At 32.9% G+C, this 144,179-nt stretch overlaps 5 protein-coding genes across 6 annotated transcripts; 4 read left to right on the top strand and 1 right to left on the bottom strand.

The window, feature by feature from the left end:
* The first annotated feature begins 36,263 nt into the window (after positions 1-36,263).
* On the top strand, positions 36,264-39,266 carry LOC116767690 (uncharacterized). The gene is made up of 3 exons (XM_032658135.2): positions 36,264-36,762; positions 37,412-37,612; positions 38,219-39,266. The coding sequence occupies exons 1-3, from the start codon at positions 36,325-36,327 to the stop codon at positions 38,351-38,353; spliced, it is 774 nt and encodes a 257-aa protein (XP_032514026.1). The 5' UTR covers positions 36,264-36,324; the 3' UTR covers positions 38,354-39,266.
* Positions 39,267-61,727: 22,461 nt separating this feature from the next.
* LOC116767550 (ras-related protein Rab-26) lies at positions 61,728-108,010 on the top strand. Of its 2 annotated transcripts, none has more exons than XM_061527547.1 (6): positions 61,728-61,868; positions 68,006-68,161; positions 69,391-69,501; positions 105,692-105,800; positions 106,194-106,304; positions 106,420-108,010. In XM_061527547.1, exons 2-6 carry the CDS (start codon positions 68,027-68,029, stop codon positions 106,659-106,661), a joined length of 708 nt encoding a protein of 235 aa, XP_061383531.1. In that variant the 5' UTR covers positions 61,728-61,868; positions 68,006-68,026; the 3' UTR covers positions 106,662-108,010. The 2 variants fall into 2 exon arrangements, with proteins under 2 accessions (XP_061383531.1, XP_032513814.1); XM_032657923.2 differs by lacking the exon at positions 61,728-61,868 and adding an exon at positions 63,246-63,698.
* LOC133320160 (ras-related protein Rab-26-like) lies at positions 103,961-105,071 on the top strand. The gene is made up of 2 exons (XM_061527548.1): positions 103,961-104,438; positions 104,646-105,071. Exons 1-2 carry the CDS (start codon positions 104,220-104,222, stop codon positions 104,832-104,834), a joined length of 408 nt encoding a protein of 135 aa, XP_061383532.1. The 5' UTR covers positions 103,961-104,219; the 3' UTR covers positions 104,835-105,071.
* A 1,536-nt stretch (positions 108,011-109,546) lies between the features above and the next one.
* LOC116767185 (zinc finger protein 91-like) lies at positions 109,547-119,047 on the top strand. The gene is given in 6 exon segments (XM_032657375.2): positions 109,547-109,882; positions 110,524-110,670; positions 110,749-110,829; positions 111,119-111,199; positions 113,408-115,901; positions 115,904-119,047. Coding segments are annotated over 6 exon segments (4,647 nt in total). The 5' UTR covers positions 109,547-109,741; the 3' UTR covers positions 117,607-119,047.
* A 4,813-nt stretch (positions 119,048-123,860) lies between these two features.
* LOC116767402 (protein Tob1) lies at positions 123,861-143,025 on the bottom strand. The gene is made up of 4 exons (XM_032657702.2): positions 142,639-143,025; positions 126,537-126,836; positions 125,979-126,070; positions 123,861-125,899 (listed from the first exon to the last, which is right to left on the bottom strand). The coding sequence occupies exons 2-4, from the start codon at positions 126,823-126,825 to the stop codon at positions 125,522-125,524; spliced, it is 759 nt and encodes a 252-aa protein (XP_032513593.2). The 5' UTR covers positions 126,826-126,836; positions 142,639-143,025; the 3' UTR covers positions 123,861-125,521.
* Between the last annotated feature and the right edge of the window lie 1,154 nt (positions 143,026-144,179).

Raw genomic sequence — 144,179 nt, 5'->3', positions numbered from 1 at the left:
TATATATAATATACTCACATATATTATAATATTATTATTATAATTGACTATGTTGTGAAATAAATATTTATGTTCTGGCTGTATACTGTAAACAGTTGTATTGTTAATAAAAATTCATAAAAAATGCATTTGCTTGTATTGTAATGATAACGCAATCACTTATATGTTTTAACACTAACTAAATCATTTGATTATGTTAATAAAATAATGAAAAATCGTTAATATGTATTATAATTAGATATACAGTATGAGGATTTAAATATTTTTATAATAGTTCACTCCATATTAAGGCCGCCCTTTCATTTCAGTTCTGCCGTACAAAGACCCGCGCCGAGGGGCCGGGGGTGGGAGACGGCAACAGCGCACTGCTATTGATCCTCTGTTCAATGTTTCAAGCGCTTCCATCGCTAGATTGTTGTTTTTACTCTAACCTCTACGGTTTAACAAAGCGCATGAATTGCGACCGGTGTAACAAACTGTTGAGCAACATGCGTACTGACGTGGATATCTATTGTGTTTGCTTAAAGCGCTCGAACTGTTTTTGTACGTAAAGACGACACATTTTAAAGCAGCGCTTCAAGAACCTGTGGCCTCGTTAAATGCCTATACATTAAGGTTGTGTTTGTGTGTGTGCTGTAAGCTGTTTTATTACGAAGAGAATTGGTTCGAGGGCGTAAAGTAAAAAACGTATTTGATCATTAAAATGAAGCTTCATATAAAAATATGGTTATGTAACAATGTATAATATTTAAAGGGTAAATTATATTGTTCAATAATTCTCCTTAATATATCACCGTAAGTGACATTTGAGTACATATTTTAATATAGTTTTATGTATTCGTGCTAACCTTAATTTGTTCCGTATAGTGTTCAAAACGACTAAGCATATTTTTATGACGGAAAGACTCCACACACCTTAATTTTAGTAATACAATCAATATAATTTGCTTCATTAATTAAAATATTCTAAGTTTAAATGTCTTAAAACAATTTTTTACGGTAACGAACGAGTCTTAACATCGACAACCCATCCCACCGTATTTTAATTCCTAAAACTATTACTTTAATCTCTTCGTTCCTGAATTCAGTGATAAATTCAGAATGAAAATAGAATCCCACCCATCCTTCCATTAATCAGCTCAACCCTCAGCAGAAGATCTACGATCTAAACGGTATTACGTCCAGTGACAAGTCCGGAGATAAATTACCAATCTTGTATTAATAAGAGTATCAAGAGCAAAAACGGGTCATTAGAAGTGACTGCGGCAGTTAAATTGAACTGTTTACGAGAATTGGTGGAATATTGGGAGATAAGTAGGTGCATGTTTTAATGTTCTTACCTTAGGCTGATAGATGAGTCTGAAACTTAACCAATAATAATGAGTCTGTGGGAGGTCTTAATACGTAGAGATATACACGAATTAAAATTAAATTGGAAAATATACAATGAGAAATTAATCGAAACTAGCAGGATTCGAACCGGCGACTCCAAAAACATCGAGTTGAAAGCGTCCGGAACGACAGGCTCAATATTAATTTAATGTCGTATAATAACTACACATTCAACTGTCTGTCATAAACAACAGTATTTTCATAGTCTTCGAGTTCGACAAAAATAACAAGCAAGAGGCTGCAATTGTTCACATAATAGGAACTATACTAAGATATCAAAATATATTAATGAAAATGACCATATTAAAGTGGTTAAAACCTCACTCAGTCTTTCGAGTAGACCAGTCTATTAAAGTGCGATTTAACATAGCAACAGTGGCTATGCGCCATCGTTATTTCATAACGGATGACAGACGGCATAACACGAATCAATTGCTCGCTGAGAGATGTCTTTATCGATAACATAAACTATCGACACTTCATATTTGAGCACAGCTCTTACCACAAGTTATTCAAAGAAACGGATTCCTCTCCATGACCGATGAGATCTTCAAGACTCCGTCCGATATCAATTTCTTCCAGTATTATGACTGCCAACTTAAAATACACGAAGAAAGCCATCTCTGGCTCTAAGTAGATCTAGTAACGTATAATTTATATATTACTACAATGTTTTTCTTATAAGGCATTAAAAATATCTGTTTTCACACAAAACCTCCTTTGGCTTTTCATTTTAATTAAACAAGTTGTTAAGATTCTCGCGGAAACATGTTTTTTTAAGCTGCGCTGATTATTATTTTATATTTTGTCCGTAGTGTATATGTTTTATCTGTTCCGTAGCAGGATCACTGTACAGAGAAGGAGAGCGCAATGTTTTCTTTTGTCTTTGTCCTATTTACAATATCTTTTTCATTTTAATTCTGCATATGTTAAGACCAGTGTGGCGGTTATAATTTATTCTAAACTAAATAAACTTTATATTTATTGAAAATAATGATATTAAAATTTTCAGTAGTGCTACATATCTTTATTAACTTCGTTTGTGGTATAAGATGAAAATTCTTTTAAATTTCCCGGGAACGTCATCTGAGCGGATCTCGGAAAACACTCTTGATTTTTTATTTATTTTGTTTGGAAGGTTCTAGATGATGGCATTTTCATATAAAATATTTAATGGAATTAGTTAAATAATATAATTAATTCTACATGTACTTACCCACAGTGATATTTCCACGGAGCTATTCTATCGGCTTGTGTTTTAACATTCCCTCAATATTTTCAAATTCACTAGAACAAAATATAAAACTCTCACAAAGGACAGAGAATACGGAGATATTACTTTTAGAACATATCTATTTTTTTAACCTCCATAAAAACAGAGAGCTAACGGCTAACCTTTTTCCACAACATTGAGCACAAAACATTAAATATTAATATTTGTTTGATATAATTATTTAATTTTTTTTCTAAATAGGTATATTTTTATGATCTTTATGTAATTTCTTCGTTGATGTGGAACGTCGATACTAAGTTGTAACCTAACTCACTAACTACGGCTATCGTAATCAATACGAATTCCACTTTTGTAAGATTCGCTGCTTGGTTTCTGTTTGTTTGTTATATAAGAATAGATTTAAATTATATTTGAACTCACTTACCAATCAAAATATAACTTGAAAAGTTATTTGTAGATAAAACATTTGCCTGAATAATAAAATATTGATGGACGGAATAAAGCGAATTAGATGAATATTTGGAATTTAGAAACAGGTATATAATTCGTTCAGCGCAGTACTGTAACTTTGATAAAGGTGTAAATAAATTTCAAATACAACTTCTTTGGTAATACATTGTCTATTACTTCGAGTATGAAAGGATTCTTCTCTGAAGGTTATTCTGTACTTTTATATATTCTGTTAGAGTCGTAACGTTTCAGTTGTAGTTAAGTACCTAAATTCTTTCTATAACAAGTATGAGTTAAAAGATCAATCTCAGAAGAACGTTAACTTTCATTTTCTTTTACTAGAATATTATAACTTGGTTATTATGTAGGTACAACTAACTCACTTACCTACCTTATAATATTAGTGTTTTAAAAGGAATCTTATTTCTCACGTTTAAGAAATCTATAGCTACTAAAAAATATCCAAATTCCAACAGCACTGTTTATATTCTTGAAGTATCGAGCGACTCGCAAAAACCAGTGACAAATTGAGATTCCTTTTGTGAAACGGTCAAAACATTAATATATTTTTTATTAGGTCCTTAGGTACCGACCGCGGTCCTAAGGTCCGCAGATCGCCTTGTAAATTATCTCTTTATAGTTCGGCCGCTGGAGAACGGGGCCATAAACACGTAAAACGCATGACCAATCAAAATACCAACGACGACTCACGCACACCACCGCCGGCCGTGAGGCGCGTAAGAGACACGTGTAGCGACGGCCGGTGCGCCTGTGTGGGTCACGGAAATGCATTAAGAGCGGCTGTGTGGGTGACGCACACATACGCATATGATGTATCCACTGAGATGGAACACGCGTTCGAGGGATAACGGAGGGCTTACAATCATTGAGGACAGTTTACTGTGGACCGTACGTTCATTATATATTAACAATATTTGTTATGACAACTATCACACAGTATTGATCATGAATTCAAATAGTCTTATAATGTGCCCAGTAGGTTTTACTCGAAGAACAACATTTGAAAACATATATAATAATACTATCAGTTCTGATAGAAATCTCTGAATGAGAATCAAGGTATTAAATGTTTTTAAATGAAATTTAATATAAATGTTTTAGTTCACGAGTTATGAATATTTTAGTATAATGTTGAGAAGTCGCATCCACTGTAACATGTCGTGAGACAGGCGGCACACAGAGCGAGCCCCCGCCCACATAAAAAATGACATCTAAATAAATCCATTAAAAGCGAACCGCCGGTCCCGTGTGTGAGAGCCTTTACGAGCGTCTACCTCCCAGTGTGGAGACTCCTTTATTTGCTCTCCTTGTGATCTGTGATGAGAAACATACTTTAATATTTGATTAAGAGACCATCTCTCTCACTAGCTGACATCTGCTCGGAGACAGGACTGTGATTTATTTCCATTCTCGAGTGTTGACTCAACAGAAGGGTGTTGTTTTAAATCAAACTCTTTTATTAGTTTTATTTTACAATTAAAGTGCTTTTAACTTCTGTAAAGTAACGGATCATTTTAGTATATATGAAACAAAAAAGTTAGGATATAATACCTTTGTAGTTCCATTACAACATTTCAAGGAAAAGTAATAACTATTACACATAAGAAATATTTTGTTCTTAAACTTCTTGTTAGTATAGTGAAATTTAACTTTTATAGCACCGTCTCATATGATTTCGCTCGTCTATCGCAAGTCGCATTACAGCGTATTCGACGTCGATAGCAATATTCTGACTTGGTTTTATTAGTAAAGTTTTTGTCTGTAATGAGACATGTTGATGGCATCTCCTATACACACCCTTTTTAGCTTTATAACATCAAGTTTCTCCACCTGCTGTTTGATTGAGAAATTTCTTTGATGTTGTTGGCGAAGTTAATAAAAAGCTTTCCTTCTAATGAGACTGCGAACTCGTGATATTTGGAATAAATAACTTCATTAATCTCTAAATTGCTGAAAGTTTGCATCCGTTTCCGTAGTAAGTGCTCCAAGACACCGACAAGTAATAAGTAACAACCAAAAATTGTTCAAATCAATACTTTGAATTCTATTAAAAGAAAGAAAAGTTTTATGCGTATTTATTTTTCATTTGTCTTTTATCTTTTTTGTCGTAATCAAATATTTATAACAAAATATTATATATTACAGAATCTGATACCTCATTCGATAATAGCGGTCACAATGTATAGTTATATTATAAAGCTGCAGAGCTTGTTTGTTTGAACGCGCTAATCTCGGGAACTACTGGTCCTATTTGAAAAAGTCTTTCAGTGGTAGATAGCCTATTTATCCAGGAAAGTTTTAAACTATATTGTATAAGAAAATTGCTATTTTGTAACCCAAGGTGTCAAAAATCGTAAACCTAATTTGCGTGCACCGCAAAAACTATTGACAATACAAACAGATCATATACCTACTATGGGTTTGCAGGCCCCACTAAGATCTAGATAAAAGCTCGAGAGAGCATATACCTAATTGTTATAGTTTAGTCACAATAACCGCTTTTTATGTTCAAGAAAATTATTGAATCGTTAGAAGAAACAAACAACCTTCAATGTGCGCCGTAATAATAACCCTTATCAAAATTAAGGATTACGTTATCAAGGACGTTTATGTTGAAGTAATATAATTTTCGTTTCGTTTCAATCGTATATTCTGTTTAGAAGTTGTCACGAGTACAAGACTCTTAGAATTATTAAATAATAATGAACTATTTCCTAAACAGTTGTATCAACGTAATATAACTAATATAAATCTTTAGTATTTCATTGCGAACAAAATTGTTATTTAAATAATCAAATCAATTAATTTGTATTAAGGTCTTAGAATAGAACCTATCCCCATTATAAGACTATAATATTATAAAATATGCGAAAGTAACTCCTAAACCGCTGAACCAATTTTGACGAATTTTGTTTTAGATATAGATGGAATCCTGGAAAAAGACTTCGGCTATCTTTTATCCGGATCCCATAACTATACCGGTGGAACCACGAAGTGCAAGTCAGTGATTCACGGATTCAGTGGCCGTAAGGGACTAATGGCAGAGAACAACTGTGTTATACTGTGGCTAGCAGAACTTATTTATTAGTGTCTTTTAAAATTATCTTATTTATAAAGTTAAAAGACATGAATAGTGCAGATTCCTGTCGTTGATACCCAATGGCTTATTTTTTTTTAGTTACCGTACTATATTTTACGTCAAGAATTTGTCCTCATGTATTTAAAATGCAAAAATTTATATAATATTTTTTTAAATAACTAAATAGTCGTAAAGTATCTGTACACAACACACAAGGAGCGTTTATAGTTGTTCACTCGTAAACATACGTTAATACTATAACGTGCCAAGACTTATAAATGTAAGACAAGAACCGCTCCCGGCTCCGTCTTAAAATATTCTTTGTATTGCTTTAGATATTTACATGAAAATTTGTATTGGAAAGACAGTTGACGATCAGATTATTGATGTTGAACAATGAATGAAGCGCGGAACTGTCCCCTCCTTGACGTGAGTGATTACTAAACACTTGCAAACAATTATATAATATATCTATCATTACTATAAATGTTTTTTTAACATTTTAACTATAAAAATTCATACTCATTACGCATTAAAAGTAATATAATTTCAGTTAAAATCTCATCTTATCTCATAGCTCATAGAAGATTATGTTCGAAGACAAAGATATCGTAGAATTATCATGTGATTTTTATTAATATTTAAACAGTGGGTGTATATATATGTTGTAGTAAGGTTTAACTATTTCTATATATGACTTTTTCTATATAAGTCTAAATTATTTAAAGTTTAAACCTTACTCGACAGTCGACTGTTAGTTTAGCCGGAGCGTTTAGTTTGTATGTCGACGCATAGTTTCTATTGCGCTGTGTGAATAGTGTTCAATGGCTATGTTAATGTATTTTATGTAACAAAAAAAAATAACAAAATATATTTGAATGTACGGAAGATTTTGTTATTCTTGTAAACGAAATTAAATCATAAATGAAAAAGAAAGTCACGAACCAAACGTTAAAGATTAGGAAGTGCTCTGAGAAATTAAAAATATTTTTTTTTTATTAAAATATCGAAAATCATCGCAATTTAATCTGGAAGCTTGTTAAACTTAGAAAACATAGTTTACGTGACCTCATCCATGCAAATAATCTATCACAGAAAACAACAACAAAACTTTGTACTCGGTCATTACTAGTTCGTCACGTGTATTTTTGATATTCTTATATAGCATTAAACTACAGTAATATTACAAGCGAAACGTTAGTTTAACTGGAAAACCAAATGATCATCAGTTTTTATGGATCTTCTTAACTGTTGGCGGCTAAGAAAGATAAATCGCTGACTGTCTAACTGACTAACATTGACACTAATCGCTTGGGAACGTTTAACTCGATTTTGTTATTTTGGACTTTACCATCTCGGATTTGGATCAGATCGTATCCATTTTCCGTGGCTCGATCTGTCTATGAGATCACCCATAAATGTCACCAGGAACTGCAATGTCTTAGGTCAATGAACCTTAGATGAGATTATGTGTTTCTACCTACATTTGTGAGGTGTTACTAAACGTAAGTACCTGGGATAACTAGAATTGAACCTGAGATCTTTGTATGGATATCAATAACCCTCGTTATACAACTAAATAAAATAAACTGCGGTACTTCTAAAACAACTTAGTAGGTGAAATCAGCTGTTTTATATAAATAGTGATAATATCACGATCCCTACATCTCCATACCCAGCTGTCAGATTGTCGAAAGTCTCGCATTTTATAGTAAGTGAGTAACAGATCTGACTTTATGAATAAATACTACTTCTTTTGAGTTTCGGCTCGAGTATGTATTTCATCTTTAGTCTCCTTTGTATATTCGTAAATATATATTTTTCTTTCAATTGTTGTCAATAGGCCTTAAGTATAAACTAACATTATCTGAAACGACTGCAAATACGTTTTAAATCTATACATTAATACACTGTTTCTTTTGATAAAAAACTTCTGTTTGTAGTCAATGAGAAGCACTTGCTTAAGCATGTGTCAATGCATTTTTACGTCACAAGCTAGTTGTTAAACCACAATTAAGCCAATTGTTAACGGACTTAAAAAAGTATTTTCTCATCGTAATCCTGGGAAACGCGGCCATTACCGATACAATGTCAGGTGAAACTATTAGTATGTTAGGAAAAAAAAAACACTTACAAACTTCACATAGAACAAATAATGTTAAGGAAACCTGAGCTAATGTCTGACTTCGCGCAATACTTGCGAATGCGTACACGACTGGCGACCAGCGGGTCAGAGCTGTTCCTCCCCGCGGCCCGCTCACGTACCAGGAGCTCCGCGGGGGTGGTGTGTGCGTGTGCGGGGGTCATGTTACGGTGGCGGGTATATAGGTAGTAATGTAAGCGCATTAGAGCGGCCGGCGTGCCGTGACGAGCGACCGCGGGTACAATGACCGCATTCAACAATCACGATAACAGACAACACATACACACACACATGATATATACATGTATATATAACACGACAAGGAGTCCACTGATACAGCGGCCATTACCATCTAATAGACATAAATAATGATAATTGCTTATAAATTGATTGTAGGCATTCCAAATCTTTTCTTATAAACAGTATGAGTTAAGTTCAATATTTGTATTTCAATGTAATGTAATCTGTAGCCGGCCGGGTCTAACCGGTCGTGACGTTATTAGGGCTAAGAGGCTAAGACAGACGGACGGGGAAGTGACGTTACAAATGACTTTATAAACGACTCCATTATTTACCTATTAAGGCTGCAACACAAACAGACACACACTCGATAACAGTATCTCTAAGCCAATGGTCGTATACTGTTACTGTAGTTCGCTGCCGCCTCAGCAGTGAAGTAACGCCAAATGTTTTAGAGGTCGATGACCGGACGTGCAAATCTCGTAACGGTGTTGATGAGAGGACAGCATCCATCACCGTTCACCGTTTGATAGAAACGTAGCGATGATGGAAATAGATATAGATCTGGTGACGAGAGACAGTTTACTCTTAGTGTTACACTAAAAGTAAAGTACTCTTAGTGATACCGAATTTTGTCTTACTTACTTTGTGTCTTGTAGTCGGACAATACAGTGAAGTTGGAGTCAAGTTAAAACGTCGAGAATCCCTGTTAGATAAATATATAACAATAATTGGGAAATACTAAATAGAACACATATAAGTAAGGTTTCTATACAATAGTGTTCACGAATATTTGTATGTAAAAACGGTGTTACGTTAAGTGTGTCGGTTAGCGATGCAAACGCCGGAGCTATAGTTCTCGCATAGTTAGCGCACGTACTCTGTAATTACTACGTATTTCTCTTTACCTTTCACTGAACCCGCTTTCTGCTTATAGACGTGATGTGAGGTCTCATTAAACAAATAAAAATGTCTTAACAAAATTTAGTAAGTGTGGTACGTATTGTGTGAGAGAGGTTTAAATGGAGCAGATATATAAAAAATCTTTCAAATATTAAAAAAAATTAATGTGAATGTATAAAATATATTTTTTTCCTAAATTTTCATCTGCAAGTTTAACGATAATTAAGGAATATTCTCTCTGTCTTTACTGTTGAGAGTCGTAATTCGAGAACATTGCTATGCAAAAATTATGATATCTAAAATGTTTATTAAAAATCGTCAATTTTCTTCACTAATAATATAAATTTAATCTAGTAGTTCTTCAAATATACACATGTTGACTGTATTTAACATATTACCCCCTCTATATATATTATGTCCATTCTTTATGAGTGCTCTATGAATATCCTTTAAATGTATCAATAATATAATTATCCAATCATGACACAATTCCGTCTGATTGACCCGGAAGCTGTCCTCTCGCCGTCCCGCTCGCTCCCCTCGCCGGCCGTATATCCGTCTCTCTCGCTCCATGTTCTAAAGGCCGGCGTGACTCTCTCGCGAGGGGCCTCCGTCAACTCCGTCCGACATTAAAATATATTAAAATGATATGTTAATATAATAATCTCGATATTATTTTTTCTGTATTTTTCCATTCTCTGGTTTCCGCATGGAGATTTTATTTTGTTTATTTTGAATAACATAATTTATTCGTTTTTTTCTTTGTTAATTTGAATTTTAAAGACCTCATTCACGTAATTTTAAGTTACATCTAATTATCTATATAAAAATACTTTGACTTATATTTTTTTTGTGACATGTTTATATAATGTTCTCAAAAATAAAAAATATACTTAAATATATGTTATAAGTTGAGTTTAATTTTCGTCCTGACATCGATTGCTTCTCAAAAACGTCCCGCGACACTTGTCTTAGATAAAGATCTATGTAAGAAAATTTATACGTATATATTAAATAAATATTGTCTGTCAAATGTAAATAACATATAATGAGAATAGTAGTTAACATATGACCTAATAAAAATACAAATATTTGATTTGTCTGTGTACTTACTCAGTTTTTTTGCGGCTGATGTTGAAAATGGTTGGATTTATGGCGAAGCGCTTAACACTAAAAGCGCAGATAAAGTCGGGAAAAATATATAGTACCCCATGTAATACCTGTGGAAAATCAGGATGACACACGAGTGCACACAAAGGGAAATCACAAAGAAACCTCATAAGCCTTCAGAGCCAAATATTTCTCCTAAAGATAGGACGATCACTTTCAAGTCTCTCCCGACTTGACTACTTTGTGTAAATGCTTCTTAATTAAGTTAGTTCCGTTTCATCTCCTCGATATCCGTGGTGACAGTGTCCATGGCATATGGAGCGGAAAACTGAGGATTTTATGAACTGAGAGAAAGATATCGGAGGGGGAGACACGCACGTCTGTTTGCGAGAATTAAGTGAAGTGATTCAGGAACACTGGTGATGTGATATTCAATTATTTCTTCAAGATTTTCATACTTTCTCCATCCCGCTGAGGTATCACCGACCTGTTAAAATATCTGATCCTTTGATTGAATTTGTTTTTACTGCGCCGAAAGTTTTCTCCAACGCTTAATGTTTTTCAACAGTTCAGAAGACATATTTGGACGACTGGAATAGTTAAGATAAAGAACATTATATATATATTCGATATAAAGTGAAGGTCACAAGGTTGTTGGTAAAACACTGATAACACAGCTAGTTACGTGTGCAGATATGAGATGTGAATGGAGTCATTCGAAAGAATCATATCATCATCTTTCTAAGAAAGTACTGTCGCCTTTGGACCTGGTTTCCACTATAGGTATAGAGGTTTCTATTAAAAAATATAACCAAAAGTCTTGGTAAATACAAAAGATAATGGACAAATATCTTAAATGGCGTTTATTGCGTAAGCTGTACCAGAATAGATAGACCTGTTGGCATTTGATAAATATGCTTGATAACAATAATATTCATAGTTTTCAAGACGTTAGAGAGACACATCGAGTTAGGTGACAGGACGTGATCAGAGTGACGACAAGAACGGGGAAGTGACATTAATACCTATTGGGGTTTACGAGGATGAGGAGTCCCCGGAGGGCTCAAGACATCTGGTTAGTTTTTTCAGATAGGGGTACCTATTTTTAGATGCTTAACAAATAAGTGCCTGATGAGTTTTATAGTTTTGGTCTTGGATTTTAAAGCTGGCTGTCATTGAACGAAGTTAGAACTAGTTTGGATCTGGGAGTTAGAGCAGCTGGAAGGAAACACGGTGACACCATGAGAAATAGAAGATAATAAAGATTCCTTCTGATGATTAAGTAACAAATAATTTTTAAAGAAGTTATTTGCGTAATGTGTTAAAGAAAATTAGCAGGTATTATTATAGACGTTAGCTCTATTTTTATCTAATAATAAACAATTGTTACGGACAAGGTTTGATCTACTTGTTTTTGTTTTAAGAATGTCCATGTTGAAGTTGTAATGATACTGATATTTTTAAAGGTTTTTCAAAACCGAAAATTTCGGTGAGAATAATACTAATGGAATCGGCCAATTCATATAAATTGTGATTGATTACATCTCTTAAACAGTGTGAATTGATTAAGATAAGTTTTACAAACGTAGCCAAAGATATAGCACGGAAAGGTTTAGCTGCCCTGAACTATTAAAAGTTATATCAATACTATGAGGTTACTGGTCTGGTCGTACAAATCGTATTTGAACCGACATTATTTATTTTGATCGGATTTTATATTGAGATGAAAATCTATAAATCTTTGATCTTGACGTTTCAATGAACCTCTATCGAGAGAGGACTGTAGAGGTCAACAAACTGTTTAAAACATTGTTGTAAGGACTCTGAATGTAAAAGTTATGTACAAGAAAATGAATATGAAACACCTGAGTACAAAAAAAGGGGTTATCTTCTTCATCATTGATAGCAGATGATTGTTTCGTGTGATGTTTACCTTATCATTAGATTTGCTACAATTCGTTATAATAGGAATTGATTCTCTTATTAAATAAACATTCAAGTTATCAATAATTTGATTCAGTTTGGGATTTTTCTAGAGGATACTTAACTTTAAATGTAACTAATATTTTTCGGATCACTAGGCGTATTTTATTATTTTAGACTAGGTACACACTAACGATGTTTCGGTTACTTTGCAGCAACCGTGACCACGGGATGTGAATCACATGTCGTTTGCCGAAAATATTAGTTTGATTTAAATGAATACTCGCGAAAGTCTTAGGTCTCGTTAATACTCAGCCTTCTTTCTATCTTTAATGAGATTTCTGTTTGTCTTAAAATCATATAAATAGCAGTACATTCTTCTATGTAACACAACTTGTGTCATTAGGAAGGGAATAGAATATATTAATTACAATACACGAGATAACGAGAACAGAAATAGTTTTCGACTGGATAATTTTATTGGTCATTTGAAAGCAGACGGCAAGAGTTCACTGTTTATGATGAGTAAGCCAAAAAGAACCTTAAACTAGCGATTTAGAGTTCAATTTGTATCGTTGAACCTGCTTGGTTTTACCATTGATGGTATGGTGTGAAAATTCTAGTTCCTTAACAGTTTCGGAGATGGTTAGAGAGGTTTTATTAGAGATGAATCACGTGTACAATTACTTCCATGTTAACACGCCACTAACTGATGTAGTGTGAATTAAAGCCATTCTGACGTGTGAATCGATGTTATAAAGCCAACCTTTTATATCGATTTAACGTCTTTTATAGATGGACGCGTGTTTATTTTCTCTTTATCACGTACACGCGTCGTTCGGATTGTTACGGGTTTGTGTTCTAAATATATATATATATTAAGAGTCATATTAAAAAATAAAATTACATTATGTAACTTGTTTCTTCACTGATATAAAAGCTACAGGTAAATTAATTTTTAATATAGAAACATACAGACATACAAACTACATCTTATAAACATTGAAAAACACGGCTATTTCCATTTCGATGCTAACGATGTTGGTGCAGAGCTCGTTCCAGTGAATCTGTGGCGAGGCTTCGTTATTTCAGGTTAACCTAACGAAATAAATTACGAAAATTTTAACGACACGTACAAAATAAATGACACGAGTCTCATCATATGACGGCCGGTCTGTCCGTGCGACTGTTTTCAGCCGTTTTAATTGGATGGCCTTTTGACGGTTAAAAATTAATTGAATGGTTTTCATTCGTTCAATTAAAGTTAACAGCGCTCTGAACCCTTCAGTTTCATTTTGCTGTAAATAGTTTTGTTGACGTGTCTGTTCTGTCTTTGTCTTATCCCGGTGGGATTATTGATAGAAGTGAAACATTTTGTCTGCATTTCCTGAGAGTTTTTTCTCTTTGATATGTTTATCATAATCATATGTTGAACAGTCGCCCATGCTTCCTTTAAACAGGAGAGCATTATATGTCATGAAACCCATTGGTAAAATCTGTAAATTACCTTTATTTCTCTTCATACATGTAAGAACTGTTTTGTACTCCTGCCTTCAAAATCGGTCGCCGAACAAAACTAACGCTAAATTTAATATATTACAATCAGATCCGGGCAAAGTCAGGTCGAGTCTTTATAGTATTTTGTAAGACTTATAAAATATATATAGCGCCCGCAGCCTCGCTCTGCGGTCGGCGTGAATCATTAAAACTATTTTGGGACATTATAGGGGTCTGCGCCCTCTGCCGCCCGTATACAGAAACAAATAAATAGATAACACAAAGAAGATCGGAACAAAAGTGATTATTGTTAAAAGACACTTCAAAATATTATGTATGGTATATAGTGAAATACATACATACATGTACTTATGTAACTATGATTATCGTTTGGACACTGATGTCTTTTCGGATTAACAACACGTTTTTAATTATTTTAACCACGAAGTAATCCCGACATTACGGTTACTTTGTAGCAACCGTGATCACGGGCAGACGAGACGGGAGTTCTCATTAAAAACGCTTAGTAAATCAGAAAAAATAATAAAATGAACACTCGCGAAAGTCTAAGATCTCATTGCAAGTTCCCGTTATCATATAACATACGCGGCGATAATAGTTTTTAATTCTTAAATATTCGCAAGTTATAGTATTAACTCTCCGTTTGTAGTGAGATATGCAAACTTAGAATAAGCAATCTCATCACAGACAATGGACGCGCTTCTGAATGACAATGCCTTTAATAATAACAAACAACAGAGTAAGGTTAAAATGAGTTCGTTTAACTAATATAAATCTCGGATACATATAACGAAGGTCAATGTATAATGGTCGTGTGCCAGCCGGTGTCTGTAGGTGATCCTGCACGTAGGGACGTTCATTCAGCCGCCTCTGACGGCCACCAGTTGTTATGAAACTTTCAATGTTCAGTCATTAATAACATCATCGCCCCGTGTTAATAAACAATGGCGAGACGTTTACAAACCGTGCGTTCGCTTGTATTTGGACCGTTTAAAATACACTTGACGTAAGGATTATTAGAATATATGTATGGGTATATGTGTGTGTGTGTATGTGTGTGTATGTTTTTTGGAGAAAACATAGAAAAATAAGCTTTGTATGCTAGTTTATCGGGAAAGATATTTGAATATATAAGAGACATTACAAACAAACCCACAATGTATAACATTAGTTTGTATAGGGTTGAAACGGAATTTTTATTATATACTTAATCCGAGATATATATTAGACTTTATCAGGTAACAGACATTCATACACACATCGCGAACTGTATCAGATTACTTCAAAGAGTTCAATATTTCATCAAATGGAGCAAAAATGTATCCAACGGGTTCAGTAGCTGACCGAGCGTGGCAAACGTCGCCGAGAATCGGTTTTATTTGGGGCCGAAACTAGCTTCGGCGATATTTATGCGGTCACAAACTTTATTTATTACAACTCCAATAAAACTTGAAGCGTTACTAATAAATAATTGATGTTTTATGTTTATATTGTAATGTAGTTGATGGTGATGGAATACTTAATTTAAGAAGTGAAGGGATATTTGATTAATATTAAAAAGGCTGCTTGCACATCACACTTTCGTTCGTTCGTTTTTTAACAACTCGTGAACCACTTTTAGTTCATACCTACAACGAACTTCCACTAGGCTTAACTTTTATATTAATGTCTGTAAGAATAAAATAAAAATATCATCTAAATAACGAAACAAAAAAAGCTCATTAATAGGTTAAATGTCCGACAATATTTCCCGTCGTTACTGTTAAATATCATCTCTTCGTCGTTAACATCGAAAAAGCCTCCATTAATATTTTATCGCAAAATAAACACTAAATCCATTTAGACGGCACCAAAAAGTTTTTTATGCCAACCAAATGATAGTGGCCTTTCACGCCTTTTACACTTCCACGAATTAATAAACGCCAGCCCTACGGATTGTAGTGTCCGACGACGGTGCAATCTGAACTCTAACACCGTACAGTAAAGTTTAATTCACAAGAACGACTCAACCAAATCGGAATGAAAGAGCGTGTTGAGCTAATGACGCGTGGAATTGACCGGCGTTCGATATCAAAATGTTTCTATAATTTACTTTTTAACGGTTGCACGTACGTTTGTACCATATTTTAATGATTCAGCTTTCATTGCAGAGGTTCCTTCATCATCACGTTTGGTGATCAATAACTAGCTCACAGAGTATGGCACAAAGTAATCGACCTGGGACTGTCACTGACATGTTGCTTTCCAATAACCGATAGAATTAACCCTTACATATATAATCCAATACTCGATGGTTAAAGTTTCGTTAGATCAATAGATTTTAAAGTCCTCCCGAGACTGCTCGGATCCCCTGATTTAATTCCATTTCATTCATGGTTTTAAGATTAATGGGAACAATAACATATAGGTAGGTACTTTTAAATATTGTTCAAAGAAATGCGTTATAAAGAATATTTTTTTATTCTTTATTTTGTTATTTTCTCTTTATAATTTATATAGAATGAACCAAATGAAAAAGTCTGTGATTAAATATTTTTAAATGAAAGGTTGTTTAAGCTCAAAATAACTTGTGGGAGTCACGTCGTGTTTGTGAACTAGCAGAACTACCTGTAGGTAACTGGCGCTAAATCAGATTACAGGCACGCCAGTCGCCCCCTCTGAGGGGAGCAAAGCGACTCACGTGCGGCTCTGTAACAGCGAATATCACACTTATAACAGATTTATTTTATAAGTGCGGTTTTATAACAAAAAATCTTTCGTTTCCTAAAATAATATTTGTTTATATTATATACTGTACATAATCTATTCAATGTAGGTATTTATTTATTTCACTAAGACGATAAATTGTATTTTCGTTTGATGTTTTAAAGTGATCTTCACTACATCGCTTGTAATGTTTCTACCATCTGTCGCGTGTCGCATTACAACTGACTTCGGAGAGAGCATACAGTGAAAAGTTTCGACAGAGTTCGGATCGGCTCCGATCATCAGCTGACTTATATATATTCCAGCTTAGGTTTTAATAACCAGCGATATTGATACGTCTTGGTCTTATTATTATATCGACTAATAATCTTTCACTGTCATTTCTACTGTTAGCGAAAATGAAGTCGTGGCTGTTAAACGTTTATCTCAATGACAGCCCGTTCATTCTAGCTTTGAAGCCACTCAAATAAGTAATTAATTAGAAATGTGATCAGTTCGTTACTTGTTTTATTAAATTTATCGAAAGTTTGTCTAATATCAACTTTTCATGTCCATTTTCATGTTTAAATTATGAAACTAAGATTGAAAATCGCACCCATAACCTTTAAAACAAAAAATTACACCTTCAAAACTGTTAAATATACAAATTTAAGTTAGTGCATCTTTTAAATCAGGAGCGACAAAGAGAATACGTATAAAAGTGTCTCAAATCCGGGGGTAGGTAATCCCGAGGGCGCGGGGTCCGGGATCACCCGGGATCGTAAATTAAACGGCACGTCGCGGTTCCGTAATTGGCAATCTCTCGTTAAGTAGCCAATTAGCAACTTAGATTTTCAATTTATATCTGCTCCTTAATTTTGTGCCAAGTATGAGAAAGTGATTTACCCTCACTTAAACTATAAGTTACGATGTTTATTGCGTTTAAACATAATAATAGTTGAATTCTACTTATTTTTTTATGGTATGCGTGTACGTGTGGTGGTTTTACGTGAATAACAACCGTATGGCATAATATATAGGTACATATATAATATAATCTTGTATTATGAGAGTAAATAACACACGATTTGATTTATTCTTAAATTGAAAAATCTACTCTGTACTACTTTAATTAGCTACACAATCAGTTTGCGAAAGATTTTACTATTAGACAATATTTTAGAAGTTTAACTTCACGGACATTCTTTAATTTTATCACCCTCCGTAACACCATAGACTAGTTACCAAAATTAACCATAATGTGCAGCGTCATCTTATTAGGCAGAATACACATTAAGTTATGATTATAAAGGGTTTTCCATTAAGGGCGCTTGATCTTTGAAATGCAAAAAAAAATACATGTAGGAAAGATATTTGCGAAATTTTTATTTGGAAGGTCTATCGACCCTATTATGTATGGAATATGACATCATTCAAATGACCGCCACGGCTTCGGTTGGTGGCGCGCACACGAAAGGTCCAATTTTCGATGACTCTGGCGCACAAATCGGGCTGTATTTGATCGATGGCGTGGCGTATGTTGACTTTGAGGGCATCGGTGGTTTGCGGCTTGTTGGCATAGACCTGCGACTTAAGAAAACCCCACAAGAAAAAGTCCAGCGGGGTCAAATCGCACGATCTCGGTGGCCAGTTCACGTCGCCTCCGCGCGAGATGACCATGTCCAGAAATTGCTCGTGCAGAACTTCCATCGTAGCGTGTGCTGTGTGGCACGTAGCGCCGTCCTGTTGAAACCACATGTTGTCCAGATCCATATTCTCGATTTCAGGCCAAAAGAAGTTGGTTATCATCGACCGGTATCGCTCACCATTGACGCCGACGGCCACACCATTATCGTTTTCGAAAAAATACGGACCAATCACGCCTCCGGCCCAAAATCCGCACCAAACAGTCACTTTCTGCGGGTGCATTGCCACTTGGTGAACCTCGTGTGGATTGGTCTCGTCCCAAATACGGCAATTTTGCTTGTTGACATAGCCATTCATCCAAAAATGCGCCTCGTCGCTGAAGATGATTTTTTTGCCAAAATCGGCGTCAACTTCCAACTGCTCTAATGCCCAGTCAGCGAACACACGGCGCTGTCTATGGTTATTAACCTTGAGCTCTTGGGTCAGCTGGATCTTGTACGGGTGCAGGCTCAAGTCACAACGCAAAATTCGCCAAGTTGTCGTCTGCGAAAGGCCGAGTTCCTGTGCGCGACGCGGAATTGACTGCCGCGGGTTTTCGAGGACACTGTCGCGCACAGCGGCGATATTCTCGGCAGATCTCGCGTTACGTTGACGCACGGGAACCGGCTGATTGTTAACTGACCCGGTTGACTCGAATTTGTCCACCAATCGACGGATAGTCGACTCGGCAGGACGATCATCGCGACCGTAAAACGGGCGAAGTGCGCGGAACGTTGCTCGAACTGAAGACCCATTTTCATAAAACAATTTTATGATTTGCACGTGCTACTCGACACTGTAACCTGCCATGGTGGTTTGGGAGGACGGAATAAATATAACACACTGCATTTGACAGCTGTCACTCAAACAACATGGCCGCAATCAGCTGTCAAAGTTCAAGCGTCCCTATTGGAAAACCCCATATCAAGCTATGTCCACACAGAACACAAAGCTTACGCATATTTAAATACTTAAGCCTTTTGATAAATTCCTAGTTTTTGTCCGTGAACTTCGAAATTGGGTTCGTTAGTAAGAGTGTATGCCTAAAGTGTAGACACACTATAGTACAGAAATCAATTGGCACACTCTAGGTATACAACTGGTATGTCCCGAGCCCACTACAAGTAATTCCGGGATTGAAATTGAAATTAAATCCATTAAACTTTGTAACTAATTCGTTGTCTAGTTTTAGTCAAACTCGTAACCGTTGCTCTATTACTTAGCCCAGATCAATCTAACAGTTTTTGCATGTGTCTGCGTAACCCTAACGCAGTGTAGGAGTAGAGGAACATTACTGTTACAATATGTTTTTATGTGTATTTTTCTAAAATTTTAATATAAACCATCAAAATGACATGGTCATGAATCGTCTCGTTCCATTAGCAGGAAGTTTGTCTAACAAGTCGCAGCTCTCCGCCTCGTCCGGAGTTGGCAGAGCGAGGGGAAAGTTTCGGAAGTCGACCCTCCACTCCGTCGCTTGATTGCTACTTACAATATGAGGAATACATTAATTTAATATCAATCCTCCTTTTACCGTCTCTGTCAAAATTATCATAATTCAAACCTTTGCTGTATTATAAGTAAACTCTATACTATAAGTGTCTTATAATTTCCTTAACTTATTGTTAAAGGAGTACTCCTTATCAGTGTTCAACCTTGAAGTACTGCGAGTGTTCGTGCACTCGGTAACTGCTGGTAATGAGTAATACGTATGCTATCCGCGTTACACAAACAACAATATACACACGGTTTATTATAAGTGCCATTAGGTAAATATTTACTTTATATTATATGCGAACGAATGTGCACGTGAGCTGGAACATCTAATTTTTATTAAATAAAGACTTGATGGTATTTCTTATTGATTTGAAATTTAATTTTTGTAAGAATAATTAATTGATACGAACAAAAAGTTTTATCTTTCCAATAGAGACTATGGACATTATGCATTTATAAACATACCTAGTATGTAAAGTGTGCCAACTTCACGTCGTACCTACGCTGTGAGCTATGCGTTTGAAGTCTAACTATTGTAATGAAACAAATAAATTACCGGGGAGGACACTTCCATCAGTCTTTATCTCCAGTTCCGGTCTTGGGAAACCCTTCAGCATGATAACTCACATTTCTAGGAATGGGTTTTTTACACATTGCTAAATATACATGATGCACTTTTATAGTACTAGATTCGGACTACGATTTCGTCTGCGTTGAATTGGCTTCGAAGAGAAATGATGTGGCCTGAGGCCTCAATAATATAAAAGTGAGATCCGGTAAACGAAAAACAACAGACGTATATTATTTTTATTTTGTGAGGAGAAAAGTTAAATTATTAATTTACCGATATGCTGGGGCAGAGCGGTTAGCGTTAGCATGTATTAGATACATATACCTAGTCCGGACATAACATTTGTTACAAAAAAGGCTTTTTTTATTAAGCACCGTATGAAATATTATTAAGATATTTATAATAGTGTCTGCGAAAAATTTAAAATAATCTATTTCATTTGGCCACCCTAGTCTTCCACCCAGGTCACACCTGTTTATCCACGAGTCCATGTGTGTACGATCTGTTACCAAGCTACACGTCGCCTCTGCTTGCTCCGGAGTGTCTCCAGGTCGGCTCATGTCCTCTGAAACTGACTATCATTTGAAGTCTAAAGGCTTGAGGCTTGAGGTAGTAGGGTAGTTCGCGTCGCAGTGAATGCTAGAGCGAGCTCGTAATGTCCGTCTATGGCTATGATGGTAATCGTTCGTTGTGTTAGTGGCTACAATGCTCGCCGGGAGCCCCATCAGATCTGGGAAGGGGGAGGGGGGTGTATGTAGCAAGACATTTTCCAGCGTTAAAAAGAGGCTTGCGCTGTTCGTGTCTTGTGCCCAGATGTATATTGCTGTGAGGTTTCTCAACCTGATCCAAGACTGTATGTATCTTGATACACTTTAGCCGAAGTTTTCACGCAATTTGCACAAAAATTTATATAATTTTATGACTCCTGGTTAAGACACGCTCCACCAACCACTACTGACGCAGCGTGATGACCAAGTCGCACCTCCCCAACCACTCGGCAGCTTCCATAGAACTGTGAGCCTTCTCTTTACCATTTTTCTCATTGTAGTGTTCTTCAATCGTGAAAATGTTTTCTTCAGTACCTAAAGAGGATATTCCTCTGACTCTCACCTGATATCGCGACGGAAGGCTTCCCTCGTCTTGATGGATCCACTCTCTATCATATTGAAGATTGATTTAGCGCACGTTCTATGCGACTGTATCTAAGATAAGCGCCGAGCTCCATGTCTGGTCTTATACAAGCGATAGTCCTAGCGGGAGTCTTCGTCTCTCGCGATAATATCGTTTTCTTCTTCTGATCCCTTCGAAGAATTCTGTCATTAAGAGTATTAACAGTCTTAACAGGTCTTCCAGCACGCGGCCGCCGCGATGTTTTCTGGTGTTCGACAGACAGAGTGCTGTTGTATCTGTTGATAGCAGGATACGAACAGACGGCTGACACCGAGCTGTTGAAGTAACCGGAGTATGACCGACGGGTCCATATATCCTCTGTACGGAGTGATCACTACAATCCTATTCTCCTTAATAACCTGTTCTATATTTTCATGGCTACTAATAATGCTACGTACAATTATTTCACGTGCTTATTAAATGCCGGTAAGTATTTACTTCCCTCCTATTGACGGATTCTCAAGTCTTTTCCGCCGACAATATGTCCTACAATAATCTGATATCATCTGATCAGTTCCATTGAAATCCGAGCTTGTAATTTCATTCTTGCATCAATAGTATTAAATATTTATACCCTTGTAACATACCTAATATTATTTTTTATAAGTGTCTGACCACTTGGTTTTTGAATTTAACGAAATTCATCTCATTACACTTTTATAAGAAACTTAGGAATCTTCTCAGTAATTGTTTGTTTCCGGGAGTTCACATGGACAGGGATTTTTTCGCCAATTAAGAGTTCCGAAGCTGACAGGCGAGCTATAAGAGATCTATTAACAAGTGTTAACTTGTTATAACCGATCATTACCGGTTATTACCGGTTATTTATAGCGTGCACATCTAACATTATAAACCATTTACAGCCGTGAAGATATACGATTCTTTTATTGTCAATTGTACGCGATGTTTGCTGTCATTAGTGCTTTTTATCTTTGAACATCCACAAGAAAAAAGTTATCTCGATAATACTCTGATATCATTAGCGTTGTATTGTTTGTTATGATTCTTGTTTATTAAATCGTTTCCATTAATATTTTTGTATTTCAACGAGTTTATTATATCAAAAATTTTATTTCTTATAAAATTATATTACAGCTTAAGGTACGCAGATCTCTGCAGCGTCTTTTCGTAGATCAGATACCATACAGTTTCATAATTTTGAACGGAAAACAGTTAAATGTCAGGATTAATTTGTTTCTTAAACAAAATAAGTTTAATAAGTAGGTACGTCTTTATTTTAAAATACTGTTCTAAATATAGTTTTTATTTTTACTTTTTTTTCCTTAAATCCACAGCTAGGTATAGTTAAAAAGTAAAACATTATTGAAAATCTTTACCCCTTAAAAGCTTGTCTTCTAAAATTAATTTACCGATCGTTCTTCTTGGCACTTGGAAGTACCTAAACATTAACATAAACTTCGCGAACTTTTACTCCAAGTAGCGCCATCTAGTGTACTTTGAAATATTATTAAAAAAATATATATTTAAGTGAATCTTATTATTACATTATTATAATTGATTTGTCTAATTATTGCATTTTCTGTTTATCTAAGATTTCTTTATTGGGAGAAATAGTCTTATAAATAATTACGCCAAACAAACCCATTAAAGTAATGTAAACTTACATTAACAATAACCGTGAGTTCATAAGGGGTATTCATTAAGTCAAAACTGTTTTATATTCTATGGCATATATAAAAACCCATAACGGGCCGAGTGTAAGTGGTTAGAGGGAATAAATAAAAAAGTTATAAGTTGTCCGAGTGAAGCGCCGCTGCCTTTACTTCATTCAGACCTTCAATTGGAATCTCGTCCATGTAACGGGCTATCGTCGGGGCTCAAATATAATATACTAATCATGAAAATATATACTCAGACTACTGTTTATAAATATATGTACATTATGAATAACTGTTAAATACTTAAATTAACTGAATACAAATTAATAATTTGTGATTTCACGTGTGAGCCTCGACGATGTCCCGATCCTTTCCTTCTCGTGTTCACAACTGGTTGTCGTGGGTGTCTCGGGGTATCGATTGAAAATAGACAGGGACAGCATCACACGAATATCAACAGGAGGGAAAGAGAGGGAGGATCAGCTTCCAAGAACAAGATAGCATCAAGAAACACGTCGGAAGAGAGAGACGAGGGAGAGACATCAATAAAAGATATATTCTTTGAGAGTTTTTTATATTCCTTTTATCTTTATTTATCCACAACACCTTTGTCGGTGTTTGTCGCCGTGCGAGGCTGGAATTGGTTTTGTTGTCATTAATTAATCGATAATTATGAATACGCGAATAAATTATTAGGTGTAATTATAAATCATCAGAACCACAAATATTAACTAATGTGTCGCTGAAAACGCACAGAAAAAAAAAAAAACAAAAATTAAAAGATCAATTAATTTTCATAAATTCATCTTTTTATGAACAACCGTGTAACATTATATTTGAGACATGGTCTTGTAACGAATGTCGGCCATCAGGAGACGTCTGGTCATAGAAGGTGGTAACGAGTTGAACAAAGTCGTAGGAAGCTAAAGCAACCAAATAAAACACATACTGTATAACTGGCTACTCTTCAATAGCTCTCTTAAAAATCAACAAGTTTTGAGACTTAAACGTTAATTGGATCAACAAATGTCTATAAACAGTAAACTTTTTCAAGCAATCGCTTAAATCTTAGTATCGTTATACTTTAATAATAAAATTTTTAAGAAATAAGCCCTAAGTTAAAACAAATATTTACGCTAAAACGTAGCTCGGAACGTTCCCGATTATAGTAGGAATTATACAGAAAATACAATTATAACTGTAATTGAAGCAAACAAAACCGACACATAACTTCAAATGTACTTGAGCTCGAGATTTAATACATAACGATCTATACAGCGGTATATAAGAGTATATAGGTTAGACACTTTATGTAAGGTTGTAGATTGTAACGCGCGGTGTAAAGAATTCTGTCGGTACATGCCAACGTCCAGTCTAGTGTTTCCGCTGCATCTAGATTAATTATCCTCTCAGGTATTCAGCACCAGCCTCGTCAGGCTCGACACTTGAATAATAATATGGAGGAAATAACAACGAACCTGTGTCGCTTATAGCACTCTATAGAACTAGACTTGGCTGAGTTTACTTAAATTTTGAAAGATTAACTCTATCACATTGTACGTATTGTTCATAGAGAACGTCATTTTTGTGAAGAATATCAAAAATAGCAATTTTGTTCTATTTTACATACTTATGTTAGTATATTTTATATTAAAGTTTTTAGATAAGGATCGTATATGTACAACGCAAGGAGAGTGAAAATGTGTGTTTAGAAAAAAAATTGAAATTGTGAGTTATATACGATCCTTTAAGGGAAAAATTTAACTGTGGCTAAAGTTGACGTAAAAATCGCAAGATTTCTATAGTTAGTGCTAGTGAATTTCCTTAACTACGTAACGGTATACTTATTTTCCATTATATGTATGTAATTTCTTTTCACTGGAGGTTTTTGTAAAAGTTTCGTAAAAGATCTTTTTATACTGACCTACATGCGTTCAAAATAAATCTCAGGGATCATTTTATAATAAATTAAGTATGTTATTGAAGTATGTAAACAAGTCGTCTCGTCAGCATTTAATATCCGATAGGGAAGAAAACAATGTTTTTCTTATTAAAAGCCCGCTCCCGAGCCAGAAGCCGTCGATTCTGTGGTACGCATCTTATTTTCGGATGATTCCGTCAAAATCCACGAGGTCTTTCCAGTCCAGATTTTCCTTTGGCATCTGAAAATGGATCCCGTAAATTATTTCTTTCAGCCAGTTGGTAAGTTAAGGTCAAAACATCCTATTTGTTCACACCGTGCATTCTAAACGCTATGTCCTTGATGTAATCAATAATATCTTGCTCTTGTTCCAGGTTAAACACCTTTAGTTTGCTACCTAACTGACTAACTGTTTAGTTGAGCCTCTAGCTATTTTACTTTTAACTTTAGCTCTTTTTTAATTCCACCACAAGGACCTTGTACTCTCTTCTAGCAGCTTTGTAAATCATACCATAACCACAGGCATCTAATGCCTTTTGCTTTCGTTCTTAAGGCCAACTTTGGCGATTAGTTCTGTGAATATAAGTCCTCGCGATGATCAGTACAAACAACAAATACTAACGATGTAAAACGACCCAGGGATCATTTTGAATACACAGAAAGGGATCATTTCGCCCCCAACAACACAAAACTTCAAGATATCGATCAAAACATAAAATTCAAAGCCGCGAGCGGAGATCTCTTGTTGCTGGAACATAAGTGAAACTCTTTTCATACACGCAAATAAATCAACATTTCAATAAACAGGAACACGTAAAAAATAATGAAAGTCCAAAAACAGAGTATAGATCAGAACCACGATTTTAATTGTTTTTAAATAAATCCACAACAAGCGCTCGCACCTCCAGGAACCTTGGAGTCGCAGCTAGCATTGAACTGGGACATGTTTTATGCGCTTTTGGAGAGATGGCACCAGCTATCTCTGATTCACGGAAGGGTATCATTAGACCTCCAGGGATCGTAGGACCTTATCTGCCCTTACAGCGACGAGAAAAATACTACGATCAAAGACGGAGTTAAATACGTGATGTTGTGTGTATAACTTTTATGTTATCGAATTTGTCTTAAAACCAATAACTTAGTTTTCTCTGTTACAAAATATAACACTGGAAAAACTTAAAAATAACAATGTTTTAATGATAGTTATGGGAAATGTTAAGGAAAGTGTTAAGTGGCCAAATAATAGATATATTTTTTATCGAAACGCTATAAACAGCTCATGTTTGGGAGGCCAACTTTTTCCGCTCTCATTTCTAAATCCGTAGAATTTCAATAAAATTATTTAAAATTGTATTTGAATTATAAAAATTCAACGTCATTTTGTTGAACTCAATTCCCTTATATAGTCATATCGTGTTGCCAGCTAATTTGCCGTTTATTGCCCATTATACCGTATGTAGGTATTGTTGTTTTTGCTGGTTGTGTACAAAAAATACATGCGAGTATCGTGTAAAGCCGGTCTGCGAGTTTACCTAATATAATTTTATTAGCTATTTATTGTGAACATATGAAATAAAACAATTAATCGAGCTTTTTTCTGTTTTCGTTTAATTATTTTTTATAACTTTAGAATTTTATCTGTGAATGAGTCCTAACGGGTATTTAATTGGTTTTCTTATATCTTCTCTAATCCAAACTCTCCTGGGTGATGCCTGATGCTGTACCAGGAAACCATCGGCAAAAGATGGCCACTTTTTCATATTCTTGTTTCCTCTGTTCTATTTTTGCAACATGAATAAAAATCTTATATTTAACTCAGTTGATAATGAAACATTTTTTCCGTCAATTTCACATTTTTCGTTTTCTTTTATTAAACAGGAATTTCTTTCCCCATAATAAATACTCTCAGTTTCCCCGTTACATTTTTCTCACATATAATTTTTTCTGTGTTGTTTGTGGTTTTCATCTGATAATCTGTTAATAGATGTTGGCAGAATCTAGACTGAAGTAGAGTTTAGACTGACAGGCCTGGCATGATGGTGAAACATTCAACCAACATGAGCTGCTGAGGCTCTGATACCTTTCTGACGTCTAGCGATTTTCGTACCTACCTTCAACTAACTTTAAGGAACAATAGAATATTATTATTACGTCATATATTTACCTACTGGAGATAACGTCAACCCTGATGGTGAAACTGTTCTGATTTCTGACACGTCACTGTCATGTTGAAATATTATAATAAGAAATATTTTCTCTTCAACACCAATCAACGGCGTAACACACCGAGTAATCGTAAATCTATCACACCAAGGCGAATTGGCAGCGTGACGTTCAGCGATCGGCGAACACGCTCCGCATGCACACTATTTAACCGTAAAATTCGCTTATCATAGATAAAAAATACTATTACCGTACGAAAAAACTAGAAAACAAAGATATCGAAGTACAATTTTCAGAATAATTCTTAAAACAAACAGACAAAGTGTCATCAACTTAGTTATTTTTATTAAATGATATATCGTTGTAATGACGGCGCCGACCAACCAGGGACCGGTTAGGAAAAGCCAGTTCCTGTTATAACTATAGCTACCCTTAGAACGAACTATCATCGGCGGACTCAGTACCTATAGTTTGAACGATTTTCATTTACACGTCGATTACCGTCTGAAGAACGTGGAAACCGGAAGTTGATATTGTCAACACATACTATCGATATTTTCTCTCTAAACTCATATTTTTTTAAATAATTCAAAACATGCGTATCTATAGATTGTTTATTGTGCCATTTACATCTAATATTAAAATTAACAACATACTTGTTTGTAATCAATAGTTTTAGGACGCGTTACATTCTATAGGCACTGGTCGTGTCAATACTGTACATTACTCACGTACAGACGTCCGTCATATCGTAAATTTATTTTATTGCCATTAAATTCAAACCGTTTTACGACTGTCTAAATAAACAACAATCTATTTTGATTCGACTCATATTTTGTAAGCACTGTAAAATGTAACACAATGAAATGACACAGTTTGTATATATACTGTTTCTTTATATAACTTGAAGTATTTATGAATGTCCTAAGTTTAGCCTCATTGACAGTACGGTACTAATGATGATAATGACAGCACGAACTACCAACATAACGGCGAAAGGCATGTGGTAAGACTTACAACATGAGGCGTACAGTTGGCCATACTGTTTAAAATACATTGTTGTTTAAATAAAAATAAAAAGAATGGCCAACAATTTTTTTTTTAATTTATAGTGCATGACCAAAAAAAAATATTTATATGTAAAACGTTAGTATGGGGGGGTTAATAATTAATTAGTAATGTAATATAATTTAAAGCACGCACCGTCCGTTCGTAAATGTTAATGTAGGTGGTATAATGGTATCTCGTTGCCGGTCGACCGCTGCAGGCGTATGTTTACCAATACGAATTACCAATGCAAATGACACCCTATTCAGCCGAAATAACTGTACGGTTCGCAACGTATATTCTTAATCCGTTAATATATTTAGAATTTGTAGTTTCATTTATAACATCTATATTGTTTATATTAGTTGTGTTACATAAAAATACGTATATATTAAGGCATATAGATACAAAAAATGAAAACGACAGGCAATTATTGTTTTATTATTTATTTGTAATATATATGCAATTGCCACTATACATAACTGTATCAGGAGAAATTTGGTACTAATAAAATAAATAATAATAATTTTATAATACTCTGTCAACGGTACGTTAAAATTTTTCAACAGCGTGTTTTGCTTGCGTATCGAGAGCTTTAGTTGTGGTTGATGTTATTGTATCGCAGTAAGATATATACATTTGTCGTTTTTCTAGTCTCATTTATCTCAGTGAGGAGCGCAACCCGCAATGGATATCGTGTCACGTAATATTTTCTGTTCTGGTGAGGGTATATGGGCATGTGTGCGTGAGACGTGTTAGCAATCGGCTCACCTTCGCACGACCTCGTGTTTCGACACCGAACAACTAGTTATTGTTCTGCTGAAGGTCCGCTGCGCGCGCGCTGATTACTGATGAGACATTCTATTTTTGAAATCGATTCTATTCAAGTGAATGTTCAATGGAGAACATTCAAAACATACCTTTTTTTAAACGTTCTATTTTTGAAATAACTTTTTTTGCGAGAACCAACGTTTTGAAGTATTACTTTTTTGAATTTTATTTTCAAATGAAACCTCCTAGCTGTACTGATGTGAAGACTAGTTGGCTTTAATTTATGCACAATTCTTTAGTTAATTTTGAAAACGTATCCCATGTTGGTGGTTGATTTAAATATAATACGTTGATTTATTAGTGATGTATGTATGTATACATATAGAGGTATAAATGTTATCCGACCTACCTCAAGAACTTGATACGATACAAGAAACCTTTCCAAGTGGCTGCTTACATAAGTAGGTCTGTATTTACTAATATGGTCGCATTCACACGCTATCGATGGATGGACACGCTGCTGTGAGTTGACTGGTTATATTGGATCACATAATTGGATTTCGAATAAAAACTCTCGCTTATTTTATAATGCTTTTAATTACTATAGTTTTTATATATATTGGCAGAAAGAGGCGTCATAAGAAGGTTTAATAAAAAAAATCCGCTTTGTTTCATTTCATTTGGTAGATTTTTACTTGTGAATGTCAATAAAAATAAGTTAATATCTTCGGAGTATAGAGAAATTGAGACCGATTCTATATTGCCTTAGGTTTTAGTATAATTTCTATACACACTGTATAGACATTTTATTTCACGACAAAAGTTTTTAAACGAGACGTGGAAAAACTTCAAGTTTAACTTCTGTACGAAGAAAGCAAGCCGGTTTCAAAACATTCGTGAGGCTGGTTTCCGCGGAGGACACCAGGTCCACTTGAACACTTATCTCATTATGGTTGCATGTGCTGTGCCTGATTAATGGAATATTTAAATAAAACAAGCCAAGTAGCGATCACGTCCACTGATTGTCTCTAGAGACTCGTCGACCAGTGGCATGTGGCATAAAATATCATTATAAAGCAAACACTCTAAGTAATAAGTACTTATATACACATATGTATATGAAGTATTTGTACCGAATTAATAATAAACAATGGCTTAAGAATATCAAAATGGATTTATTTCGACTGCTGGTTTAAAAAATAGTATCCAAGTAAGCAGAAAAGACACCCGACAAATATACCTCCGGGGTAAAGCGCTCCCCTACACAGATGAAATAAAACGATTGAGTCGTCAACATTTCGATAATTTATAAAAATAAATGCTTCCAAATTTAAAATTTAAAAATTCATTACCGTTCTATTTCACTCTTTCACTTAGCGTCGACCGTTTTTTATCTCGCTCGGTTGAGCGGCGTTTCTTTGTGAACATAATTTTCACGGCTACAACATGTTAATTACGAAATAAAGATTATTGTAACGACATTGCGAGGGGATCGGTTCCTCGTTATGGCTATTTCATGGTTAAGTCGATGTTGATGTTAACGATAAAATATTCCTGTAAATGTTTCATTAGGACATTGCTGGTTTTCAATAGCATTTGATACTGTAAGTTTGAAGCGTATGGTTAATATATTAAGGTCGTAATTCCTCCAAGCGTCCTAGTTACTGTTTTCGGCAGGTCATAAAGCGCCTTGTTCCGTATACGTGTTTATTTATATAACTATTTGAGTGACTTCTTTGATTCTCCGCGCGCCTCCTGCCTCCTCACTCGTCTCGCTTTTCCTCGGTCATGAATTAATGATTTTCTCACCTCTGTCTGTTTACACGCGGTTTGCTCCGAGGGTGGATCGGATTTGTTTATCCATTACGGGTGACATGAAAAAGTATTTCCATTTACAAAACTTTATTCGCATTTTTATTACATTTTTTATAATATACTTTTTGTATTTTGGTTGGTTAGTTTGTTGGTTGGTTGTTGAATTCATTTTCGAATATTTTTAGATGCCGCTCCGGACATTATGTGGTATCTTTTTTAGTCCTATGTGTTTCATATGTTTTACCATTCATAGTATATTTTTATTCTTATAAAAACCTTTATATTGTTGGTGTTGTGTTGATTATGATGACGTTTTCGTAGTTTCCCGCGTCCACTGCTCAACAATGTAACTTTTTATGATACATGGAGAGAACGAATATTCGTGTGGAGTATGGGTAATAGAGCGAGTATGTTTGCTCATTAAACTGTTCTAAGTGCAACACTTATCAGCTCGTCGATTTTAAGATAATATTTCTCCATAATTAGAGAAAGTAGCATAGTCTTTTAGAAATACTTTTATTTGAAAGTTTTTTAATATGTTGTATATAAATCCTAAAAGGGGTTCTCGTAAAGGTTCGTGAAGTGCTCTGATATAAAGTCAGTATACAAATAAGAATACCTATGTTTACCAAACGTGGTGAAACAGAGAATGAATGCTTGAGAAGGGAAATGCGGAGGAATAGAGAATATACAGCACCAGATGTATCAGAGGGAGGGAATCTGAAAGAAAACGTTAAGTATCAGGAATCGAATGAAGTCTTGTTAATAGATAAGTGATGGAAACGCGGAAAAGGGAATTTAATGGAACAGAACTAAAGACGAGACAGCGATATTGAGAGGCAATTTTTATGACAAGTTCACAGTACACGTTTGTCTCATAGTCGATCAATTGAAATAATTGAAAAATGACGACACAGAGGTATCGAGCGCCACAGATGAACTAAATCTTCAGGTTTAAATACATATTAGAATTAGATTATGCCTTATTATGCTGCAACTAACACTTATTTTGAGTAATAATTTCTAACATTGTAACTAATCTGTGACGGTTAGCTGTAAGTATGATTAATATTTATGTTATCGTTGTCAATATAAGTAGCTCGTACTGAAAATTACTTTCTAAAAACATTCTAGTAAATGTCTAAGTATTAGAAATGAAAAAGAACTTTGACGAGCGAAACGTACGAAAAACAACGTCAGTTTTTTGATACGACTAAATGATTTGATGAATAAAACTTCTAATGTAACATAAAGCATTTATTACATTATAATATAAAAATAAACTACATCTTTAAGGTAAATTTTAATACTAATTATATATACTTAAATTTAATGTTTATTTAATCAATAGTGTCACAGTCGCTGGAGTCACAATCAACAGGTAGACGAGTTGTCTTTAATTGTACGAAGGATTTTTAACTTAATGGTTAACTCTTTAATCACCACCACCTTTGTCATGAGTCTATCATCAATTAGAGTACATTTTCTACGGATCGCTTCACACTCAGCCAGTAGTTGAAGTCAGAACTGTATCCGTCAATGCTTTCAACTTTTATTGTAATTAAACTCAATGTATTGACATCAGACGGACAGTTCCGTCGTAAGTGACACGATTCATTCGAACGTATCGCCTCGAACTTGTTCCTCGCTCGATGTCAATTCATTATCGTTGTACCACGCCGTCCGGAACACGGATAAAGTTCGTTACAGCTAATATAAACTTTATTTGTATGAGGATACGGTCGATATTAATTCATAGGTATTATTCGATAAGACGAACTGGTCGCGGACACCGAATGATTACTAGCGTCTCTCGTCCGCTCCCTAACGTCGTAATAATGCTGCTAGCTCATTAAAATGTTACTATAAATACAATGGGATAAGGTTAATTTTCGTAAAATAGCACCGAATGTGTGTTGTTTTTAGTCCGCGGCTCGGTGAAGCAATGAGAGAGGGCGTGCGATAAATAACCACCTTCGAGACGTCACCGCGCCGCTTTAAAATAAATTCTGAGATTGCCTGTTTTTTTGTATTGCTCGTTTTTTGCGTGCTCGTTCCCGCCGTAATACAGATATGCGGCTCGAGTGAGTTTTTTGAAGCTGCCTGCCCTTAAATTATTTTACGTTTCTATACTTAGTAAAATTGCATTTAAAATCATTAAATTTTTAAGGCGATTGTAATGAAACGAGTTTCGGTAGAATTTTTCGTAGTCGGTCTTACTTGTGACGATTTTCGATTATTGTCACGATTGGAATAAGGTTATATACATGACGTCATTTCAGCACAAGCTATAGACTGGCAGCCTGGCAGACAGAAGCATTTCCAAAATTAAGTAAGGGAATCCTTCATACCGGGTTACTGCGACAAATGTACCAGTAACGCCATCTATTGAGAGACTGTATTACTATAGTGTGCCAAACTGATCTCACGACATGACAACTATTAAACAATAACGTTTTAAAGGATTTAGGTAAACACAATATCAAATGATTAAAAAACATTGTACACACATATCGGAAGGGCTACTTATTATAAATTAAATTATTTAGTTAGTTTTCGTTTTGTAGAACAGTTAATACACAGTATATTTAAATGTCAAATAAGTTATTTTTATATGTTCAGCTCCATTGGATCCAACCCTCTCACAGTATTCTGGTGATATCGATAGTCTAAATCACGCAGCGACATTTTTTCCGCTCACCCTCACGAGAGCTGTCTCGAGAGATAGTGGCTTGTACAAACAGCAACAGAAACACTCAGACAACTTATAATATAGGTATTTATATTCATTTCAGCTGTTTCATTATTTATGTTGAATTAGGATACACTATAATACACCGTTTTAATAGTTTCTTTACTAAGACCACGTACTTAAATGTATAATTTTTTTTATTCATAACGAGAAATTTAATACAAACATAGAATTACTTTTCTTGATTAGAATCTTTATACTGTTAAAACAAACTATTTCTTGAATACAAGTTGAATATTTTTTTATTATCATGCGAGTAACACTTCTGTCGCCGCCTGTACCTGGGCGTGGCGTGGCTCTCATTATTCAGATGTTAATCCATCTCCCTCTCCCTTTGCTCTTCCTCTGTGACGTCACGTTCCGGTCGTTTTAATTAATACACGAGACTAGTGCCCCTACACTGATTCACACATCTAACCACACCGATATTAATATTGAATCGCTTCACCTACCTACTTTCCTCGTTGAACACACATTCCGTACACTTTCCTTTCGAACGAATGATAAGTGAATTTGTAATGAACGAACGAATGAATGTTTCCAATGTTATTCGTTCATTTGTCTATAATTTATATATATAATATTGATTGGGATCAAACATTATTGTAGACACTACCTATAATGACAAATGGTGTTGTGTCACGTGTCCACATTATAAAGTATTAAGTGCCCCCTTGTTGGCGACGTGTGTGTTTGTTTGTCACATAATTGGTCAGTCTAAGTGTTGGGGTGAAGGTTTAAACTGCATTTATGAGGGATTAGAATTGATGCGCAGATTAGATCCTAAAGCAGTATGAACTGTGATATTATTGCGACTTTTATGTTAAGTACTCGTTAGTTTATTTTCACATGAGAAGCTCAAATGACTTTATTTGGTAATTAATAGACGTAATCAAGTGTTCAAATGATGACATTGTTTTTATAGAGGGAGTGAGTTAGTGAACAGAGACAGATTTCTTCTTGCACAGTTCACAGCTGTCAGACTCTAATTTTCACTTTATCTGGCAACTTCTTCATCGTTAAATCAATCACAGAGACTAAGACTCTTGAAGAAGTCTATTATTCATAGCGAATAATCTGTAATAGTTTTACAACTTAGATTTGTTTACTTCAAAACTGAATTTTACACATAACGAAAATAGTGTAATATACACAGTGAGATTGAAGATTTATATTAGAATAAAGAACTAAATATTTCAACCGATGTATTTTATTATAAATGAAATAGAAAACAAATTGTATAGACTAAGAAAACAACAGACGGACAGACACCACTTACAAATATACGCCTACCACCAGTCGACGTAGTCATAACTAAGTTTCCTGACTTCGTTCGTATATCTTCATAGTAGTAACGTAGGTTATTCAGAAACTTGAAACTTGGAACGCCTCGTATGTAGTACCTATCACGATTAAAACTTGTATTACACACTAGATGTTCACAACAGACAACAGACAAACTGCAATAAACTGAATGTGATAGCAATGTGAACAACGACACAGGAAAACTGCCGTTTTGTAAACAGGACACATTTACGAGACCGTCAATGAGACACGTGTTATTTATTACACAGACAAACAGACATACAGCTTCAGACTTCAATGTTATTACTCGCATACATTGCTCGTTCCTTTTCTTGTATATGCTTAGTACAAGTTCGCATGCTTACACTACACACGAGCCGTTTCAAGTTTCTCAATCAATAACCTGTGTTAATACTATAATTTACGAACTCGACACGCTCCGTATGTAGTGTTACGATACAAACATGGGGTAAGCACACTGTATACATTATAATTTGAGTTTCTCTCTATGTTATATAAAGTATGTGTATTTACTATTGCTTTGTCTGTTTCCGTGACTTTATCTTATAATTAATATCTCTATATCAGTGTTGTGCTATGTACGAACTGTTTGGACTGTACCTTTACGTAATGACGTGACTTTTATATCATAAAATGTCCTTTATAATATGCTGTTAGCCTCTGTATGTCCTTTTATAATGTATGTATGTATGTAAGGACAAATCTCTTGTCCCATTTAACAATGTTTTCGTACTAATTGTGTTTAACCTCGTGTGGAGGTCGCTCGTGAGTTTGCTAACACTCGCTAATACACTACAACTCTTCAGAGGATCATACATTAATAAGAACACTTACTATGCCGTTTATATTTCCTTTGTTTCACATCAAAACAAAAGACTTGATTAAAGTTACTAGTGTACTTCTATGATTTTTTGTGTTGTGAAAACAATCAGTAATTTTAATCATTCAATAATTAATTATTTATATAATAGTAATAGATCGCTGTTATAATATTTTTTGATATTTAAACATATAAAATAATATGTTACTCTCGAAATCGAGGTTCGATTGTTTCATAAACAACCAACGAGTAACATTTGTTAAGTATTTTATTGCAAATATAAAATATTTTACATGAAGCTATTTGCAACGCAAACACGCGCTCATATCAGTGCACGGAGCGGCATCCTCGCTCGCGGCGGACACCGGCCGCGAGGTTGCCGCTCCGTGCGACACCGCTCTCGCCTCTCTCCGGCGGGGGCCGCAGTCTCGCTAGAGCGGTCATCACACCGCTACGTACGGCACGAACATGGATTCCAACTCCAACTCCTGCGAGCTGTCCTGGACGAAGATAGAAGTGGACATGGACAACGACAACCAGGTGAAGCGGGAACCGCGCTGGCATTGGACCCAGGAGAACACTCTCAAACTGATCGAGGCCTTCGAGAAGGATTGCAAGGAGCTCTGGGACACCAAACACCCGCTGAACAGGGACAAGAACGCGCGGCACGCCAAGCACGAGTACCTGGCGAATATGTTCGAGACCACGAGCGACGAGATCAGTAGAAAGTTACACAACTTGAGGACGCAGTTCAATAACGAGCTGAGGAAGATAAAACGCAAACAGGCGGGCGGGGAGGGGGAGAGGGGGAACAGCGGCTGGGAGTACTTCGACTCGCTGGCGTTCCTGATGCGGGAACCCCTCGTCGACCCCCTCGACACCACCGTGGAAGGAGTTAATCTCGCGGTACGTCACTATTGCGTCATCGATGTCGCGTTACGTCACCGCGCACGTGCGGAACGATGCTCACGTGGTTCTGTTATGTGTCAAGTTTTTTCTTTTTAATCCGTTTTATGTGCATTCTAAAACACCGGTTGCCAGTGTTATTTTTTTTTATATTTCGTAGGCATTATAACATTGGCTGTATGTTGTTTATTTTTTCTTGTCTTAGTAAGTTTCTGGCCGCGGTCGTTACATGACTCAGTGTCATTAGCGCGTGACTGTCATATTGTAGCAAATGGACTATTATCATGAACATCGCTGTAGTTGAATTTCTACTTTTTAACAAAGTACATATTAACTACAACGTGTTATGACTTTGTTATTTGTTTGATATTGAAGCGGAATGGTTTTTGTTAGACGTTAAGGTCTTGTTTATTTTGCATAATGAAGACAAACAAGCTTCCAGAAACTTTGGTATTAATTATTAAATACAAGTAAAAACCTTACATATAGACTTATAACAATTTTCAAATATCCTAACGCAATATATTTTTATACATTTACTCTTATTATTATATTTGACAGATGTAGTTAATCTATATAGTATAAGGGAATCATTAGACTTACAACAGCTGATTACAATTATGATAATCCCATGATCCATACTATCCAGTTAGCGGAGTTCCAAGCTGATGAGGAGGTGGAATTCGGTCTCGTCCGAGCTCGTGTGACCGGGTCTCCAGTGGTGAGGAAACCTGTCCAGAGAGTGGCAGCCTCTGCACCGCCGCCCCTACCACCCAGCGCTCACCCCATGATGTGGCCTGAACAACCCAAGCCCAGGATCAGACCTGGAATCAACGCTGATGAATGTCAGGTAACTTCGTGACACTAAGACGCGACACTAACATTTGTTCACAACCGTTGTTTACAAACCATCATAAGCAGACCCGTCGTGTCCGTGACAATGACACATTACACGTTTTAAAGTTCCTGACACAATCTCTACTTATCACACCTCAGAGAGATTTGAAAATTGGTTTAATTTTTACAAGGCTTTTCCTGTTTATGTTTAAGATAAGAGCATACTCTGCCGTCTGTGAAATTATAACTTCCTTTACAAAACTAATTTACGTGCCTTAAATATAATTACTATTAGATTGTAATTAATCGTTAAGTGTATATTCACTTGATATTATTAAATTATTATTTTATAATTATACATTCTGACTGAATCGTGTAAGCGGTTTCCGTCTGATGGGAGTGGTGTCTTATTGATGGTGGCATCGACAAATTATATTAAGGCAAAGCTGTAATTCGAATGATTAATTAATTCTATGGTCCCATAAATTTCCTTTTTCTTTGCTTCATCATCAAAATAGCGGCAATAATAAGTAATTACTCTAAGGGTTTATATGTCTTTATCAAAGAAATGGTAATCGTAATCGATCGTTATCAGGAAATGCTTTGTGTTCTGTAACAGATATTCGGCGATTTCGTTGCCTCTGAGCTCAGGACACTAAGATCTGATGCCTCACGTAAGAGGTTGAAGAGGATCATCCAGAAGGCGATCCTGCAGATAGGAGAGGAAGAAGACGTGAACATAATAAGCGGATAGCGCCGGAACAGACTTGCATCGGAGTCGATCGTGCTATTCGACTGAGATGCAAGTTGTTTGATATCAGTGAAAGTGTATTGATAACGGACGTCACATCTGTGGTGAGGACATTCCTGTTTTAAGATTATATTGTTATTAAACATAGTGAGATAACTTTGTATATAGCACATTTTATGTAGTGTAGTGTAGTTATTTAAACTATTATCGTACTATTTTATATACGTAGTGTTGCCAACTACACGATATAAATTTTATAAACACACAGACCTGTACTGAGTCAGGAGGACGATTTAATTTTTGTATCTCTGTCTCTTTCTGTCTTATGTTATAATGTCGAAAGGATTTATCGCTAACGGTGTGTATTGTAACATGTGGTAAGAGGATTACTTCAGCATTAAAAAAAGTCAAGTAATGTTTTCGCATTTTATGATAATAAATATAATTTTTAAGACTTTAATAAATTACTAACATTATATAAACTATGTATGATAAATATTGAAATTATTGGAAAAAATATTGTAATTATACTTTATAAATACTATGCGTAATATATACCTACTTAGTAATATGTACTTAGTTAATATATAATAATTTTGATAGATCTTTAAGAGTCAATATTTTATCTTTTTTTATGTAAATACATACATCAATATATCAATAAACAATTTACTTATTTTTTGACGGCTTTTAAAAAAGATTTTAATCTCCAATCGTTTGTTTACAATTTTTATCTCCATTCGTTGGCGTGTTAAGGAACCTGTTTAGTAATTTATAATTGTATTATATTAAGGTACTATAATTGACTACGTCTTATATTCTTACCTATTGTTTCTATTTATTGTAATACAGTTTAATATAAATAAAATGTATTCTGTGCCAATGTATTGGAATATTAATAAAGGAGTTGTACGTAGTTATGTTTCGTTATTGTTCCTCAAACAGAGAAAACATTAATTTGTTGTTTTTGTTCGTTTTACGTTGCAACACGCGATAAGCTTCGGTTTGTGTTACGGTCATACTAAAATATCTCTTATTGTGTTAGCTGTAAGTCATAAATTTGTCAGTCTCAACTTCCAATAAAGTACAATTTAAGTCGGCCAAGACATAAATGACTTTAATCGAAACGAAAGAGGAATAAGTATTATTGATTTCTATTTGATTATTATTTATTTTACTCTGATTGATTAATCGGAGAAATATCAATAAAATTAGTGATATTACTTCAGAAAGCCTTAGTTAAATTTGGCTTTAAAATACACTTACACCCTCATAGTTTACTAAATTGGCTACAGTTTACTAAATAAGATCAAAACAATTAATTTTTCTGACGCACAAACAGACAGTTTTCATATTGCATCCGCCATTGTTATTATGACTGGATCAATAGGGCGTGTTGCGTAAATACGTTAAATACGCTATATTTTTGTTATTCACCTACATCGTGATTAAGAAAAAACATATTTCCATGTAATTACAAGCACTTGCTCGTAAGCTATTTACCGTCATTATACTCTGAACCGTCAAACTTTGAGGACATAATCAAGTTTTGTTATCTATATCAAATCTGTATCCTTAGCACGAGGTTGGCACACACACGTACCGTTTCCAGTTTATATTATAACCTCTTGGGTATAATTTCTACCTACTCACCAGGTACTCAGAAGTCTCTCTACTGTCTAGTAGATCTACTTCTAACGTTTCTTATGATATATTACTTTATTTTATTTTTCATTTGTAACAGCTACTTCTAGAAAGTTCTAAAAACATTTCCATCTACCTTTTAATATGATAGTTAAATCTTCGAACTATTTCTTTATCATATCTATATCAGATCTAATGTTATTCTGAGGATAAACTAGTGTTGTGATGGATGTCCGTAATCGTATCCGCATCACGAATATCCGAGGGAGAAAGAAGGTTGTATTGTATTGGTACTGTTTTGATGGATTTTTTAGCTAATTATTCTCAATATATTACTTAAAGGATTTACATATATGAGCAGTAAGAAAGTATTAGAAATCAGACGAGACCTCCCAGCATTCCATGGATTCACCGAGCGGGTGCCGGGTCCATCGCGATGCAGGGAGAGCAGCTTCAACAGTGCCTGGGACTTGCGACCCAGGTGTAGGTTTAAGGGGCCCCTAACTAGCGCGCGTTAAACGCTCACATCCATCGTCCAAGCTCCTCTCTCTAAATTTGCGAAGAAAAAATATTAAAGATCCGTGTCATGCGACATAAATATATCCTATCAGACTTCGAATCATTAGCCTTCAGACTTCAGCCACAATTCCAAGTTTTTGTTATCGCCGTCACTCATGGAGTCAGAAACGATCATCCTGTGTATACGTACCTTTATAATTTTCGTTTCTTTCCCTTTCCATTAATAACGTTACGCTAAAAGTGATGTACCTTACCTTTTTAAGGTAATTTTTTTGTTATAACTATAAGTTTATGATTTATTCGTCTTACCCTGAAATAGTATATAAATGTTACTGTCCAACACTGATTATATTAATCAATACATATTATTTATTTATTTATTTAAATAGGAAGCCAACGTTGTATACAATTTTAGTTCTTAGTCTTAATTAACACTAAATAATTTAATTTGTTACATGCATTAATTGTACACCCCACTTATAGGCTAACTCGACATTCGCATGTACATGATATGTAATAAAATAACATTCTTTGTATGTTCACTCACGAACAAATAAATAGTAATAATAATAATAATCTAATATTAGCGATGTCATTGATTAACCCGGATTAACATTTAGCGGCCGGGGTTGGAGGTCCGCCAGCCTATGTAGCCAGTAGGAATGTATCAGACATAAAATAAGTTACATAGACGAAGATGGCTACGACATCAATAAGGGTTTAATTAAATATACTTAGGTATTATCATAAAACATTTTAAGTTACGACCAAATTTTTTATTTGACAACTGTTATCATACACATCGGCTTGAGATATGTACTTATTACCTATGTATATATATGTATTAACATAGAGTAATCTGTTAACTGTTATAGTTAACATTTGTCCGTTAGTTCCTAATAAAAATAAAATTCTAAATAATCTATGGAAAATGACATGTGTTTTGCTTAGTTTTTGCCATAATATTTACTTTTTTTTATATGAATGAAGGCAAAAGAAAAGACACACAAGCCAGAGCTGATGATGTTCTTTCAATGTTCTTATCTTTTGTATTAACTATATTTTCGTTCATGCAGAGATGGCAACTATCACTGTGCCGACTAGTCCGTAAATGCAGATCAAAATTCTTCAAGTACCCCTGATATTTTGTTCAAGAAGAAGTAATGACGTGTTTTTCGCAAAGAACTTCTCAACAGTAGAACGTACTTCAGTTAATAAGAAACATGGTTGATATAATTCCTACGAAGGCATTATTTTAATATAAATAAGTACCTTAAAGAAAAACTTCGGTTGTAAAGATTTTAACTAATTATAAGAGAAAAATCTCTCGTTTCATTTCGCGGCGGAAAGTAAAATAAGCAGTAGGTAATTTAAAGCTCGAATCGAGTAATTCCAACTAAATAAACTTTTAATATTATTCTTATATGATACGCACATAACTAACTTAACTTCAGTATTTAATTCATACGTTTTATTATATCGATTAATGCTGGAACTATTAACGAATACCGACATATAATTGTTTAACATTATTCTGGTTGCGTTAAAGTATTAACAAGTAATAGATTTAATAAGTTGTAAGTGTTTGCTCAGATTTTTTTTGAGTATCGATCCTGCGACTTTTACTATCTATTTTCTTTTAATTTCCTACTGAGTTCAACATTATTTTACAGAGATGCAAACAAACAGTGCTTACGTCAAATATATGTAAAATAATCTATATTAGAGAGTACCGATATAGTTCACAAGCCATTGTGACGAGCAAAGCAACTGCGACATAAGGGAGGTTGCAGGCTCGCGGACAGCCTATGTTTATTCTTAATTTTTGTTAATTTAAATATAGCCTTTAAATTTAATGTTAAAAACGTATTTTAATAAACCTGTTTTCTAGATATGTATAGCAAAATGAACTGTTATCTTATTATAAACTGGGCTCCCTGGTCCCTTTAGCGACACGCAGTCGGATAAAACGGGTCATGTATTTAATGGAAGCGAGCGGGTGTCTGTCTGTGTTCGAAGACAATTCGTGCGTAATTACTGATGGGGATCAATTGTTGTTGAAGTGATAGTATTGTATTGAGGGGGAATCGAGCGGAGGTGACAAAACTAATTGGATAACCTCTGGAGTATTTATAATATGTCATAGTCGTAATTATCATATTAACTATAGTGATTATTTTAACTTTATAATGAACGTTAGATATATATTTATATTATATCGATATATATAAAGCTTAAAGAGGTTGAATAAGCAACAAAATGAACATATTACAACTCTATGCGGAGATTTGGTGACAAATGATTTTCTAAATTACAGATCGCTATCCTAAAAACGGGTCGAGCGTCCGCCGGATCCGGCGCCTACTTATACACCGGATACGGTATCCGGGACAGGAGTTAGCAAATAATTATAAAAAGCAGCGCTGCTGTAAGATTAAAACGATGCTCTTACGGTACACCGTACCGTTGTGGACCGTAGTTAAATCCATATAAGGGAATTATGATTAGGTAGGTACCTATATTTGGGAAGTGGTTGCTTACGTAATCTGTGGACACTATTTAACTGAATATAAGTATAAAGGTACATTAGTAAATGTGACATGTTTATATTGTCTAATAGTATGTATAAAGTAGGCTTTATATTAGCTATAATAAGGCAAGTTACATACAATTGAAGCGATGAATGAAATGATTCTAATCAACATCCGAGTTGATTAAAGATGGCGTCGGATTGCATCCAAGATAGCATCCGAGTATTAAATGTCATTACTTCATTAGTCTGGATGATGACAAAATTTAATATTTTTATTAGATACATATAAATTACATAGAATTTTTGATAAATCATATTATATTTTCATAATCCACTAAAATGGCGCCAGTTATTTCAATAAATTTATTATCAGTTTTTGTTCTCTTGTTAATTACTTTCGGAAGATATTAAAACCATTATTATTAGCTTTTTATTAGCTTCACCTGTATGTTTGTTTGTATGTTTGTAACCGACTTCTTTGGGCGCGACTTTGACCCACTTTAAACGGCCAGATTTCGTTCAAACTTTGTAGATTTATCGAGGACCGATGACAATACACTAATTTGATAAAATTAATCCATTTTTCAATTTGAAAAATATTATTTTTCTTAATTTATATAATTTTCATCTATAGTCGATAAGGTAAGAAACTTAATTAAAATTAAAAAAACAAGCTATTATAAATAAACCAAACTAAAAAGTAGAAAATAAATAATAGTTTAAAAAAACTAAAAAACACGCTTTTTATAGAAAACCGAACTAAAAAATAGAAAATAAATTTTAATAAATTTAATTTAAGAAAATAGTGTTAAAAATTTTAATAAATATGAATTAATAATAGTGTGAATAAAAAAAAATGTATTTTATTTTAAAAAAAAGCGTGGGGTGCTTTTTAAGATATTATCGAAATGATAATCCCTCTACTAATATCTGTCAATAATATACTTATAACTATTGACACGAAGCACCCCACGCTTTTTTAAAAATAAAATATTTTTTTTTATTCACACTATTATTAATTCATATTTATTAAAATTTTTAACACTATTTTCTTAAATTAAATTTATTAAAATTTATTTTATATTTTTTAGTTCGGTTTTCTATAAATAGCGTGTTTTTTAGTTTTTTTAAACTATTATTTATTATTTTTTAATATTTCTTTATTCGACAATATCGTTATTATTGTTAGTACCATTTACGGGGAGATATGATTGAAAAATTGAAACGTCGCGTATTTAGTTTGAATTGCGAACTGGTAGTAAGAGTGTTGATTAACGGATTATAATGTGAACTGTTGCTATTATAAAAATAACGATATTTTTTTTTCTAAAATTCTTTGTAGGCAAGGAAAATTTTAATAAGTATTAATCCCGGAAAATGTGTATGAGGTGTTTACGGATCAGACTTTAAACAGATAACGAAGGTATGTTCCTCTTTAAGTGATTTTATCGTTTGAGTGACCTTGGAACATTTTTTCTAATAAATGTTTGAAGCTATCAATAAAGCATTAAATAATTCCCACATGATAGTACAACGCTGAGATGGATTGGTAGAAAAACTAAAATGATCGTGAAAAAATATATTGTATCGCAATTTACTACAAATTTATGACATGACTTGCTTTAAGACAAATATATAGAATCAGTATAATAAGTGTATTCCATATATTCCTCTGTCCGACCAGCCATTTACAGGCCATAAAACTAGAAAGGTCTGAAGAGTTTGTTACAAACATAACGTTTAACGACCAATTAAACTACGTTCATAAACTGGTAATAACTGTTACTTTTTATACACACTGTGTTACTATAACAGCATTTTAAATCCTGAAACTGTCTTACAATGTCTGATAGAAATCTCAAATCCGAAAGCATTTTCTCCGTCGCCGCTCAAAATAAAAAAAAAAATTACTAACGACCATATTTATCAGTTCTCGATCTATCTGTCTCTGTCACTCGTGTTGATCAACGTATAGTGCATCTTGCTCGTTCGGCCGTCGACCCGGACACGACGACACCGGCTAATACAAACACACACACGCACACGCACCCACACATTGAGATTAAAACGTCAACATTGACACTTAAGTGAAGTTTTTAAATTATAGTCGCTAGGTAATTTCCACAGATAAAAAATTAACATTCATTAAAGTTATTTTAGTTTAGAAAAACACAGATTAAGATATTATAGCCACCTATTTTTTATATGTAATAAAACTTATACATAAAAAATATGAAGATCTAGGAATAGTGGAATTTATTTATTATATATATGTAATGCGTGTGGAGGACACATTGTATTTATTCCACACCGTCTCGTTCTAATGACCAGGAGTTCATAACTCGGTAGACAGTTGTGACATGGGCGCGTCATCTTCCTTAGTACTAACTGTAAACGATAGACTTATACAGCTCTAAATTGTTACTTTACTTGCGTTTCTTTTTATTCCTATATTTAAATTACCTTAAGCTATTTATAGTAGGAATCCGTGAACCTGTCTGTTCGTTTTCAATAACATTTAAACATCCAATGCATTATACTTCATATACCTAATAGTAATATTTTAGTCCCTCAGTAATTTTTTATTATCTATATTCTAATCCTAATAAATAGTTAAAAACTGGAATAGTTTAAATTATTTGATCTAAAGATATTAAAGTGTCACTTGTCTTTTAAGACTGAATAATTTCGATCAATATTAAGCAATACATACATTGAATGTTGATAGAGTTATAATCTGTAGGAGTGTGTCTATAACTTTATTATACAGACGATATCATAGTTTATTATTATATGACATAATGTATTAAAAAAAAAAAAAAAGTATAATGCAATAAAAGTTAGGAAAATCAGGAATATATGTATTTTTGTATGAGTTACAATTTAGAGTGCGTGTTATTGGAAAGTAAAACTTATTTTTTTGTTTTCATATTTCATTAATTACAGAGAAATTCAATATGTTTTATTACTTTGTATGTTCGGTTAATGACAGACTAGAGTTAAAAAATCTTACAATTAGTTAAAAGTGACTTTCAGTTAGACCAACATCTGTCGTTATATAAAAGATTTTCAGTATTAATATATTTTTGATTTATCAACTACGTTTATTAAGATCTTACAAAACCTAGTGATTATAATTTTTTGGTTTGGTCTGGTTCAAACTGGTCACATCTTCAATAGTTGGTGATCCTGTGCTGATGATGAATAGCAGGAAAACATGACCATCGTCACATCAAGTAATTTTTTGACATCTCCGAAGTCCGATGCCCTTACACGGAGAAACTAATAGGAGTGGCACAGACGCGAAACCTCAGAACCTCTTATAGTTAACACAGATGTGATTTCGTCAGTGATTGGTGGCATGAAAATAATCACCACCTGTGACCTGAACACTTCATAATACCATGGTTTATTTGATTTCATAGCGGTTACAAAAAAAAAAAATTGGTTTTACGAGTAATTTAAGTGTAAGAAGATTTTCGGAACAAACATTATAAAGGATGCACAAAAATGTTTGTTTCATATCCATGAAAACAAAGCTGTTATTAATATTATTATTATATACTGAACATCTTCATGTAAGGAATTCTATCAATTTTTAATTTTTCATCACCATTCAGACATTAAATTAATACTTGGATACGTACTGATTGATAAGGGCACTTAATGTCTTCTTAAATTAAAAAAAAAACTTTCTTAAATAGGTACTTGAATCTCTGCGGTCGTCTCTAAATTATTGTCTTCTATAGACATATTGTAATAAAAGACAAATAAAAAATAATCAAGTAGGTACCAAATAAATATTTTAATGTGATAAGCGCTGAGAAAACTTTTATTGTGTGTTAAAATATGAGCAAAAAAAAATACACAGTGCCATTGTTTGGAATTGTTATCACTAATGAAGTAATATCGAAATACTTTAATAAAAAGTATAAAATATTATACGTAATTATAGGAATCATTAGACCTTAACCGATCAGATATCCTTTAAGGTCCCTTAGACCTCGTATTACGCAATTAAACCTTTTTTTCTTATTATTTCCATTCAATCCTGTTTTCGGTTCATTTTAATCGGTTCCTGAGCCATTTTGTTCGGGTCTCCTCAACCGAAACTTTTGTAATGTTCCGGTCGTGTTCCGTCTCTGTCCCCCGTCTGTGCTTCTGTATATTTCCGTCCCTGTCCAACAACGGTTTGGTTCTTTTGTGGTTTGAAGATTAGGGGGACTTGGCACGCTCCTGAGAAATCGGCAGATGTTGGGCCGATGTTAAGGTCGGTATGAAGTTTGATAATGTTGACAAACGACGCGTAGATGGATTAAAGAATACAACCGATCATGACACCATTTTTGCGTTTTTTTTTTTTTGTTAATTCGATCCGTGTTGATGTTCATAAATCCGATGTATTTTTATGACGAAAAAAAATATTAACCGTACAATAGAATGTTTACTATCAAATTTCATTGTACAAGATTTTTACCGTTGCCCGATATTAACGGAACTAAATCTCGTTGAATTAATATTTTTTCAGCTTTTTGTTTTATCATTATTTTGACATAGGATTCATAAAATTATTTCTCCAACAGACCAGATTGTAAAACATTTGATTTATACTATACTATAGACTATAGTATAGTTACAGTATAAGTTATTAAGTGAGCCGTATATCATTGATTAGTGAGATATCTAAACTAACTATAAATAAATAATGGTTTTGAGTAAATAACAATAAAACCAAGTCAATAAATTACCGCCTCCCATCGAGAATAACGTACTATACGCCCACCCACGGATCCCCTCTCTGTACAGGGGATTCCAAGAAGTCAGACATAAAATGACTAATTTCTTGTAGGTAACAAGAAAACTGCCAATAGAAATAAACAAGCTTAGGAAAGAAAACATCTCGCAGCTTAACGGGCCGTTATAAATTAATCGAACGTTAAATGCGGAAGCTCCTTTTAGTTTTGATGTTGAATATTTTAAAAAAATCTGAGGAATTTCTATTGTTTTAAATTTAAAGAGGATTTTTTTTGAGTTTGACGTACCTAACGAGCGACTAGCGACGAGAGACAGCGGGCCGGGAGACACGGAGCGGAGTGTAGAACTCCTCTACAGTGATGACAGCCTGGTACTTGTCACCAGATACTATTGAGCATTTGACACCTAAATGGGTTAATTTAATTTAACTTTGTCCTTCTAACTCAATGAATTAATTATAATATTATGAATTATGTAGAAAAAATTCCGTTTTATATTATATACAACAGAAAAAAAAGAAATAACGTTTTTTGTTTCTTTGTTTAATTTCATGGTAAAACCGAAAAATTAAGTAAATATAATAAATAATTGACAAACCTTATTGTATTTTTTCTTGTTTTTAATTTTTTTCAAGAATTTTAACCAAAGCTTTCGTTGATAAAATGCCAAAGATTGAGATTTCCCAACTAAATATTGATAATATTAAGAGTTCTAAATCTCAGTCGGCGGTTTGTGTTTTGTAGGCAGGCGTCTGTTTCACTTCGCGAACAAAGGAAAATATTTTAGCGTCTGCAATTTTTCCTGTTCATTAGCGAGTGTTTTATTGAAGAAGAAACTTCAGGTCTGCGAAGTTCGTCACCTTCACTAAATTCGACAGAGACATTCAAACTTCGTCGACGTTTTATAAATAGTTAATATAAGCACTTACTACTGAGGAATAATTAAATGATTTTCAAAAATAGAATCTTTTAAATTTCATGCCAGTGTACTAATATAGAAATCATATAAAACCTTTTTTATATTGAATAAGAATCTGTTGGAATGTCAGTTCAGTGTCCCGCGTGTTCCATCATTCATAAGGTTTATTAAGTAAAATAAAACTATCATTATGGTTTGTTAAGTAATTAATATGAAAGCAATCTAAAAGTGCTCGACTTTTCCATATTCTAGTTACATTTCACGAGTTCATTTCTAACGCGGTCCGTATGAAGGCGGTAATTGACACGCGGCGGGCCATTTAGTTCACTCGAGCACTTCTGTTACGGATCTGCGACATTCGAGTAATGACTTTATCACGAGCGAATAGAACTTATAATGGAATGTGGCTGTTCACTTGCGTCATTACGCGCCGCGAAGGTAATTTGATGCCGTATGGTTAGGAGCGGACGAACATATGATTTATGAGGTCCGTGTGTGTGTGTGCGTGTGCTTGTGTGTGTAGGTTGTTTAAACGCGCGTGTGTATGTGTATGTATGTAAGTCTGTGTCGTTCAATAATATCGCGTCTGCGCGTTGTTCTGTGCCGCCATCTGTTGAGTGTTTCCATCCGCGGCCGCAGCCCCAGGGCGCCGGCGTGGTCTCATCGATCCAGTCACCTTGACTGCTTCATGAATGTATCTACGTTCAGCGCTTCCTTCATCAATAACATCACATATTTTTTGTTCCATCATTCGCCGCTCTGTTTTTTAAGACATGCGCATATCACCACCGAGCGAGTCTCACTGCTATTATGTATAAATGTATTGTTTTCAAACTTTACTTCATAATTGTCCATCGCCAATTATAATTAAAATGAGATTACACATGAAAAAAATAAAAAATAAACAAATAACTTTTTAATTTAAAGGTTTTCTTAATTAAAAATTATAACAAGCTATAGGTACATATACCTGCCAATTAATTATTTTTTTTAATTAACGAAAACAGCAAAGAAGTCTTTTTTTAATTCCATCAAATAAAACACAGAAATGGATCAAAATCGAAGGGCAGAATATTCATCTAATTTACTTATACAAAGTGAAAATATGTTATTAATATTAAATAGCAATATATTAATGAGATCTAAGATTTTCGCGAGTATTCATTTAAATGAAACTAGTGTTATTCGGATATACTACGCGGATTTTATTATTTAAAAACTACATAATCCCTCGAGACCTCGTCTGTCCGTGATCACGGTTGCTGCAAAGTAACCGAAACGTCGGAATTATGTAGTTTTTAAATAATAAAATCCGCGTAGTAAATCCGAATAACACTAGTTTCATTTAGCAATATATTGTTGTATGTATCTCGTCAGTCGTCTGTCTGTCAAAAAAAACATTTTAAATGCTTTATAATTATCACAATTTCTATTTTCAAAGCGAATCATTTCTAAGATAAGTTTAGCTATTTTTTTTAAAGGTCACGGCAAGGTCATATGTATATTTCAATATTATTATGTAACACACATATAAACCAACAAATCAAATTTTTGAATCATACTTAATTATATACTTTTTAAATAATAATTTCGTTTATGTATTATTTTAAAAGATATACCTAATAAACTTCTTATTCATGACCGAAAAGTTACATCAATAATCGTTCAGTTGTTTGGCGTTTACTAGAAACAAAAATCATTCTCACAGTTTCAATGACAACACGAATATTAAGATGAGTCTCGGACGATGAAAATTAAGCCAAAAGTTATAAAACCACTTTCAAATATGTTTAATTAAGATAACGCTAATACAATTAAAAATCGCAGGATATATCGTAAGACTTATCGCAGGACTCATCCTTATTGTGTTATAGAAGTCTCTAAAAAACTTAACAATGCAGCCATTAAATGCATTAATGACGTTGTTTTTTTAAATTAAATTCTGTTAAGGAAGTTGGTAAATTTAAGTTAAAAATACGATTAAATGTTGTTAGCGCCTACTTTTATTGGATAGTATTCGTATTACATGGACTATGTAGTGTAATAGATACATAGATACAGAAATAGACACGTAGACAGGCTTATCTATTAGAACAAAAAAGTCTCATCGCAGATATAGCCGTCGTTATCATTGTTAGCTGATTATCAATATTCCTGTATTTTAGTCAACTCGTTGTGAGCTTGTCCTGAGCTGAGAGCGGTATTAAAAGAAAAGAATAAATACGTTTTTAGTCAAAGTAACAAAAAAAGGTTATAGGATGGATTATTTGATGGACATGTAAGGTGAAGGTGGCAGAGGTAGCTCACTGGACTCTCCAACAGATTCTGTCAAATTAAATTCTTTTATCCTTACGTAGTATTTATACTTGGGGTGTGTTATCTTGTGAGATGTTATGACGTCACCTTCTGATACAAGTGACACTATCATTGGCTGAAGATCCTCGCTGAAGAGGAGATTGGAATTTTTTTATCGGCTATCGGTTCTACAAATGGTGCTTTGTTCTGAGGGTGGAACAGTCATCAGTGACTGAATTCTATTGACCTTGATATTGGAACCTTCAAAGCCTTTGTATCTAAGTGACCGAAATTAAATATGAAAAGGTTTTTTTTTGATTAGATTAAAGCTATCGAAGAGCTTTTATTCAGTTACTGAAAGATTTCTCATTGAAACTGTAGAGTACTTCATGGCATAAGAGAGTTACGGTCTCGACTCTAGTTATAAAATAGAGATTATTCAAATATATTTTCTTTTACAATTGTTTTTATGATCTGGGCTCGCGATACTTCCACCTGAAGGAGTCGTGATATTTTTTTGCCAACCCTACCTTCTCCTCCTCTCGACTGGAACTCTTCATCACTTCATTAACCTTCCGACCCTCGGTTGACAATCCTGAACCGTTCATACGGAATTTATACCTAAACTTCGTTTCTTGTTCTTTAAACTTTGCGTAAATCGTGTGTTGTTTTTAAAAATTGTTACTAAGCATTAGAGAGTACATTTTCATAATATATACATATCTGAACGAATGAATAGGAATAAGTTATACATTTATAAAACGATGTTCCGTCTCTTAATACATATTAACATTTAATTTGTTGTCGTAAAATAAATGATAAGGTGGATATATAAAACCTTATACCAATAAACAATCAAACATAGAGTGAAGAAGGGGGAAATGTTTATAGCAAACATACTTCTATATGTTTCTTGCAATACAACATTTAAAATGAAACCCATTCTTTAATTAAAATCGCCACATTAAAAATATTTAAACACATATTCCTCGATGCTTCATCTAAGACAAGTAATCATCACGACAGATTAACAAATCCTCATATATATACACCTAATAGACAAATCAATAACTACCTACATATCCGTGGGACGATGATGAGTTACATATAACATTAAATTATAACCATGTTCGACTGGCGTGACCTTGAGAAGACATCCCACACTGTCAAAGCTGTAGAGGTTTCAACCGACGCGGTATACAAAACTCTAAATAGGGGCTGGCACACAGATTTAAGGTTACGGCAAGACGACAGTTGTTTTGAGATACTGAATTCTAAATAAAGTCATACACCGGAGTGTGTGGTGTGATGTGATCTGTCGAGGACTCGGTATGAGTGAGGTGTGGAGACCGCCGGCAGCTGCACCAGCTGCAGCAGGTGGAGTCGACGGTTCGATAAAGATGACGATCTTTACGAGAGACTTGCGGTTAACACTGGATGACGGTAGGACGATTTGATTGATATTGACTATATGATATATCCTGGATGTAATAGGTTTGAGTCTAATTTTAAGGAGTATGTAAAACTACTAATTTAAAAATAATGTCACATAAAAACTTTTTTTTTTGTCAACTTTTCAATCATTTTGAATTTGGAATGCGTATATTATTTTTAAAACTTCTGTCTATTTCGCGCCATTTCAAATATTTTTCGTGTTCATTATCAAATTACAATATGGAATAGGGTATTAAGGAAAATAGGATTGTAGTGATCACTCCGTACAGAGGATGTATGGACCCGTCGCTCATACTCCGGTTACTTCAACAGCTCGGTGTCAGCCGTCTGTTCGTATCCTGCTATCAACAGATACAACAACACTCTGTCTGTCGAACACCAGAAAACATCTCGGCGGCCGCGTGCTGGAAGACCTGTAAAGACTGTTAATACTCTTAATGACAGAATTCTTGGAAGAAATCAGAGGAAGAAAACGATATTATCGCGAGAGACGAAGACTCCCGCTAGGACTATCGCTTGTTATAAGACCAGACATGAAGCTCGGCGCTTATCTTAGATACAGTCGCATAGAATATGCGCTAAATCAATCTTTAATATGATAGAGAGTGGATCGATCAAGACGAGGGAAGCCTTCCGTCGCCATATCAGGTGAGAGGTTGAGGAATATCCTCTTTAGGTACTGAAGAAAACATTTTCACGATTGAAGAACACTACAATGAGAAAAATGATAACGTGAAGGCTCACAGTTCTATGGAAGCTGCCGAGTGGTTGGGGAGGTGCGACTTGGTCATCACGCTGCGTCAGTAGTGGTTGGTGGAGCGTGTCTTAACCAGGAGTCATAAAATTATATTCGTTTTTGTGTAAATTGAGTGAAAACTTCGGCTAAAGTGTATCAAGATACATACAGTCTTGGATCAGGTTGAGAAACCTCACAGCAATATACATCAGGTCACAAGACACGAACAACGCAAGCCTCTTTTTAACGCTGGAAAATGTCTTGCTGCATACACCCCCCTCCCCCTTCCCAGATCTGATGGGGCTCCCGGCGAGCATTGTAGCCACTAACACAACGAACGATTACCATCATAGCCATAGAGGGACATTACGAGCTCGCGTTAGCATTCACTGCGACGCGAACTACCCTACTACGACAGGCTCTCATCCATTCTAGACCTCAAGCCTTTAGACTTCAAATGATAGTCAGTTTCAGAGGACATGAGCCGACCTGGAGACACTCCGGAGCAAGCAGAGGCGACATGTAGCTTGGTAACAGATCGTACACACCTGGACTCGTGGATAAACAGGTGTGACCTGGGTGGAAGACTAAGGTGGCCAAATGAAATAGAATATTTATCTTATTTTGTTAGTAATTTAATATATATTTAGGTATACATTTTAAAAATATATATTTATATATAGGTATTTAATATTTTGTAAAATAATATACATTAGTCTTATATTATCTCGTCTCTAAGTTGCTGCCAGCGACATCTTTTGATAGAATAACTATAACAAAATTACTTTTGGACCTACTAGTGTTACACACAAGTGTATAATATTTGTATAATTCACTGAGAAAATCCTCTTCATTTCCTTCTTATTTGGAAAATATATTTTAATATATTTTTTATTTTTACGACAATTTTTTTTCAATACATTATTATTAATAGACACCTAACACACATACAGACAAGATGAATACATCATTTGTATTTGAGTTTGAGTTTTCCGTTTGAGTTTGAGTTTGAGTTTGAGTTTGAGTTTGAGTTTGAGTTTGAGTTTGAGTTTGAGTTTGAGTTTGAGTTTGAGTTTGAGTTTGAGTTTGAGTTTAGTTTTCCGCGCTGTTGATGAAGGGCCATATATACCTGTGCCCCGGCCTCGTCCGCTGGAAATAGGATTCGTTTTTCAGATTAGCAGCGGGTTAGGTACTAGATATGCAAACATATATAATACCTGTATCAACATTGACGTTATTTGTGTGTTTGTTGATTGTTCCCGCAAAAATCTGGAGCGGCTGCACCGATTTTGGTGAGAGCAACTCGTGAATACGTAATGCCATAAGGAGTTTCTTTTAGACATTTTTTTAAACGACGTCAAAATAAACAAGTTCTTCATTCGACTAAATGTTAGTTATTCGATTAAAAATTTATAGATTTTTTTTTAAATAAAAATTTCATTATTCTGCTTCAATAGTCTCTCTGTCACAATGTGACGAAGATGCCTTCTAGGAAACGACTAAAATCTTATACCTAATTATAGTTGAATACGCGGACAACTATGAGGCAGGAGCTAGTTGATAGATATTAATAAAAATAAAGTGGGTTCCGCCTAGTCAGCTATCGGCCAGTTAAAGACTCATCAAAATCGGTGCAGTCGTTTCCGAGTTTAGTCGCAACTGATAATATTAAGTACCTAACAATGTTATTTTTGTTATCTATCGTGAGTACCAAACGAACTAAGACTCGTGACTGTTCGTGTATAGTTTGAAGGTACTCGTACTAAGACTAAAGTTAGAGCATTTTACTGGAGCTCGTAATGTCCACGATAATGGAATGACAGGTGTAATGACAAGATCATTATCATACAACGGACTTAGGATTCATCTGTAACTAGCTACATGAAGTACTTTAATTTAATCAATAATTCATCATTACTTATTGTAATGTTCGAAGTCATTCATCATTTATGACCGACACGAGTCAGTCCCTATGGTGGGGGTGTGGCGAAGGGCACGGGGGTGCGGTGTGGGCGGGGCGAGTATAGATACCCCGCCCACGGGTGGGACGTAACACGCCCCCAGAATTACATTCTCACACTTGGTTTTGTTAATAGTTAGTACCTATTGTTAATTAGTTGAGATTTGATTTTAATGATCACGGCTAAGCGGTTTCGGGACGGGCCAGTGTTTGGATGGGTAGGCGTTTTTGGAAAATCATAAATTGTTTGTCATAAAGCGATCCGCTTGTATTATTTTTTATAACTAATAATAATAAACGAAAACAAAACTTAATTATTATTAGAGTCAAACCAAGATCATCCGATTAAGAGTTGTATGAGATAGACAGACAGACAGATATAGTAAATATATCCTATAGTTACGTAACGAATATCAACATTTGCATTCGCGAAGTTATTGCGAGTAAAATTATTTTTTTATGTTAAAATCCATTAATTTCTTATATTTTTTTATTCAAATAAAACTAACTTAACCTCGTCATCACATTATCAGTCTTCTCTTCGTCATCTGTCAGTGAAGCTTAACAATAAAATTTTCATAAGAATTTAATAAACAACACTATTTAGGTACTAAATGCGATATAAACAAACACAAATAATCTTCTAAGAACTTTAACCAAAGTACAATGTTAGGTATAGATAATTTTTATCTGGAACAAAACAAAAATCATAATCAAACAAATTCCTCTACAATAAATAAAGCTAGGTCTTTCACTAAACAATGATGAAGCTGGGAAATTAAATTTTTCATTATAACTTGTGACACAAAATTTTAATGCAAAAAAAAACACAAAAAAAATATTTCTTCCATAAAACTTTTGTCAGTCTTTAGGCGCCTACAATATTTTTAATATAAAACAAAAAGAATTCTTCTACAGTAGACCAATCACCTTCCAGAGCAAACAGTTTCTCAAGCGAATGTCCAAAATACGGCACTCGTCACTCGTCACATCACTAGTACCTATCCTATATCGTCAGTAGGTACCTACCAATTTTCCTTAGTGATGTTCTAATTAAGTTATTTTCTATTTTTCTAACGCTTTACCTAACTCACAAACCTAGGTATTAAAAACCCTCATTCATTACCCTGTTTTTTGTTCGTAATCGGTTAACATGTACGAAGCGCCAGCTCATGAGATCACCTCTTATCTTCTCCAAGTATCTTCATTCCTCGTCTTCCTGTTTCGCGGTCTAGTGTCTGCTGACCTCTGCCCTCTAAGACCCCGCTTTTATCATCCGGGTCAAGTGTGACTGGTCCTGTCTCCGGGTGTTCATTATGTTAGTTCCAACTCTCCCCTATACTAGTTCTGTATCAAAGTCTATTTTAAATATATTTCTGTATCTAACTATTTACTCTCCGTGTTCCGTCAGTCGATAGTTCCTCTCGAGTCCCCGGTTAGTTACACGTACTAAGGACCTTCTTAACTATAACCTCTAAATAATAACTTGTCCCTTAAAGTACAAATCTTATACCTACTTCATATACCTGGCTAGTATGACACAGACATACAAACTAACTATACCTATAGGTATTAGGTACTAAGATATATATATATATACGAACAAATATCATTTTCTATATAACAACAGACGGACATATAAAACAGTATCTTATTTACTTAAGAAATACCTACCTTTATTTTATTAACTTACATAGCCTACATATATTGCATGCGCTAGCTTCCTTCACACGGATCCACCCGCGGCCGCGATCGTTTATTCCATATATTTATTTGTATACAAAACTAATTACATTGAATTGTTTAAAATTTTCGAGTCATTTTATATATCATATGATTTTGGCTGTATCTTAATATCTATATAGTATATATAGATATGACAAAGTATTCTAAAATCTGCCTATTTGTTTGTGTGAACCGCATTAAAATCTGTCGATTAACAATATAGTTATAGTTATATAGAATATTAGTACAGACAGACATACATCTTCAGTATATATATATATATATATATATTTTCCTTATATACTATCTATCAATGTCTATCTGTAGGTATGACGTCTGTCGCTGCTCCTTAGGTACCAGGGGAACATAACTTGCTAATGAGTTAAAACACGTGTACTTCGTATCTATACCTGTTATTGTCACATTTGTTTTTGTTTTCACAGTAGACGCGAAGGCAGAGGTCCGTCTATGAAACAGTTTTCAAGTAGGTATGGGTATCACCTGTCCGTCTGTCTGTTACAGCAAATCCCTGGAACGACCGGAAATTAACGGACTGATGTAATAAATATTTATAAATATAAACAGTAAATATGTTTCGCGCGGACGGAAATAAGAGCAGTCGAGCACGGGTAAATACGTGATATATAATAGGTATATATACCGACCTGTTATTGTATATAGTTATATATCATAGGAAGCTGCGCGTTTTTTATTAGAAACAATTATAAGTGTTCCGTATTTTGATATGAAAAATTATCCCTGTATGAGATCGCTTTGTTATTCGTCGGCATGTCCATCACGAGCTGTATCTCGGGAACTCGTGAAGGTTTAAATTGAAATGTTAGCTATATTATGTATATATATATATATATATATATATATATATATATATATATATATATATATATATATATATATATATATATATATATATATATATTTATATGTATATATATATGTTGTGATAAATTCAAACCGATATTTCAGTAAAGAGAAACCGGGATACGGGGATAGATAGATAATTTGTAAATAATTGATTATTATCGATAGACATACCTACCTGTTTAGGTAATAATACAATTAATATGTAGGGTAAATAACTAAATCATTACTTTTAAACACGAAATACCTAAGTGTATTAACCGTAACGATTAGTAAATACTCTACTTGTTTGAAGTTGGTGCCTAACTTTAAACTGACTACGGATTTATTACGTAATTTTAATTATTTTAACTGAAAAATTTTGAGGTTTCGGTTACTTTCCAGCAACCGTGATCACGGACAGACGAGATGAGAAGAAGGTGAGTTTTATGTCATTAGGTATAATGATTTATATTTTGAGAAAAAAATGATGACTTGATATAATACAAAATGATGAATAGAGAATAGAAGGCTTTCATCATCATTACAGATGGAAACCTTTGGTATCTTCGTCATGGAAGACGGTTCCTCTCCATAAAACCAGATAATAGGCCGTCCGTGAAGTGATGAGAGTCCAGAGACCTGACACTCAATGTCTGACACACAGGTTAAGGTACAACAAACAATAGAACTATATTTATATGAAAGTTTACCGATATGGAAAAAAGAGGTGTGATTGTTCATCATACTTATATTTTTATCTGTGACATCGTATCTCACGTTCAAAGGCAACGTGAAAATTTTATTTGAATTCCTTGTCCGTCCACAATGATCACTCAAAATTGTTACTTAACTTTCTTAATCAATTACTATCGAAATCGGGTTAGCCGTTTTAAAAAATGGAAGATCATTTAAATGCTATAATTTATTAATTAGGTATATTTATTAAATATTATATATATTATTATATAAATATCTAATGAAAAAAATATGTTATTTTTATGTTTTTACTGAATTATTTATTGAATAAACACTAGGTACCTTATTGCTTTAATTTTATATTTTTTTATTTGTAATTAATGAATAATAATACCAATATTTTTGTATAATATACTATATTTTTATATTACCTACTGTATATTTTTTACTATATATGTTTTTATAATAATTATTTAATATTTTATTAGGGGGCATTTAATTTCACACAACGAGATCAATTACAGATAGGCCTACGGGAACACATCGAACATAAAAATATAGAATAACGTCAAGTATAACATAATAATAATATAATATTATTCATTGAAAAGTGTTAATTATTTTAAGGGAATAATTTTCTATAATAAAAAATTATATTAAGGTAGGTAAATAAAGATTCCCGTACGATTAGGCCTAAATCACACTCTCCCATTTCAACATGACACACAACATTCAGCCGACACTGACGTTACTGGATGTATGGAAGGAGTTTTTGCGTTCTAAAAAAAAAAAAAAACAATTTATAATAAGAACTCCTTTCTAATTTATACGATTACGAATTTGTCTCGACTCGCTTTCTCGTGTCACGAATTGCACACATCAGTACTCGCATGCACAATGGACATCGCTCTATCTCTCTCTGACTCGCTTGTTATTGTATACGTCCGTCCCCGTCTCTCCGTGGACGTTGCCGCTCCGACTCGTCCGAGTGACCTTGCCGTGTCCGCAGTAAGTCTAGGTATAATTACAAGGTTTACATATTTAACGAGTTTTTATCGACATAAAACGCGATAATGGTGTCCCGTCCGAGTGTTATATAAATCATTCCTGATTATGACTTTTATTATGTAATAATTTTCAGTTATAAATCTTACAGTTACTGCTTCATTAATGTTTCCAACTTATATAACCGGACTTATTTTATTGTTTTTGCTTTTTTTGTGACGTCATATGAAAATCTTTTGTTTGTTTTTTATAAGTATAGTATGTTAATTAATGTTTTTTTTACATTGAAAAAAATGTCATACATATATTTGGAAAAAAATAATGCTTTTAAAGACAATGATAATACTTTAATACACTCACATTATTACAATGGAAGAATAATAAATATGTTTTTCAATAAATCTCAAATACTAAAATTGATACGAAACAATTTTTATCCATAAATCATATACCACTGTATAGTAACGCCATCTCTTAGCCGTTACAACAAAACACATGTCCGTATACTACTTACTATATTTGTATAATGATCTATTTGTCTTTATAAATGAAACGATACTACTGGATAGTTTTATATTTTATTGTATTATCATGAAATAGTAGAAAGTTGTTATTTAAAAAAATGATTTTTATAACGTCTTCATTCTGTAAGTTTATTTCGTTACATATTACCAAACTAATATCTTAACCGACGCAGTCGATGTCACCGGTAATAGTTAGCGTTAAAAAATTATGCCTTAAATATGATTTAATTATATAAAACAAGAAGATTTATAAATGAAAAACTATAAACTGTCTGTGTTTCGTTTGTAACTTGTGGTAGGTAACATAATCCAATCACTGGTAGCTATTTCATATACTTGTATTTACAATACTGATTATATAATCCAAGTCTTAATTCATTCAGTCTTAATTCTGTTATAGAGAACATTTAGATGTATTGAAAGTAATTTTTTACACTGAAATAAATATCATTGCAAAAGTTAACAAATTCATAATCTTTTAAATTTTTCATCTAAGCTAGTTTATATTTTAGATATACATTATATAGGTATTATAAAGAAATGTTCAATAATAAAATTGACTTGGCTTACTTTAAAAGGACTACAAGTGAGATTAACCAACATAAAATAAGGAGAGTTCACTTAGAACAGGACAAACGGATAAAAATCAAAATGTATAAGAAAAGATATTAATATGAATAGCTGATTAAAAAGATCGTTAAAAAAGTTTAGGTGACACTGAAAGGTTTTGGATATATGTTGGAACGAATTACATAAAGACAGACTGACAAAATATAACGCGCTGAGAGTACAGGCTCCGTCTCTTACTATCGGGTTGTTCAAACAAAATACCTCCTATCAGTCAGATTCAAGAATATAATTGATATAGTGACTAGCATCTAGTTGTTGAAGTCGTAGTAGTTGTAATGAAATTAAGGCTGACCGTACGCTTGTTAAAATATTACGTCTCAGTAAGGCTATCAAACTTTTCAAGTCCTTGTAGTGGGGTTATCGGTCACTCTATATAGTACCTAGCGACTCGTGTCATCAGACATTAGTTGGTCCATCTTCTATCTGACAGCCGCCATTTTGGAAAATTTAATATAAATCTTTCAGAGGCTGCTACGAGACAATAACTACAGATATTTGATACTTTATATCAAACATTTAATTTAATAACACAATATTATATCTAAATATATCACGAATACACGTACATACTTAGTTGTATTTTTATGTACGGAATCCTCTGTTATAAGAACGGCCCCGTACTTGTTAATATTCTTGTACCTACTAAGATAATGTTTGGTACATTTATCTTTACCGACTTCATAAAAGGATAGTATGTTACAAACTCGCGTCGCTCAGAGCGTTTGACTCACTTTAATTAATATTAATAAATAGTTCCGTTGTGATCGCTAACATTTAATTGAAATTGAATAATGTGTCTTTATGGTAAGATTCAATTATAATCTATATAAGTTCTAAGTGTCTGTTCCGTAAAAACCATTTTTCCTGCTCTAACTCTCGAATGATGAACTCCGTTCGTCACTTGACCCGCTGTTCACGAATAATTTCACCTACAATTCAAGCGCGTGGTTTTGGTAGAAATTAAAAGGTAACTAACTGCACGTTGATTTCTACTCTGTGTTGATATGATAAGGTTCATATTCGTTCATTACGTGCTTCAATGGAATCAATCCGAGTCCTCGTGTGTTTATTTCTGGCTGCGGTAGGCGGGCGCTCCGAAGCTGTTTTTTTGTCCATCACTTGTGTTTTTGTAGCCGTCTCCATTTAGCCCGCGCTTCCTGCTATTGTGCAACGATCGTTTCAATCAGAGCCCTTAAAAGCCTGTGGGAACCCGAGCACTTTCCGTTTTACTGAGTTTGTTAGCCGATCGTGATCGTAAAGTAAGTCGTAATTCCAGTTTGGAGGTCTTAAATTCGAGTTTATGCTGAATGTATATAAATTATAGTGATATTAAAAATATATATGTGAAATTGGACAAGAAAATACTGTAGCGTATAAAAAAAATAATTCGGATATCAGCCATAAGTACATACAAGATTATCGCTACAAAATAAGTCTTATCCAATAAAGAACTCGTGCAAAATGGTGAGTGACGCCATCTATTATCAAGATAACAAAACACGGTGCTGTCAAAATGACATTTGACAGACGTGTGAAGAGTACAGAGTGTGCGAGAGGGATACAAACAACAACAAGACTTACATCGATCTGCCAAACTGCGCATGACGAGTATCAAGAGATATTAAGGAGAAAAAATTACAACCTCATAATAAATAAAAAGTAAAAGTAATAGTTTCAACATTTCAACATATATAATTATAGCATATAAAAAAAATAATTTTATGACGATATAATGAAAAACTAATAATTGTTCGTACATTTATTGATTTTCTTTCGAATATCGACGGACCTCTGATAAGGCACGTATATTTTAAATCCGCGTAAGTAAATATGCAAGGAATTCGCAAACGTGACTCCTATAATGGAATATGATTAAATTGCCATCTCTTTCGCACATCCACGTTTTTATATTTCTATTTCAATACACTTTAACTCACCCTAAATAAGATCCAGAGCGATCTTCGTATTATAAACTACGACTCTATTGTTTTACGTTAGGGTTGAAAATGCTTCGGATGTTTTAATTGGAAATAGACCGTCATTGAATAATATGTTTGCGTGTGTGAGTTAATAAAACACAGCAGGGACTTATAAAAGTACCATTATCGAAGTCACTTGTAACTCGAAGTGGTAATGTATTTAGTTACGGAATTGACGTAAAAAACGATTTCGATTCGGAAAGCGAACGGCGCATGACTTTGGAACCGTTAGTACCTCGTTTCATGTGGACGGATCGATTTTTCCAAACTCCGACTGCACGAGTTTAAACATCCGCAGTGCCGTCTGAAGATAAGATTTAAATTGATATGTACAAATGAATTTTCAAAAATATGAAACAATAAGTAGAGTAACGATAAATACGGATTTTAGGTTGACTAAAAAATGTAGGTGAATAGGTTCATCTACCTACTAGTAATATCATATATAATATGGTAACTGGTTATTATTTAGACATTTAAAATACATACAGACATACTCAAATAATTTCGCTTTATTTTTCCATGTTTTTCCAATTTCTCTGATTAAAGTAAGGAAAAGTTACATTACCTACTGCACTAATAAGGCAACAAACCAACGGACATTGTATAATGTATAGTATTAAATAATAGTTAACATTAAGAAATAAATTTATAGTGACGAATAAAACGACAGCTATATCTCGGGAAATAAATATCTTGTGTACCCTACCTCACCCACACACGCACACACCCACCCCTACACATAACGTCTGCGTAAGACGTAGACATCCAAATGAATTCGTCTACTCACACACAGACACGACGACGCACACATGCATCTTCTGTCGTGCAATTGTGAACCCTAAGGAGAGGCACCCTCTGCAATATGCCGTACATCACTGTTCCGGGGGATAACCTCTAAAATATGTGATTTGATGCCTGTGATGATGTGATACTCGTGATACGTGTGATAGTGATAGTGATAGTGTGTCATTGATAACTCGTGCCCTAGTCCGAGCGGGTGTTTCGCTGGTTACGGTTTTGTCTCCAAACCGGTCCGCGAGGATGTGTTCAGAATCGGTTCGTGGAACACTGACGGAAGGTTGAAGCTCTCCTTACACAGAAATGAGTGTGAGTAGACACAAATATACTATTAAAACGTAATTATTATCATTAAATGAAACATACGTCCCAGCGGAATATATTGTTAGTATGTAAATAAAATGTGATTTTTAAATAATTTATTTGATTGTTATATGACATCTAATCTAAAGTGTTTAAGTGCTCTGAATGTGTCCTATACGGAGCTTTCAAGCAATGTATTGATTGTCACATATAGTTATACATTCTATAGCCGTGTGTTCCGTATGCAATCAATCTCCATAGAACACTATAAAATAAACCATAAACCCATAGTAACAATACCGATCGTAGGATCAATATATATATTCTGTGAGTTGGTCGGGACGTATTCAACAGTTGAATGTGTGACATTGACCTATTTAGAGGATTAGTTTTAAATAAACGTGTATTTTTAGCTCACTGCAACTATATATATAATAAGATATTTATAAGTATATATATTTACCTATAGGTACGTACATAAACGTATTTCAAAAGTAAATAGAATTCTTATAAGAATGTCTGATTTTTATATAATTAAAGTTGGTTGAGTTAATAATTAATTTCGATTCTAAGTCTTTTTACTTCATTATGAGAATTAATTACGTTTCTGCAAAAGGTTTTTCCTATCACATTAAGGGTTTTCCCTAAATTGATATCCAGATTCTATTCTATGTCGTCAGATGACACCATAGTTTGCAGTATTATCAATAGATGGCGCTGTTTTCAAAACGTATGTTTCGATGTAATCAATTGTAGTTCTATTTTAAAGATTATTATATCATTTATTAAAAATAGCAACTGATATAATATTTTAATTTGTTTTCAATAAAAAAAAATTGTATTAAAATAAACGTAATGATATTTTTCGGAGCTAATTTAATATCATCCGATGAAAGCTTTTATCAAGAGCGATGCGGCTTTGATATTAACGAATTTTATTTTTAAAATTTCATTCAGCGAACGTTGAAACGGGAGTTGATTTGTGTAGTAATTTATTTTTGTTGGAGTGCAATTTGTGGACGAAAATAAAATACTTTTACCTACCTATGTATACAGCTATAGAGTAGGTAATCCATTACAGCCTATTGTAAGTAGGTATATTATCTCGATAATATGGACATGTGATGTATGAAATATGTATTTGTATGAACACGCTAACAATACGTATGACTTAATCAATAAGAGATCTTTATTTAGTTCATTTATTAATTAGTTAATTTCTTAATACGATGTATATCGACGTTATGTAAACGGATTTGCTTTGAACGACTCCACGATGATTATTTAATATTTCTACCATTAGTGGAACATCCCTAAAATGTAGGAATTAAAAACATGCAGGATATTTATACGAGCAAGTATTAAGTAAGGATAAGTTTATTGAGTAAAGATAAGAACATTATATACTCTATTACTAACAGAATACGAATTAATTTAATTATTTTAATTTTACCTACATTGGAATATAAACGGAAATTGAAAATTTGCGATGTCATTATAAGTTAGATTTGTCGAAATCAAACATTAATTACTCTATATACTTAAAAAAAAATAGTTTAGGAAAAGTTATTTAAATAATTTCATTTAATAATATATGTTTATTAATTATGAGAAGGTTTTTCATTACCATTACGGGCAAACGATGACTATAAAATAATACTTGGATCGGAATTAATATTAAGACAAAGTATGTCGTGGTTTTATCATTTATGATACGAACATATGTTTGTTGTTAGTTAAAATTAAATTCTGTATTAAATATTGCATTTCTAATTATGATTCAATAATAATTAAAAATTACTAGCAGCCGATTAGACGACGGAATAGTTAGGAGTGAAAAGAATGTTTCATGTGAGATAGGAATCTTAAAAGGAGATTACAATATTTATTTAAATAACTGTTTAAAACACGTAAGTACCGCTCAGCACTTGTACGGAGACGACACCTCTCAGCATTCCATTGCAGGGAGAGGAGCTTCAACAGTGCCTGGGACTTGCGACCGAGGTGTAGGTTTAAGGGGCCCTATCTAACGCGCGTTAAACGCTCACCTCAACTGTCCAAGCTCCGCTCTCTACCTAACCAAATATGAAACGAACCTGCTAGGGCTGCCTTCGACGCACGTTCCAAGAATGAACTGATGTTAGTTTAAGAACTAACTGCCAAGGCAGGCGCAAGTCTTTTATCAGGTTGTAGAGAGATTTGGCTGTTATACCTCTCGCTCCTACTTCTACCGCGTACAAATTTACAACGAACCTATTCTTAGTGAGTTCGTTTGTGAGCTCGTAATACTTGTTGACCTTGATGGCATGGTCTTTGGGGATGTTGGTTTCCCAAGGAACTGTGAGCTCTATTAGTACAACGCGGTTTAAAATTCGCCAATATAATATAAAATATGTCCGGTATGGAGGCCGACGCACAAATATCATAAATATCCAAAATAGATTATAATATAAATGATGTAATTATTTGAAGACAACCAAGCGTTCCGAGCGCTTTTACGAAATCCCTACTCCGAAGCCGGCTGTAATGCGACATGCGAAAAATGATAGAAAAAAAAAAATGTTGCATGTAATAATGCTTTATCATATAACAAATTAAATTGAATATAAATTTCATTTTTAAATAAGAATTCAAAAAATATTCAGACAGAAAAAATGGCTTTCTTACGTACCAGCGCTTATTCTGATGTGATATTGCGTAGACTGAGCTGGAGACTGGAGGGCACATAATAAACTTAATATGATATATATGTGATATAGATTATCATTGTATCACATGAAACCTATCATAATCAGAACCCCGTTTATGATTAGCTATGGACTTCACTACTGCGTATTATCTGTCATGTTGGACGTCGGTCGCAATGGGGACGCCGACAATATTGCACGCTCGGACGAACGCATTGTCTTTTATATATATGTTTATATTACACAGAGATACAAAACGGAGGGGGTTTAGGATTGGAGGAATGGGGGTATTGAATGCATTTAGGCTTATTAGAGTAACGTGGTCGTGACGTGACATCTAGACACCCCACAGACATTAGATTTGCACAGACACAAAGACGTGTGAAACTATATTCGAGAGTTAATAAGGTAATAGAGTATATAGGTTAATTTAATGCATTTATAATGTTAACATTGAATTCATTTTAATAAGTAATATCGTTTCGTTTTCTTTTGTTTATGTTAGTAAATCCCCTACTTTGAATCAGCCGTTCTGTTGAGGGTAGTAAAGACCCGACGCGTATGCTTACGAAAGGTTTGCAAGGACACACTCACTACATACGCAACGTATCCAGCTCATCTTCATAAAGACATTTTTATTAGCATTTTATATCTAAAACAAAATAAATATATATATATATTAAATCACTCTAATTTATTATAGCACGACATCGCTAACGAAATTTTTAAATTTATTTTTCAAATAATTTCTTTTGTTATTAGACTATAATAATATTATATTGACAAAAAAATCTTAAAACGAGTTATATCTCATATGCTTTTTCATAGAAAATAAAAAGTGTTATATGTAAAAGAAATGCAAATTTAAAAAACCCCTTCGTTCCTTGTATTAACATTTTATAACAATAATTTACGTATAAGTAAATTCCTGTTTATATAAATTCAAACCCAGTTTTGTTTACTTAATTCATTGATTTAAATGAAATATTTGTATAAATAAATAAGTACCTTTATATGATACTTAGTGTGATTTATATAACAGAGATCGTATATATAGAATAAAAGTGTATATAGAGCGTCTAATTGTGTTTCTTTAATAAGGGTTAAGGGCATGTTGCACACTGAAAACTATGAGGAACTGGTGACTCAGCGTATTCGGTTTGACGATGTAAAACTTGTGGTAATGGTTCATATCACAGACGTCATTTAATGCGTCATCATTCTTTATATTGCTAAGACGAAACGAAACCTCTCAGCATTCCCTGGATCATGGTGCGGGTGACGGGTCCATCGCGTTGCAGGGAGAGGAGCTTTAACGGTGCCTAGGACTTGCGATCCAGGTGTAGGTTTAAGGAGCCCCTTTCTAACGCTCTTCAAACGTTCACGTCCACAGTCCAAGCTCCTCTCTACCCAATCAAATTTGTATCGAACCTACTAGAGCTGTCTTCTAAGAACGAAATGATGTTAGTTCTGGACAGGAACAAGTCTTTTAGTAGGCTGTAGAAAGAGTTAGCTGTTATACCTCTCACTCCAGCTTCTACCGTGTACGAATTTACGACAAATCTATTCCTAGTGAATTTCTTTGTTAAGTTGTATGAGAAAATATTCCTTATTATTATATTACAGCACGGCGGCACCGACGACAGCATGAGTGACGACGTGTTCGAGGAGGACACTCTGCGAGCCCCCGCTCAGCGGAGCACCCCCTCGCCCACAGGATACAGGGACTACAGACCTGATCGCCAGAGGTGCACCGTAGACGATGACATGCCCATACATAAGGTACGCAACCTACTAGTATCCCAGATGCGAAAGATCGATGTTTGTTCCTCATTTAAACAAAAACTGTTATAAGGATTTTGATGAAACTTTACAGTGACGCGGCTTAGATAACGGAATGAGATATAGGCTATGATGCTGTCCGTCTTTCCGACTAGTATTAAATTAAACACTTGCAATGTATGTTTTACCCAGATAGGGAGAGTACAAGTATTATAGTAATTCCTACTAACATTTCTTTGACGGTTACAGAATGTGACTTTAAGCTGTTCGTATCTGTAGCAAATCTTACTAAGCATACTAATATTGTATAATTTTATTTTAAGATATATATTTTTTATTTAAATCTTACTGCAGGCATACATCACAGATCATACATCACGAAAAAAAAACATGCTTAGGTACATAATCGTATTTATAATATATGACATATATATTTTAATCATTACTTGATGAATTTTTTTTTTTTACACATTTAATACAGTTCCTTTATAGCCGTTCTAATGTTTATTTTATTAATTCCCTCCAAAATTACAGTTAAAGTCTTTCTATGTTTAATAAAAACTATTTTTTTAAAATACTATACTGAAACTTACAACGCAATTAGTTTGAGTTACTGTTAATTAATTTTATACTTCCGCCAACTTACTTCAGATAAACCTTCAGCGTTAATTTCCGGTTGAATATTTCGGAAGCTAAGGTCGCTTATACACATGCCTGTGGCTTGACGCGGTTTACTTTACTTTTAAAACTTACATCTAAGATCTTATTTTTTCTCATACACATTAAATGCAGCTAAACATTTATAGCTTAAAGATTTTTTTACTTATATCAAACTATGAATACTCACACAGATAATTTTATATTGATTCAATTAAGCTAAAAAATTGTGATCATTATATATAACCTTACTGTATGTGTTCCATCATAACACATAAACTAGTGTATACATACATAAAGTACGGTTTTGATTCTAAGCTAATAAACCTTCACATATCTTTATAAATAGTTAATATAGGTACCTACTACTATAAAGACCTCAACAGATCTAAGCTGTGTCCTCAATTATAGAGGTCATTTCTGCGAGCTTCGTATCGTCTGTAGAAATCCTGCAGATTGAACTGTCAGTGTCAGAAAGACGACCATTTCAAATCCCACAGACAGATATCAGACAGTGAACAATAATATATATAAAAATATTTATTATATAATCAGGCCAAATATATTCTCAGACCATATTGTTGGGTGACAGCGGCGTTGGCAAAACCTCGCTGCTAGTCCAGTTCGAGACGGGCAAGTTTCAGCCGGGTAACTTCTCGGCAACGGTCGGCATTGGATTTACGGTAAGACAACGTTATCGCTTAAACTGAACCCTTCCACGTAAATAAATACGGCTTGCTAAAGTTTTTAACTTAATTAATAAGCATATGCTATCATGATTTGTACGTTTTAGATGTGAGATCAAAGCGTTTTTTTTAATTTTAATATCATTTATGATGTATTTGAATTATAATTTATTATAAATCTCCCTTTAAACCTTGTTAATATTAAAAAAGATTAAAGAAATCTTTCGTATAACATTTATCAGACTGTGGTTCAAAGAGAAGGAGCCGGTCATTGTTTTTTTCGCATTTATTTAAGAAAACATCTTTGAAGTAATAGCGTAACTTTTATATTGTAACTACTTATACAGCATGTGATAATGAAAATATAGATTGTGCTATATTAAGAAAAAAATAGTAGGACACGATACAATAGAAGAGGGAGAAGCGAAAAACTAATTAATGTGTGGAGAAAATAAGGTCGATAATCAATTGAGTTGATAATCAATCAAAAAAATCATAAGAAAAACTATTTTATTTGAATGTAATTAAAAAGGCTGCTTAAACGTTAAACGTAGTCTACTGAAAATAGACAACAACAATGTCTCAATCAAAATAAATGGTTCGTTGACGATTATAGCAAAATAATTCATAGCTTTCCTTAAGGCTAAACCACAGTAAATCTAGTTGTAATTACAACTAGGGTATGCCTCAAATACAAGATAAATTCTAGACATTACTTAGGTCATCTGGACCGCGATCCCAAAAGACCTCAGATATATAATAATATAAGCAGACAGGAGCGCTTTAGTTTCAGAGCAAATATGAGCTAAGGTAACAAGCGAAGTCGAATGCTTTTATGATAAAATTAAAAAGTAATTAATTTTTTTCTTTTTCATCTTTTATATTTAAACCTACTTCTTTATCTATACTATTGTGATGACACAAAAGACAGCCTTATTACTGGCGGTGATCTCTTACAAGCGACCGAAGTAAGAATATAGATTAAAGCATAATGGTATTCCATAAAAAAGATGAAGAAAGAAATATATATATATATATACATATGAATACAACACAAAAAACAACTGTTAGTGCTCACATTGTGAATCGTCTATTGGGTCATAAATACATAGCAAAGATATTTATAGGCATACAGGACAAGTGGCTTTTAAAGTTTTGTTGGTAACATAAGGTTCTATCAAAATTTTCCATGAGTTTTTTTTTATAGAAACTGAATTTTGATGCAGAATTTAAGTTTTTCTCGTCACGCACGCACGGTTGGACTTTGTGGACATGAGCGTTTGATTTCATGTAATAAAAATAAATCGAATCTCTTAAATAAGAGAGCACATAATAAGGGAATATCTCGTTCAGTTGTTGATGTCATATCGCTGCGACTGATATACCTACAGTTCGAGGGGACCAGCGGCCAGTGTGTTCAACATTTCCAACGGATCTCGTCTTCATGAATTTTCAATTAATTTATCACTAGTATACTAAGCTGATATCCTATACCGATCATACCTATGATATTTATGTACCTAAATTTTTCGCTGGAAAATTAAGACTGTTGACAATATTTTTTTTTAATTCCGAAATTATGTCAATTTTGAGTTTTATGAAATAAGTTTTGTGAAATCTAGCGGCGATTACAAAAAAAAAAAAAAAATATTTTGTTTACTAACCTCTATTCAGTATTCAATGTGTGAACAAAAATTATTTTTTTGCATCAATCGCTAGAGTCCCTAACTAATTCCTTCAGTTGTTACACTTTGAATTCCTCATATCACAGTGATACGAGTAGGTATATGTACCTAAAGGTGTGTTAAGTTTTCTCGTTTCAGTTGTCAATAAACGAAGGTTTACATTATGCCTTACTTGTTTATTATCTATTCGTGCATTAAGTTCGTGTGAGCGTGGAAAGCGTCACATTACACGAAATGTATAGCATTTTTTGTTTTATTACGTCAAATAGTTAAATAAAACGACCGATTAAATCAGATAAAATGTGCAAGAGATTTGAAAGATTCGGCATTCCTAGTCATATTATAAAAAACTTTCCTATTTTATTTAAACAATATTTAATTAAAAACAAAGGAAATAAAGTGTGTATGATATCTTAATTGCTAGTGTACACGAGGCCGGTAAGCAGTTTTAAATAGTTTGAAAAAGAAATAAAATGGAACGTTTTGTAAAAGGTTAATAGAAACGTCGGTACAGACTACACACTACAGACTACAGAGTACGGAGCGTGTTGAACTTTGCTTTACGATGTTTTTTTCAGTTTTTAATTGTTTAGAGAGTTGAGTATGCAGAAAAAACTATATTAATTTATTAGTATGTAAAAAAAATTACATATTTTTCATGGCATGTCATACACGTGTAGGAGGAAAAAACTAATATATAGTTACGATAAGTTTCCATTATACATACGTCACGTGTGGTAAACACTACTAACTTTAAAAAATTATCAATGGACCGCTTTTACGTTATCGGTGACTAACTAACTTTCATAGGAATTTTTGTCGTCTCATTAAAATATTTAATTAGTTCCGTGTGCATGAAAAAATACTTTTTCTTTATCATGAAAAAGTCAAATCGTGTTACGTTGGCGCTTACGTTACAATTAACGTAGGTACCCGTGAATAAGGAAGACTTGTTAAATATAATTAATTATAATAATAAAGATTTATATATATATAGGATAATAAAGATTTCTTAAAGAATAATTTAGGTATTTTAATGTAGAAAATAAATATCAGTCAAAATTTCATCTCGGGGTTTTCCTTATTCAGTTATTCGCGACATAATTAGACTTGATATTGATTATTAACAGAGAAAAAATTACTAAGAAATATTTTTTCTAAGTAATTTTTTTGCCGTTAAATCACAAAATTTCAATACATCACATGTACTATACATATTGTGATAAGTTTATTATATCTTACCTTTATAAAGACACACGAGATTTTGAACCGTCTAATTAACGTCACGTAGTTTATTAAATACTTGTCGAAAGCCTGACAAAACCTTCTTCACGGCCCTGAAACTGTAATATTCAACTATTTACATGAAAGTTTGTGTTGTTATACAAATTATTTTAGAATTTACAACATTACAATTACAATTTTTATATTCGCGGAAGTCGTTTCACAGTTAAATAAACAATATTTGTAATGTTCAATGGAGAAGTCCTTCACTTATGAACTAAAATAATCAAAAACCTGGTCTTAATTATACTCTACTATTTCATAAAAAATTTAAAAACTATTATACCTATTCAATCATAAAAAATTCTATTGTTATTGAAGTATGAAATAAAAGCGGCGTATACACTATTGTTTTTATGTATTATGACGTCATAATTATGTTGTAATGTACATAAACCGCATCTAATTTGTATTGTCAGTGAGCCTCAATGCCGTTGCCCAGCGACCGGGGCTGGGGGAGGGGTGGGGGCTGTGGGGGGGCTGAGGGTTTCCCTAGACGGGATCTAGGATTTACGAGCAGTCGCTACAGGAACGTCGGGCTGACGGTCCCGTGGGATAGCGCGTGACGCCGCGGTACATTTCGTTTAATAATTGTCCAATCGGGGTTATTGTGTGACTTTCTTCTGTGAGATAATAGTGCTGTACTGATCCCGTAAGGATTACTTGAGCGATTACAGAATTTTTCAGTCTTGATCGATTAATTAATATTTTGTGCAAATAAAAAAAAAATCTTTCCATGCCATTGAACTGAATTTATAGAATTTTTAAACAGATGATAAATATTTATTTTAAAATAATTTCAACACCTGACCGAAATATATTTTCTGTAATAATTATTAACCTAAATATTTCTGAAATCCGTTATAACTTCTTGGGAGTAAAAAAAAAAAATAACGTCCTGTAAAAAAAAAAACATCTTTCCTTTAAAAAATTTTAAAGAGAAAAACTTATCGTTTACTAAGAATATAAAATGTATAACCATAGTAAAATGTAAGTTTATAACAATAATTTTATTGCGTGTATCAGTTGATTCATGAAACTGTTTTAACATTGGAATAAAATTCTAATAATGCAGGTCCCTCTCATCCGTCATCTGTGATCAATGAAACGAGATATTGGAATTACTTCATTAAGTATCGGAATAAATGTCGTTATTGAGTTTTCAAATCGCTTAAACTTTTCCATTTATTCATAATCTATTTATTTCTCATGAAAATTGATAGAGATTTTTAAATCAAACTTTTACTCGGCACCACAACAAGTCAGTCGATGTTTTACGAGGATCAACGATCTATAAAATGGGCTTTCATATGTGCTATAACTAGATTTTGCTTTCGATAAACCTGACACGGTATTAGTTTTTTATTGATAACAGAGACAGTTATCAAACATTTTATAGAAAGAAGTATATTAACAAAACATTATCGTTTTCTTTATTATTCGGTAAAGGGACTATTTAGAAGAATAGAGATATATTTAAAATATACAAACAAACTCGAGCCTTGTCTGATTCGATGTTTATTTTAATTGTAATGTTTAAAAAAGCTCCTTAAAAACAAATTAATGTGAAGTGGTCTGTTGCCAAAATAACATCGTTTCCGCATACAAACAAGTTAACCAGAAAGAATATTTCCACGTATAATATAAAACATAAATTCGTTTCACATAAGAGATATTCCAGCAAGCGTCGCCTTTATCCAGAATCAGTGACACGCGAAAATTGCTATTAGTTGTTTTCATTTTTTTGCGAGCGCAACGAAACTGTACACTTCTGAGTTATATTGAAATGAAGTTTATGCGGCTAACTATTGACGTGTTTGGCTATTAACATGCTAGACTCTCGTCCCAACTTGTAGTAAGTAAAAAATCTACTGAAACAGTATGCGCCCTATTTTAGTAAAAGCCTATTTACTCTATGCTTAACGTACAAATTATGAAAGGGAACAAACACCAGGCAGCTTGTTCTAATCCATTCATAGGAAATAAGCAAGCGTATTGTTTAGTCTGTATGTGAAGAAGATTTAAAAGGAGAGGATTGAGACGTGCCATGTTCTGCAAAGTTAAGGTCCGAGACACTGCAATACCCAATCATTGAATATTTGGTTGGTTGGTTGGTCTATTATAAAGATATATTCTGTAGGTAGAGTCACGTCTTTTTTGGTTAAAAAAACCGCTTGTGGATGGGGGCTATTAGATTTTCGAAGATTAACTAGGTCGATCGGGACAAAGGTTGATTGAAGTGTGAAATTAACATGCTTCACTATGATCCCTTTCTCAGGAACAATCTGATCCTGGATGGTCAAAGAACTGTTCTGATTACATGATACAAGCGTGACTCAATTTTACCTAACGCATTCGAATATACTATAATAATATGTAAAATCAATTCAAGGAATATATCGAGTAAACGAAAACCATTATTAAGATACAACGCGGAAAGCTCCTCTTGACCAATAAACAAATTTACGACCATTTTAAAAACACATGAAGTGCCCAAAAGTGTCAGGCTATATAGGGATACCGACGGACAAAAACCTGAAATTCCTCGTATCGACTTCCACGGCATTCCACCAACTCAAGGGGAAATAAGTAGCCAGATAAAGATAAAATGGTCTAAATCTGCACCGGGACCCGATGGGATCCCTTATATAGTATTTGAAAAATGTACATCGGTTCGTAAACATTTCATAAATATGTATGGTAAAATCTGGGCAAGGAAGCAAATCCCGGAGTCCTTCGGGAACACAATTTTTGTCCTCATTTCCAAAAAAGATCGTGTTGCTGATCCCTAAGATACTAGGCCGATATCTTTAACAAATATCATATCCAAAATCTTTTTCTCGGTTCTACAAACGAGAATGACGCGATTCATGCTAAGCAACAGGTTTTTAAGGCCAAATTACCACAGAGAGTTTTTTAACCGGGATTTCTGGATGCCTAGAGCTTAAAAGATGCTAGGAAAATGGAGAGGCAAATTACAGATTCTTGGATAGACTTAGAGAACGCATGGGGTCGATACAATATGAATTAATGCAATTCGCACTAAGATAGGTATAACTTTCCAGCACTAATTAGTGATATGATCGTGTTATATTACTCAAAATTAAAGTTTTCTTTAAAAACTAAAGAAGGTCTTTTAAATACTTTTAGTTTTAATTTAATACAGATATACCTCATACGATCCGAGATTATTGTTAGGCGGTCAATGCGTTGGTAAGGTTTTGGAAAATGGCCCATTTAAATTACTCCGTCGTAAAATAAATAATATAGGTCGTAGGCCATCCTTAGAAGGACTAGTTGATAACTTTTTAAACGATCTCAACAAGCTAGATAATCAAACAATGACTAACGTCAAAAAAGCTTGGATCAACGATAATTACCTAATGTCACATATGACTTGTCCTTTCCTCATCTAGGATTTTAATAAAACCCTTTTGTTAAAGTTAGATGCAAGCATCATAAAGATGTTGAAGTTGTGGTTCGGGCTCGCACTGTCGGTAAATTCGTCAGCTTTATTCAAGGATACAATAGTTTTGGTATTAATCTAAAAAGTATTTCGATGTTCTATACACACAAGATTTTCCAAGTGACATATCCTAGCGAAATCCCATGATGAGGTCGTTACAAAACTCCCAAAAGACAAAGATGATCCAGACCTAAAGGCAAGACTTCAAATCCATAATTAGTTTATGATAGTAGCACAAAGTAACAGAGTAGAGTTAAGAACCAGTAGAAAGGCCAAAGATAAGGATATATTATATATATTAAAGTCTTTTCTTCGGAAAGACGAAAATGCTAAATATAAGATTTATATTGAGATGCAGAGTAAGTGGTTAGACATAGGAATTTTTGCATTCTATTAGCACTAAATTCATGATTGGTTGCTAACATTGCCCAAATTTTATCTCAATGCGTTCCAGATCTCTCTCCCAGATGAGAGTTTTTTTTTTTATGTGAAAGGTGGTAAACGAGCAGACGGCCTACTTGATGGGCAGTAGTGACCGTCACCCATGGACATCCACAACATAGATGCTTTGCCTACCTTGATTTTTGAGGAAAAGGGATGGGTGGGAATAAGAAAATGACAGGAAAGGGTGGGAATAGGGAAAGGGCAACCGGCTCTCTCACTCATCGGACGAAACACAGCCACTAAAGGCTACTTCACGCCGATCTTCTGTGAGAGGGTGGTACTTCCCCGGTTGAGCCGGCCCATGTTCGAGCTGTAGTAATTTGACCACAGCTAGGCTAGCTAGGCTTTACCACCACGGGATAAAGGTACCGAAAACTTGAATAATTTACCGACGATTGTCATGCGTCAACAACATTGAGTGTTTTTAGATGTTTAATATACCAGGCTCGTCTTTTCTTCTTTATCACGCACGTAGAGCATTTCAAGTCCATAATCACGCCGTTTTCGCCGTTTATATCGACCGGTGGACACATCTTTCTCCCCCCCCCCCCCCCCGGCAAGTTTTAAGGATATTTTTCGTTTTTGAAAATAACGTAAATCTTTGCGTAGTATAATAGGCTCCAATCACAAGGTAATTGATAAGATCAGTTCAGTTCACCCACTCTTCATACGGCGTACAACGAAGCGGAACCTAACGGATCAGTCGGAGGAATATCCCTAGCTGCTGTTATGACCTCCCACCGACAAGAGTGTTTCATTTACACTGTTTTATTGTATTAAAACTTTAACGATAACATATATTTGGATATAGCTATTAATAAAAATTTAAATTGTTGGATGTAATTGTTTGTTTTTTTGTTGTAAAAGCTTTCAATTAAAGTTGAACTTATGCTGGGTATTGTAGAAATATTTTTTATTGTCATTACTATCGTTTGTCACGAGTTTAACAAGAACTATATTAAAGGTAAGGGCAAAGATGGCTATTACATGAAAATATTTTCTTTTACACATTCTACGTGACGAAATAATTGACGCGTGGAGAGACAGAATGAGTTATATAAAAAAAAATTGTATTTGCAAGCGACGTAGTGAGTGAAAACATTGAAATAAAAATATAAACGGAATATTTTCTTGTAATTTAATAATAATATTGAATGATTACTCTTAAAACAAATAACACATTATAGATCTTTCCATCCATATTTCAAACTAAACACATTGTTATTTGCAGTACAATCTGTTTCTAAACGATTCAGTCTGAATCTAATTTAGTTTCTTGGAATTAAAGAGCTAATAGGTTGCTTTGATGTAATAATAATAGTATGGAATCTATACATATATACTTACTATTGAATATCAAAGCTCAATAGAGCTAACACAGAGTCACATATTGTAAGCGACAGAACATAATTTGTTTTCAAATTATTCCTTCAAACGAGGTTCCTCTTTCGATATTAAGAAGTTAGAGCATAAAAGTTTAGGGTTGGGGGTGGGGGGGGGGGGTTAATATTATTTAATAATTTTGCTCTAAGGTTTAGTGTAAGTTATTAAGGCGCTATGCATTTAAACATATAATTATATTAAGGGAAGTAATTTAAACATTTATACAATATCTCTTAATCAAATTAAGGTTTCCATCTATACGAATAAATAACATTGGAGTGTCTGTATGTAATATTGAAATAACAGTTTTTTACTACATGCATATTAATATATAATACACGGTACATACACCTATATAACATTTTTTACATTTTTTGTCTGTCTGTTTGTTCCGGCTAATCTCTGAAATGGCTTGACCGATTTTTACGGGACTTTTGTCGGCAGATAGCTGATGTAATAAGGAATAACTTAGGGTAATTTTTATCAAGATCCCGAATCCCCATCCCGAAATTATAAAGCGAGTGGGAGGCAGGGCGTATACGGAGCTTAAGTTTATTCATTGTTTCTTATTGTTTTTCTTACGTAGACGGAGTCGCGGGTAACAGCTAGTAAAAAATAAGAACCTGAATCATCATCATCCTGAATATTTAAAATGATTTACCGGACTATTATTATGAGCAAAACAAAGAAAGTCATATCTCGTGAGTCTTGTGCAAAGTTAAGAATTAAGTTATAACTTTACTCATATACCTGTAACGACTTGGTTAATTTTGTACAAATATAAAATATTGAATACTTTTTACGACAAATTTTGAAAATTTATATTAATTAATTTATTACTAGCTTTTGCCCGCGACTTTTGGATTTGAACGACTATGGATTGGGATCGGGATAAGAGTAAAAATAACACTATTTTGCCACTGAATCCAAACTGCACTTCATGGTTCCACCCGTATAGTTTTGAGATCGGGATCGATACAAATAGTAGCCTATGCCTTCCCCAGAGTTCCATCTATCTCTATATAAAAGAAATCATCAAAATCGGTTCAGCGGTTTAGGCGTGGAAACGTTAGTTTCGCATTTATAATATTAGAAGGGATACCTGAATTATTAAAATCCTCACGTCTACGCTTTTGTGATGATTATAAAAACTTCCATTTGCTATCGAGTTTTATAGACAAGGACTTTTGAGGGAATACAAAATAGAAAACAAAAAAAAATCTATTCAATTTTATGACAAAAGAAAAAGATCTGCTTTGAAGTTACTCAGTCTCAGTGTGTCTCATTCCTCATAATTTTATTTATTCGTCGCGGAAGAGGATTTAAAATATTGAACATTTGTGTCATATTAGAATATTAAGGTAAATACTACTGATTCCGTAAGCTTAGTGCAGTTTCACGGATCGCTCTGTATGTATGTATGTGTGTAGATACCTACTCATTGATGAAAGGATAGTGACGTCACCTATTAAAATTCACAGACGCGCGTGAATGAAGTTTTATAAAATAGATAATGAGAGATAAGTTTTTGTCATTAGATAACAGACTCAAACGGAATAAATTGTTTTGTAAAATTAAGTTACGACAAACATAATACTTTTTTTGTAAATCGATAAAAATTTCGTTTTTCGAATTTATGTTATTGTCAAAGTTTATTCTGATAAGGATAAGTTATGGGAGAATCAATTACGAGTATCAGAAACTTTACCTAACTCGTGTTATCTGGAATTTCTTGTAAAGGTCGAATAGTTGGTTTTTTACAGGTTAGCTACAGTGAAAGGAGGTTGTGTGCACTTTTGCTTTTTACAATAGTCACAACGTCAAGTTTTCGATATAATGCGACAATTCAAAAATATTTTAATATGAATCTCAAATATTACAATCAAATAATGTAAGTAAACGCGATTTAAAAGGAGGCTCCAAGTGCCCTAATGTGAATATTTTAATTGACCGCTCAGTTATTCCTCGTCCTTGTTCTCAGATCATTTACATCAATGTTTTTCATCATACTCCGCTTGTTCCGTTCCCTAAATCGGTTGCCACGTTTCCATCTCGTGTCCAATATGGACACGAATTCTTATAACGAATTTCTGTCCGACCAAAAAAATTCTTCTCTTCCTCGAACTGGTGAAGTTAATTAAACCTCTCATAAAGAACTGCCGACATTTGCACATCGTCAGAGCTCGCCTCGATCAGCTGAAAGTTTTTATTCAACCAATAAAGTGAATAAAATGAAAGCGGAATGTGAGACTTCATCGGGCCTCGGGGCTTGTTAAGTAATATCGGTCTGATTGGCTTTTGATAAATAATTAATGATTATTGACTTTATTTTGTTATCTTCCTTACACACCTATTACTCATGATAATTAAAATCATAATTTCATATATTGCACTGATTGGGAATATTTTTTCATATTTTTTTTTTTCATATTTTTTTTGTTTCTACTCGATTCCTACTACAATAAGTTGGTTACGGTCTTAGGGTTTAAGCTATTTTGGAACACTATGGTATTTTTTAAAATCGTACAGGAAAACACAACTTTAAGGCTAAAGCTACGTAAAACTTTATTCAATAAAACTCATTTTAAATACTCTCGCGAGTATTCATTTAATTGAAACTGATATTTCTGATCACGGTCGCTGCGAAGTGACCGAGACGTCGGGAGCATGCAGCTTTTAAACATAATAAAATACGCGTAGTTATCAAAAAAAAATGAAAGTTTCATACATTTTTTGAAATAATTTTAAAACATTAAATCTAACAGTAAATACAAAATACAATTCACGCATTTGATCAATATTTTCCGACTCAACTGGACAATTTATTCATATTGCGTATAAAATAAAGTTATTTAACATTTAACTTTTAAAATACATTTCATTTTATATACATTCGTTTCATCGCTCCTATAAATAACTTTATATGACACTGTAACGTTTAATGAAAAAGCCGATGCTCAGACAAAATGAAAATTTTAAAGCTCTCGTGGTTTTTGGCTTAATTATTTTAAAATTTACATAAAAAGTTTTTGCTATGTTATATATTGGATGTTTGTCATTAAAATAATTATATATATATATGTGTGTATAAGATCCGTAATATCTTAAAAGGTGAGATGAAACCAAAACCTAATAACCTTAACGTTTAATCGTCTAATTTGAAAATATCATTTTCAATGACATTAAATTTTGTTTGATGTTAATAAGATATAGGGTGAAGGGTAAAGGGAGAGGAGGGGTGGGGGTGAGGGGGGGGGGAAATAATTTCCTATCTCAGGTTGTAGATGTCTTTGATTGAAATTAGTTATCGAGGTGAAATGTATTTCAATATTTTTCGTATAATAAAAGTGACTCGTCAGAAATGGAGTCAATGTAATGGGCTTTGTAACAGACGTTTAATAACCATAATGATTTTTCTATAGAAGTTTTATACCAGTGAGTCTGTGTAACCTTAATAACAACTTGCAAATTAGTGGACGAACACATTAATGGAAATATGTTAAGCATTTATTAGGACGAGAAATATACATATATATGCGCTATGACATTTGTTAATAGTTATTTTATTTGACTTATTTAAGACGTTACTAACATAACAGACACATTTCACGGTATATACAATACATTTACCTACATATATTTAATATAGCACACTTAATAGCGTACCACAGTCAGGTCAAACTTTACCAGAGACATAAAGAAGATCGGCGGCTACTTATGATTTGTAATATACCTACTGTTTTGACGGAATAAATATACCCGTTAATTATAAAAAAAAACATTTCATAAATAAATATAATAAAATAATACTTTCATATCATTTTATTTGCAGCTCTAGAGTTTACGACCTTAGTTTAATCCCAACTTTAAACCGAACGTATAACATCGTTGATAGCAGCGAATTAACGATCTTTGTTTTACGTCACTTTAACTTAAATGAAGCTACAATAACGTCATATCTAAGAACATCACTTGATTCAAAACTTAGGTATAAACTGGTTGTTATATGTATATACAGCCTTACCGTATTCAAAGGTACAAATTGTTTTTGAAGTAAATACAAATTATTCGTCCTGTATGGGAATGCAATTATCGAACCCGTTCAATAAGGCTTACAACGTGCCACGCCTTAATACATCCGCCTGGAAGAGGCCTTTGTATCGTCTGATAGACGGCTGAACTGTACCAGACGTGACACTTGAGCTATGTGTTATTATAGGCACATATAGTCCCTGATATTGAATACTACTTAAAGAATTAACATCTTCATATAATATATAAGTTAACTATAATATTAAGGAAACATTATTAGCGAAATAAAATAAAAAGAATATAATCCTGATTACGTCATAATAAACAGTTAAGGTAATGTATAGATTTGATTTATTATATACAGACATCGCCAAACACAAAAGAGCCAAATACAGAGAATAAGAAATAAACAGGGAGGAGACTTTATTATAAAGTAGGTACTTAATAGGTACTATATTAAAACTAAATTTCCTCTCACCAAGGATATTTCATTTCGATAAACAATTAATAATTGCTTTTCTTACACAATGTTTATTTATATATATTTATATCCAGCGAAGCGTCCTAACAAACGATGATCGTAAGAGTCAGTAACACTTTTAGGAATTTCAAAACGTAACAAATCCTCAGCTTCTATATCCCTAACACTGATCTCATTTATTTCTCTTCAGTGATTCTAAATCGGAAGAAAAACACCCGAACAGCTCCATAATTATTTAGATTTTAAATACAGTCCCTGCGTTACAAAGGTGGCTGTACAAATAACTGAGGTTGTAAAATTAAATTCTATTGCTTTTGTACGAAAGACCATTGTCCTTCGCAGGTTTTATTCGAAGCAAAAATCACTGTACTATTTCTTATGAATATTAAATTTGAATTTACAATTATAAAAAGAATATCCTTTATGACGTATATATATAATATTTTATTTACAAACAAATATCAAGACGTCTGGCGGAGCACTATAATATATATTTAACTCTGATGAAATAAGTAGCTTATATTTTAAATAAAAAAAAATGGAAAATTAATACTTATGTTCACGTTTATAATAAGTCTCACTGATGATAACAAAAATATTACAACTGAAATTTAAAGGTCAAATCAAATGAGTTTTATGATTTTACTTGAATATAGTAAATAGAATTAAATTTAACTTCATATATTCCTTATAATTTAAAATGATCTGAAAATTAGTTTCTTTGACCGTTGAAATATTTCTTATAAACGTCACCTGACGTCTTAGTACTTACTAGTGAGGCAACTTCTTTACATTCGAGAGTTCCTTTAAAGCCTCTCCTTACAGGAATTCCATTAAAACTACGGAGAATTTTATGATACTTACAACAACTTCTAGGATAGATACTTTTACGTGAAATCAGATATTTACGGAAGCTTATCGCATGATTAGTGTTTATAAATACTAGTAGAATAAATAAATAAGAATTGTTCCTTAAAGATAATATTAAGTGTAGATTTGTTATAAATGTCCTTCGATTTCCAGTATTGATTTTTAAATGATTTAATTTCCTTTAGTGCCCGACCATGAGGTCTAAAAAGTTTATTCTAATAGTTTGGGTAAAATTTAAATTAATAAAACCGGTCTTCAGGCAGCACGGTTGAAATTTTGGAATTATACATAAAAAAAAAGTTCCCGCCGGTTCAATTAAGAACTCGATAATTATAACAATTTTTCCTGTTTAATTCTCGTGAAACAAAATCAGGCGTCAGCGGCGCTTATTAACTCAATTTTATTATTATTTTTCTTACCAACAATCTCCACGGGGATCTCGTTGGAGCGAAGTTAAATACATACGTAACACTAGCAAAAGTTGGGATCGTTTCGAAAGTTTACACGAGTAGTCGGAGCTCAGTTTAATTGGGTCTCGATCAGACGAGGTCTCGTCTTTGTTAATTGTAGTTAAGTGTTGATGGGCACACGTTTGTACTTTGTGTGATGCAGTCATACCATAGCTATCCACGTTCGCTTGTTTATTTCTGACATACAATCCCTTTAAATTTTTTCTACATATCTCATTGTCATTTAACGAATTAAATAGTGTTTATATGAATATTTCTTTCTAATCTTCTTATATTTAAAATGCTAGTGTATATCAATCGAAGGAATATAAAAAATATTAAATTTCCATGCAGTCATCGAGACAATGTTTTTAATAAGAATAGTTTATAACTTTATTAGAATTGTTATATATTGCATAGACTTAGCGGGAGATTTGTCACTTAAATTGAATAAATATTATGGGGTGTAATCACACCTTTAAAGTCTGCTAAAAGGTTACTCTAAAATGAAATATCTGTCAGTGAATAGTAGAGTACCTGTTATAATTTATTCCTATCTTCAGCGAGGCTTGAAGTTAAGTGGCTGATACTTCTCTCCGCCGTCACAGCTCAGTCGTACTCATGAAATATCGCAACACCGTCTTTAGCGTCTCATTCGTGATCCCCGACATACATACATATTATCTGTCATTATATATAATTGATATTTTCATTCTATACTTCATTATTTTGAGTTGTTAGTATTAATTTTCTCCAAAATTTCGAATTACCTTCTTTAGATTAATTAATATATCTAAGTTATTAAAAAAGTATAGAAATAATCTTATAATAGCTTAACTAATACACATATAAATAAAAATATAACCAAGATATCTTTAGTATTACTTATAAAATACTCAACATTTCAATTAAATAATGATTTTTAAAATAAAATTTTGCATTATAATCTACTTTTTTATAAGTAGGTAAACTTAATTAACACTAATGTTTCTAAATCAAGTCAGTCATAATTATATAATATCCTCAGTATATTCATAGAACACGTAGCAACATATCTTTTCTCTAAACGCAGCATGACATTACTTAATACAGTCATGTCACACGTCAAATGTCAATGTCATGTCATACGTCAGTGCACAGCCAACAAAAGTCATTTATATATGTATATGTGGCATAGATAATATATTTTATTATTTACAAAGCTCTATTAAAAATGCTGGCCGATTACAAATGATTGTTTTAAGTTGTTTTTGAATATATATTTTCATTAATTCGAAGTAAAAAGCTAATTATGATGTCCAAGAGAACGTTTTTATTCTATGTTTTATTTGAAATTCTATCAAAAATTCGATTTTTTTTTATTATTGGATTAAGGCATCACTTCCTTTCATTTAATATATTACATGATAAATATTCGACGCACATTATACGCTCGAATTTTTCACGTATTTCGTTTAACGTATTAACATAATAGAATGAAATTAATTACGTTTAATTTTACAATACAAAATTAATGTACATAATAATATTGATGTTTGTATTATAATTAGTCAGTTCACGTAGATTGAGTAAGCAAAATACGTTGTACATCGTTGATGCTTTCAGCGTTATGTTAATTTAAGCACACAAAAAACATTTGTTTTAAAGTCATCGCGTATACTTTGTTATCTCAGTTGCAGGTAAAATTTTATTAATTAGTATGTATATATTCATATAGACTAAAACTTTCTTTTAATTTTTCTATTTCAATTATTATGATGATCAATCAACGCGTTTCCTTTAATTAATATTTTTACACTGTACACGTTTATTTATAATAAAAAAAAAAGCTGGGTTTTCAATGACGCTCTTCCCTCTTCACCTCCCGTCTCGTCTGCCCGTGATCACGGTTGCTGCAAAGTAACCGAAACGTCGGGATTATGTAGTTTTTAAATAATAAAATCCGCGTAGTATATCCGAATAATACTAGTTTCATTTAAATGAATAAAACTCGCGAAAATCTTAGATCTCATTCAATATAAATAGTTAAAAATTTTGTATTCATATATGTTAACGGATTCATGAATTACGAGTGGAACTATAGGTTAAATAGAGAATTCACATAATAAAAATCTTCGAACATTAAATAAATAAAAATGGAACAATATCAAACAGAATAACATATCGTACATGTAAAGTTTGCTATATATATACTGCTTTCCTTGTTTACCTCGGTTTTTTTTATATTTGAAATTGTATGATTCGACGCTCTTATTTATTGGTAATATTACTACGTAGTAAAATATACAAAATGTTACACGCCAATAAATGAACACATTAATCGTGTTTTGTAACATTAAAAAAGACGGACTTTAAAAGGCGTCTACTATCTTTGAGTACTTTTTGGCCTTTACTTTGATAATCAAAGACTTTTTTAAATTTCCTACTCATATATATTTTTTTTTTTTTTTACATGCAAAATGCTAATAGTCTAATAAACGGAAATGTTAAAAATAAACCGGTGTTTGTTTGTAAAAAAATATGTATTGTGTTATGAAAATTATAAAATGTTTAATTTTATAATGGGAAAGTCTTCAAAAAATATTTAGATTTTTTTAGTTATTCGTAAATTATAATAAAGAAATAATAATTACGTTTCATGGAAAATAGCTTGAAGTAAGGTAAATGGTTTACATAGAGACCGAATGTCTTCTTCCACGAAGTAACAAACATGCCTTTGTTGTTTGAAAAAACAATACTTTGCAAAGGTATATTGATTTAGGAGATTTATTTAAGTTAGAATAATATTATTGTTCAAAAATATATAACAAATAAAATAAAACATAGTTTAGTTTATCTGTTACGAAAAACTAAATCGTGTGATAATTTTTCCAAACGAGCTCTTGTAATACTAGCATAGTATAGTTTTCCATACTGACTCTGTGGTGTAAACTAGATTCATTTTCTCCTTAACTAGGATAAAACATCAATTTCTTGGTTATATATCTACCTATTTTTCATAATTTATGTATACCCCAATGCAAACATTTAATACAATGTCTCTATGCATATAAAGTAATTTATACAGTTAATAATATCATTAAAATTATTTTATAAAAAATATTTACTTTAACATTAACTGCCAATGTGAAATGAACTCCTTAATTTAATACGTAAATTTTAATTGGCAACATTTTATTCATATATATCTTGTATCGACAAGTAAAATTAAAAAAAAGAGCACAGTTTTAATTATTTTAAAATACACAAAAAATATACACTTCCGGTACAGTTCGCGTTATCATATATTTGATAATTGAGTTATAAGAGTTCTCAGATCACAGCAATGTTCGGAATGTTGGTAATTTTAAACGATGACCGCACTTGATTCACGCGAACTTAACCAATTCAGCATCTGATAAGTAACTTTTACTATTCAAATTTGAATATCATCTGTTTCAATTAATTTTATTAATTATTTTTGTAAAAAAATTCCTTTAATTTTTCTTTCATATTTATCTGTGTACAATGATCATACAATGATTATTATTATTCGTATGAATTCTTAATATATCCATAAATTAAGCAACAATTATGTAATATTTGGAGAAATATATATTTTAAAATCATTATAAATCTAAAATTTCATAATATAAATGTTTTTGTACCTAATTTTGATAATATCGTGAATATTTTGAACTCTATGTCACTCTTGTGCTAACTGAACTCTTGTTCGTTTTTTAATTAAACTCTGTTGCTTTCAAACGCTAGCCTCGAGCGGAACAGAAAACATTACGTCATTACTGTTATACCCTCATAAGAGAGGACCGAATTTTCTTTGATGTTACTCAAATGATAACTTTTTGATATATTTTTTGTATCAAAACATTGGTTTTAGTTTTTTTATTTAATCATACCAAACTTTTTCATAAAGTTATCTTTGTATTATGTCTGTCTTTCGCCAGGACTGAGAGGCAGAGTTCCCTAATATTCAGATTACATATGTGTATACCCCTACTAAATATATTTAGTAGGGGTCTTCCATCTAGTGTGTGTCATCCGCTTGCTATAGGGCAAAACTCTTCTGTAAAACCTACTCAAGGATTTAGTAAAATTCGTGAGTTTGGTTCAGTGGCTTTGACTGTGAGGCATGAAATAATCTTATCGATTTTTAAGGAATTGAAAAAACCCTAAGACCCTGAGGACTTAATATATAATATGTTTTTATGCAAAGCATTTTCTTACAACTCTTTGTTCTCATTACGAATAACCAGCAACTGAGTGTGGGAGATCTCGTTTCGTAGCCTCTAAACTGTAATAAGACGTATACTATCGGTTACATCCAACACTATAAAATAAAGCAAGATATTAATACAAATATCGATATGTAATTTCGAAATTCAAACAGGTTTCTAAGGATAGGGATCTTTGATTCTTCTTAAGAGGACAAAGCATGATAACAGACTCTAACTCAAGGGTTGATGAAGGTTAGGACATGTAAAGGACTCTCCACACGGGACATTTAGAGGTGACGATATCGTTACAGGAATTTTCTTATAACATCATATTATATTTTGCTATAATCTACATTATTTTAAACAGCAGCAACAAAAACGTGTCTTTATCAAATCTCATTGATTCAGACGGAACCTTTCTAAGTTACTCTGGTTGTTATTACAAATGAATTGTTAGTTTATTTAGTTTATTTCTTTAAAACTCATTTATAGCATTCTTGTCTATGTGTTGTAATTCTTTATTTCTTTCTCTAGAATAATAATTTTTTAAAATTAAATTTTTTTGATACTAAAAACTTTAAGAAGATTTTATTCCTTTTTCATGTGCCTGTATTATTAGGAATGATTTTATTTCTATGTATATATATTTGAAATATTTAGCGTTAGATAAAAAATTCATATATATAGCGAAACGAAAGAGTAAAAGGTTACAAGTGTACAAGTTTTTTTAACAATCGCCGTTTACGAATAAAACATAAATATATTTTACAACGTTTTATAAAACCGTTCTAAGCTACGAGGAAGCAGTTGAATCTTAACCGTATTATGTTAGTCAAACAGCCGTTTACAAACCTGAACAAACAGTGATCCGTCCCAGTTAGGCTTCACTTAACCCTCGTCTAAATATAGCCGGAACCATCGCGACTCGGTCGGACGTAATTCACCCCATAACATAGACGGCAATCTCTTTCATCATCACACCGTGAAATTTAATATACCAATACGCATGTTATTCTACACCCATCGGTCTGCATTCATACCTGCTCATGCCCAGGGCTAGCGGAATTAGATTACTTATTTGTAATAGCACCCATGGCCTTAATGATGATATGTTTATATTAAATACAATTTAATCAATATAATTGCGTACAAGCTCTTTGATACGAGACACGCGCGTTCCGTTGATACACTTCGTTTCTATCTATTAGATGTTGTACACGATAGTATTTGTTCCACATAATTGTTGTTCTAGTTGTAACTAAACAAACAGCTGATATATTTATTATATAAAGCTACAAACATCCCATACCGATAAGCTCTGTTTACAGTATAGATAGATTATATAGTTCCTAGCAACTGGGAGAACGTCGAAACCTCAGTATCCTCGTTTACCAGTTAATATTAACATAAGTCGAAGCATCCAATACAAACACTATAGGATCGATACTAACCTTGTACTAAGTTAGTCAAGATCACGAGAGTAAGAAGAAAGGGGATTTTTAATAAAGTTATTGCTACAAGTTCTATCGCAGTAAACTTCATATGTACATATTTATTGTCAAAAAATCTATATCCAGACGAAACGTTCGTGACATAACTGTGACAACATCATTTGATTCTCATTCCGCAAACATTGCTAGTTGACTCATTACACTAACTTCGTGCGTCGATTGAAAGCTTGATTAAGAATTATTACACATTACGTTGATAACGATATTATAATGATGCCTTTGTTTCCATTGACAGAGTGATCAAAACGACATAATAGTTAGAGCACCAATTTACCCGTTTTGTGATAATTTTGAAACGGAGTCGCGCAAGACAACTATTTACTTTCTCTAATCGTTGTTTCTTTCACATAAGACGTGAGGTAAATGTAGAAAAGGACTTTAACAGAAGTGGTGAGCTAAACACTGAATATTGAGAAAACGGCTGTCAAAATATTATTACTTAATGTTGTGCAAACAGTACTTTCAGTTACTGTAATCGTAACGATACAATCTCGTTAGATGTTTCGAAAAAGTTATTTTGACTATTTATCTCGTGATTTTTTTTATTTAAAAGTTTTGATTAGGATTGTTATTAGGAATAACTGTTTGTGATGTAATTAAATAATGCAGAAAAAGTACAAAAATTTAAAATTTAGGTTATGTTTGAAAAAAAAAACAGTTTTTAGAATTTAATGCAGTCGAGTTTTAAGGCTTCCATCGCCGGCGTTTACTCAAAAAAAAAACACGGCTCTGGCTTTAAACATTTTAACTACATATATAAATTTACGTAAATTTTATATACATAAATAATTTTCTAGGAACTTTGCGGCTGTATTGAAATTAATTCCCGTTAATACCGGTAGCAGTTAATTAGTATTCGGGGAATAACAAAATTATACTCCGAAATATGTTATGTATGTCATGCCTGAACAAAACATGTACAGAGGCTATTATTTTAACCGATATCTCCAAATATTTTTCAAATAATTCGATTATCATATAGTTTATACCAACATCCTATTAATTACGTTTTCTAGATGTTCTATGGAAACACGCTTTATTCCCCGTGACATTCTCTATGTCGGTTCGTATGTATGTTAGTTTACATCACGTAATCCGCAACGTAAACCCACGTCAGTTTAATTGATATAGCAATGAAATTAGACTGCTGTGGTTAAGGGTCGATCTGAGATGTTATATAAATAGCCGAGATTGTGTATTAATAGTTTACAGATCAGAATATTAATTTTAAACTGATAAATGTATCACGAAAGCACTGCCGGTTTATGTATGTGTAACTCTCTTGGAACTATTCAATCAAAAATCATTTAAAACGAGTTATTTCTCTTTATTTAGTTATTAACACCTACAATCTATTTGGTATTCAAAACAGAGAGTCAATTAATTAATTTCTTTTTATAACTTTAAGTCTTTTTTTAATTTCATAAATCAAATTCACTCTAAGCCGTAGACTAGATAACTTTGTCTACTTTTATAACAAGTACTAAGAATGAATTCTTACGAAGCACTGAGCACTATTCCAGTTCTTGAACTTAAAGCTCACTGTTCAAGCTATCTAAAATAAACAAGTTAACATCTCGCTGGGGGTTGGTTCAATATTACAACAAAGCTAAGTTTGTTTTTTTTAATAAAATTTTATATTAATGAGATCTAAGACTTTCGCGAGTATTCATTTAAATGAAACTAATATTATTCGGATTACTACGCGTACTTTATTATTTTTAAAAACTACATACTCCCCAAGTTTCGGTTACATTTCAGCAACCGTGATCACAGGCAGACGAGCAAACGTCGAGTGGGAAAAACGTCGGGAGTATGTAGTTTTTAAAAATAATAAAATACGCGTAGTAATCCGAATAATATTACTTTCATTTAAAGTTTTATAATGTCTTGATGTTCATAAACTTTAGCTTTTAGTTTTTTTTTTTCCTTTATAATATCTCAAGGCACGTAACATAGGTAAGGTAATAACGGTTGGCAAATTTTAGTCTGATAAAAAAAAAACACGCTCAGGTAGCCGCGAGTTGAAGCTGTCTTGAAATGTGAATTCCAAATTTATTATCCAATTGACTATTTGTATAGTTTAAATGAGAATTACGCAATACTTTATTATTATATTGAAATCGAATTTCATATCAATCAAGTCTCAATATAATTGAAACTCACCTCCTCGACAAATTACTCATACATTTATTAAATAAGTTCGTATCGTCGATAGCTATGAATTCTTTTCACTGTAACCGGTTGTATAGAGGCTTTATAATTTTAATAAGCAATAACTTCGTATCAATTCATTCTAGATTTATTTCTTTTGAAAGCTTTTTAGATTTTTTTAAGACAAATGTCATTCAGTTTCTTGGCTGTTACGTTATTACGTGCTCAGAACCTCCTTATATGGAAACAAAATTAATATAACTCTTTAAAAATAAACAATTTATCACCATGCGTTCGTATTATTACAATTTTTTTAATATATTATCATCAAAATTTTTATTTATTAACATTATAAACTATTAAAAGATTCGTCATATCACATAAACCTACTAGTGTTTATATTATTTGAATAAAAAACGTCTTGTACAAAGTCCCTAGTAATATGTCGCTATATAAGTAATTAAAATTTGACTCGTTACTAACAGAAGCTCAGGCTTTATGTTAGACATAATGAAGTGTAATCTTCTTTCATTACTTTCTTTAAGTAGTCGTATTTAGGATTTATTTGACTGGCATAAACGGCTTATCTCTGACAAGCGCCTTAACTATTGAACACACCTTACTCTCCCGCCTCCGTTTATTTATTTCTTATTTGCACACATTTCGTTTACACAGTACTTTTTTATTTATAGCTGTTTTTTTCACATTGCAATACTTTAAGACATGCGAAGGCAGAGTGCATGTAAAAAAAGTTTATCATTCCAAACCAGCAAAGATAATATGAAATAAAATTAAATATTTCTTCCTGTAATTATAATCAATTAACCTTTTATTATATTAAAATCACAGTTAAAAAAAAGTTCTGTTTTATGTTGTATTACGAATTTTATTTATCTCTCCTAGCTATCTATAAAATAGGTCACAAGGAATTCATTGAAATGTTTTTAAACAAGTGAAACCGCGGCACACAGCTGGTGTTTTATATCGGAGTCATTTAATTTGTTAACTGGTTCGGAAAGTTTGGATATATTAAAGTACAAACATTCACTTATTTTAACGACCAAATGAAAAAAAAAATAATCGTTTGCTGTGACTAATAATGAGGTAGATAAAGACATCTTTCATTACCTTATTTTTCTTTAACCGGCTAATTTCGGAGCATTATATTAATTGATATCAAGTACTTATACATTTAATGTGTCAAATTTGATAAATACTATAATCAACAATTTTATTTTACCTGAGTAAAAATTATTTAAGTGAAAGTCGCGGAGATATAATTTGAACGAGAGACTTGTTAATAAATACTCTTCGGTAACAAATTTTAACGAGTTTTAATTTATTTGGAGTAAAGCTTCGAGAGTTTTAAGAAAATAATTTTAAAGAGCTTTAATCACTTCAAGAAATCTTTTCAATATAAATAGAAAATAAAATTATATTAACAGTTAATGTTCTTATCTAAGTTTTTGTATCTAGATACTTGTTATCTGTGTACCTACATATAGGATTTATGTAAATATATTAGTATAATTTTTTATAAATTTTTTATCCTTCTTCAAAATTATTAATCGGCAGAAGGTAAAGTTAGATGAACAAACTGTGCACTTAATAGCAAGTGGCTGACGTGGCCAATTTTGTTAAGTAATTGCTATAAAAAAAAAACAACACTAAAAATACGCTAAATTAAATAAAAATACATATTTAAGAGAACATCTTTTTTTCTGTCATTGTAGGTATTAAAATGTCATCTTAAAGATCATTCTTACAGACCTTATTGTATGCGTCGATAAGACTCATAATCCTATCAACTAATATATATTTTGAACAATCGTCTACTTATTTCTACGTATTACTTTCAGTTTGTCTCGATAAAAGTCTTATATATCTTGATTTTCATATAGTAATGCGGAGGGTTACAACCCTAACTTTGTAGAAGTGTTGTTTATATGTATTTACATGTGACTTAAAGCTTCTGTTATGTTATAACCTAATGCAGTTAGTTAATATAACTTAATAAAGATAACATAATGTGAATGACTTGTAATTTGTATGGAAAAATACTGAATTCTTCCGTAGTGGAAGCCATAGCTTTGTCTATCGTCAAACGTCAGCAACACTCGTCTACCGGTCACGGGTCAACATACCAACATATGCATGTTTGTATGTGTATACATAAGCCTGTGTCCCTCAATGTTTGTGTAGAGAGCACGAACTCTCATTTCCATGAACTCGGGAAATCTTTTAACCTGTATTATGAAAATACAATCGCTAAACGAAATCAATTAAATTAACGAATTGATAAACGAGTATATTTACCTTATATAGGAAAATTAAAGGAAAAAATGTGGTAATCGTTCAGTAATTCCAATTCGCTGTCAACAAGATCACATCATTTCAGTGTATTTACTCTTTATACAACATCTTCACTCTGTAATTACGGTACCTAGCTTAAAAACGTTCGATATTTATTAACTCGCTGGTTAAAAATAATCAGTGTAATTATTAAATTGACTTTATCACTTAACGATAGTGAAACTTTCAAGTGGTCCCTCCTCACTATTTTTAGTCCGAATTGGAATCGTTACGGAGAGTTAACAATTTTACAGCCATAAATCATCTCGCGTCATAATATTAGCGTAGGTTATTAAATGAGAGACGGCAAAACGGTTCGTCTGTAGCACCGCGACGCAGAATTAGGACTAAGGATACAGAAATTTGAAACTTTGGAGAGCATTTCCCTTGGTAATGCGACTTTTGAAAGATGAAAGTGTAATCGACAGTTATAATGCTATTGCAGCAATTACAATATAAAACATAATATTAAAATTAAAATATAATTTGTTATTAAATATTGTATATACATTGATTATAGTGTAATAAAATATATCATTTACTACATACATTATAACCGATTATAAACAATATTTTTAGGAATAAGTAAACAGCCTTCAAAGATAGCTACTCTACCGTAAGTTTAATGTATGGATAGAGGAAAAAAAATATACTAAGAAAAGCCTCTCAAATAACAAATATTATTAAAAATTCTGTCAATAACGTTTCTATTGGAGATAAGCTTATATTCAAATGTGGATTATTTTCGTATCGGGAACACTAATTTTAGACTCTTTGAGAAATAAAAAAAAAAACAGTTATCATAGAGCAAAATTATAAGACCCATCTCATCATAATATGGTTTATATAGCGAAACCTTTGAAGTGTATCCAACAGATATGAAGTTCCCATACACTCATATTAACCTCACAAAGCACTTTGACAAAATTTGCGTAGTCCGAACATTTGCACGGTTTCCATGCCGTAAATAACCAATCCCATAAGTGCTATTATCATTGTCGCTCCACTTTTCTGGTCCTACGTTCATTTTGGCTAACAAATATAATTGATATTTTTATTGCAACCATGATTTATTTGTACATATTGTTTACGTGGGATCATTTGACAAATAACTTGTATCGATCTAGTTTAATGAATGACTTTATGATGAAGTTCCCGAATCTATTCACTAAATATAATTTAGAACTGGTTTTCCATCATACCGAGTTTGTGAGTTGAAGTCGTCTTAAAATAAAGTAATCAATCAAATTACTTTATAACAATTTTTTAGGATAACAGTAATTCTATTGAAACTTCTGTTGTCGAATAATTTTAATCGCATCATAAAATTTCTATTTTCTTTTTTTTTATCATCGCAAGAGTCTTCGCAGACTCGTCATGGTAATCACGTATCAGTGATCCGTATACATAATGACTTTCATGGGAAGATAGTTGCAGTGGTTTCCCCTTGCCTTCTGCACCAGCACTTTTTTGGGGCTATTTAGACCCCAAGGCTTGCTGTTGCCTGTTCCAGCCAGTGGTGTCTAAATATTCTTAGAAAGTACATTGACTCGGAAAAGATCACATTTGTACTTGCCAGGTTTCGAACCCACGTCCTCCCGTATGAGAGGCGGGCCTTTTAACCAGGCCGCCACGACTTTTTCTTATTTACCAAATTATTATTTTTATATACATATGTTACTGTAAAAGCTGGAATTACGGTATATGACGAGTTTTTCAAGTTTTTTTCTATTCGAACTCAATATATGCTAGGTTTTACTGCTGTCAGATGGTAGATTTTTGTTTTAGGAATGAAACAACGAGGAATTCTTAATTATTTACTTCAATTAACCTTTTTTTTTTGATGACGGAGGGAAACTCTTTTTCCGAGCCGTCTAACCGGCCTTGGTGGGGCCGGAGAGGATGTGTGAGACCCGGCCTGGGCAGGCCTATTTCAATTAACCTAACACCTGTTTGGAAATTTACTATTAAGAATAGATAAATCTTAGGAGTTACTGGAAAATCTTAGGAATAACCGTAGTTTGAGATTTTACAGTAGCTCATCAAAACATCAACTTAATATGATTTCCTTTAGTTCTCAATTAAATTCACGACAGCATATTTCAGTCGCTTTAATTTTTCAACTGAACGAAATCGTCTTCTGTAAGTGATACAGCGACAAGTAATTTACGTAAGTAAATTTGGTAAGAAGTTTAAGAGTTGTAAGTTTACTCGAGTTCTCGATAACAACATTGTGATTAAAGTCCTTAGTAACAAACATTATTTAGAGGATTTAATTTCACTTGAAACACTAGTCTTTCGACCTACGTATCACCCTGTATAGTTTAACACTAATTACTTCGAAGAAAGCTGTATATTAAAATTATGGAATAAGTTGCAGCTGAAGATAAAATCCATTTATTCTTTTCAATGCTTGGTCACAAATATTTTGTTGTGTATTTCTCATTTTGACTCATTTTGAAAAATATCAGTGATATCGGACAAATCGCTTCGAAAATGTATAATAGGTTTATATGTGTAATCTATTTATATTGTTAAAAACATATTACTGTCCGATTATCGGATGTAACGTTCATCGAGTAAAAATTAAGTATTTTACTTACTCTTTGTTGAATTCTTATTTATACATAAATATATATATCATATTAATGAATACATTACGTTGAATATATGTATAAATACATGGAATTTCCAAAAACCTTTCACATGGGTTCATTTTCACGTATGAAAACCATTATTCTGACGAGATTCAAATGTCTACTAACATGTGTTTGTACTTCCGTTTCCTGTCCGTCAGCTGTGACTGTGAGGTGAGGGTTGTTTTAACAATCAACATTGGAGCGTTAAATAACTCTGAAATAATTAGAAACTTGTATAATATTCATGTATAAATATAAAATTTTAGGATGAAGTAGAGATGTTTATCTGGTGTTATAGTTAGACAACTATTTGTTTGATAAGTATTTAAAATGTTTATGTGTAAATTCTTCAAATCAATGTCTGTTTTACACGGTATTAACTATGAAGAAATTAAATTTATTTTACAACCTAGTTACTCTTATATAAACTTGAATTTCCACAAGATCTTCAAAGGCAAGTGCTTTCAAGTATTCTTTTCCTTTCGGGCCTGATAAATTGTTTTTAAACGCTAAGCACAATTTTTGAAACAAAATATTTATATAAAATAAATTCCTACCGTCATGGATATAATAATCTGCATTTGATTTACTTGATTTACTATGAAATGTCATTAATGGTAAATATATTAAAGTACAAACATAACTTCACCTTAAGTATCACCTTACTTAACGTCACCTTAATAAGTAAAGGGGAATGTGACCCTACTTCGACAAACCTCCTACTATTCCAATTCAAAAATTTAATAATCTAATCTGTCAGAAAAAAATAAACAAAACACTAAAAAAACAATACATACCTCCATTCATCTTCAATTAATCCACACTGAATATATGTTGTTGCCATCACAAAAATTATAACAAATTACATTTATTTTATTATAGTATTAAAAATGTCAAACTTCTCGTAATAATCACGTCAAAATCATGTTTACAATATGGCGGAATATGAGAATTCGAAAGCAAAATTTACATTCTATATTTGAAAAAAACACATTTAAAAACATGTGTATAAATTTACAACCCTATCAAAATGCTTTTGTTACAAGCAAGTGACGTCATGAAATAATGTGTGCTTTAGAGGAATATAAATGTTGTCATGAATAAGAAACGTATTGCAGAAGGAAGCGGTTAGTTTGCTATATTAATGTAATTTGTATGCGACGTGAACCCGTAATTTTTGTATCTGTAAGTACATTTTATACATACATAAATATCATGAATGTACCATTTATTCAAAATATATATAATTATAGCAGGATATTTTATAAAAATTAAAAATATTTGTCGTTTTTGATATGTAAAATTTTCTGTTTCGACAGTTCCGTCCCCCGTGTACACGGCTGTTGTAAAATGACACATTACTTTAAAAAAGCCTGTAACCGATATACTCAAGTTAAATATGAGAATGTGAGAAAGTAGTACGAGCGTTTAATTAATGGGTTCCGATTCTATACTTCATCGACCTGAAGGCAGTCATAACTACAGCTGATTTTCGTCACTCAGGCAGCTCGTGTTGAGACAAAAAAATTACAAATAATCACATTAAACTATTATAAAATATATAGCAAATCTAATACTATATTTACACTGTCACCTCGTACCTCGTCCTGTGCTTCGTCTCGTATCACAGCTCGCACCTACGGACGTGAGCGCTGCGAAGCGCGAGACGAGACGCGAGGCGAGCCGCGAGCGACTATTTACACTCTCACCTTCAGCTTTGGCTCGTGCCTCCTCTCGCCACTCGCACATGAGCGTAAATCTCCTATAAAGGTATTTAAACATTAAATTTTATTTTACAATTCCATGTCCCTAGATCTCTGTTTGAGTAAATTATATACAGCCTATAGTATATACTCGTACATATATAGTATAGTGTAGGATGGTTTATTTGATGTAGGCTTTCGCTATGAAGATTTTATGATAAGTGACGCACGTGGAGGCTCTCGGGTGTAGCCTTATTGAGGCGATTAAGTCTTTTTACGACTATCCTATATAATGGTTGACGTTAGATAAACCAAGATTCAATATTCAATGCCATATATCAGAATTTATTACGTATCATTGTTTTATCTATATTAATTTAAAAACTTACTTGAACAATAAACTATATAATATTAAAAGTATAGCTATCGGGATGTGTTTTAGTTATAAACCTGGATTATTTCTTTGTTCACTAAAATACACTTCGATACTTTTTTATAAGTTGATAATATAAATGAACGCAATCAATATTTCACTTATCACGTTGTTACTAAACAGATCAAACAAATCATATGTAGTTTTGTTTTACTTTAAAACGAGTAAATTATGTGTCCTAGCTTAGAAACATTGTTACAGAAAAAATATACACGTAGGTACCTAAACTAATTTAACACTTGCATACTCTTTATTTAATTAAATAGAAAATGTGAACCATTTTGTTTGACAAAACATTTTATATTTATTTATCCAGGATACACTGTAGAGACATTTTATGTACAATGATTATTCTTTTTTATATAACCCGGTTATAAAAGGGACATACGTTAAAAATAACTATGAAATTATAGACTAAAATCAATAAGATAATATATATTCTTAATAAAAAAAAAAATATCCTTTACAGATCGTCTCAGACCGTTCAGCAAAGTTATTACTCTATGATGCTTGTAATTCCTTTTACTATTAAAACAGAGGTTTTATTACTGTGGAGCTCTTTGTATATTTACTTTAAATTTGTAAAACGGACTTCTACTGAGTAAAAACCACGTTCACTCCGGTTAAATCGTATCAACACAATTTTCTAGTTAGTTTCTTATTCTTTGTAGATTTATCATCTTTAAAATTATTAACTAGCCGTAGGTAGCTATGAAAGTTATTGCGAGAAGTTAAACAAACATTTTCACTTTACTTTATTCTCATAATGAAACCTAACTTAGAAAAGGAAAACGCTAAGAGTACCTTCATTTATACAATTAACTTATATATTACATCAAACCAGCACGCTGTTGCTTTCAACTTAAATAACTTCGTCAATGTTCCTTTAAAACGAAATTAATAGGATTACACGTTCTCCGGATATCGCTGTATTTATATATACCGATAACCGTATTACGTCGACACTGAAAGATGAGCGACATGAGGCGATGTTGAGAAAAAATTAAATCTTCGTTTGCTCTGTAAGATAATTTAATAAAGTCCAAAACTCTCATCGAACGCAAACTCGTATCTCCGATAGGTGATGATAAATATACGTTAAGCCGAAATATTTCTATATCAGTAAGTTACTTTTGCAATGGCTTTTTATAGACGTTATATTTTGTATGTCATTTTTAACTAGAAATAAGGATTAGTGAGTAAAAATAACTTTATTAAAAGGCATTGTTTTAGGGCCGATACTCACTATATACATCCGACTTTGATTATTGATAAGTCAAGACTGGATCGTGAACTGAGTCAGATTGTAAAATGTGAACATGATAAGACTACCAGACCGAGGACGAACTGTGAACGGCTTTATAGTGAGGATCGGCCCTTATACTACGATAGCAATTTCTTTGATCGATTTTAAATAAAGAAAGGAAAGTACAAAGAGCTACCTGACCAGTATTTCATGTTAATATTTTCGATGTTTAAAATAATTCGATACATCAATGAATAATCATGTTAAGAGTAAATCGATTAATATACCCATTGATATATAAGGAATTATTTCGAACATATACTATGTTAAACTTAATATGCTTTTATTTTCCTCTCCCCTAAAGAGAGAACTATTGAGTTAAAGACACTTGATTTCAAAAATATATTAAATGACTTGTATATTTATGCCACATTTAATATTTGTGTTATTATAAAAACATTAATATATTTAAACAAAACAAAACAAAAGATTAGTAAGTTCAATTAATGAGATCTAAGACTTTCACGATCATCATCATCTCGTCTGCCCGTGATCACGGTTGCTGAAAAGTAACCGAAACGTCGGGAGTATGTAGTTTTTTACAAAAATAAAGCACGCGTGGTATATCCGAAAAATATTGGTTTCATTTAAAAGTTAAATTAATTTCAAAATAATAATTAAATGTAAGTTCCGATAAACTTTAAAGTTTAAACAAAATAATCTTTTAAAGGTACTTAACAAAGATTTAATAGTAAGTTAAATCTTTTTTAATAATAATAGATATTTTAATATTCCAATACATTAGATATTCGTTCCTATTAAATATTGTTCAGAATGAGTACCTACATGTTATACAAACTTATCTGTATTATTTTTCTGTGGAATAAAAATCTAATCTAAAAGTCAAACCAAATAAATTTTTCTAAACTGTATTTATCAGCAATGACAAGGAATAGTTTATTTAACGTTTGAATTGTATCAGTTAACTGCGATATCAGATTATTTTAATTAGTAATTTAATATTCTACCCGACCATTAGGTACTTCACTTCATAACATTTAACAAAGTAATGCTTCCTTAAATATAATGTAGTGTATAGTAAATTATTTAATTGCATTTGTATAAAAGTTTTTTTTTTGTACAAAATCAATATAGGTACACAGTATAGCTTAATTTTAAGAAAAAAATATATTTATTATTTAAAAAAATTGAATAAATAATACTAATAAAACATTTTTTGCGTAAAAAACTATTATAATAACTTATATTATTATTATATTTACATGAATATCCGAGCGAGTGTCGAACAGAAGAGCTCTCAAATGTACCGCACATTGTTAGCGGAAATTAAGGTTCCTTTTTTTTATTAAATATTTAAATCCTCTAACAAAATAATTAAATACAGAATGTTTTTTGATAGTTCGATAATATGAATAGTAGCAATAAATATTTAGCAATATTATAAGTGTAACCGCGTGCTGCTCTTGCGTAAAAGGGAAATGGGAAAATTAAGCAAATGTTTTAAAGATAAACCGAATTAAAACATTACAATACAACTATAACGTGCTAAGGTGTAATACAAATTAATATCTGTTCTTGATACGTTTTGAAATTTAAGCAAATGTTATGAATTTAAATATACTTTCTATATAAACGTCACCTGCCACGGCGGCACGCGTCACCCGAGGTTTGTGAAGTGACCGTTTTCATCCTTACCGCAGGTTTGCAGCTTCACATTACACACGGGACGTATTTACATAGTTTTTTTATATAGATTTATATTAATATGTATTTATATAGTTTTGTTTATTAACTTTTTTAATTAAAAACCGGATACGATTTGTATTTAAGTAATAAACTTGTGGGTAAGGTTACATATTAAGGTGAGGTAAGTGATTATTAAATTATTAACTCACGATAATTGATAGCTCTTGAGAATGTAGATAAAAAATAAAAATTACTTATTTATCTGCAATAGGTACCTACTTTCTTTTAAAATTTCGAAAATGAAAAAATTTTTTTTATAATTTAGAAGTCACAATATCTAGGTACTTTGTAACTATAAGTAAATCAAAATGTCTGTTCCGTCGTTTCTATGTACCTAGTAACCTAGCAACGAATATATTAATCGAGATATTGCATTTAATATTCAGCTTTTTCGACACTTTGCGGTTTATACCCGTTATCGTCCCTTAAACTTTTCGTACCACATTAAATAATAATGTTATAAACAGAAAAACCATTAAATTTAATTTTGAATATAACTTAACATATAAAATAACGAGAAATATTTACTTTGAAGAAATTTAATTATATTTATTGAACTGTTATTTTTTTTAATCTTAAATGAGATTGGACTATAAAAAACGTTAATTCCTTTTTCATCAAACGTGTTAAAAAAACGGTTCTCATACAATCGAGAAAAGAAAAAAATTATAACCTTATTTGCTTTGGAGTTCAGACTTCCTGGTACGCGAATCGCGGGTCATTTCAAAGACGCCTTTTTATTTCCTCTGACCGTCAAAAGCAGGCAAGGCAAATTAATTAATAGCGAAATTATGTAAAAATATTACTATTCAATATTATATTATATACATGATTAATTGTGTTATATTAAAACTTAAAGAATAAGACGTAATTACTTCACAACTTATATCAATAATATTGATAATCGTAAATTAGCCTTTACGAAGCAACAGTGGATTCTTCATTAAATATTATATGTTAAGTTACATAGGACGAAAAGAACCTTCTCAGTATTCCATGGATTCACCATGCGTGTGCCGGGTCCATCGCGTTGAGAGAGAGAAGCTTCAACAGTGCCAAATTTGAAACGAACACGTAATAAGGTTTAAATTAGGACATTTTCTCAATACAATAAGTACTCTTAAAAGGTAGCCCTATCAGTATACTTAGTCCGAGTTCGCATCGTCGCATACACACGGAGTTAACGCAGTTCATTCATTAATTTTCGCTCATACTTTTAGTATAACCGTAGTTTATTGAACGAGAAACGTCCAACGCTTCGTGTGTAGTATGGACGCAAACATATGCTAAGAATATAGAACCCCGACGCCAATACTACTTTTATTTTAATCTCAATAAATTGTTTATTATCTACGGCGTCACAGGACTGTAAGGGTAGTTACCCTTTGAAATCTACTGGAGCGTTTTTTTTTTAATCTCTTCAGTGTCGCAGAGGGCGGACGTTTTTTATGCCGCTAGCAATTACACCCAGTTAGTGATTACCCTTTTATTAAAGGCGATGATTTTTTTGTCTACACGATCTAGTCTGTTGTGACCCATGCTTTAGCTTTAGGTACATTAGTTTATGTTTGTACTAATGTATAATTTTTCAATCGAGAAGTGCTGAAATTTTAATTATCACCTCATACGATACATATTTACCGCTAAATTTATAGGAATATTAGTTTTTTCTTCCAATATTTTCTGTGTATTTGTAAAACTTTAGGACAATTTGTGGGTTGTGTTGGTCGTCGTTTGTGGGTTAAGAGTACCTACCACCAAACATTTGTATCTAGTCACTCTCTTTATTCTCTCCTTCCACTTGACCTCCGAGGTTCAGACTTGATTGTCTAGGTGTCCTAAAGTACAAGAGACCGAAAACCGCTCAAGATATTGGGCACGACAGATAATACTATATATTAAATTATACTAACCTAATATTAATAAAAACTAATTTACTTTTATGCCATACAAATAACTACAAACACTTAACAAGGAATTGTTCCTTGGAAATTACAAGGTCATTAAGATGTTTATAAATAAACAAGTATCTAATATGTTCAATGTTCCCAATAAAATCATCAAATGTAATTCTACTAGCCACGATGCTGTATAATTCAAACCAATCCCGGCTTATAGGGGTCGGAGGGCGATGGGGTGCGACCTGGTCAATACCCCGCGTCTCCGAAGCTTTTAGGACACTGCTGGAGACATATTAACTTCACCACTTTATTTAAAATTAATAACTATTTTTTTCAATCCTAATAAAAGATACTTTAAGAGTTACGTTTAGGGATTAAGACAAAAATTCTATTGAATAGTGAACACCTAATAATTCTAAAGCTATCACATAAAATATGTAGGTAAATCCCATTGGACATTTCTCTTTTGAAAAATAATAAACCAACTTAAATTAGGTTTAAAATAACTTTCATTATAATTGTATTGTTTAAAATATATTTATTTTAGCCAAAATTAAAATTTTCCCGGGTTGGTTAGTAGGTAGTAGGTACCGGCTTAAAATCATCCAATCAATAAAAATACAAAATACAAAAAAGGTGCATAATGTTAAATAAGTAAAAAAAACAAAGCTAAAAATAAAAGGACTTAGTGCATACACAAAATGTGGAATCCTAACGCCATAGACAATCGTCAAATGGAGAAACGCATAGTGGTCGGACGGGTGAGACCCACGTGGGCGAGGAACCTACCAGAGACGAGAGAGGATGAAGACAAAACGGAACAGGAGGCCGGAGTGATGCCTCACAGTGACCCACCATCACCCACAGAAACATGGAACCAGACAGGGAAACAGGAAGATAAATATGATGTCTTTGGAAAGGTGAGTCTTAAATAATTTATAATTGGCTGAATAGTTTGGACTAGTGCTTCTATAATAAAAAAGTATGACTGACACTTTGTGACATAACTATTATGTCATATTATATGGAATATGAACGGATGAATGTGATTATTTATTGTATGGCTGATAGATGTTGACATAGATTCCGTTTAATAGATCATTCACATAGAGGATTATCATTTCCAGGTGATGTTGCTCGGTGACAGCGGCGTTGGAAAGACCTGCATGCTTGTCCGCTTCCGGGATGGAACTTTTCTCGCCGGCAATTACATTTCCACCGTTGGAATCGATTTCCGGGTACATTTTCCAGACCACGTGCCATCATTAGCAACTATAGAAACCATTATGCGTCAATTATTTTTTTTTGTGAAATAAATCATGATATTGGCTCTTAATTTTAATTTGTAACCTTCAAACACAAAAAAACTAATAAATGGTTGTCAGGGGTTCCAAGTTCAAACTGGCCAGTCACGGCGTCTGGCGGACGCCGTGACGATACGCTATTGGTGTTAAACTTTGCCGCGCTTTTTTCGTTCCCGCCCCTTAGTCATGACAGCTGTGATTGAATTGACTGCTCGTGAGAGTGATTTATTACAATGACAGTCAGTTTTTTGTTCGAACCTTTTTTGCCATAGTTTCGGCTTGGATGCCAATAAAATATACCAACTTTTTTTTATTTTTAATTAGTTCGTAACATAAAATTAAATAAATTACTCCGGAATTCGTTTCTAAGTTTAAAACAAAAGAAGAATTGTATCAGCAATTTTTTTTACAGTCTGTTTATTAGATTTCACTTACATTAAAATTACAAATGATGATAGCATTAATTAATGTACATTTTAATTGTTCCAATCCCAGTTACCTTAAATTAAGTAAAAAGTGACCTTAAGATATATGATAAGTCCTGTTTATGTTAAAAAGATATGATTATGAAAATAAAATAATCCTTATCTGAATTTTGGATTCTTTATCAAGGAGGTATATAATTTAATTAGTAATAATGGTTGTAACTCATTTGGAGTGAGTTACTTGTAATATTTTATAAACAGTCGAATTTTATGTATTTACTACGTATTAAATTATCCGATTTGATTTAGTGTAATGATGAAAATTTAAAACATTTGCTTAAAAGGTTATAATAAAACAAAGATTTATATAAATGCATTTAAGATACAAAAAATATGCTTCATTATCATGTATAATGTGGTGCAGCTAACGCCATCTATTTGCAGAATAAGGTAGTAACAGTGGACGGAATCAAAGTTAAACTTCAGATCTGGGACACGGCAGGTCAAGAGCGCTTCCGCAGCGTCACACACGCTTATTACAGAGACGCACATGGTATTTACTATATATTATTAGTTGTTTATGTATATTCCCTATAATTTTCAAGACTGTTTTGCTGCAAGTAGCGCCATCTTTTGAAAAAAAATTGTTTATTGCATTTTCTATAATGTATATTCTATAATAATGTTTGCGTTAATTTGAATTAATTAATAAACACACATTTACAAACTTAACATACTCGATAATTGTTCTTGCAATAAACAATTGTAAATTAATATTAAAAACAATTATTTATAGCATTGAGTTAACGGTTTGTGTTGGAACTTAGTAAATTATAAAAAAATCTTGTGTTATTTTTTTTTAGTTAAAAATATCCTATAAACAGTAAGTTTGTAACATTGCTGTAATAATATAACTGTGTGTTTCCTATGCCTTGTTTTTTATCAGCTCTTCTCCTGCTATACGACGTCACAAACAAAACCAGCTTCGACAACATACGAGCCTGGCTCGGTGAGATCCGAGAGTACGCTCAGGACGACGTCGTCATCATGTTGTTGGGTAACGATACGTAGCATAGCATTCGTTAGAAGAGGCTTGAATATTATAAACCTTAACTAAACTTCTAAATAAAATAGAAAGATAAGAACGAAGACAAAGAGATAACTGTCCGCAGGTAACAAATCGGATAGCGGCCTGGAGCGGGCGGTGAGGCGGGAGGAGGGTCAGCGTCTCGCGAGGGAATATCAAGTAGCGTTTATGGAGACATCCGCCAAAACGGGTCTCAACGTGGAAGCGGCGTTCTCGCACGTGGCGCGATCTCTTGTAGCTAAAGCGAACCCTGTAGACACATCCCGCTTGGCGGTGCGCGCGCAGACTACTCAAGAACATCGCTCGACCTGTCCGCAATGCACTTAAATTGACGTTGACAGTTGACAGATGACAAATGACAGATGACATTTGACGGTTGATGTTTTTAAATTAAGACGTCAGTTCGACGTGTATATACATTGAATATTAAATATATGTAAATGCTAATAAATGTATTGCTGCAAGCGTTTGTAATAATGATTTAAATAAAATATGAATTATATTAATTGTGTTATATTTAGAGGATTAATGACAATCTCATTATTTCAATGTAACAGCTAGATACAGCTCGAAACAAGACAAGTGTATATTTATCAGCTTTTTATACATATACATACGCTTTTGTATGTTGATAATAATATGACGAAAAAAACATTAACCTCGTTTTCTAGATATTATTAAATAATAAATGGAAATATTATAATATATACCATTGCTTTAAACATAACTATGGGAAGTCTTTGGTGGGTTTGTTAAAAAATGGTTATTTTACAAAAAAATTAAATTTCATATAAAAAGTAATTTATACTAATATTGTACATGAGAAAGGTCTGTCTTAGAATTTCCGCGTCTAAAGGAACTTTAATTAAAATTTGTATGAAGATGGATAAGAGCCGGGGGAGGGATGGTAGGAGAACTTTTCAGAACTTTAAACCTTCAAAAGTCGCGGTCTGTGAAAGCTGGTTCAATATAAAAATGTTGTTATCCTGAAGCTTAATTATACTGAATTTCGGAAAGCAGTACTTTATTATAATAATAAAAAAAAACCTTTTTTATTTTATTATATTTATTTGCGTACATTATTGTAGGATTTCATCTGAAACATAAATGTATGAGTGTAATTAATTTAAGGTGAGCTGCACAAAACTATGTTTTAACAAGTCTGAGAGATGCACAATATTTGTAAATGTGTTCTAACATAGAAACCTAAATTGCGTAATAAGGTTTTATAGTATTAGTATAAGATTCACAGCTATTTATCTTATATATACATATCTTATAATGAATTATTATATACATGGTGTTGTTTTATTAAATAAAAATATCTTATTTTCTGTTGTCGCTACCTCACATAAAATGTAATTGAAATTTTTACCATACACTTTTAACCGATTACGTTAAAAAATGTTAGTGTGATACCGATCTACATATGTATGATATATCTCGTTACTTCCTTGTCTGTTAAAATATATCAGTCATATCTCCAAATATGTAAGTATCTAATAATTTTAAATTGTTGATTTAAATTGGGTATATACCTATATAATGAAATGATCTCGAAGGTGAAATATATATGTATACTAGGAAAGAAAGAATCAATGTTTTATAATTATCAAATAATCGTTTATTGTTGTGGTATTGAATGTTGCTTTCGCAGAAATAAAATGGTACCGATATGTTAGTCTTTCATTTCCTAATAAATAAATCATTTCAAAGCTGATGCCGAGCAATTTTATATCAATTAAAAAAAAATAATTTAAAGACATCTATTTTAAATATTGCTTTAGTTACTCGTTATATAAATAGAAGTTATAAGTTATAACCAAATATTTATTAGGACGACGTATGATGAATATTATTTAAAAGTTCGGAATAAAAAGTATATATTTTCAAACAATAATTAAATCGTTTGAAATTATATATTTGATTATATTTTCCAGGTAATACCTACTATGTAAATTATCATTTCATATATATATATATATATTTAAAGACATGCAATCCCTTATCAGTTTCAATAATTTAATTCAATCTATTATTAAACTTAATAGACCGAGTCTCACAGAATTTGATATATTTTATTAAATATTATTATATGTAAGATAGATAAGTTATTATTGGAGAAATTATTATACTGCCAAAGTGGGTATATTAGAATGCAAAAAAAATCTAAGTTATATATAAGAAAACGTTATGATTTATAACCATTGCGATAAATATTTAAACAATGTCAAAAGCAAACAGTAAACATGTATTTAAAATGAATTTAAATAAGACTTAATAATTTAGAAAGGGAATAAAAAAATTGCGAGGTATTTCTCGGTTTGTGGTGGATGAAAGTAAGGCAAGCGCCTTACTTTTATCAACGCCGTTAATAAACACTGGTTCATGTAGTTATATGGTTTTAAATCTTTTTAATGATTTCTTTATTTATAATTTTTTTAATTAAACCAAATATTTATAGCAGTTTTTTGCTTTCACTTCAAAATACAAAGAAAAAATATTTAATCAGGTTGTGAAATTGGTATTTATTTGCAAAACTATAATTAAAAACATGAGAATAGGGAGTTAAAAAATATATAGAGAGTTATATTTATATAATTCACATTAATCAGGATATCAAAGAAAAGTAAAACACTTTAAAATTTTAATTTATAAAAAAAAAATTTAAATAGCCCGCCCTTCTCATGAACTGTCATTCTTATCGATATTTAAACTTAGCGCCAAAGAGGCATACCAACATTAATGCGTGGAGAACATATCAGTCAGAGGACCTAAACAGTTTGAAAAAATATAATATCAATTTATTATGTCACTATATTTATCTTTTTTAGTATGATTTTGCAAAGAATTTTAAATTTTAAGCTTTAATTCGATTCAGAGATGTATTTATTATAAATAGGAAAAATTTCTAATTATGTTTATTTTATAATATCTTGAAAATTCTGAATAAATATGCCTAATTCCAAAATAGAATTAATTGTAATATTAAGTATCTTCTGAATAGACTATAAAAAAACACACATGATTTATTTTATTCTTATAAAGATACATATTTCTACTGTACTTCTATAGGTAACTCTATAAAAGAAATTATATTTTGTTCATCAATTTGAATGAGACATTTTTAAACAGTTTGTTGCTTCTGACAAGTCCCACTTTTTTAGTTTAGTATGTTGGTACAACTGACGCCACATTACGCGCACATGCGCAGAACGACAGGTGGTCGGCGACTCGACCCAGCTATTCCGACCGAACATCGACTTCTCATGCTCATCATCAGCCGCTATCGTGCCCAAGCAAGAACGATATGCAGTGCTTTGTGTTGAAGTGGTCGTGGTGACATGGCGTCCGTGTTTTAAGTGTCGTAGAAAGTGTAAAAATATTCAAAATTTTGTTTATTTACAATGAATGTAAATTATGACCGTGTTTGTAGACTGTGCTTGTCATCTACATGTGAATTACTACCGATTTTTCCTACCACCAGTTCGGATGACTCGGAACCTCCTGTCCTCGCTTCGAAGATTAAAGATTGCGTGTCAGTACAGGTATGTAATGTGCTAAATATTTATCAGAAAGGAGTTTTGAGTGAAAGTAGACCCTTGGTGTACGTGAGAACTCGTCATCCGGCTTCGTTCGTATAATGACAGGCAACGCTGCGTCTAGGTGGAGATGTCGTAAGAACGTCCACCATTTTGTAATGCTCCATAGATATCGCTTGACTCGTGGCCGAGTCGCGTCGCATTTCCTGCAGCCGGCGAGGAATGCTCACATGATGAGGGTCGGTTTTGTCATTATTCCCGCAGGTTCGACGGGGAGGGGGCCTAGATATTAGATGGCGTGGGCCAAAGGGCGTATCGATTTATCGGACGAGTAGACCAGTGACCAGTGCAGCTCGTCCCTCAAATAAGCGTCTGTGTTCGGTGTGAGTGTGATGTGCATGTGTGAGTGCTATATCGAGCGGTGAACCTCGACGAGGGGCTCGCTGGCGGCTGGCTGCCACTCGACTCGCTTCTACTTATTCGGTCGAGCAGCAGGCGCTTGTCGCTCGCTATACTTACGCCTACCTACTAAGTTTCTCCTCGCGTATCTGTACGAGGCGCGGTTTCGTCCCATGTATGACTACAGTATGATGAAACGCGCGCGTTATTTGCCTTCCGTGAAGTGATTGTTGGTTATATTTTTTCAGATAAGGGAAAATGACGACCTGCCAACCAATGTCTGCAGGAAATGTATGGATAATGTCAATAACTGGCACATATTTAAGGCAGTATGTGAAAGAACACAAAACAGATTGCTTTCGTTTTTAAATAAGGAGAGTGACCAACTAGAAGAGGTGAGCTTAGTTTATTTTGATAGTTCAGCATACTTGAAGTTGACACTTGAATGAAAATATTTTTAAATGAATTTTCAGGTGAAAATAAAAAATGAACCTTTATCTGATGAAGCCTATGATGATGGAGTAGTTATTGATGGTTCATATCCTGAAAGTGAAGTAAGTTTCCTAAAAAAATATCCTTATTTTCTATAAAAATATCCTTACCTTTTATAAAAATAATCTTTTCATCACAATACTGGTAAAATTCATTTTGATAGACTTTTATGTCAAGGACATTGGAATAACACTTCACATATTTTTTTGATATTGAACTATAAAATTATATTAAAAATATTTTTTTATATATGTAATTAAATACCCATGTATGGCAGATCATGATAAGCAATATTTGGAATATTTTTAAGTGCTATTTCATGCTTTTAATTGAAAATTTGTGTCATTACAGAATGCAGCCCCATCTAGTAAGGTCCAACCGGAGGGTCCACCTATCTTGGCTTCATTGGGGCTCACACCAAGAAGTGATAAGGTAGAAACAATACAAACCCCTTGTTTTGTTTCATATGAAAGATAATATGACACTTCGGCTACTCATGAATACCTTTGAAATGTCAAAATTAGCATATTAATATTCAATCAAATGTTTCCGAAGTTAACTGGATGGAGAATAGTTCAACTGAATTAATTTCGTCCACAGAAATATGTAGATCCAAGGATGGATTGGCAACGAGTCCATGCTATATTAGATATTGTGCAAGGGAGTGATGTCATTGATTCGCTCCAATCTAACGAAGAGTGTGATGTTCTGCATGTATCGGATCACGATTCAGATTCTGAGACAGATTTATATGATGATGATAACTTAAATGATTATATAAATTATAGGAATGGTTATAAATGTAAAAATGGTAATATCCTATCAAAATATCCCAAAGAATCGTCACTTGAAACAAACAATAAAATAAAGGATGTTATCAATTTGAGGAAAAATAATCTGCAAGCGCTTGAGTTTTGTCCCCGACCTATAAACGCTTGGCAAACACAGTTTACTGATGACCTATTAGAACTTATGGTTACATCTAGTAATCACAAACTATCTAGAAACCATGATGTAATGGAATCTACTAATGTAAGAGAAATCAGAACATTAATTGGAATTCTGTATTATCATGGCATAATGAGACCTACCTATCAGGAATGCGGTGACCTTTGGCATAATGAATATGGAGCAGTTTGTGTTCAGAATGGAATGACATTTAAGCGTTTTAAATTTTTACTAGAGAATTTAAGTTTTGATGTTGACAATGATGACAATGTTGTGCAATTTGATGCAATGTCCAGAATTCATAAAGTCTTTGAGATATTTGCTCTTAATTGTAGAAATTCGCTGAATGTTGGTAATCTGGTTGTGATAGATGAAGTCATATTGCCTTTTGACGGACCCTGTCCGTTTAGATATAATATAAAAAATAAGAAAATCCAAAACGGGATTAAGCTTACACTTTTGATAGATCCACTTAGCTTCTACGTCTCTAATTTGGATGTTATAACCGATCCTTATTTTACAGCTGATGCCATTGTGACAAAATTAGTCCAACATTTAGCCGGCAGTGGTCGGACTGTTGTAATGGATAGTTGGTTCACATCGTCATCACTTATTATGAAATTGAAAAATGAATATACATTATACAGTATTGCTCGGCTTCATCACACGGATGATATCATTCCACCAGTTTTCTTATCAAGATATAGAAATGATATTCCATTCATCACTGGATTTGTAGACAAAGATATGACAGTTAATTCTTATTATAGTAATTCACAACTTATCAACGTTGTCACCAATGATCCTATATATTATAAGAGAGTCCATACAAGCGGATCGTCGTCGGCAGCCACTTACAAGAAATATCAATCATCTGTGGAAGTTTTAGACGTGTTAATGCATTATTACACAACAATGCAACCCACAAACAGCTGGATGCTATCTTTATTTTTTATGCTTCTTAACATAGCATGCATAAATGCTCAAGTAATTTGGAGTATGCATCGGAAAAATGATGTCGTCCAACGACGTATATTTATAAGAGAATTAGCGTTGAGTTTGATTGAAGCAAATGAACCAAGGCCATTCTTGAGTAATGTGAATAGAAAGCTAAATAGGTATTCCATACCTAGAGATATAGTTGGAAATGTTTCAAAAAGAAGATGCAAGATTTGCAGTACGTCCTTTAAACGCGATCGCAAAACAAAACAAAAGTGCATTAAGTGTGGCATTTACATTTGTAGAGAACACACTGTACAGTTCTGTACAATTTGTGGTTCTTAATTTCTAATGATATAAATTTATAATGAACAAGCAATTTCATTTATATTAATAGATAAGAAGTGTCATATTATATTCATAGTCTTATGCTGTGCTTTTGCCAATCAACTTACACCAACTCGCATTTATCACATAACTTGACTTGTGATTTTGACTGTACATTTTTTAATGCTCATGTAAAGACATTTATTGATATTTATTTCATTATGCAATCACGTGTTGTTGATTAAGAGTAGATAATTTTTAATTTTTATTGTTTAACCAATTTGTTTATAAAACATTATTATTGATTTTTAATAAAAATATTGGCAAACAAGAGATTTTATTACATAGATTGATATATTATAATGTACATTGTTTTTATATCTTTATAATAAAATTATAATAATAAATTAATTTGTCACCTTACAGGGAATGGATAGTGAAAAGGATGAGGACTATGAAGAGGAGGAAGAAATTGACCAACAGCAATTCACACACGTCCCAAACATGCCAGAAGTTTCCATTACGGTCATGAGACCAACCGGTGAAACTCTTCACGCTCGTCAGGGTATTCAAGAAATAGCGTCCAAGGATTGTCTAGTTTGTGGAAGGTCGTACAGATATTCTCACAATGCCAGAAGACATGAATTGAACGCGCACAGCTTTGACAGATACACAAATAAAATAACGAATAAGAAACAGCAATCACACATGCAACCAAAGTTCAGGCCGAATCCATTCAACCCCAAAGCCCGCCTCATGCCGAATCCCATAAGCCACAAAATGCAATTTCATTCAAAATCAATTCCGGGTAGAATGCCACAGAGGATTGTCGCACCGCCGAAGCCGATACCAATTAAAACCGCTAAAGCTTCGCAGAATAACTTGCCATATCCTCTTCGTATAAAAGCATTAAAAGATCTGCAGATCAAAAAGAAGGAACCGCAAATTTTAAAGACACTATTGACTTCCAAACCGGAAGTTTTGGTGTCTGAGCCTGAAATAATTAATTCAGGTCCAGAAAGTCCTGAGACGTTAATTTCCGAACCGGAAATAGCGTCTTTCCAAGTGGAGACAATTTTATCAGAACCAGATGGATATGTCAATCAACAACAAGATGATGACGAAGGTGTTAACGATAATAACCAAGGCCAACACTATGACACCGTTGATATGGAATCTGATAATGAAATTGAAATTGCACGGCAAAATGAAAACGAGATTGATGTAGATGAGAATCCCATGAATGATCCCGAAGAAAACCAGAATGATGAAGAGAATAATATGGATGATGGGCAAGAGGACAGTGATAGGGGTATTGATGATAGTGATGACAGACAGGAGGATTTAGTAAATAACGTGGATGGTGAAGGTGGTGATGCCAAAGAAAGTCAGGATGATGAGGCGGAAAAAGATAATTACCAAAATATTAAGAATGAAGATAATGAAGATGACGAAATGCCAGCATTGAACATTGCACCCGTCGTCGAGATAAATGAAGACATGCAAACCAACTCTTACAATAGTGACGGTAACGAGGAAGAAGAAGCTGACGAAACGGTTGATCCAAATGACACGGTTGATGGTGATGAAGCCGAAAAAGATTTGGACCCAGATAAGGTGTACATCACAAAAACTCAAAGAGACTTCATCTTGAAGTACCGTGATATCATCGAACAGATCAATACCAAGCGGTGTCTTTGTTGCAATAAAGAACATCCACGCAGGAAAGCGGTTATACAGCATTTGCAGAAAAACGGACACAAAGTCCCAAAGCACACTTGTTATAATTGCGTAGTGACCTATGGACATATCGGTGCTTTGTTGAGTCACATGAGATCGAACACTTGTACTGATCTGTGGAAAATAATTTATAACGAAAATGGTATAACCGATGATATCGTGTTAGAAGATAAACCCGATAACAAAATTCCATACAAAGATGTTGTTAACGCTAGGTCCTATGCTTGTAAATTATGTCCAGCGAAATTCCAGCTGAAACAATTTATTATGAAACACGTTTTAGATGTCCACGAGGATGGCCAATCACGTGTTCCGTTTTCTTGCGTCCATTGTGGAATGAGGTTTAAAGACAAAAATATTGGTAAAAGACATATTCGCAATGGAGATTGCACTGTGTATATAGCTTGTGAGTTATGTTCTGACAAGTTTTTGAACATGCAAGATTTCAATGATCATGCTGTTTCCGTGCATGCTGGCAACTTAGATCCCGAAAACCAAAACAAATGTGTGGACGGTCGACCGACTGATTGTCCTATCTGTGGTAAGAAGAACAGTAGTTATCCCAATTTAGTGAAGCATTTGAAAGCTGTTCATAACGAAGAAAAGCCTCATCACTGCCAACATTGTGACTCTAAATTCGAGCAAACTACTGATCTTAACAAGCACATATACATGGAACATTCTGATAGAAGTTTGGGTATGCAGTCTATCGAGCCCGACATGTCCATTGTGAAGGAGGAAGCCGAAGAATATCATTATTCATGTACGGAATGCAACGCCATCTTTGAAACTGTCGACGCGTGGACAGATCATCAAGTTGCCGAACACAACCAGGTCGCACATCACTGCGACCAGTGTGAAAAGAAATTCTTACGACCATCAGAACTTGCTGAACATAAAAACACACATTTGCGAGTTAAATTTTATCCATGTAACGTATGTTCGAATTCCTACAGCACACCACAAAAGCTGACCGAGCATATGCAGCAGATGCATCCTGGGTCCAACGCACGTGGAGGTGATAGCGATTTCTATTGCGATATATGTGTTAGATCGTTCAAGAGCAGACAAGCCTATTCTAATCACATGCGTATACACTCTAGAGTTCCGACAACTAACAGGAAACCAGGAGAATCAAAAGGATTTGCTCCTCAAATTGTCGGTAAACCCATAAAGCAATTCTCATGCAGCCTGGTTATAGCCCCTACGTCCCCAATGCACCATATTGTTGTGACATTTGCGGAAAAGGATTCATGCATAAGAAAAATATATGGAAACATAAAAAAGTGCTACACGCCGATCTACTTAATGATAGGAATGACAGCGAGGAAAATACCATGCATGCTTCTACAGAAGAGGATGAGTATAATGTTGATGAAAACGGTGCCATTTTAACGACGCCACAATTTAATAGTTTTAATTTCACTAACGACGCTTTGCCATATTCATGTGAGTTATGCTACAAACGTTTTCCGCTGCGGACGTATTTGTGGAAACACAAACGCGCCAAGCACGGCATCACCAAACCTAACGCTGGTGAAGCTTCAGAAACGCAAACACAGCCGTCATCGGCTGAAGGGAGATCTAGTTGTACGATATGTAAAATAACATTCTCCGATAAGAAATCATACTATCGTCATAGGAAAAACGTTCACAAGTCGACTGTCCAGATGTGTAAGATATGTGGAAAGCCTTTGAATTCAACTTTGGAATTGTACGAGCATCTTAAAGCTGCGCATGCTCGCGAGTTACTTGGATACAACGCCAACCAAGGTCCGAGTAAATCGCAGGAGGTTGTTCAGGAAATGGAGGTGGAATATGACGAGGATCAAGATTCCGCTGACCCGAGCGTCGATTACCAAGCCAGATACCCGTGTGATACTTGTGGGAAGCAGTTCGTTGGACTTCTTGCTCTGCAGAATCATCAGTGTATAAACCAGATTCAGACACAGCCACAAACATTCGAATGCGAAATTTGTCACAAGAGCTACACGTCAATTGCCGCACTGAAGAGCCATCGGGGATGGCATTTACGGTCTCCAGATGGAAAAGCGGCTGCCAATAACACTGGTTTATGGATGCCCCAAAACAAAGTGACGACCAAAGTCAGCAAACACGAAGTTGTAGATCCGTCTCAACTCGCGCGTGTTCAACATTCAACACCAGCCAATATTGCTAAAAGGAGATTACCGCCGGAAGTCGAAATAACTGTGGTCAATCCGAACAAAAAGCTTCGGTCCGATGATTCTATTGAATTAGATCATCAGAACAATTCATCTGGCGGTCCCGAAGATAAATACTGTAACATTTGCGATAAAGAATTCACGAAGCGAGCGGCCTACCAGCGTCATATGGACGAAGTTCACCAACCGAACTCCGTGTTCTGTCCCGTATGCGACAAGAGCTTTACCAGGAAATCGACATTAATAGTTCACATGAAGAAGCACTACGAAAGCGGAGAAGGTACATCAGGGTCCACGCAAATGGATGAAGATTCGCACACGTGTGACGTATGCGGCAGTGTGTTCGACAGCTCGAAGTCTCTGATGGCCCACAAGAACATGCATCATGGAGAGGATGAATCCGACCAGTCTGAAGACGACGGCGGTGCGACTATACAGCCCCCAGGCGAGTTCACGTGCGCTCAGTGCGGCGACGGCGTCGCTACACCACGCGACTTAATAGCACATCGAGCTATGCACGCCACTCCGACGAAGTTCTTCTGTAATATTTGCAAGGTCTACTTTGCTAGAGCGTTGGACCTCTCCTCCCACACTCGAGCCAGACATTCTGACAACGAAAAAGTATTCTTCCCTTGCGCGATGTGCGACCGTTTCTATATGAACAAGAAGAGTTTGCAACGCCACATAGAAATGGCTCACTGATACTGATTCAGGACTCGTGTCGATCTAGTAATTAGGACCACGGTTTCGGTTTGATTGAGTGTTTTGGAAACATTGTCCGCGGTGAACATTAGTGGTCGAACTAAGTGATATTAGAGTGTCATTTTCCTATTGTAAATATATATATCATAATGTTGTTTAGCTTCGTCGAGAGGATATCTACTGAGCGATTTTTTTTACACTTACAATTCATTCCTTGGTTGCCGGCGAGCGGAGTTTTAAACGTTTAATTTTAAATATATTATTTTTAATTATTAAGTATTTGCTCACGTGTTCTGTTATTTATTTTTTTTGGTCCATTGCGTTATGGATATTAAACATTTTGTTTTATGCAGTGGGTCGTTACAAGCTGGCGTTGAGAACAATAGGTTAGTTATTATTATTTTAAAGATAATGTGGTAATTAAGTGAAGTTATTATCTTTTCTATATTTTGAATATTTGAATCGGGCCAAAATTTTGATTATAGTCATTAACAGTCACTAAACTGTTTATATCTAAGTACCAACGACATTTTCTTATAAAATTAAGTCAATAAGTCGGTTCTCGGGCGCGTCCGCTTGATCTATATGATTTTTTTTATTTTACATTACTATGTAAATATTTTCATACTCTGATTAGTAATTTGATTATTTCGATTGGGAAAGGCGAGGTCGTATATTAAGTTTTTATTAAAATGTACTGATTATTTTATAGTAATTTCAAATGTATATTTTATACAAACTTATAACCACTAAGGGCGTTATCTCCTCATCTATGGTATTCTATCTCGGGGCCTAATTTTTAGGACAGGAAAAAGAATATGCCTTCTATATAAAGCACAATTAAAATTACTAGCGACTACAAAGAGATTTCTCGAAGATATTTTTCTATTGTTGATAAAAATGTTTTAAGCAATAGTTATTTATTCGACTACCCTCATTTATTAACATTTAATATAATATTGTTAAATAGCTGTTTATTTATATATTGATATAGTGTTACGGTGATTATTTATTCTGAGTTTTAGAATAGATAATAAGAATTTTATTTTGAATAATGATTTCGCATGTATCTTATCTGAATTGTAATACGTTTACGTGAGAATATTACGTGTATAGATGTTAAGTTGTTTGTTTGTTTTTACAAAAATCTTATATCCCGGCATGTGATGTCTTATTGTAAGTAACAGCGAGGTGTCTCTACCATCATTGTTTGAAAATTTTCCCATACAATACATGCTATTGAAGATGGTTTTATATTAAATCCATTGACAATTCCTTATATATATATATATGTGATTAAGCAATCCCTTGTCAAATATTGAAATATTGTGTTATTAATATTAAAATATTTTTAAATTATGTAATTAGAATACATATATTTGTCCATAGATGAGGTTTGTTATGTCAACTTTGTGGTTTCAATAAAGTGACTTAATGATAATTGTTTCTTTTTCTTCATCCTCTCTTTTAACTAGAACTTTATCACTATGAATGCACTGTGCTTTGGTCAGACGATATCTCACGAACCGTAATATTTGAAATTTTATAAGATGATGTATTGTTGTTGCCGCTATAACAACAAAGACTAGGACGGGGAATAAATTTAATATTTGAGTAGGCTCGCATGTAATGAACATGATTTTTTATACGTATTTAACTCTTTGTTCGCGAGCCTGACTGGCGTGGTGGGGGGGATTACATTTTAGCCGTTTGAAGATTTGAATACACTTTCCTTTGTTGCAATTATCAGTGTAAGAATTCCAGGTCGCTCAGGTAAGCTGTGACATACTTTCAGCATCATAAGAATTAATTTTGTATTGATACTATGTACATATATGCATTTACTTTCATTAAATTATCACGCATCCGTCTCGTGAACACTTCGTGACTTATCTTTTCTGTCATACTTGTCAAGTATACTTAATATTAAATCTATTCTGGATATTTTTACCATACCATACATATTTGTATTAAAAGTAGCGAAATATTCAACATGTATACGAGTTATGAGCGGTCCAAAGTATAGGAATGCTTAAGGTATTTAAGAGATACCACGACAAAGAGACAGGATTGTAGTAAGAGTCTTATAAAGATAATATTGTTATGGTTAAAGATAAGGCGGAAATAACAATAAAGACAGCCGAATATCATCTCGACGGCCCACGGAAGACAAATAAATATTCCCAAAGCAAATTTAATCCGTATGAAAACCTTTAATTATTTGTTTAAAATACAGTTTATTCAGAAGGTTGAAAATTATTGGCTATTCATTTGAACAAGAAACGAAAATTTCTCATATTATTATGTTTAACTAAACCATTATCGTACCTAACTATAGCGGGAATTGGGTTTGGACACGATGGGTTCTAAATCAGTAGGTATATTGAAAATAAATAAATAAATTTTAAGTTAAAAGTAATCATACACAATATTCTAACAATAAGTATAATTTTATACTTCTGGTAATTTTGCTTCTGGGAAACAAATAATTTTTTATTGGCTAATTTTAAAACGAACGAAACTATCGTATGCTTCAGCTGGGAGATGTAGCTTGAGGTTTAGAAGATAGGTACATTTATCCTTAACTATATTCATATTTCAAATTTGAAATCCGAAATCTTTTCTGATTCATATTTAATATATACTTCGTAATTATTAATGTTATTTAAAACATCAATGTATATATCGTACGAAACTCTTATAAAAAACGAACATTAATTTCAACCAATTTTATTTTTCACAGCAGTTAAATATAATCTTGACAAGTTCTTGGTTACTTTAGAATCTCCGTATTGCTATATTATTCTTATACTTTAATTTCTAAAATTAATCATAGCTTACAATTAGATAATTTAATATCTATTGTTTCCTAACCTAACTATAGATGAAGAAGCCACATGAGAAGTTGCTCCATACTCAATCGGATGTGTAGGGATGCACAACGTGTTTTTTTTTAAACATTTTATTGAACATCACCCTAAAGATTTAATAAAAAGAAGAAAAATACAGATAACGTGACACTCAAAGGCGTTGTTATCGCGTGATACCCTGAAGACCAATGATATGAAATTTTTCCTTTAAAATATTCGGTGTTCTTGACTGAAACTGAAAATGAAAGCACGTAAATATACAGGCGTTCACGAATAGTAACTCAGTTCAGTTTAAGACGAAATCCTGAAATGTAGGCAAATATAAATCGTAAATCAAAGTTTTCAAGTCTCTCAAGCTTATTTACCTTATTCTCTATCAAAATAGATAGGAGGAAGAAATTGTGCTAGCATAGTTTTGGTGGGAATGGATACAAGATACTTTAGAAGTATTAACGAGCCTATCACAACAAAGATTTTTCGGCTTAGATATATTACTTGGAACGACCATAATAATGTGCGCTCAGTACGTATTAAATAATAAGCTAAAGTGCAGTGTGGAATTGTTAGTCCGTTATAAATAACATGAATAAAATATTCTCAATTACTATCGGCTAACTTGAGGCTATTCCTAGCTTCATCAGGGGCTTCCACATACTGGGTAGCCGAGGTAGAACGTATGATTGCATTTAATTTATTTAAACACACTATAAAGCTTTGACTCACAGCTACAATTTTACATAATTCGTTATTTAGCTCATTAATTAGGTACATAATTACATTTGATTAAGTTGTTCTGAGCAAAACAGTTTAGACGGTATATTGGCTAATTTGAATAGTTCCTTTAAAATTAACTGACGTTATGCAATTTTTTAAACGAATCGGGTTGCGAGAAGTAGTGCCTTTCTAAGCTAACACGAGCATAGGATTTTACGTACATAGATGTTTCCAAGTCATAAATGTAAAGGAAATATAAATCTCTGTTACAACTTATTCGGAGTGATGTACCTATGTCTTATGAGTGAATGTTTGTTTGTAAGAATATAAAAATTACATATAAACCTGTTCACGCCATTGACTACATATATCGGTACTAAGATATATGAATGATAAACTATTCGTTTAGCTTAGAGATGCAATACTTTGTTGGTATTGTAAGAGTATTAATTTGCTTAAAATAAAAGTAAAGTAAAATACTAACTAAATCGTTTGATGAGGCCTTCTATACATTAGCACACTTTTTTCTTGTCGTTAACTGTACAAGTAGCGTAGTTGTTTACCAGATTTTATTAAATATAGTTAATGTATTTCTTTTATTACGGGCACACGAGATGACGGTTCACGGTAGATCCTAGCTCTGCTGTTCGTTTCTGTGGCTCCAATGGGGCTGAACTGGATCGACTGGGAAAAATCAATTCTTGCCCGGATAACCGAAATGAATTTGCGCTGCATTTGTGGCCTTGTCTGGGTGTCATCCGGTTGCTGCCTCGAAAGTCAGCGTTGCCCTTTACATTTTCATGGCACATAACCACGTCGGTTTTCTCCTAGCTGTAGTGGTAGGTATTAAAAAGTATTTCAGGACAAAAAAAGAGGTTTAGCATAGAGTCCTCCTCAGGTTTGATAGCAGACACATCGCATTTTATACGTTAATTAATAGTTACATTGATTGCTAAATTTAGCCCCGGTAATTGCTTTTTATTTTCTGATTTTTAATAAATGTGTGATAAAATTAAACTATTCATAACATAATTTCTTCTTGACGAGTTAAGTCGTTGTGTCCAAGTGGATATTTATTCAAACGTGACTACAGAATAATTAATTACGAGACCTATTACTTGCATACAATCTGTTACTTTAAGGGTTTTAGAATTTAACTAAAGTTTGGTTTGTTGTTTGTAGTTGTTAAACAATGAAGTGAGTAGAAGTGATGCGCCCTCCCTTTCGTTTATGACTTTGTTACTCATTAAGGGACGGAAGTTAGAACCGATTTTGCTTGTTTTAAATAAAATATAAAAAAAATTGATTTTTTATTTTTAATTAACTTGAAATAATAATTTTGATTTGTAAATTCTCTGTCGTCAGGCAAGTTAATACGGGTAACCGTACCTTTGTCATTTCTCGTAGGTACATATATTTTGTTGTTGGATTTTTTTTATCAATGACCAAAATTCATTACATCATTCGTCGATTCTATCCCTTTTATATATTATATTTATGGTTATAAAGCATCACCTACCATGGAGTCTCTACATTTTTTAATTAATAAATCTGTTTCAATTTGTAAATGAGCTGATTTGATAGAAAAAAAATTAATAATAAACTATTTTTAGGCGTTCACATTATAAAGTAGATCGTATAATTGTTTTTGTCAAATGGAGCACAGTTTTCATTTATATACATATTTAAAAAAAACTATTTCATAGCCAAATTTACGTATAATTTAGTCATAATAGGCTTTGATGTCACACAACTAAGCAAAATTATACTACTGTAAAGATACTTTAATTCTCCGTGTCTTTATTGGAGAACGCTTCGACTAAAAATTAAAAGACGTCATCATTATTTAAATGTCCGAACATGTCCGAATATTAACGAATAGCGAATTAAGTGTTTGTTCACTGCGTATAAATGCACGCATTGTTGGAATACATTGTTTTTAAGCGGCGAATTTATGATGCTTCGTTGAATACGTACATTTATTTGATACGAAAACATTTTTCGAGAGAAAAACCGTTTATTGACTATTATCATGGAAAAATTGTTAATACTTTTGTTAATATATTATAAAAATTGTTTCAGTTGCTCAATTGAATTGATCAAAAAAAAATAATTATAAAGTCTTTAGTCTAGTTAAATAAACCATTCCTCATTTTTTAATATAATTACAAAATAAAATAAGTAAGACGTAAAATCATTCTATTATCTGCATTCTTGACGTGATACCTTTCTTGACCGTGTGTCGTGTGTGTGTGTGTGTGTGTGTGCATGTGTAAATATCAATAAGCTCGTCTCAGATGAACTCGCTCTACTTTAAGTTAAATGACATGAAACTGGCCATCATTAAGTAAAGTTTTAAATTTGAGGCAAACGGAAATAAGGTACTTTAAATATAGACAATTGATAATGTAATTTGGATATGAACTTAATCTATCTTCCCTTTTGAAAATATTTATTTTCTTTTCAAATCATTTTATTTGAAAATAACAGATAGCAGTTGTGAATTCTGATTTACGCGACGAAGTTACAGCAATGCATTGAAAGTATATATCTTCATTTTTAGTTTTCACCACTCCTGATGTGTCTGCGACTTCGGAAGACAGTCGATTATGTGAATCCCTATGAAATATTTTTCAATTCAATTAAAGTTTAATAAAATCAAACACAGTATAGATTGCACAAAACATTTTAATATAAACTTAAAAAGTCGTACAACAATATGAAAAATTATTATTGACTAATTTTATTCGCGGACAGGAGAACCGCTTATCTATATTATGCAAATATACTATCTTTAACACTTCCATCGAATATATCTTACAAAAAAAGAAAAATAAAAAGTATCTTTATTAATAAAAAATCTCATTACGCTATATTGTATTATATTAAACTTACGTTATAGATTATCTACAAAATACTGTAGCGTTTTGGCCAGTATTTCAATCGAGTTCCTAAATTTACGTTACATAGTTTCAATAAGAATAGGGCGTTGATAAAGTACGTGTTAAAGGTACCGAAATCATACAACTAGACTTAATCTAAATCAAAATATAAAAATAGTAAAAAAATAGACGCACATTTCCGTATACAACTTGTCATTGTTGTGCATTGAGAACGAACGATGTCGTCCACACGGGGTGCATCACCACTACATATGTGAAAGCAATTTACATACAAAACTTTGAAAATTCATCTAATCTGTACTATATTTATATTAATGAAACAATACGAATGCAAACCGTATGGACGGACATCTATGACGTCATGTCACCGTCAACCAACGACAAGCCGACAACCCGCACACTTAAGCACAATCTCTTATCGCTAACATTGATCTCGACTGAAACACTGAACTCAATTGCCAAGTGAAATATAAAAAAGATAAATAACACATAGTATTTTATTCCCACGAATTCGCATGCACCCGTTAGTTTATGATTTGAGAAATATTTTTCTATAATTATTACATATTCATGTCTTTTATAACAATGTCATATAAATATACCGTAAGACTAAGGACCGGTCGCCGCGGCGCGATCGACCGGCAATGTACACAAGGACTAATATCTTCTTAAAAAAATACTGTTAGATTGAAACGTAGCTAATTCTATAATATTTATGTATATTATAATTATAAGAGTACAATCGTACAAGTGATGATTACTCTAGGTGAGATCTCTGACGCCTTCGGGCGGCCCGCCACCGTCCGATCGCGTCCGACCGGATATGCAAACATTATTATTATTATTATTATACATATATATGAATACAGTAGTTACATACCAGTAGTACTATATATACTTAGAACGTATGAATTTTTCAATATTAAAAATACGTAATTTCTCTATTGGCCATTATTACATTCACGTGAAAAATTAGATATTTCGCGTACGAATATATTATATTATGTATACATATTTAAATATCAGTATTCATTTAGATCGGAGGACGTATGTATGTATACAGGCTCGCTCTAGAAGGTACATCGTCGTAAGCGCACGCGGCCTCTCGGCCTATCGATCCCTTATATACTACTAATAATTAATATATCGATATTGAACGAAGACATCCAAAAGTCGACTCGACTTTAAATAGTACGAAAATAAATCGCCGGCGAGTCACGCGGCTGATTATTGCTCCTATCGATAAATTTACACATCGACGTAACGAACGGGAATACAAAAAGTTATGGAAAATCGTACGGATATCACAAGCGGCGGGCGGCGCGGGACGCCCCCGCGGAAAATAAAAAAATAGATCGCGGCGCGCGTCTCTGTCGTAAAAAAGTAAAGACTCTATGAGCGGACCGCGCGAGGCGAAGTACCCGCGGTTCAGTTCGCGAGGAGCAAGTGTGTGGGGGGAGCGTACGGTGCGGGAGGAGCAGAGGGTGCACTCTCGCGTCTTGCTAGGAAGTAGGCCGCCGGGTCCGTCGCCGGAGACAGCGCCCGCGCCGCCAGCTGTTGCTGAACCGCGCGCTGCTTGATGTAGTTGCTGAACTCGGTGGGAGACATGCGGTTTGCGCGTTTGCTGCTCGTCTTCAGTTTGGTGCTCCCGAACTTGGTTTGAGCGAAGGTGGCAGTTGTGAAAGTGAGAGGTTGAGCTCGGAAAGGCGGGCCCGGAGAGAAGGCCGCTGGCGCTGGCGGTGAAGGGGCGGCTACTGGCTCTACTGGTCGGAAACATTGCGCCTCAGGGTTGAACGCGCGGGTTACCTATAAATATTAATGACATTAAATGACCATAACCATAACAATTTATGATTATAGAGCTTGACTATATTCATGTTTTTACCTCTCTGTCGGTCCTCTCGTCGGCAGTGCGTTCGTCGCTGCTGAACAATACCTTCACTGCACCCTTTTCGCCGATGCGGTATGACACCTCACCTGAAACCATAATGCAATATTTAGTTATATATTTAATACTTTAAGATTTTATGCTTTACAGAAACCTCTAAAGGCAATTCAGCAATGCCATTAATGTTAATAAATTAGATTTACAAATAGAGATTTAAGTTTCCTTATAAATAATATAAATACGTATTTGCTAATTTCTAGTTTTAAGGGTCACTTGAAATAAGTCACTATTTAACGAATGATTGTCGGTTTGATAGGAAGAAGCTAATTTAAACAATGACGGCGACAAGGACTGTATTTAAACTTGCTAGCTCAGAGTGAATAATCCGAATCGTTGTAATATCGAAGCCACACAAAAAAAATTAAGCAGATTAATTGAACGAACTAAATATATCGACTAAATTTGCTAATAATGACTGTACATACAGTTAGTGTCGCAGTTAAGACAAAATTATAAGCAATTTACGGAGTCAGATAAGTTAAGAAACTTAATTACCTGGGTCAATCCACACTGCAAGATCTCGAGGGAGATGTTCAAGGACGTCTCGAACTGGGACACCGGATTCTCGGGCAGCTCTTTCCAACACGGGGTCTAATGGACCCCCAGTCTTCAAGCATCGGAATGCAGACCCGCGACACGGTTTATCGGGGTACCAGTGACCCCTGAACTTGTCTTTCAATGCCTTTTCTAATTCTTCCCCAAAGATATTGACCCGTCTTCTTGGCAGTTTATTGTAAAGGTACGATATAACAAAGTTAAGCGCAACCTGCACTTCAATATGCATCGTCGGTTTCACTGTGGACAAGAGAAATGTATTTATGAGTGTGGTAAACTTTATAGGCTACCGTTTTCAAACTGGGAAGCGGCCTAACTAGAGGTTTTTATGTCAATCGTGTTTCAAAATCACGATTTATCTCAAGATCGATGGTTTTATCTCAATGATAAATGGAAGCGACCAGATATGTGGTCGAAAACTCACGTTCGACAAGAAAATATACATAAAATATAAATATACATATAGTGGCAACAACATAGATTTTAGTTAGGTTTAATGAAATAATAAAGATTGCTTGTTTTAAATTTTAGTTTCGCACGTAGTCTTATATTTATGTGGGGACGTTTGTGTCTATATTTAAATCGATTCCGATTCTAATAACATCGATCGAGTTCCGCGAAACGTTGATTAGTTTTATTAAATATTTAAAGGGAAGAGTACTAAACGGTTGAAGGTTAAAATATATTCGACGAGATTTTAAAGTAAAATCACTTCCTTTATCAATTACTTTATCCTTCAAATAATAATCACTACAACTTAACAAATACCGTGTGTTCATCGTTAGTGTTACAGGAAATTACATTCGTTAGATACTTTATAAACGAGTACAGCGTGGTGGTCCAAATATTTTAAAGGCCAATGAACTACACACTTCTGTAAACACTCCCGTTTATTTTATTTCTGTATCTACCGAAATTAAGTGACCTTCACAGTGTTAGTTAGGCAAGATCAAAGAAACGTTGCTGTAATTAGTAGTTTATACAAAATTTTAAGTATTGCCAACTCTTTGGTTCGGAAATTTTAAAGGTCATGTAAAGATTTTTTTTTAATTAAGGTTTTAAACATTCTGCCTGTAACTAATGTAGGAGCTTTTATATTCTCTTCTATGTACTGTAAAAATAACTATTTAAATAAAATTTTTGTACATTGACAATAAAAACCGTAAACTGAATAATTTAATTACTTAATAGCTGATGAAATCTGAAGAGTGTGACGTAATTCATAAAGGAAAAAACTCAATTATTTTTTCCGATAATAGTGGTTTCAGTAATGTTTCTAATTTAGTATATTACGTTCACGATCTTATCTAATAAAGTCTTATTTACTGTTGGCTAGAATGATGGAACACGACTTCGGTCGTAAATATAATTATCACATATTTCGTCTGTGAGAGTCCGCGGTTTATTTAATTTTAATAATATATAGAGTACGTAGGTGGAAAATGATCGGGGAGTTTAAGAAACTTTGAAGTAGTACTACACTAACGTTAAAATTGTTAACAAACTTGACTCTTAGCCTTGCACTCTTTATAGGGAGGATCAGGTAGTGTGGAGGTTTGACCTTAATTAGTCTAACCTTATTTTCGTTTCTATAATGTACGTTGTAATGAAGGCTCACTTAATTTATGCATGACAAATTGTTGCTGATAAAAGCAGGAATAAAGTCAAGTTAGTAATAAAAATATAATTATAGTTAACTACGTAATATTGATATGTATACTATAACTGCTCTCATAACATACGTTTTATAACTTGACCCCTACACGATTTTAAAATTAATAAACATATAAACATTAAAATGATCTATATATCATACCCAAAGTGGCATGATGAGTGATAAATGATCTATAGATCCCCATATATGATCAATAAATACCCAAACTATTAAAACGATCACTTTCGATACTGATATTATATAGTACGCTTACATAGTAGTGACTATACACGAGTATATATATAGTACTCTACTTTAAGAGTACCATATTTAATAAAAAAATATAAGATAATTTGATATAAGGATATTATTTTTGTTAATGTTCACTTAAAACGGTGACATTATATATTAGTAAAAAACTTTATAAAGTTGAACCAGAAGGCCGTCAATTGTGCGATCACTGTCAAAGCGGCCTCCGTACGTGGGCTTGAGGTTACGATGGATTTATTCACCTGGAAATATTAGACTACGATTTGCTATACTTATTTGAGGTATTTATTTTTTACAATACTGTTCACGGCTTTGTTTAATGATGCGGACGGTACAATTTCATTGAAGTTTTTATATCGAATTAATCTAAATCATATCGTTGTTGGGTGCACAGAAACATTTCGATATTTTATTTGTAGTATAAATATTAAACTAATGTAAGATAAAAATAAAACCCTGCAGATTAATTTAACTGATGAAGTAAATAAATAAAAAATAATTATTATGCATGCCTCGATAATTTCATAAGCGTCTTATCAACGATATTCATATCTGAGAAAGTGACGCGTAAGGAAATTCTTCGTAACAAAATTTGATACTGACATCGCAGACGTTTTTACAGCTTCTAACTCATCTCGGAATCGATTCACGACAACGAAACTGAGCGTTGGCGTACGGCCTTTAAGTTCTGTCCTATTTATATCAGTAACCCAGTATCGATCCGACGCCCCACTGCCCGACAACCCCTTACTTAGACACTCAATAAAAATACTTATACCAACGATGCTAGAGGCTACATTCCAACGCAGATTTTCATGTACTGTTAAAACGGTCGAGACGGAATTCGACTTCTGACCGTAATTAAAAATATGTTTTCTGTTTTCTCGTTCTATATTTGTTTTCTTTTGAATAAATGACTTTAATAAGACTGTATAAGATGTTGTGGGTCAGAAATGTTTCTTATAAATTCGTATGTAAATACGAAGTTTACTATTGGGAGGATATAACAAAAGTTTTATTTTAAAATCCGTTCAGAAATTTCTTGGCATTATATATTGTACCTGTGCTGTGCATCTGAGAGATAACACTGTCATTACATTCTTGATTCTACTAAGTATCTATATCATTTATAAGGTAGTCTATTTCTTGAGAATATACACGTATCTCTGTTTTATAACATTATAAAGGTTGGTTTTACTATAACTAACGATTTAAAAGGTCTGAAGCCATTTCTAAATCAGAATATACGGCCAGTTATTTTCAGTTGCATTGGATATAATGAATACAGAAGGTGAACCATCTTCGAACCTTATCTGGATTGCAGTAAATAAAATGAAGTGCCAAGAAAAGACAGAGTAATGTTATTTCACCGAGGCTAAAGACACGAGCTCGCGTGTGAATTACAATTTATCTTTATCGGTTCATAAAATATTATGATATAAAACTATTTAAGTGTAGATTTAAAATTTCGACTTTCATATAAAAGCTCAGTAGATATTAATGTGAATGCGTATGTTATACATCTTATTTAACCGCTGTTGCTTGCCATTTGTACCGTTTGGATACAAATAGGTTACATTCGTCTGCGTTACTGAAGTTCAAGTCTCACGGACTGGTCTATTATTGCACCTCTATAATTAGTATAAATGAAACAAAAACTTGTTTATTTACAAAACCAATTCAAGTTTATTAAAGTAGTGAAAGATTTAAAACGTTGGATAATAAACTTACTAAAATGGTAGGAATAATTTAATACATAAAAGTTAGGCATACATTTTCCTCTCCCCTTTATTATCAGCCGTTTCATTTTCACAATCGGTATAAAAGAATTTCCATCAAATAAGCCGATACAATATTTTTTTACGACAAAACAGCGACGATGTTTAAAATAACGTTTCTTTATTGTTTTCTCGCAGGGATCTTGAAATCTGAATGTGACGTATAGAATAAAGCTGGAAAATTTTCCTAAAATTATATCAATATTAATCTATTTCCGTCAAAAATAAGGAAAATTAATGAATCTAATATCTCGCGATACTAATAATGTTATTATGTATAATAATTTCAAGAAGTTGGATTTAAACATGTAACTATGTTGTCGTTTGTTAAATTAATGCCGCGTTATCCTCTTTGTAATGAACATTAAAAGAACAGAAATAAAATAAATCTTTATGTTGCTGTGTAGAAATATCTTTTCAGTATTTAACAATCATTATTTTTTACGTCGTGTTCGTGAGAGATATCTAATCCGGCTGGTGGGATCAAAATTGCTCGGTTTCCTTTTTATTATTTCTGTTTAGGGAGATTATGGTCGCGGTTACTGTCGAAAATGTGTCCTCGTGTAAGGAGCCTCAATTATGCTCCTGCTGGGGTTGATACCGTCAATACAAAGACCATCATCATCCATAAAGTGTTCGTTCACTCCTGTGATATCGTATACGTATTTCTAAATAGAATTCAGTTATTTCAGCGCTCTCAGAACAAACTATTTAACATACGTTAGTAATTAAATAATAACATTGTGTGTTGATTTTCATTTTAGACAGTAACTAATTAAACCACATATCCAAGCCCGGATGTTATAACAACATTAAACAAAACGTGTAAACAGTGTGCTATTTTTAATATATGAGATATAACACTATAGTTTCGTGAGAATTTATTAGATACTATTTGAAAGAAAAACGAACTTCCATAATGACGTAACTCTGTAATTCCAATAGTTTTATCAGTAAATTAATAAACCATCAATTTTAATCCCATATTTAAAAGCAGTTGTAAATTTTCATGCGTTGTTTGTTGCGTCGTAATTCGTTATCGTTATGCAAATTTTCTTGTGTACGAACTTTCCCGTTTTTGGCTGTTTCTGATAGTGATGTAGGTTATCTCTACTTTGTAACCACGATGTTTAAGCTGATATCGATCTTCTATATCTAGTTTTACGGATGCTTCTTGCATGAACCTACGTGCCCGTATTTTAAAAATGTTACACAGTAAAGCTAATTGGAATTTTGTCTTCTTTTACTTGTTATGAACTACTCTGTATGGGAACTGTATTTTATTTTTTCCGTTTTATAACGCGTATACCGGAAATATAAAATTTATGTCTCCAGTTATATTAAATATGTTATAGAGTGAAATTTTTCTAATGTATAGTGAATAAAAAAATAATATTAAATTTGACTCGTAAATTACGTGACAACTATTATTCTGGTTCAGTTATTTTAATAGCCCTCGAATGTGTAATAAAACGCTTCACATAGGTTACAAATGCTCAAGTGTGTTCCATTGTTTGATGAGTTAAATTAAATGAACAAGATTTTGAATTTCAATGTATAAGACTTAAAAGGACAATCGACGTAATTAACGTTATGGTACAAAAATATTTTTAGGAGAAAACTTTTTTAATATATATATATATAATATCAATATGAATTTTATTGTTATCAGATCAAAGGAATCATTGAATGAAAGTATTTTTCATTTAATATCAGTACATTTTAATAATTGTGCCCGAGGTAATTACCTCGAGAGATATGCAGAGAAAATCAAAGAGTTGAGAGATAATTTAAATTTAATACATAACATTTGGTTGTCTTTTATTTTTTTTCATATTTTTTTTAGTGAAATATTTTTTTTTTATATTATCTATAGTAGGCTCAGAAGGTACTGTTGACTGGATGCAAGTATAATTCTTTAAAAGTAACATCTAATATAAGACGCTTTAAGTAGTCACTTCTATTCAATGATAAGCTCTGTTTACATTTCTAAAAATATATTCTATGTTGTTGAAGAATAAACTGAGCTTGACCTAGTATTTAAACAAATAAGCCAGTAATGGTGTTGAGGTAATATTGCCTCTAAATAGTTACAACAGATTATGTACATTTTCATTTAAAATATTAGATGACAATCTGATTGTCTCCTGTCAAAACTCTTTCTAGTAGGAATTTTGACAATATAGAAAAATGAACTCTATAAAAAAATATAAGTAATGAAAAGTTTTCATCCTAGCGTGGAAGTTTGTTAATCCTGAATATATTACTATTAATTAATCGTTTATTAAAGCGAATAAGCGTAAATTATACATTTGAATGACTTATATAATTACAAATTCTGTTTAGAGGTTGACAAAACATCAGCGTTCCAGTTTTCATTCCTGAAGCTGCACGCGTAGCTAGTAAATGTCATTTAACAGTTCTGGCAAATTAGCTTCTATTCAAAACATAATTAGTTATAGCTGTAACCATAAAAAAGTGGTAGCTTAAGTTAGCGTGTCAGCTATTGGAGAAACAAATTTGGTATTTATTACGTCTATCAAAAAATTCATACGAACAAGTCACATGACTGCGTTTACGGTAACATCAATCTCAAGTCATCTCGTGATTGATAGCACAGAAAAGCCTAAAACGTCTGGAGTGACACAAGTTTATTGATCGATGAATCCTAAATTAGCTTCAGATTAGATAAGCCGTAGCTTGTTGCAAACCACCAAGAGGAAAGAAAAATTGCTCTGATTCGATATACATTACTGTCCGAGAACAAAGTACACAGCTCGTAAATTTATAAATGTTGTATGTGTATAATTTTAAACTACTACATTAAAAGAAATCTGCGTTTAAGGAATATTTGCGTAATTATATTGCTTTCATATATATTTTGAAGTAGGACTGTATCACGTGAGTTATTGTTTTACAAAGTTATAAGTATTTATGAATCGCTAACTTTTAGTAATATCAACTTATTATGTTATCATTTAAACTTTGATCTTTATTAACAGTTCTATAAAGATCATAGTTACAAAAAGTAAAATTATTTTTGTTTATGCTTACAATAGTTTTGTGACTATGAAGTTATAAATATATCTAAGCCACCAAAATTTTCCTTTTTTTGGGTATAAAGCAAGTGAAAATTGGATAATTTTATTAATAATCATCAGGCAAATAGTAAACTACAGAACAAAATCGATGTGAATGTTCATTACTAACAAACATACTTTACGCTATAAAAACAATCCTCCTTTCCTACAAATCCAAATATTTTTCCATATTGTATTAGGTATGTTTGAATACTAGACTACAAAATATAATAAAAACTTAAATTTCATCTATTATTAAAATGCAGAAGTCGTAAGTAAACTCTTCACAAAAACGTCCTTTTGATATGTAGTAAAGTTACTCGTCATTTGAGTAATCTAGTTGTTTGATTGTCTTATCTCTTTACGTTAAAAACAGCTGATGTCTGACTGCTGATTATTTATGAGTGCTCATACAAAGAATAAGCAGGTACTTGAAGAACGTTAAAAATTATTAAACACATTGGCCAATATCACTGTTCCCATAATTTTTTAAGAACAGAAGGCGATATAAAAATTGGTTCGTTTTAATTCACCAAATAAAAGCTATTAAAGTGAACAAGTTGAATTCTATGAAGTAGTTTAAAAAGAACGTAGTACAAATGAGACAAATATCCCATTAAACAACGCCCATCATGTACGTTATACAAAACTGGTTTCATACAAAGATCAGTAAGGGCGCTTTCATTAAGGCTTTCATTATATGTAAATGAATACAATTTTTATGAAGCTGAGCAACTTTACACTTTCTCATTAGCTGTAACTAAGAATTTTCACTCACCACAAAAACGGTTACAATACTAACCTTATAGCAATTAAATAATTATTTTATATTCATAAAATTCATAGTTAATATTTTATTATTTACGAGTAATATAAACTTATTATTTCTAAGATTATCTGCCATTGATTTAGAATTAAATTTTAAAGAGAACGAATTACTTACATAATATTCAAGATTGACATTTGAACGCACATCGCCAAAAGTTCCAACATTACAATCGTGATAAAATTTACACATTTCATATAAAGCAACCCTTACTTCGCAAGTTTGCTATGTGGAACGATGACGTCAAAGTTTTCGCAGTAGGCAGTGGGTCTGGGTCGAAGGGAGGTACAGATTGCGAGGAATGAAAAGTAGTGCTTGTTGCTATACAGACAGAGTTTTTAATACAATAATAAAGACGTAATGACGTAATTGTGAAGCTATGAAATGAATCCTGTCTTCATGAACTTAATAATGATGTTTTATATTAGAAGAGGAAATATTAGCGATGAATTTCAGTTCAAGGTACACCCTGCTGTAGTAGGCATCTATGTTAATTGCTTAAATTTTATAACGAATAAAGTTTCGACAAGTTTGAATTATGTTATTAAGAGAAACGTGGCGTTCGTAAATGGTGTATTAATATATTATTTGAAAAGGTTTTATGAAATTGACGTTTCGTTATCGGAAGTTATTTGTAATAGACAATTTTCTTATCCGAAGGTTATATGGTTTTTCTGAAAGCATTAGGGTGATTGTATGGTTGTTTTCATATTGATTGAAAATACGTATTTGCGTCATCATGAATAAATTTTCATGATAATAAGTGGAAGATTTCTATTCTAGTTTAAAATGCTCTCGTTTATAAACAATATTTATTATATAATACCGACAAGTATGACAAATTAGACTAGACTGAGTAGACGTTGTAAGACATCTTTAAAAATCACAGTTTATATATTTATTTTCTAAACTGTTTTATTTTTTAAACTTAAATCACAAAAATATTTCACGTGAGAAGCAACATTATTGTTAATGGTGAAATATAAAAAGAGAAATTTTTAAGTTGAATAATAAAGTTGTGGCTCCAAGCAAGTATATCGATGGAATGACATCTTCGAAGCTGGCATTTTGTCCATCTATAATGATTAATGACACATTTATTCCGTATAAATTCCGGAGGTCTGAGAAAAACGTGATTGATGTAGGATGAGAGGACACCCGTAATATTTGCCCTCATTTCCTCTGTTATGTTTTCGGATGTGATCGATGAAGTTGTATGAATTGGATGGAATTGCTATTTGTATTTACGATAACGAGTGATGGATAAATAAATATATGATTATACCAAATGTACGATGTCCGATTAGAAATAAACGACCTACATTTAACGTCAAGGGGATAAATGGTTTACATTATATGAAAATGTGTGTAATACATTAACTCGGTTATATATAAGGAAATAAAGCTTAATGTCGTATCAATTTGGTTTAAGCCTTGCGTGTCTATCATAATGTTGAGTCGAGCTTATACATAGAACGTCAAAAATATGAATGATTTATTTAAAAACTCATTGTATTATTAGATGACTGGGTAAGTGTGAATGGGTGTTACATTGTATCAAATATTTTTGTTAACGTCTCGAAGTTAGTGCATGAAATCTAAGCATTAATTCGGAGCACCAAAATAAAAGCATTATGATTAAATATAATCCTACTACCCACATCGTAATCAGTCACATTCAGAAGATAAACAAATATATTGGACGTGAGAACGGTTACAATTGTTTGGACAAACATTTTGAAAGCATCGCATGTCCGTGACATTCGCGAGGTTAATTCACAAACGCATCATCTTTTTAACATTGACAGCGTCACGCGACCACTCGTTGACGTCACAAGGTCATAAATGTGACACGAGTGATTACATAACAGGTGAATGTGCCAGACATATTATCGTATTAACAGAAACTAGCCGTTAAGACGCCTTGTAATGAATCCAGGTAAATGTGTAAGCGAATTTGACCTTAGATATTAAAGGTCAGCAAGTGAGGTCAGCTCTGATTGGAAGTTATGGTTTACACCTTTAAACGAATTACGAAATATTACAGGCTCACGTAATGTGCCGCAATCTGAACGTTAGGTGTCACATAAAAAATACATGATCATAGGACAAGGCTGGCATTTATCATTGGCCGTGCGATTCGTGTACGTATGTTTCGTTCTGGCAACGATGTGGCTAACTATATAATCTTGTGCCTTACATATTCTGTAGTTGTATGCGTTTTTATTTGTGTATGTTTATTATAGTTTATTCTATACGTGTTAATTTCTTTTTATGCTTTAAGAATTTGTTATAAAGTGAGAAATATTATTTTCAATTGTTTCCGTTAAATGTTCTTGGAATTTGCTTGTAAATTAAGTAGCCTATTTTCTTTAAGGTTATTTAATCAGGATAGAAATCCTTAAAAACGGCATTCAGATAGCGTCAATTAAATTCCCGTTGCCTTCGTCGGTTAATTCTTATGCGTTACAACACCTTATATATTTTTCCCCTTGATCATAGTTAATCGCAGTCAAACCGTTGTATTATGTCTTTCTTGTTTAAAACTGTTTTATGAAAACACATATCTTTATGTTTTAATTCTGAGAGGAGATTTTTTACAGGAAATATGAAGACGTAACCAACAGTTTCTCTGTCAAAGTTTCCCGAATCTAAAGCAACTCCAAACGCTGTAATTAAATAAATATACCAAACTGTTGGCAATAATTAGTTGTAAATAGCTTTTATAGATCGAATATAGTGAGGAAAACTTTTGTAATACACTTCATGTACCTGACACATTTTGGCAAATATATGTTCAGTCTGTTGAATATATATTACGCGTTAACAAGCTCAAATGTTTACTTAGATGTGTGTTTGTCTACAAATTTACGTATAAATTATTATTTCATGACATTAACAGACGTGCTTACAGACGTACGTGAAAATGTACACATAAGGTCTGTCTTAAATTCGTTTGCATGATATAATTTCGTATAATATGCTTAAATATCATGTCTATACAATTAATCTGTCTGTTTTATCATAGTTGACCCTCCAATTATTTATTATTTAAAGTAACCTCAAGTTAATCGAAATAGTTTAAATCTATTATCAGCTTCCTACATTACTTTTCATTAACTTTGACTAAATACTTTGTTACGTAAGTAACAATGTACACGGGAGCGAGCGAAGGTTAAAAACATTAGTAGGACTTATCGTTCATTTATCTAATACAAAATAATATAACCTTATAGTCTATGAACATAAAAATGCACTATCAAATGCTTTAAATATTTATCTTTATATCTAGATAAAATAAATACTAAATAAATAATAATATTATAAAGTAAGTGTATTTTTTCTAATATTATTCATGGTATGCTTACGATTTAAGAAAATGCTACAACAATAAATGCATGCTTCAAGGTTGTTACTAACAGCACAGCAGTTAATTTTAACGATAACGTTTAGAAATTCTGTTACACCGCGGATACTTGAAACAGTAATTTCTTGAATAGAAAACAAAATTATAATCATCGCTTTGTTCCTCGTTCCTTTGAAAACTATGTTAAGGATATTTGTCGTTAATATTATAGATTAATTAAAAATTGTAAATTAATAATAAAAATTTGTATATAAAAATCATACTTTTCTAATAAAATTTGCGATTTTTCATAGACATTCGAATATTTTGGATATACATAGTTGAAACAAGACATTTTTTTCGAGCCTTTGCTAGTTTAGCTATTAAACAAGTAGCTGATACTTAATGACAAACATACATGCAAATATTCAGAAATAGATTATTAATGTTATTAATATTTTGTATAATTAATTGTTTTTAATATAATTTTACATTTAAAATTTTATTTCGTAACAATCATAACAAAGAGCATTCGTGTCTTTTCTTCTTAGCTATTGATTTATGTTGTTTTTATTAAACAAATATAACAATGAATAAATGAAAAACCATGTACCATGATATGATGTGTAGAATTGTTAATTTAATTTTGTATGTAAAAGAACCCAATTTTAATAAATAAGATACCAGATTATTATTTTTTAAATTGTTTGTAACAAATTTTCCATTGCATTATAAGCAACCTACAATCAATCACGATATTTTACCTGTGAGGTAACGATAGTGTTGTGATAAATATTATTAAGGTCCATTCAAAGGCTACCATAATGTGAATTGAAAACATCCCTTCGCAACCTTAAGGATATCAATAGAAACGTTAACAAGATAAATTTCCCGGCGGCGTTACACGGAATAAAACGAAAGAGATCGGTTATAACATCGTAATCCATAACATATTCTATAACATTATATATATTTTTTATTTAACGAAACAGACAGTACTTAAAAAAATATATTAATACTTCAATGTTATAAGAGTAAACATATATTTTTTATCCACATCGATGAACATATTTACTATCCCTAATTGAAGTAAAACCGATAAATGTCATCTTTTTGACTTGACAGAAGTATGACAGGAGTATGCATGTACATATCTTTTGTTAATTAGTTTGGAAATACGAAAGAATATTTTCATAATATGTTTCTTAAAATGTATGCTAATTATATGCTTTAGTTATTATTACACGATTTAAACTTTAAAATATTCAAAACATAATGACATATGATGGATGTGTTCCTAGATCGCGCTGTCAACCTCATCATTCAATATCCTTGTTTGTTACCAACTGCTTCAATCTCACTGCACTCAGCTATCACTGGTTCAGATCTGGTTTGGTAACCTTAATAATATAATGAAAGTATTAAAAAACTATTACCAATTTGAATTCATCTTACCACCTATTATCTATATCAACATATTCTTGATTTTTATTTCAGAGTTAAGATGATAAGGTTAGCTAATTTAATGTTTCGTTATTTGTAGATCTACATCTATACGAGCCACTTGTCCTGATTTCTTATGAGAATATTAAAGGTTTTTCATATGTAGTTTGTGTTATTCATTTTCGTTATCAAACGTAGATATAAAAGATTTATTCAAAAGGGTTTATTTGCTTTAAATTAAATTGCGGACATTTATTAAAATTAGCAACGCTAAATTGATACTTTTTTCATTACTTAATAAAATGTTATTTCATAAAAAACAGCACAGTTAATTTATCATTAGAACTTGATGAGATATATTTCATATGAGGCTTAGTGGCTGAAAAAGGCTTTATGTGATGGGTAAGTAATAAGCCTATTTAAGCTAACAAGATTGGCTCGTCATAGAACCGATTCTCTCCTTAGGTAACTGACATACGTTTAGTGTGTCTGTTTATGAATAATTACAATACAAATAATTAAAAAATATGAATTAGGTACCGGTTAAATTCAATGTATGGATTATTTAGTTGGACTAAAGTTATGTTTGTCTTGTGGTTTAAAATAAGTTGTTTATTTTCTGGATGAATATTCTGATGTATAGAGAGATGTATAGGTCCAACAGCGTTAATTTCGATCAAGGTCAGTAAAAGCGCAGTTACCGATACGATGTTGGAGCCGGCGTAAAGACGATAGTTCATTTTGAAAATTTGCCAGTGGAATTGGTGAAACAACATTCATTTTGGCAACCGCGTGACGCTCTGAATAGCTTAGTTATCTCTAATTTAGATAAGGGCATGCTATGTGTAATGTTATGCATAGCGCTGAATGAAAGATATTTTAAAATTTATCTATACAATGTCGGACTTAAATACATACTATAGATATGTATGTAGCATTTTCTAAATGTATCTTATATAGCAATTATATTTTCCACCTCTTATAACCCTATGCTTATTTTTTTGGTTGCCCGTGAGTGCGTCCTTGCTCTTCAATGTTTTATTTTCTTAAATTTCCTGTGTTTTGCTTAACTTGAGATACAAGTCCTTAAAAATCTGTTCAGCAAGTAAAAAGTATATTAATAATTTTGTCTCGGAGCACGTTTAATTAATTTTATACTTAATTTACATTTTTCACTTCATATTCCCTTTATCTTTCCTATTATACTAGTTAAATACAAAATATTTACATATATCCTTTGTGTATAAGTTTGCTGTATTTGCGAAAATAACTTTACCTAATTAATGCTATAACAATACTACACTGAAATTATGCCAAGATTATGCAAACTCTTACGTACGTGACATTATTATTTATTGGTTTATTAAACAGAAAATAATTATACTTTATACTTATATATATATCTTAAAATTCACTTTCCAAGAATTATAGTTATAATATAATTAATGATAGTAACAGCTTTTGATTGTTGTTGACGTAAACAATTATTTCAAAAACAATATTAAAGGTTCCAAAAAAATTTTTTTTTATATTATTAATTTAGATTAAAAATATTATAATAATATGGATAAGATTTCTTAAATTTTCTTCCAAAATATATTTTAGCATAAAATTGTTATGAGTGTATTTCAATTTGAAAATATGCAGTTGTCTTGGCAATGGCATTAAGACCGCTTCGTTCGTAATATAATTAAAGAACTAGCTTTTTTATCTTATGTATTAATTAAGGGGATGGAGCTTTCAATGTGAGAATGATGTTATGTTCGACGTGTCACGTTGATTTTCATTAATTAGATATATGCATGTTTGAGTTTTTAATGTACGTATACTTTAGAGGACGCGTTCATTAATAAAGCAATGTGTAACGATAGTACGCTCGAACACTTTTTATTCTTCGATCATCATTCCATTGAGTAAATAGTTGTATAGCGTGTTTATCAAATAATCAGTAGGCGGTAACAAGGTACGGTCACGAAATATTTGTATTGTAATTACACGTAATACGTCATAGTACATACATGCGTAGTTATTAGGATGAATTAAAAAATTGTTGCCACGCAATTTTATTTGGAGCTATTATGATAATTGATTGTTTGAAATATTGTAAGTAGGCTTCCAATTTTTATAATATTTTAATAAAATTTTAATAACTAATTGTAATCTGATACTAAACTGATGTTATGGTCTATGGACGCCGACACTAATAATAGCAACACAGGCCCGTTTCCGTAATTATTGTTAATGAAGACTTGAAAATGGAACAATTAATTATATTTTAGTGACAGATACATGTCACCCAAACAACAGATTGACAGTAACGTAAATAGTGTGACGGAAATTTATGATAGGCATAGTCTTTTTAAAATTAATAATAAACTGCATAGAAAAAATAGAATAAAAATCTTTGAAACCTAAATAAAAAGAGTGCATAGATAATGGATTATAAACTTTTTTTTTATTATTGATTTTCGGCTGTATATAATTAGTTCTTATCCTAGTAGGAAAATAAGACAAAAAAAAAATTAAAGCTGCATAATAAACGACAACTAAAAGAATAAAAGTACCATAGCATGAATCAAAGTTTTTTCATTTTTATCTCTTAAATGTGGTGACAGTTTGCAAAGTGAAATTGAATATCAAAGGCAGCACTTTTTCTCGTTTCCAGGAACAATTATTTTAATTTCTTGATCTTTAATTATTATTTGATCGCCATTAAAATATCTACTTGCCATTTATTAAAATAATACAACAAAATTATAAATACATTTAAATTTATGGTTCCGCTAAAAATTATCTCAGAAAGAAATCTCATAGAACCTTCGTTATACATGTGTTTTAACTTTATATTAATACAAATATAAAAGCGTACTTGAGAATAATATTATCACTTTAAAACGTGTGAATTTCCGGTACACCAGCAATCATTGTTTTATAAAACCTGCTATGTTAGAAGACTCGATTACTTTTACTCATATATGATGTACATGGTGTTCTATTGCTTGTTCTATTAAATAACTGCTTAAATAAAGTATTTAAATATGATGAATTAATAATTTTATTAATTATAATAATTTATTAAATGTCATCTTTCATACATAGTTTGTTTAAATATTGTAATGCAATTTTTATTATTAATAGTTTATGTGAATTTAATTGAATCGAATAATGTGTTTGTAAATATAATACAGAAGTACATATGATATGAACGAATGCCAAATACCGTAACGCGTTTGCGTTATTTTGATTATCTATAGGTCTATTAGGCTAATAGCACGAATCTGCATTTCATAGCTACAAGAAATGCATTGACGTTATTATTTAACATATAAAACGAGTTCGTTTACATTATTTATGCATTTAGTTATCATAACAGAGGAATATGCCTTCGTCTACAAGTAAACCACAACCTTGGCAGCTTCGTTATCGCATTACTTATTCCAAGTGCGCTCTGAGGATCGTAAAACCGTGAAAACGATTAGTTTTCCTCTATCGATAGCAAAGATGGTCCGATTAAAATATCAGATCAAAACACAGTCACAAAAAGGCACCTGAACATAAACAGAGCCGGCCTTGAACGCTGAGCTCGAAAATACGCGGCGCGTGGAAATAGCCACGATAGAAATACTAGCACGTGACGTTACGTACCTCGTACGGTCGTATGGAGAAAATCGATGGTGCTCTTTCGGCGTCCGGTGCCTGACTGAGCCAGTGTGTCAGCAGAACGCGCCGCGCGGTGCTCACTCGCCTGACGTATCACAGAAAAAAAATCACGGCACTCCAAATAAAAAAAATATTTGAACACTTAATATTTTTTTGTTCAGGCGGATGATCGCGATCGTGGTTGGTGTTGGTTTGGACGCGTGCTTTCCACTCGACGTTCGACGGCGGACTGGCTCTGCCTGTTAGCGATCTCTTCCCCCCGCCGTGACGTAGTTCAGATGTGGAAATTAGAAGCTTCCCGAGCGAGGGTCGTCGGATGTAGGTCACGGGGACTGCACTTGCCCATTCTACCGTGATGCACACTTGACAAGTTTAAGGACGTTACTGTAAGATTGGGTGCACCGTGGCCGGTCCCGCTACCGTCTCGTAGCGCTTCGACGTAGACGATTGATAATATATATGCGGTCTTCTGCATTCAGATTTATTTATATATTAAATTTTGTATAAAATATGTCAAATAAGATACCGTGTACATGAAAATAAATGTATTCATTCTAAATCTTATATTATCTTGATAGTATCTTTATTCATACATCCATTTTTATTCACATTTTTTTAAACGATTTTTTTAAAAACGTAACGTATTGTAAAATAAATCCAAGCAACTACAAATGGAAGAGCAAAGAAATTTTTGTTTCAGAGCATTATAATCCAAAGTTAAAAGCTTTTTTTCTGTAAATAAATCATTGATACGTTATAATGTTCACATTTGATATTCTAAACATTATAACTGTAGCTTACTTTCAGTTCCAATATATATTTTGTTTTATAATATGACTTTATAAGGCATAGTTCATAAGGATCAAGATGGGACTGTATTCGTCTTATTTATAAGAATATTAAAAGCTACTTAACTTTTCAAAATGAGATCATAAAATTTTCATTAATTAACAATATAAAACAACACAACCGTAAGTTATTCAGTAATAAATATAATGAGCATAAAAGCTTTACATCTTCAATCTCAAAAAAGAAGGTTTTAAATGAACAAGCAAAGTTAATTTCAAAACATTATGATTCAAATTTTCAAAATAATCAGTTTATTTTGTAGATTTGTTAATTATTTCATATCGAAGCGTTGTTGATATTTATTTATTATTAAAGAAACCTTTTAACGATTTCGGTATTTTCTTTGACTTTCTATTCACTTTTTAGTTTCGACTTAGTTACTGGGTTATTATGTTTCATTAATTTAATAAATTTCATTATATTTTATTAGATCATTGTAATCAGAGCCATTATTAAATTAAACTTACAGTTAACAAATGTTGAGAGCTATGTGAATCGTTATGATAATTAAAAAATATTCTAGAATGAGTTGGAAGATAAAGTCGTCTATGAGGCGCTTACAAGTTGTGACATATTTGAATTTAACAACGTCTGTAATATTTTAAATTAACCTTTTTGTTACTAACTAACTGAAACAATACTACTCACCGGTTGCACTTGTTGGAATAATAGTTGAT

The sequence above is a fragment of the Danaus plexippus genome (genome assembly GCF_018135715.1).
Source record: "Danaus plexippus chromosome 9 unlocalized genomic scaffold, MEX_DaPlex mxdp_26, whole genome shotgun sequence".
Lineage (NCBI taxonomy): Eukaryota > Metazoa > Arthropoda > Insecta > Lepidoptera > Nymphalidae > Danaus > Danaus plexippus.
This window is presented reverse-complemented; position numbering and strand designations above follow the sequence as displayed.

What these genes read in the sequence shown, in the direction of transcription:
- LOC116767690 (XM_032658135.2), top strand. Translation starts at nt 36,325, where the DNA reads ATGGATTCCAACTCCAACTCCTGCGAGCTGTCCTGGACGAAGATAGAA. An exon ending in TGGAAGGAGTTAATCTCGCG is followed by an intron (nt 36,763 to 37,411) that starts GTACGTCACTAT and finishes CATACTATCCAG; the next exon opens with TTAGCGGAGTTCCAAGCTGA. An exon ending in TCAACGCTGATGAATGTCAG is followed by an intron (nt 37,613 to 38,218) that starts GTAACTTCGTGA and finishes GTTCTGTAACAG; the next exon opens with ATATTCGGCGATTTCGTTGC.
- LOC116767550 (XM_032657923.2), top strand. An exon ending in TTATTACAGAGACGCACATG is followed by an intron (nt 105,801 to 106,193) that starts GTATTTACTATA and finishes GTTTTTTATCAG; the next exon opens with CTCTTCTCCTGCTATACGAC. An exon ending in CGTCGTCATCATGTTGTTGG is followed by an intron (nt 106,305 to 106,419) that starts GTAACGATACGT and finishes AACTGTCCGCAG; the next exon opens with GTAACAAATCGGATAGCGGC.
- LOC133320160 (XM_061527548.1), top strand. Translation starts at nt 104,220, where the DNA reads ATGTGGAATCCTAACGCCATAGACAATCGTCAAATGGAGAAACGCATA. An exon ending in AATATGATGTCTTTGGAAAG is followed by an intron (nt 104,439 to 104,645) that starts GTGAGTCTTAAA and finishes TATCATTTCCAG; the next exon opens with GTGATGTTGCTCGGTGACAG.
- LOC116767402 (XM_032657702.2), bottom strand. Translation starts at nt 126,825, where the DNA reads ATGCATATTGAAGTGCAGGTTGCGCTTAACTTTGTTATATCGTACCTT. An exon ending in TGCAGTGTGGATTGACCCAG is followed by an intron (nt 126,071 to 126,536) that starts GTAATTAAGTTT and finishes TTATGGTTTCAG; the next exon opens with GTGAGGTGTCATACCGCATC. An exon ending in ACGAGAGGACCGACAGAGAG is followed by an intron (nt 125,900 to 125,978) that starts GTAAAAACATGA and finishes TAATATTTATAG; the next exon opens with GTAACCCGCGCGTTCAACCC.